This window comes from Emys orbicularis, chromosome 13, assembly GCF_028017835.1.
Source record: "Emys orbicularis isolate rEmyOrb1 chromosome 13, rEmyOrb1.hap1, whole genome shotgun sequence".
Taxonomy (NCBI): domain Eukaryota; kingdom Metazoa; phylum Chordata; order Testudines; family Emydidae; genus Emys; species Emys orbicularis.
Genome location: NC_088695.1, coordinates 9,088,047 through 9,228,267, shown reverse-complemented (window position 1 = coordinate 9,228,267; position 140,221 = coordinate 9,088,047). Strand labels below are relative to the sequence as shown.

At 52.6% G+C, this 140,221-nt stretch overlaps 5 protein-coding genes and 1 pseudogene across 5 annotated transcripts; all 6 read left to right on the top strand.

The window, feature by feature from the left end:
- The first annotated feature begins 13,760 nt into the window (after window positions 1-13,760).
- On the top strand, window positions 13,761-16,532 carry LOC135887382 (zinc finger protein 664-like). The gene is made up of 4 exons (XM_065415154.1): window positions 13,761-13,775; window positions 14,312-14,438; window positions 14,871-14,984; window positions 15,355-16,532. The coding sequence occupies exons 1-4, from the start codon at window positions 13,761-13,763 to the stop codon at window positions 16,530-16,532; spliced, it is 1,434 nt and encodes a 477-aa protein (XP_065271226.1).
- Window positions 16,533-36,236: 19,704 nt separating this feature from the next.
- Window positions 36,237-39,999, top strand: LOC135887381 (zinc finger protein 420-like). The gene is made up of 4 exons (XM_065415152.1): window positions 36,237-36,363; window positions 37,402-37,515; window positions 37,886-38,770; window positions 39,023-39,999. Exons 1-4 carry the CDS (start codon window positions 36,237-36,239, stop codon window positions 39,997-39,999), a joined length of 2,103 nt encoding a protein of 700 aa, XP_065271224.1.
- A 21,998-nt stretch (window positions 40,000-61,997) lies between these two features.
- Window positions 61,998-64,681, top strand: LOC135887380 (zinc finger protein 300-like). Its single transcript, XM_065415151.1, has 4 exons — window positions 61,998-62,031; window positions 62,627-62,740; window positions 63,822-64,041; window positions 64,210-64,681. Exons 1-4 carry the CDS (start codon window positions 61,998-62,000, stop codon window positions 64,679-64,681), a joined length of 840 nt encoding a protein of 279 aa, XP_065271223.1.
- A 15,878-nt stretch (window positions 64,682-80,559) lies between these two features.
- On the top strand, window positions 80,560-83,598 carry LOC135887379 (zinc finger protein OZF-like). Its single transcript, XM_065415150.1, has 3 exons — window positions 80,560-80,593; window positions 81,628-81,741; window positions 82,070-83,598. Exons 1-3 carry the CDS (start codon window positions 80,560-80,562, stop codon window positions 83,596-83,598), a joined length of 1,677 nt encoding a protein of 558 aa, XP_065271222.1.
- A 10,080-nt stretch (window positions 83,599-93,678) lies between these two features.
- Window positions 93,679-122,793, top strand: LOC135887377 (zinc finger protein 184-like; annotated as a pseudogene).
- Window positions 122,794-122,886: 93 nt separating this feature from the next.
- Window positions 122,887-133,473, top strand: LOC135887376 (zinc finger protein 585A-like). The gene is made up of 6 exons (XM_065415149.1): window positions 122,887-122,965; window positions 123,301-124,573; window positions 124,931-125,552; window positions 125,635-125,767; window positions 132,312-132,923; window positions 133,142-133,473. The coding sequence occupies exons 1-6, from the start codon at window positions 122,887-122,889 to the stop codon at window positions 133,471-133,473; spliced, it is 3,051 nt and encodes a 1,016-aa protein (XP_065271221.1).
- The last annotated feature ends 6,748 nt before the right edge of the window (window positions 133,474-140,221 follow it).

The window sequence follows — 140,221 nt, the reverse complement described above, 5'->3', positions numbered from 1 at the left end:
CACCAGTGCCAAAGAGAAACTAGAATTGGACTGTGAGTGTCGTGTGAAGCTGCGCCTGAGCGCTAAAGGGCCATGAACAACATCCCAAAAAGAATGATGGAGGAGGGGCAGCATCTCTCTATTGCGAAGATGCCGAGGTTGAGTGCAGGCAACAAGAGAGCCAGGGATGTCAACAGACCCGGGCCAGCCTTGAAGCCAGGCCGACACCCAGCATGGAGGCCAGAGGGAGATGGGGAACCTGACAGCGCAGTTGGTCACTGTGACATTGCATCCCATATTCTTCATAGAGATACTATTAGGATATGGTTGTGGCATAACTATGATGTATTTTATACATGATAGGTCATGTGAGATATCATTGAAAAGGTTATGATTCACTGAATATGATTATCCTATTTGTATGTGTGTATCATTTTTGTATCTAAAGTTAGGAATATTGACTGTGTATCTGTATTACAAATGTGTTTACACCTGGGGAACGCCCACTAAGCAAAAAATTGTCAGTCTAAATGGCTGGCTGGGAAGGGCCATTAGGGAGAACAATAGGTCTTCAACAAAGCTAATCTCCCACCAGGGAGCTTTCCTGAGGAAGCTACAGACCACCTCCAAGTCATGGCTGCTGTGATGCTACAGGGTCATGTGACCAGATCACCTAGTACTGGACTCCATCTTGGAAAACCAGTGTGTTTCCACTGAAAGGCGTGGAAACCAAGCTTAGCGACAAAGGGTTCCCACCATATGCAGGGGAGTGACATCATCATGGTTCTTCCCTTACCCCCTGCCCAAAGGAGACTCTGGGAAACATCTGAGGAACAAGGACTGAACTGGGGGGAAGTGCTGAACCAAGGCTAGAGGGGTTTCTAGCCTGTGAAAGGAATACCTGGGGATTTTAAGCTGCAAACAAGTGCAGCTTGCCCCTTAAGAATCTCTGAAACCAGCTTAAATCATCATTTAGGGTGAGAAGTTGCTATTCATATCCAATCTTTTTAGTATATTAAGCTTAGATTGTGTTTTGTTTATTTACTAGGTAATCTGCTTTGAGCTGTTTGCTATCCCTTAAAATCTATCTTTTGTAGTTAATAAACTTGGTTTTGCTTTATCTAAAACCAGTGTGTGTGTAAGTCATAACTTGGGGCAGAAAGCTGTGTATATTCCTCTCCACATTGAGGGAGGGGGCGAATTTCAGGAGCTTACACTGTACAGTTCCCTGTGCAACGCAGGATGGTATAATTTTGGGTTTCAACTCCAGAAGGGGTGCGTGCCTTAGGAACACTCTGGTGCCTTAGCTGTGCCTTCCCATGCAGAGCTGATTAGAGTCTGTATGAACTCAGCTGGGTGTGTCCCTACCTGTATGTGTGACGCCTGGGAGAGGGCCTGGCAGGCTGGTCACAGCAGTACAGTGTCTAGGGAGCACAGGCTGGTTGGATAGAGGGGCTCAGTGGTACCCCAGTTCCGGATGGCACCCTAGGAGAAACCTGTCACAACCCCCTCCCCATCTACTGCAGTGTCCTGCGTGGAGACAAGAGAGACTGTCTCTGCTCCACTCACCCCACACTGCATCTCTCTTGTGACTAACCCCCTGTACCTCATGTTAACCACTTCAAGACGGTTATGATATATTGTATATAAAGAGTGCCCGGTGAGGAATCAAATTGGAAAACTGATGATCTGCTGAACATTATGCCATTGAAATGTGTGTAACACCACTGCATGTAGAATGGTGAGATTTTACTGTATGTTTGTTACTAGGGTGACCATATTCCAGGTCCCCAAAAAGAGGACACTGAGGGGTAGGGAGCTGGGGGAGGGGTAGAGTTGTGGATGCTGGGGGGGTGCGGTGGGGGTATTCATGAGGTGAAGGCAGTGTTGGTCGCTGTCACGGTGGCAGGGTGCTGGCACAAGCCCAGAACGCAACGACAGGCATCAGTCAGGGCCTACCTGTGGGACCCCTTCCCCTGGGTGGGTGGGATCTGGCAGCAATCTATCAGCTGTGGATGCAGGGGAATGGACCAATTGGGAAGGTGACCAATCAGGGCTGTTTCTGAGCTGCAGTCTGTCTGCTCTGCAAAACCCCCCAACATTTGCTATTATGGGAAAACTCCGCTCAGACAGAGAAAGCAGGCTCATAAAAGAGGGTGTGTCTGGGAAAACCCAGACGTATGGTAACCCTATTTGTTACTGAAATATGTCGTCGTTCTGGGGAACGCCCACAGACTAACTCCTCAGAGACGACAAAGGACCGACCGTCGGTGTTAGAAAGCTAGCATCTGGCTGTCGACCAATAGGAAGAAGGAGGTAAACAAAGACATTTACAGTTCATCTGAAGGACAGTTTGGAGCTCACATAGGCCATGGAGTTGCCTGACTCCATGACCCAGCAAAGACTTTTCCATTATAAAGGGTCTGAGTATAAGAAGGGGGAAAAAAAGGCCTCTGGCCACCTCTGCTCCCCTATCTCTATTTACAGTAGCAAGATCACTTGAAATACAATAGGAGCATCATTGAACTCGGGAGAGTAGTCCTAGTTGGAAGGCTTTCCAGTGAGCATGGACTGCTGAAAGCTTTTGGGTGAGAGAAATCCTTTTGCTTGTAAGGGTACGTCAACACTCCAAACTTAAGCTGACCTGTATTAGGTTGTCTTATAACCACTCCAGTAATGACTGCGATAGACTATGTCCACACTATCCTTCTTGGATCAGTGGGGCGCGTCCTCACCAGGAGCACTTCCACCAACCTAAGAGGGGCAGTGTGGGGAGCTGAGAGCTCGCTCTCTCAACTCCAGCAGCAGCTCCCTCCCAGGAATGTGGCTGCCCTACAAGCTCTGTGTGAGCTGCCCCCCATCTAGGCCCTGTTCCCCCCCTGGCCTGCCCCCCTCCACTCCCTCTTCCTCATAAAGAATGAGGGAGGCCACCTGGGGCTTCTGCTCCCCCCTCCCCAACGTACCATTCTCCTCCCAGTTTGACACCAGACCATAGATAACTACTCTGAGTGCAATCTTTAGTTGTGCACCCACCTTACACTAATTTCATCTAGACCAATGAATTCCTCCCTGATGGTCAGAACTGAGTCTAACCCACCTGCTCCCTAGTTACCTCCTCCATCATCGGAAAGCAAAAGTTGTTCCTGACGTGTTCCCAGCACTTATTGCACATTGGGTGCTGTTAGGGTGGCCAGTCGAAAAGGGGACTTGACAATGTCTGGTCAGATCTACTGACTGAACACCCAAAGTTGAGTTACTGTGGGTGGGGAGGCACTGGGTCATCACCTTCACCAGCCCCTACTCAGCCAGAGCTGCCCCCTACCTGCATTGGGCGGCTGCAGCTCCCAGCCCCAGCTCCACAGGCAAATCCCTCCCGACCCAGGGCAGGGAGGGTGGGAAGAGGAGTGGATGGGGGCAGAGCCTTGGGGGAAGAGGCAGGGCCTTGGGGAGACTAGGAGTGGTAGGGGTGGGACCTTGGGGAGAAGAAGCAGGGCAGGAGAGGTCCTGCTGTAGTGTCTGGTTTTAAAATATTACCTGGTTGGCAACCCAAGTTGCTAGGTGAGAGGCTGTGGAAAATATTAACCAACATACAAATATCACTTTTAACAGCAGCAGAGCTACTAGCTAACAATAAATAAATTACAATGATTTTGATGTGTCTATGGGTAAGGGGACTGTTGGCCCTTCACTGAAATTTAATGGGGGAGGGAGGCTTTGGTTGACCCTCTCCCAAAAGAAAGGGGAAGGGCCAATGAGAAATAAATACCTTGAGACTAGACCCCAGGGCCAATGGGGAGAGGCTAACACTCTTGGTCAGCCTCGTTAGCAGGGCAGGCTGGCCAATAAGGGAGTCAGGAGCCCATCCTCTGTGTGAGTCTACACGCCAAGCCAAAATCCACATATATTAGGTTGAATTACAGCCACCACAGTAATTACTGCGGTAGCCGATGTCCACACTACCCTCCTTGGGTCGGGGGAGCGCGTCCTCACCAGGAGCACTTCCACCGACCTAAGAGGGGCAGTGTGGGGAGCTGAGAGCCCAGTCTCTCAGCTCCAGCAGCAGCTCCCTCCTAGGAGCCTGACTGCCCCACAAGCTCTGGGCGGGCTTCACCCCTCTCCACTCCCCGTTCCCTGCAAAGAGCAGGGAAAGCCACCTGGGGCTTCTCGTACACCCAGCGTTCCCCTCACGGTTTGACACCAGATTATTGAAAGCTACCCTGAGTACAGTCTTTCAACCAGTTGTGCACCCACCTTATAGTAATTTCATTTAGACCAATGAATTCCTCCCTGCTGGCCAGAACTGAGTCTAACTTGGCTGCCCCTAGTTACTTCCCCCACCATCAGAAAGCAGAAGTTGTCCCCGATGCGTTCCCAGCACTTACTGCACATTGGGTGCTGCGAGGGTGGCCAAGTGCCCAGTTTTCGACCAGAAAGTCTAGTCAAAAAGGGGATCTAACAGTTTGCGGTCAGATCTACTGACTGGACAACCAAAGTCTAGTTACTGTGGGTGGGGGAGGCGGGGAGGCACTGGGTCATCACTCACACCAGACCCTACTCAACCGGGGCTGCCTCCTACCTGCATTGGGCAGCTGCAACTCCCAGCCCCGGCTCCACAGGCAAGTCCCTCCTGACCCAGGCAGGGAGGGGGAGAAGAGGAGTTGATGGGGGAAGGGCAGAACCTTGGGGGAAGAGGTAGAGTTGGGGCAGGGCCTCGGGGGGAAGAGTGGGGCAGGGGTGGGACCTCAGGGGAAAGAGGCAGGGCAGGGGAGGTTCCAGCACTCCTGCTGGAGTGTCTGTTTTTTTTTTAAATTACCAAGTTGGCAACCGAAGTAGCTAGCTGAGAGGCTGTGAAAAATATGAACAAACATACAAATATCACTTTTCACAGCAGCAGACTTAACTTGCTAGCAATAAATAAATTATGATTTTGATGTGTCTCTGGGTAAGGGAACTATTGGCCCCGCACTGAAACTTAGTGGGGCGGAGGGTTGGTTGGCCCTCCCCTAGCACCAAAAGAAAGGGGAATGGCCAATGGGAAATCAAGATCCTGCGACTGACAATGGGGAGGGGTCAGCACTCCAGGTCAGCTTGATTGACAGGGCAGGCAGGCTAATGAGGGAGTCAGGAGCCCGAGGTCCCGTCCTCTGTGTGAGCTGGAGCTGGAGCAGTCCGGAGCCGGGTGCTGTGAGCAGCTGCGGAGAACGAGGGGGGACCCTGGGCAGTGGGCTTGCAGGCTGGTCTGAGAGGCAGATCATAACCGTGACCAGGGTTGATGCTGGGAAGAAGGGTCCTAACACCTAGAGCATAAGGGCATCTGGCCACGGCCAGAGCAACTGTCCAACCTGCTGCATCTCTGAAGCACAGCCAGGGCCTGGGAGGGAGGCCTGGGACGTGCGAGGAACAGACTGTGAACTGCCCTGACATTCCAGAGACGGCTGGTTGTGGTTCATCCCACAGAGCGGGATGATGTGTTTTCCTTTCACCATTCCCATTTTTTTTATTACTTGCTGCTTAATGAATTGTATTTGTTCTGAACTCTATGCAATAGTCAGGGAAGCATCCAGAGCGGAGAGAGCACCCCAGAGTGGGGACACCCTAGACCCTGTCCTGGGGGTCGAGCCCCACAGGAATCCTGGGTCCAGCCTTGTCCGGGTTACGGGGACTAGAGTGGAAGGGGAGTCCTCGAGGTCATTCAGATCTCTGGGTGAAGGGAGTGGGAGTGAGGACTCAGATCCTTCTGCTATTCGATTCCACCCGGGTGGTGTATAAGCCAGGAAAGTTCCGCACAATAGCGGGACTATTTCCCCGCTTACCTCTGTGCATATTTATTGGTTTTTCCTAAATTAATTAAGTATTTTAGGAAGAAGTGTCAGAGCGGCTACCAGCGAGAGCCACCAACTCTGAGGCCACCAACAATTTTGTCGTGAGAACCCCTGGACTAGATGATCATGATGGCAAAGTCTGTGAGTGTAAGGGCTTGTCTACACTGGCAAGATTAAAGCGCTGCTGTGGCAGCGCTTGAACGTGGCTTGTGTAGTCGTGGCACAGCAAAAAATCACCTCCATGCAGGGCATAGCTCCCAGCGAGCGCAGCTCCCAGCTAGCAACTGTGAAAAAACAGGATGGGGGTAGGGGGTAATAGGCGCGTATATTAAAAAAAGTCCCAAAACCCAGGACTGTCCCTATAAAAATGGGACATCTGGTCACCCTACTCCCAGCGCTGGTGCGCTGTCTACACTGGCGCTTTACAGAGCTGAAACTTGCAGCGCTCAGGGGGGTGGTTTTTTTCACACCCCTGAGTGAGAAAGTTGCAGTGCTGTAAAGGGCCAGCGTAGACAATCCCAAAGAAGCCAGACACAGAGAGGTGTAGGATATCACTAGGACCCAGGAGGAGCGATCGCTGGGGTCCGTCCCGGCAGCAGGAAGTGACTCGCAGCCGCTGCGGTGACTCTGGCTCCTGGCGAGATCCCCGAGCCCCGGCGGCTGGTGCTGGGAGCCCGGAGCCCTGGCTGCAGCCGGGAGAGGGGAATCTCCAGCAGGGCCCTTCCCGCTGCTCCCAAGGGTCCCGCTCGGAGCATGGGCGGCAGGTTTGTAAAAATTTTGGTGGTGCCCAGAACCCGCCCCCGCCCAAACTCCGTCCCCCCAAAACTCCACCCCCCACCTGCCCAAGGCTCTGGGAGGGAGTTTGGGTGGGGGAGGAGGTCTGGGGTGCAGGATGCAGGCTCTGGGAGGGGGTGTGGAGGGAGGGGGTGCAGGCTTGTGGAGGGAGTTTGAGGGAGGGGGTGCAGGGGTGGGTCTGGGGATGAGAGGTTTGGGGTGTGGGAGGGGGCTCAGGGCTATGGCAAAGGGGTAGGGTGTGGGGTGGGGCTGGGGATGAGGGGTTCATGATGCAGGAGGGGGCTCAGGGTTGGGGCAGACGGTTAGGGTGCGGGGGGATGAGGGCTCTGTCTGGGGATGAGGGGTTTGGGGTGTGGGAGGGGCTCAGGGTGAGGGTAGGGGTGTAGGGGATGAGGGCTCTCTCTGGGGTTGGGAATGAGGGGTTTGGGGTGTGGGAGGGGCTCAGGGTGAGAGTAGGAGTGTGGGGGTGAGGGGTTTGGGGTGTTGGAGAGGCTCAGGGCTAGAGCAGAGGGTTAGGGTGTGGGGTGTGAGGGCTCTGGCTGGGGCTGGGAATGGGAGGTGTTGGAGGGGCTCAGGGCTGGGGCAGAGGGTTGGGGTGCGAGGGCTCTGGCTGGGGCTGGAGATGAGGGGTTTATGGTGTTGGAGGGGGCTCAGGGCTGGGGAAGAGGGTCAGGGTGTGGGGGGGATGAGGGCTCTGGCTGGGACTGGGGATGAGAGGTTTGGGGTGTGGGAGGGGGCTCAGGGCTATGGCAGAGGTGTAGGGTGTGGGGTGGGGCTGGGGATGAGGGGTTCATGATGCAGGAGGGGGCTCAGGGTTGGGGCAGACGGTTAGGGTGCGGGGGGATAAGGGCTCTGTCTGGGGATGAGGGGTTTGGGGTGTGGGAGGGGCTCAGGGTGAGGGTAGGGGTGTAGGGGATGAGGGCTCTGTCTGGGGTTGGGAATGAGGGGTTTGGGGTGTGGGAGGGGCTCAGGGTGAGAGCAGAGGGTTAGGGTGTGGGGTGTGAGGGCTCTGGCTGGGGCTGGGAATGGGAGGTGTGGGAGAGGCTCAGGGCTGAGGCAGAGGGTTGGGGTGTGGGGGGGGATGAGGGCTCTGACTGGGGCTGAGGATAAGGTGTTTGGGGTGTTGGAGGGGCTCAGGGCTGGGGCAGAGGGTTGGGGTGCGAGGGCTCTGGCTGGGGCTGGAGATGAGGGGTTTATGGTGTTGGAGGGGGCTCAGGGCTGGGGAAGAGGGTCAGGGTGTGGGGGGGATGAGGGCTCTGACTGGGGCTGAGGATAAGGTGTTTGGGGTGTTGGAGGGGCTCAGGGCTGGGGCAGAGGGTTGGGGTGCGAGGGCTCTGGCTGGGGCTGGAGATGAGGGGTTTATGGTGTTGGAGGGGGCTCAGGGCTGGGGAAGAGGGTCAGGGTGTGGGGGGGATGAGGGCTCTGGCTGGGACTGGGGATAAGGCGTTTGGGGTGCTGGAGGGGTTCAGGGCTCGGGTTGAGGGCATGGTGGGGGGGTGAAAGTTCTGACTGGGGGTGTGGACTCTGGGTGGGGCAGGGCTGGGGATGAGTTTGGGGTACAGGCAGGCTGCTCCGGGACAGGGGACAGAGAGGAGGACTCCCCCCAGCCCTTTCCCTGTCGGCAGCAGCAAGCTCTGGGGGAGGAGCCCCCCTTTCCTGCCCACCCAGCAGCACACTCACCCCCACCACTGTCACTGCATGTGCTCCTAGGGCCCCTCTCAGGTCCAGGAATCTCCCTCGCCTCCTCCATGGTGGGTGCCAGGGGGTGCTGCGTGCGCCTCCTCCCCTGCTGTTGCCCCTGACTGTAGCCTCACTGGGGGTGAGGGATGGGGCAAGAGCGGTGACTGCGGGCGGGGGGGGGTCCCCTGTGCTGCTGGAGGGTCCTGCCGGAAAAGGAAAGGGTCTGAGGGGGAAGGGCAGGCTCACAGCCTGCCCTGGCAGTCGGGATGGGGGGGGGGGCACTAGGACCCTGCGGCAGCACTTGCTGCAGGGAGGCAATGGATCTCTCTGGGGGCCGGGGACATGCATGGGGGCGGAGGACACTCGGCAGAGGCATGGGGGGGGGGTGGCAGGTGGGGCCGGGGGGAGACCTGGCCCCAAATATTGCTGGAGCTGGGCCCCGGGCTCCGAATATTGCTGGTGCTCGAGCACCACGTGGGTATATAACTCACCGCCCATGGCTCGGAGGGAAGGTAAGAGAGACACTGCCCTCCCCCCCACCCGGGGTACAGGGGGAGGTTTGGCCTCAGGCTGCTCCCAGCGGAGCTGGCTGCGATTCCCGCCCTGGGTCCGGGAAAGCTGCCGCCAGCTCCCGGTGTGTGCGGGGCAGTGCCGTGCTGGGGGCTGGGACAGAGACACGTGGGGGGAGCCGGGAGGGGGCTGAAGAGGGGCGGGGTGTGTGGCCAAGGGGGGGGTTGAGGGGGGAACAGGGAAGTGTGAGGTCGGGGACAGGATGGGAAGGGGGCCAGGTTGCACTGAAGGGAGGATGGGGCAGTGAATCAGGGGGCAGGGTGGGAATTATGGTGCTATGAGGAATGAGGCTGGAATGGAGGGAAGATGTAAGTCAGGGTCACTGCGAGGGAAAGGGGGGGATGTGGGGGGCGGAGGCTGGAGGGAGACTGCAAGAGCAAGAGGAGACCCGGCTGGGGAAGGGGGAGCCAAGGGGCAGGGAGAAGGCGGAGGGGGGAAAGAATACAATGGCCACTTCCCATCCCCATGGGGTAAGGGAGGGTGAGGGGGCTGCCCAGCCCAGCAGCCAGCGGGGATTTGTTCCCCTACAAATGGCCAAACCAGCAGTGGGGGGTGGGCAGGGTGACCATTCCTCCCGAATTGGGTAGGACAGTCCCAAAATGCCGAGTTCAAGTCCCAGTCCTGGGCTGAATGACTTTGGGACACCATTTGTCCCGGATTCCCTGTGCCAGGGCTCTGTGCCTGCCCGAGGTTCAGGGGCAGCACCAGCCTGTTCCCTGTGGGTGGGGCTGAGATGTGCCTTAGCCTTCTTTGCCACAAGGCCCTGCTCCCTGCTCCTCCTCTCTGCCCCCCACCCCCCATTGGCCGGGCCAGAAGCTAGATCAGGGCCACAATAAGAGCAGCCCAGTCTGCAGTGGGGAACCCCAGACCCTCCACCTGCCCTGGGTGGTGCGCCCTGGGGGGGTGGGCACATGGGCCAGTGGCTGCTCTTGGGCACCCTTGCCCAAGGCAGGTGGAGGGTCCAGGGCTCCCTGCAGTGGCCCAGGCTCCCTGGGCAGCTCTTACCATGCCATAGCCCGGCTCCAGCTTCTGGCCTGGCCAGGAGGTGGGGCCATGGAGGGGGTGGGGCTTCTGCATGTGTCCCGCTTTTGCCTTTTGAAAAGTGGTCACCTTAGGGATTGGGGGCGGGCAGGAGACTTCCCCTGAAGGGCTGAGAATTTACAAGGCAAATGTCCACCCAGAACACCTTCCGCCCCCCCACACACCCAGCTCCCAATTTCATATTTGTGTCCAAAGACAATCTCATCACTTGGGGAGTCTGACTCCTGGATTGACAGGACTGAACAGGGGCTGGTCTGATTTCAGAGCAGGATTCGGTGTCCAACCAGAGTCATGGTGAGCCACAAGGAGTGGAATTGGGGTTTGGTTTGGTTCAGTGGCAGTTGGTGTGTCCAGTTCTGGTTTGACACACCCCAATACAGTTCTGTTACCAGGCAGTGCCTCAGAAGTGTGTGTGTGGGGGGGGGGGGCAGTGGGAGTGAGCCCTGTGGGGTTAATTGAGCTCCCTGGGTCAGTTAATGCTGCCTCCTGCATTGTGGTCTGGGATCCCAGACTGAGCAGCTGCTGTTCACTCCCCCAGTCGGGTCTGTGCTAGGGACAGACCTTCATTAATCCCCCTATGTGCCCAGCCCAGGTGGGCACTTTTGACAGTCCTGGAACTAGCCTCCTGGGGTTCTGCTGACATCAGCTCTTGAACCTGAGCTTCCAGGTGACCGGGGGAAAGGGCTGGGGCTGGGCAGGAAAGTGACTCTGCACAAAGGGCCCCTTTCAGGGACCTGCTGGTGAGTTTGTACCGGAGGGGGAGGGGGCTCCCCGTGGGTCTGCGGGTCCCAGAGCTGCTGCCCTCAGTGACACAGCCAGGCTCACCCTGGAGAGCAAACGCCCATGGGAACGGGACAGTCCCCAGTTCTCCCAGGCAGAGGGGAGAGGGAAGGAGACAGGACGGGGAATGGTGAGTGTGAAAGGAGCAGCAGGAGCAAGAAGTGGGGAGGGAGGTTCCCAGCTCCCAGCCCTGCCCGGATCCATTCCCTGCATCCCCCGGGGCCGACTGACTCTCCTGGGAACAAGGAGAGGAGCTGACAGAGGAGAAGCCAGTTTCTGCCCTGGCTGAGTCCCCGTGCTGCTGGGGGGACGTGCTGCCCTCGGGGCCAATGTCATGGGGGATCCCCCGCAGTGGCTCCTTTGATTCTGCACTTTTCTAGACTTTGTCTTAGAGCCTGTAGCCTTTTATTTAAAGTGAATTTAGTAATGTGGGATTACACCACCGTGGGTTTGGCTCCGGTGGCTACACTTTCACGCTTCATGGAGTAAAAGTCACCTCTGGTACTTGCTTCAGATTTACGGTCTCTAGGAACATGTAAAGGCCAAGGGCAGTGACCACACAGACATTCACAAGTACAAGGTCTAGTCTGTTTCACAAGTTTTATGAAAGTTATGATTACCCAAGCATATACCACTGCGATAAAGACCTATGCACAAGTTAGAAACATAGTTATACTCACATCCTCCTAGATCAGGGGTCTCAAACTCAAATGACCACGAGGGCCGCATGAGGACTAGTACATTGGCCCGAGGGCCGCATTTACTGACACCTCCCCCCTGCCCCGCCTCTTCCCACCCCTTCCCTGCCCCCATTCCAACCCCTTCCCTGAAATCCTCACCCCAACTCTGCCCCCTCCCTGCCCCCAGGGGGTGCAGGAGGGGTGTGGGGTGTGGCGGGGGCTCAGGGCAGGGAGTTGGGGTGTGGGGTGCAGGAGGGGTGAGGGGTGCGGCAGGGGGTCAGGGCAGGGAGTCGAGGTGCAGCAGAGGGCTCAGGGCAGGGGGTCAGGTGCAGGAGGGGTGCAGCATGGAGCTCAGGGCAGTGGGTTGGGGTGCAGGAGGGGTGCGGGGTGCAGCAGGGGGTCGGGTGCAGGAGGGGTGCAGCAGGGAGCTCAGGGCAGTGGGTTGGGGTGCAGGGTGCAGCAGGGGGCTCAGGGCAGGGGGTCGGGGTGCAGCAGCGGGCTCAGGGCAGTGGGTTGGGGTGCAGGAGGAGTGCGGGGTGCAGCAGGGGGTCAGGGTGCAGCAGGGGGCTCAGGGCAGTGGGTTGGGGTGCAGGAGGGGTGCAGGGTGCAGCAGGGGGTCAGGGTATAGGAGGGGTGCTGGGTGCGGCAGGGGGTTCAGCTGCAGGAGGGGTTCGGGGGGTGGGCTCCAGCCCAACGCGCACCGGGGGCAGGGCAGGCTCCCTGCCTGCCTGCCCTGCCCTCGCGCTGCGCCGAGAAGCCGACGGAATCTGGGAAAGGAGGGGCGCAGGGGTGTGTGTGGCTGTTGCTTCAGGCATCACCTGCAGCAGCTCCCATTGGCCGCGGTTCCCCGTTCCCGGCCAATGGGAGCTGCTGAGGGCGGTGCCTGAAGCAACAGCCACACACACCCCTGCCCCCCCTCTTCCCCAGGTTCCGTCGGCTTCCCGGAGCGGCGTGGGGCAGGGCAGGCAGGGCAGGCAGGGAGCCTGCCCTGCCCCCGGTGCGCGTCGGGCCGGAGCCGCTCTAGGTAAACGCTGGGGGAGGGCGGGGGGGCTGCGAGGAGCTCGCGGGCCGCAGAAAATAACCCCGCGGGCCACATGCAGCCCCTGGGCCGCGTGTTTGAGACCCCTGTCCTAGATAGTGTTAGGATCTGTTGGGTCTCTCCTGGATCGATCATCAATAGAGGGATGGTTCCTGCTGGGGTTTCCCACAGGAAACTCAATTTTCCAATCTGGGCACCCTCTTTTTTAATGTGATTCTGACCATACCTACATTCTGCGCATGTTCCTGAAAGTGTCAACCCCCTTTGTTCTTATTGCTCTGCAGTCCCCCAGAAACATAAGGGACCCCAATTTCCGTTGGTCAGGTAGGTTCTCTTTATTCCCATTAGCACTGATGCATAACTTACATCCTGTGGTTAAGACACATGTTGAAACACATGTGCCATTACAGCATTTTTGTGATTTAAAATTAATCTTCCGGCTTATTTTTCACACTATTACCCACTGGTACATCTTTGCCCATAATCTTGTGGCATCAGGTCATTCTTTGGGGACTTACTTATGTCATCATTTCTTAGCTCCAAGCTGTAATATGGCTAAGGCAAAAGCTTACAGGCCTCAGCCTGTAGGCCTTGCATTTCACTCCTACTTACTTAGGCCTGGGCTACACTAGCGGGGGGGTTCGAACTAAGATACGCAACTTCAGCTATGCTATTTGCGTAGCTGAAGTCGGAGAATCTTAGTTCGACTTACCTGGCCGTCCTCACGGCGGCGAGTTGACTGCCGCGGCTCCCCCGTCGACTCCGCTTACTCCTCCTGTCGAGGTGGAGTACGGGCATCAATTAGCGGATCGACTTATCGCGTCCAGACGAGACGCGATAAATCGATCCCCGATACATCGAACACTACCCGCCGATCCGGCGGGTAGTATAGACATACCCTAAGATACCTAATGCGTATCTATCCCTTCTAACTACAAATCAGTCTTATACTTTTATAATCCTACAGTTTAACATTTATTTAACATACAATGTATTTAACAAACAATGATTATATATGACATAACATATTAACTAATCATAACATCACACAATAAATGAACAATCAACTAAATTCATTAGCTACAGGACTGTGTCCCTGGGAGGGTTTAAAAGTGCTCCCCGTGGGTTCATCCCTGGTGGGAGGGGCTGGGTCTATGTTGTGATAAAATGATTGAGGGTTTTCCCAGCGTGGCAGAGTCCAGAGCGTCTGTCTGCAGGGCAAGAGCCTGGAGGGAATCGGGGTGTGACATGGACTCAAGCCCCTTCTGTAACCTCCCCCACTGCCCCTCTCGCCCTGACAGGCTGAGGAATCACGTCCACATTTCGCTCCAGATGATCCCATCTTCCAGGAGACAGGGAAGAGAAATGTCTATGATGGAGTCAGCTCAGGTAGGGGATTTTCAGGGAGCTGCAGGGTGTGTGTGTGTGTGTGGTGGGGGACAGAATGTGATAAACCTGCTGGTACACGTTCAACCTGGGACCTGATTTTCTGAAGAGGGGGACATTCCCCAGTTTTGAAAAAGGAAAAAAAAAAAAATCCTGGGCAGGGCTGGGAAAACTGATCAGACTCCCAGTGCAGGAGTCTGAACCAACTATCTAGAGGCTGTTGTGAAATACGAAGGGAAACTGGGGTTTCCTGTACCTGGCTCAGAGCTCTGCTTCCCGTATCAGCCTGTGGCTGGCAGGCGTGTGGGAAATGGGAAGACCCTGCCCTGCTCCGTGTGCTGGGGGCGACAAGGAGCTCTCACCTTCTCCCCACCCCCTGAAGCCACCTGACTGCTCTGAGCAGGGTGGGGGTGGAATTCTGCTTTTCTGGGCCTCCCACAGCTTCTAAGATGTTTATTTTTATTTCTTCCTTTCCCATGTGACCAGTGGGATTGTGGCTGGGGCAGCAGGTGCTGAGTGGGGGACTCTTCTTGTTTCAGGAGCTGGTGACCTTCGAGGAGGTGGCTGTGTATTTCACCCAGGGGCAGGGGGCTCTGCTGGACCCCGCTCATAGAGCCCTTTACAGGGACATCATGCAGGAGAACTATGAGACGGTGACCTGGCTGGGTAAGAGATTCCTGGGCCCTCAGCTATTAGAAGCCGTGGGGTCTGCGTGTCTGACTCTGGTCAGGTTCTTCCCTGGTCAGTTGTACTGGGGGGAGGGCCACATAGTCCACAGCTCCATTCTGAGAGACACTTTCATCTCCATTTGCATTTTGAGGGAACAGGAGAGTCAGAAACCTAATGGACATGCTAATTCATACCCATCTCTCCAACTTTCAAAGGGTCAGAAGCAGGGTATTGCCCTGCCTGTATTATTTCTCCTTCACACAGCGTTAATCTACTGTCTTGGGACTAGCTCCACCCATGGGAAGGGCTCTCGGTGCAGCAGCCTTGGATAGAGGCAGGAGTTTAACACCCGAGCTGTGTGTGTCAGCAAGTGCCCCAGAGCACATCTCCATGCATCTTCACCTTGCCTGATTACCCCCCTCTTCACAGGATTCCCCATTCCCAAACCTGACCTGATCGCCCGGCTGGAACGAGGGGAAGAGTCGTGGGTCCCAGATCTCCAGGCTGCCAAGGAAAGAGAGAGCCCAAGAGGTACCTGCACAGGTGAGGAGTCAGGGAAACTGAGACAGAACCATCTGGCGAGTGAAGGAAAAAGCTGGGACTCCCAAAATGTGCTGTGAGCGAGAGCCCTCAAGTCTACCTCATCTCACCCAGGTGAGGGCTGCAGTCAGCAGGTGTCATATTATCAAGGCAAATATCAGTCACGGCTTCCCACCCATCCTGTTAGCTGTGGGAATTTCCTCCCTGACTTTACTTCCCTGGGAGTGTTTGGGTGGGATGTGGAGGCAGAATCCAATGTCTCCATCTCCCCAATAGTTACTGTGTTGTGTCTTCCTTCTTTGCTATTCCCCTTTCTGTCCTTTCTCCCCGGCACAGGCAGTGACTCCTGTCTGGATTCTCTCTCCCCCAGCAGGTGATAGGACAGTGAGTGAGAACAAGGAGGAGAATCAGCAGGAGGAAGTTCCTGGGAAAGTGGAACCGCAGGAGAGGTTTTTGAGAAGAGCTGAAGGGAATTTTTCCCAGTGCTTGGAACAGGGAAATGCCTGTGGGGATGGACACAGATCAGAGATGCATCTGGGAAACTATCCTAGGAAGAAACTGGATGAATCCATTCAACGTGGCGGAGGATGCAAGGATCCCAAGGAAACCACAGTCCAGCAGACAAGTCACAGTGAAGAGAAACTCTACAAATGCCTTGACTGTGGGAAAAGATTCCGTTTCAGTGCAAACCTTATTATTCATCAGCGAACCCACACTGGAGAGAGACCTTACAAATGCCTTGAGTGTGGGAAAAGTTTTAGTCAGAGCTCACCACTTATTACACATCTGAGAAACCACACAGGAGAGAGACCCTATGGATGCCTTGAGTGTGGAAAAACTTTTATGGAAAGTACATCTCTTATTAAACATGGGCGAATCCACACAGAAGAAAGACCCTATAAATGCCTCAACTGTGGAAAAGGTTTTATCACAAGTTCAGCGCTTACTAACCATAGGAGAATCCACACGGGAGAAAGACCCTATAAATGCCTCGAGTGTGGGAAAAGCTTTATGGAAAGTTCATCCCTTACGAAACATGGGAGAATCCACACAGGGGAAAGACCCTATAAATGCCTGGAGTGTGGGAAAAGTTTCAGTTTGGTATCAACCCTTAATTCACATCAGAAAACCCACACAGGAGAGAAACCGCATAAATGCCTGGACTGTGGGAAAAATTTCAGTTCTAAATCAACCCTTAATGCACATCATAAAACCCACACAGGAGAGAGACCCCATAAATGCTTGGACTGTGGGAAAGGCTTCATTCAGAAGTCACAACTTATTATACACCAGAGAGTGCACACAGGGGAGAGACCGTATAAATGCCTTGAGTGTGGGAAGAGCTTTATTAAGAGCTCAGCGCTTACCAAACCTCAGAGAATTCACAAGGGTGAGAGACCCTACAAATATCTTGACTGCAGGAGAAGATTCAATTTGACTTCACATTTCAGTGATCTAAATGATAAAGAGACCTTGAACACGGGGAAAGCTTCATTTGGTGCTCCTGGAGTATCAGGCATCCACAAATCCGCACATGGAAGGAACCTCTGAGATGTTCTCAGTGTGGAAAATGCTCCATGTGGCGCTAACAGCATGTTGGACATCGGCAACTCCTCCGCACAGCAGGGAAATTCTCTCAGGGCCTTGACTAGAACTGGCCCTGGTGACAAACCCATTTCCTCGTTCCCACACACATCAGGGGCATTTGGCTCCCAAGGACCCAGCTGCCCATCGCTGGGGTGAGGATCCAGGAGCAGCCGAACATCAGCTGGTCAGTGACCCTCTGGCTCTTCCTGGTCTAAGCAAACCCCAGGCAGAGGTGGCAAAGTCCCCATGAGCCCCTCCTCCCTGCTGCAGCCCTGGCTGCTGAGCTGATGGGCCACAGGTGGGGGAAGGGAGAGAGAGAAACTTCTCCAGCTGCTCCCTCTGCCTGGCTGAAGTTCCCCCCTCTCCCTTCCCCTCCCAGCCGGGATCCCCCTGCCATGGAGATGAGGAGAAGGACACTTGGTCCACGCCCCACCTTCACTCTAGACACCTGTCCCCACCCCCCATCTTCCACCAGCCCCTGTGCTGTGCTCTCGCACTTACCTGGAGCTGTTCCCTGTAGGTAACGCCTCCCCAAATCCCCCAGGGTGCTGGGCTCTGGGAGATCAGAGGTTAAGGGACCAGGGTGATGGGTTATGGGGGGGAATGGTTGGGGCTGGTGGATCTGGGAATCAGGGGGAGCTGGGTACTGGGGTATTGAGTGTTTGGGGATCATGGGATAAGAGGTGATGGAGAGCACTGGGGTAGAGATGTGCTGCCTCATCACTCCCCTCTGCCTCCAGACAGCACCACTGAGAGGGGTTGATTCCCACAGGGCCTTTTCTTGGAAGCCTGGATTTCCCACCTCTGCTACACAGCATCAGCCTCTGAGAGGGAAGCAGCGCTGCCTAGTGGATAGAGCACTGGCCTGGGACTCAGGAGACCTAAGCTCTGTTCCCACTCTGCCAGGAGCTTGCAGGGTGACCTGAGACAAATCTGTGCCTTCCAGAGAGGGAATAAATGGGGAGTGATAATATCAATCTCCGAGCATCTGTCTACGGCAGGAAAAGTGGTTGGGATTATCTAGGGCATCTCCTGTGTTCCTCCTCCCCTTTTTCTAGTCTAGACTGACCCTGACCAGTTTATTCCAACCCCACATTAGCAAAGTGATTGTTAGAGTCACTAAGTGCCCCCTTTGCAGTGAGATTGTCTCATTCCCAGACATCCTCACACTGCTCCAGGTTATGCTGAAAAGCATTTAATTTTTTGTGCTGTTTCTCCCTTATACACCAGCATTCAATAGATTCTAAAAGAGCTGGAGCAGGGATAGTAAAGAATGTCGTGTTTTACCTTCTGTGTTATTGGAGAGGGACGGGGTGAGTCCGGGGAATTCCCTCCTGCCCCCATCAACCTCACACGTCTTCTCTGACAGAGCAGCCTCTGCCCAAACCGTGGAGAATTTATCCTCTTCCCATTCTACCCCTCCACCTTCATCTGTGTCATTTACCACAGTGTCCTTTGCCCACCATGCTTAGGAATCAGGCTTTGACTTCTTTGATCCTCAGTCAGGACTCTGAGGGCTGGCGAAGAAAATATCACATTCCTGAAGGGGGAATTCAAATGAACCCCAAAGCACAGTATCAGCTTCAATCCCAGCCTCCATCTATTGGTAAAGTGGCATCTGGAGTTTTTCCAGCCAAATCCAGATCATTTGTAGATAGGACATTTTTGGTTAGGTTTTTTCTTTTTTCTTTTATTACAGTGATGCTAAAACTTTTGTCAATAACACAGCCAAATAATGCGACAGTGCTGAGTAAAGCCGGTTTAGCCTGTTCAGAAGGAAATGGGTAAAATTGTTCTCCAGATTTTGAGTCTTAAGATTCTCTGGGATTTCACGTCATGAATGGGAAAGTGGTTTGTAGCCTACCCTGGTTTGTGGGTTTTTCTCTTTTTGGTGAAGGCTGTTCTGTCACGTGTTTGACAGGATGTAGCTCAGATTTCGTGGTGACTTCAAAAGACAAATGGTCATTTGCCAAAATAGCCCTTTCTGATTTTCTTTTCATATTTCCCTAGCTTTTGTCATGAGATTTTCTTGTTCTTTGAACAATTAAAATAATCAGTATCTATCCGCAAAAACACTTGAGGACGAATGCTGGATACGCACTCCGAGAGTTAGAGACTGAAATGGGGAAGGAAGTTACTGCCTGATCCCTGCAGAGATGTGAGATACAGTCAGGAGGGGGGGAGGGTGCGTGGGTGGATAGGGCCTTGAAAGGGCACTGTTTGCTCTTGTGATCCAGAGAGCTGAGGCTGAGAACTGTGAACTCACTGCACATGTCCCAGAGAGAGAGGAAATGTCCTACGAGTGCTGGGTGAAGTCATCCTTGAACTCTAAAGGGCTACCAATGAAGCCCCAAGAGGAGTGATGTGGAGAGGGGTCGGCGACTCCCCATTGCTGAGAGGAGGAGGGAGGGCAAATGCCTCTCTCGTGGATTGTTAGCGCTTTTCTACAAGCTTTAACTTGTTCCTCGTTCCCTGGGGCGTGTGTGTGGCTGGAGCAGTAATGTGCTGGGCTGTGGCTGAAATGCACCGTGCCAAGCTGGGCATTGGATTTTGTGGGGGCCGAGGATTTAGCTTTTATTTCTTGCTTTGAAAAGAACGAAGTAGAATATAGTTTCTCAAACTCCGAATGTCCCTTTCTTGAATAATGGGGGGGAGGGGGAATGGTCTTTAATGGACTCAGAAGCTGTCTGGCTGTCACCCATTGACGCAGCTGGGGAAAAGGCTGGTATCATTCTGGGATGTATTAACGTGAGTGTTGTATGTCAGTTGCGGGAGGTCGTTGTCCCGCCTGCTCAGCCCTGGGGAGGCCTCAGATGGAGTCCTGTATCCAGTTCTGGGCACCACACTTTAGGAAAGACAAATTGGATTGAGTCCCCAGGAGAGCAACAGAAAATGATCAAAGATTTAGAAAACCCGACCTGTAAAGGAAGGTAAAAGAAGTGGGTCTTAGTCTTGAGAAAGCAGACTGGTGATGGACTGCAGCCATGCTAAGGGCTGTTATACAGAGACTGGGGATCAGTTGTGCTCCATGGCCATTGAAGGTAGGATGAGAAGTACAAGTGTTAAACTGCAGCAAGGGAGATTTAGGTTCGATATTAGGAAAACTTTCTAACCATCTGGGTATTTGAGCTCTGGAATAGCTTCCAAGGGAGCTTGTAGAATCCCCAGCATTGGAAGTGTGTTGGTGTTTTAAGCCCCTTGGAGGTATTAGTTCGCCATTCCTGAGCTCCACACACTGCAGGTTCTGACTCTGACATTTTCTTGGGATGCCCCAGACCGTGAGTCTCCTTGTTACCCACCTGCCTCAGTGTGAGCGAGACGTGCTTCTGCTGAACTGGGTGTCACTCCCAGCCTTTTAGCTCCCCAGACAAACTCCCCGGGTCTCTGCCAGTCCTTACTTTTGCCTTGCAGGTTCACACTAGGCGCAACCTCGTCCTCCAGCTCCTCTGACATGTCCTTGTGCAGTGTCCAGCCCCTGTCCACTGGACACTCAGAAATTCCCAGGTAAGCAGTCCCCAAAGGGACAATACCAGCTTGTTTGATTCAATTGAGGATCAGCGCCAATGTAACATCACAGCACTGAGATATAGTTTTAGTGAAAACAAAGAGGAGTTTATCAACAAAGCAATAAGACCAACAGGTTACACATCAAACACCAGGTATATCGGGATTCAGACAGTCTGAGTTTAACCAGTAAAGGTATAAACAAGTCATTGTATGAAATGTTAGTTTGTCCTGACTTTGCTAGTGCTTTTTATGTAGCCTGTTGCAAAACGAGGCAAATATCTAGATGAGTTGGTGTACCCCCTGAAAGACCTCTGTGTACCCCCAGCGATACGTGCACCCCTGGTTGAGAACCACTGCTATATGCAAACAGGACTTCAATTGTGTTCCTTACAATGCTTCATCTACCTATGAACTGTGGGAGAAAGCTCACGAGATATACCTTTGTCTGACAAAACCGGTTTGACAACTCTTCCTGGAGTCAGACTTTAAAACAGTTTCTGGTATATAAGCATATTCCTTAAAGATCATCTGCCCACACTTCTTGCAATGATCCTGAGGAATAGTGTGACATGAGCCTTTATTAGAGACTGCCCATGACCCTTGGTGGATAAATACTATGAAAGCAATGCATGAGGAGTAGTGAGTTTGTCAGGCCCGATAGGCATTGCCCTCAGAGAACAATGCACCCTTTTCTGGTCAACACTGGAGCTCTTAGTGTCATACCCATGGGCCGTGGGTAAAACCCCCCTTCGGGGAGGCTAGCCCCCCGGCCCCACCTCTTCTGCCTGAGGCCCTGCCCCTTCCAGCCCCCCTCACCCACCAGAGCCCCGAGCCATCCCCCCCTCTCCACCATGGCTGGAGAAGCACCGAACCCAGCACCTGCCTGACCCCAAGCCGGCCTGTGCACCAGCACAAGACACTTGCCCAAGGTGCCCCGAGGAGGGACACAGGGAGCAGTGGGAACCTCCGGGGGTGTGGAGGTGGAGTGGGCAAGAGACGAGGGACTCACAAGGCAGCGTGTAGGTGGGAGTCTCGGGGAAGGGGCGAAGCAGGGAGGGGAAGAGGCGGAGCGCAGGCGGGACCACCACAGCTCAGGCGTCTGGTGGTGGCTGCGCATGGGGAGGCTAAGCCTGCTGCCCATGCTCAGAACAGAGCTGCCAATTCTTCAGCTTGTCCGACTCTTTTAGGGGTTGGTAGGGAAAATGTTTCATCTGCAGTGGAAATCCCTTCTGGCTGGCATTTCCCATTAGGGTTGCCAGGTGTCTGGTTTTCGACCAGGACACCCGGTTGAAAAGGGACCCTGGCGGCTCTGGTCAGCTCTGCCAACCAGGCCGTTAAAAGTCCCATCGGCGGTGCTGCAGGGCTAAGGCAGGCTAGTCCCTACCTTTCCTGGCACTGCGCTGTGCCCCGGATGGGGCCAGCAGGTCCGGCTCCCAGGTCTGTGTCAGGGGAGCATGAGGTTCTGTGCACTGCCCCTGCCCTGAGCACTGGCTTCTCATTCCCACTGGCCGGGAACTGTGGCCAATGGGAGCTGGGGGGGGCAGTGCCTGTGGGCGAGAGTGCAGAGCCGTGCCCCCTCCCCCAACGTAGGAGCCAGACCTGCTGAACGCTTCGGGGGAGCAGCGCAAGGCCAGGATACAATGAGGGGGAAACAGGGGACAATCCTGAGTGGGCAGAGCACCAGTCCCTGACCCAGAGCAACAGGAGATTTGCTGCTGACATCCAGGTGCCCGACGGGGAGCTGCAGTCAGTGCCCACATGGGGGAGCCAGCCGGGACATGGGCAGAGGGGATCCCTGGGAGGGGGGCAGGCATGAAGGGGTTTAAATAGAGCCCAGGGGCGGGTTCATCTGGACCTACAAGAACCCAGTGGCAAATCTCTGACAGCTCCATGGCCCGAGCGAGGGGAGCAGAGCTGGGAGCTCCTGCCCAGGGCTGGTAGCCAGTGAGTGTGGTGTGGAGACAAGAGACCAGCTCTGCCCAACTGCTCCCTGTGCCAGCCTGTTACCAGAGCAAATCACACACAGAGTGTCCCGGCTCCCCTCGCCCCTGGAGTCTCTGGAACAACCCGAGTCTCCCTAGAAACCCCCCTTCTGCCCCCTCCCCGGGGTCTGCACGTCTCCTTTCTGTCCCCCCACTGATCCTATTGGGATCCAGGCAAGATCTACATAGCTCTGGGAGAAGCTGCCCTGCCCAGGTGAGGTGGGGCCCCCAGGGGGTAGGGTCTGGGGCAGGGGGCTGCAGCGCGATGGGTTTATCGCTAGGACCCAGGAGCAGCTGGGAGGCGGCTCTGGGGGGAGCGATCGCTGGGCTCAGTCCCGGCAGCAGGAAGTGACTCGCAGCCGCTGCGGTGACTCTGGCTCCCAGCGAGATCCCCGAGCCCCGGCGGCTGGTGCTGGGAGCCCGGAGCCCTGGCTGCAGCCGGGAGAGGGGAATCTCCAGCAGGGCCCTTCCCGCTGCTTCCCAGGAGCCTCTCCCAGGGCAGAGCCCCCAGCCTGGCCAGGCCCCTTCCCGGCCCGGCCCCTGCCCCAGGGGGGCCCCGCTCGGAGGGAAGGTAAGAGAGACCCGCCCCCCCCCCCACACACACACCCGGGCTGCAGGGGGAGGAGGATAAAGAGGTGCCGGGGGGTGAGGGCAGGCGGGGGGAGCGGGATGCGGGGGCAGGAGGCGGGTGAAGGGGGATGCAGGGGGCAGGATGGGATGGGGGGGGGCAGTGGTTGCACTGAAGGGAGGATGGGGCGATGCAGGGGAACCGGGGGGGGGGCGGAATTATGGGGCTGAGGGGAACGAGGCTGGAATAGAGGGAAGATGTGGGGGACACTGCGAGGGAAAGGGGGGATGTGGGGAGACTGGCTGGGGAAGGGAGAGACAGAGGCAGGGAGAAGGCAGAGGGGTGGGGGGAGAGATACAAAGGCAGCTCTTCCGGCCCATGGGACACGAGATGTTGAGGGGCTGCCCTGCCCAGCAGGCAGTGGGGATTTTTTTTTTCTCCTGAAACTGTTCAAACAAGGGGACTAACCCCTCACGGTTCAGAAGCTACAAGGCAAATTCTCACACAGACACACAAACCCCTCTCATATTTTAAGGCAAACCCATGATTTTGGGATCTGTCTCCTGAGTGTTGGGGGCTGCCCAGGGCCCTGGTCTGATTTCCGGGCAGGATTCAGATCTCAGCCACACCGGAGTCAGATCGGAGTCACTGCTGACTCTGGCAGGGGGTGAGTGTAGATGGGCCAGTGAGATCAGTATCTGCCTGCCTGTCCTGGGGGCTGCAGAGGTCAGGACAGGGAGGCTCAAAGGGCCACCAGAGGGCTCCGGTTAATGGCTAAGGGAGAGGAAGAGGCAGGTGTGTCTCTCCCTGCTCATGTTATTACAGCCCTGGAGTGCAGCTCCCCGGATCAAAAGCTGCTGCCTCCTCCATTTTGAGCTGGGAGCCCAGACTGAGGCGCTGCTTCTTGTCCAGCGGAGTCTGAGCCTGGGAGAGACCTTCATCAAAGCCCCTTCCCTGCCCAGCCCCCGTGGGAACTTTCTTGGTGGCTGGAACCAGCCCCAGGGGCAGCCTCGGGCACTGCTGACACCAGCCCCTGAGCCGCAGCCTGCAGGTGATGGGGAGACCTGGGGGACAGGGCTGGGGCCGGGCAAGAAAGTGACTCTGCACAAAGGGCCCCTTTCCGGGACCCGCTGGTGAGTTTGTACTGGAGGGGGAGGGGGCTCCCCCGTGCCTGCGGCTCCCAGATCTGTTGCCCCTCGCACAGCCAAGTTCAAACCGATCAGTCTACTGAAGAGCAAATGCCCATGTAACTGGGGCAGAATGAGTTCTCCCAGACAGAGGGAAGGGGAGAAAGGGAAGGTGATAGAAACAGAGAGTGACCAGACTGGAAGGGGCAGCAGGAGCAGTAAGCAGGAAGGGAGGTTCCCAGTTCCCAGACCTGCCCCGATCCATTCCCCTAGACAGGCTGACTCTCCTGGGAACAAGAGGAGGAGCTGAGAGAGGAAAAGCCAGGTGCTGTCTCTCTTGAATCACTGGGCTGCTCGGAGGGTGGGGGGACGTGCTGCCTTTGGGGACAGTGTCAGGGGGAATCCCCCAAAAGTGGCTCCTTTGATTCTGCTCTTTTTCTAGCATTCGGCTCAGGGATGCTCTTACTGGGACAGTTTAAAAGTGCCCCGGTGGGTTCAGTTCTGCTGGGAGGGGCCTGGCCTGGGTGGTAATAAACTAACTGGGTTTCTCCCAGCATGGCAGAGTCCAGAGCATCTGTCTGCAGGGAGATACTCCTGAGGGCATTCTGCGCCAACAAAATAAACATTTTGTGCACAGTATTTTAAAATTCTGCAATTTTTTTGTCAAATAAATGCGGAGGCTCCAGCATGGGCATTAGGGAGCACAGGCCACTGGCTGCACAGAGGTGCGAGATCACTGTGCAGCTCCCCCCTTCCAGGACACGGACTCAGTGGTGAGGCTGCACCCAACCCTGACACAGCATAAGGACCAGGCCTGCCCCAGAAACACCCCAGAGCCCTGCCCCCAGTGCCAGGTGCACCAGGTGTGGGCAGGCAGGCTCAGCAAGGCAGGATCCCAGTGTGGAGGGGCTTGGTGTGGGGGGAATCCAGGTGTGGGTTGAGAGGGTCCTGTGTGGAGCAATCTGGGTGGCTCAGTGGGTGATCCATGTGAGGGGGGATCTGGATGCACAGGGGCTTGTTGGGGGGTTCTGGGTGGAACGGTAATGGGACTCTGCGGGGGGGTCCAGGTGAAGGTGGTTAGGGCTCAGCAGGGTGAGGTCAGAGTGTGGGTGGGGGATAGATCTCAGCCCGTGGGTCTGGGAGTTGGAGGCTTAATGGGGGCATCCAGATGCTGGGGAGTGGGGCTCAGTGGGGTTGCGATCCAGGTGCATCTAGTTGGGGCTCAGTAGGGTGCGGGTGGCTCCTTGGGATGGTCAAGGTGCAGGAGGAGTGGGGCTTGTCGGGGGGCATTGGGTGCAGAGGGGGGTGAGGCTCAGTGGAAGAGTCTGGGTGTGAGGGGATCTGGATGCATGGGGGTTGGGCGGACGGGGGAGAAGCTCACTGTATAGTCATCCATCCCCCTGCAGCTGAGGAGCAATGGGTGCAGGAAGCGTGGGTGGGAGGGTGAGTTTTCAGAGCTTCCTACACCAGGGGAGAAATCTGGGGTGTGTCTGACATGGCCCCGGGCGCTATGCCGGGGCATAGGAAGTCCTGTCTTCCGCAGCCCAGCCGGGACTAGCAGCTGAGCCCAGCGCAGGGTAGGAGCCACCCTACCCGCCCCACAGTGATTTACCTCTCTGCCAGCTGTCCTGCGCACCAGAAACATACTGCTGGGGAGGGTCGCATGACCGTGTTTGTGGCTTCCCTTTGCTTCCCCATCAGAAAGTAATTTTTCTGCGGGGAAACAAAGAAATCTGCGTGGGACATAAATTCTGTGCATGCGCAGTTGTGCATAATTCCCCCAGGAGTAAGGGAGAGAGCCTGGGGGGAATTGGGGTATGAAATGGACTCAAGCCCTTTCTGTAACCTCCCCAATCTCCCCTCTGACCCTGACAGGCTGGAGAATCACATCCAGGTTTTGGTCCAGATCTGCCCGTATTCCCACGGGAAAGGGAAGGGAAATGGCTGTGTTGGAGCCAGATCAGGTAGGGGATTTTCAGGGAGCTGAAGGGAGGGTTGTTGTGGAGGGGGAGGGGCAGGAAACACACAGCATGAGGCAGGGAGGGAGGGAGGGGACTGGGTTTGATAAACCTTCTGGGACAGGTTCAACCTGGGTCTGATTTTCCAGACAGGCCCGTTGGGGGGTTGAGCAGGGCTGGGAAAACTGACCAGAGTCCCAGTGCTTGAGCTTGAACCCATTAGCCAGAGGCTACTGTGAAATACAAAGGGAAGCTGTCAGGATTCCTGTCCCAAGCTCAGAGCTCTGCTTCCCGTACCAACTGCAGGCTAGCAGGTGGATGGTAAATGAGAAGACCCTGCCCTCCTCCATCTGCTGGGAGGGACAAGGAGCTCTCAGTTTCTCCCCACCCCCTGAAGCCACCTGGTTGCTCTGAGCAGGGTGGGGGTGGGATTCTGCTACTGTTGTCCTCCCAGAGCTTCCGAGATGTTTATTTTTTCTTCTTCCTTTCCTGTGTGACTAGAGGGATTGCGGCTGGGGGACTCTTGTTGTTTCAGATGCTGGTGACCTTTGAGGAGGTGGCTGTGTATTTCACTGAGGGGCAGGGGGCTCTGCTGGACCCCGCTCAGAGAACCCTCTACAGGGATGTCATGCGGGAGAATTACGAGACTGTGACCTCACTGGGTAAGGGATTCCTGTGCCCTCGGTTATTAGAAAGTTTTGGGACTGCATTTCTGACTCTGGTCAGGTTCTTTCCTGGTCAGTTAGATTGGAGGAGAATGGGTTCCATAATCCACAGCTGCCGTGTGAGAGAAACTTGCATCTTCAAACCCCCTGCAGTGGGACCAGGGTGCCAAAACCTAATGGATGTGCTAAACCATCCCCACCCACCCCCCCAGCTTTCAAGGGGATAGACACTGTGTATTATCCTGTCTGTGTTGTTTCTCGGTTGCACACAGAATTCCTGGTCACCTCCCTCCTTGGGAATAACTCCAGCCATGGGGAGGGCTCTGAGCTTTGCAGGGATTTAACTCCAGAGCTGTGTGTGCATCAGCAAGGCCCCCAAAGTGCACAGATCCTGGGAACTGCTAGTGAGGGCGTAACAATTCTTCTCATCTCCCCAGACATCTGCCTCTCCCAAGGGGGCTCAGCTATGTTCCCATCTCCTTGGATTCCAAATTCTCTCAGCACAGCACGGGAGCAGGTTCAATTCACAGAATGCCCTTTGTGACACACACTCCCGCAATACTCCATGCACCCTGATCTGGGCTGATTTCACCCCCTGTGCAGGATTTCCCATTTCCAAACCTGACCTGATCACCCGGCTGGAACGAGGAGAAGAGCCGTGGATCTCCGATCTCCAGGCCTGCGAGGAAAGAGAGATACCAAGAGGCACCCGCACAGGTGAGGACTCAGTGAAACTGACAGAGAAACGATCTGGCGAGTGAAGGAAAAAGTTGAGAAACCCAAAAATGTGCGATGAGTGAGCGCCCTTAGTTCCGCCTCGTCTCAGCCAGGGCAGGGCTGTAGTCGGCAGATATCGCTCACGGTTTTCCACCTGTCCTGTTAGTTGCAGGAGTTTCCTTCCCAACTTTCCTTCCTTGTGAGTGTTTGGGTGGGAAGTAGAGGCAGAATCCAATTGCTTAGTCTTCACAGAGTTAGCGTGTTGGGTTTTCCCTTTGAGCTATTCCTCTTTCTCCTGGAGTGTCTCTCTCCCAGCAGGTGATGAGAGAGTGAGTGAGAAGGAGGAGGGGAGTCATCATGAGGAAGTTCCTGGGGAAGTGGAACCACAGGGGACCTTTGTGGGAAGAGCTGAAGGGAGTTTATCCCAGTGCCTGGAAGAGGGAGAAGCCTGGGGAAATTGGCACAGGTCAGAGAGGCTGCTGGAAAACCACCCAAAGAAGAAAGTGGACAAATCTATTATATATGGGGGAGGAGACAAGGATCCCACAGCCCAGCAGACGAATCCCCAGGAAGAGAAACCCTACTACTGCCTCCAGTGTGGGGAACAATTCATTCTGAGATCACACCTTGTTACACATCAAACAATCCATACTGGAGAGAAACCCCATAAGTGCCTGGACTGCGGGAAAAGTTTTAGCCGTAGCTCACACCTCATTGGACATTGGAGGACCCACACAGGGGAGAGACCCTATAAATGCCTCCACTGTGGGAAAAGTTTCTCTGAGAGCTCACACCTTATTAGACATCAGAGGATTCATACTGGAGATAAACCTCATCAGTGCCTGCACTGTGGGAAAAGTTTCATTCAGAAAACAGACCTTATATCACATCAGACAATCCACACAGGAGAGAAGCCCTATAAATGCTTGGACTGTGGGAAAAGCTTCAATAACCGCTCAAACCTTACTAAGCATCGGCAAATCCACACAAGAGAGAGACCCTATAAATGCCTGGACTGTGGGGAAAGTTTCAGCCACAAATCAGACCTTACTGAACACTGGAGAATCCAGAGGGGAGAAAGACCCTATAAGTGCCTCGATTGTGGGAAAAGTTTCACACAGAGATCAGGCCTTGTTACACATCAGAGAATCCACACAGGAGAGAAACCCTATAAGTGCTTGGACTGTGGGAAAAGTTTCACACACAGATCGGCCCGTAATAGACATCAGACAATCCACACAGGAGAGAGACCCCATAAGTGCTTGGAGTGTGGGAAAAATTTCACACGGAGATCAGCCCTTATTACACATCAGGCAACCCACACAGGCGAGAGACCCCATAAGTGCTTGGACTGTGGGAAAAGTTTCCCACACAGATCATCCCTTATTAGACACCAGGCGAGCCACACGGGAGAAAGACCCTATAAATGCCTCGACTGTGGGAAAAGTTTCATGCACAGATCAAACCTTATCTTACATCAGAGAATCCACACGGGCTATAAACCTCATGAATGCCTTGCTTGTGGGAAAAGCTTCAGTAAGAGCTCAAACCTCACTAAACATCGGAAAACCCACAAGGGTGAGAGCAACCCTATGAATAGCTTTACTGCGGGAAAAGATTCAATCCGAGCTCACACTTCAGTGATACAGAAAACAGTGGGACCTTGAATGTGGGGGCAGCTTCATTTGGTGCTTCCATGGTATCAGGCATCCGCAAATCCACACAGGAAAGAAACCTCTGAGATGTTCTCAGTGTGGAAAATGCTCCATGTGGCACTAACAGCATGTTGGACATCAGAGACTCCTCCGCACAGCAGGGAAATTCTCTCAGCGCCCTGACTAGGGCTGGCCCTGGTGACAAACCCATTTCCTCGTTCCCACACACATCAGGGGCATTTGGCTCCCAAGGATCCAGCTGCCCATCGCTGGGGTGAGGATCCAGCAGCAGCCGAGCATCAGCTGGTCAGTGACCCCCTGGCTCTGCCTGGTCTAAGCAAACCCCAGACAGAGGAGGAGAAGCCCGGATTAGCCCCTCCTCCCTGCTGCAGTCCTGGCTACTGAGCTGATGGGACACAGGTGGGGGAAGGGGGAGAGAGAAACTGCTCCAGATGCTCCCTCTGCCTGGCTGAAGTTCCCTTCTAGAAACAAGAAAATTACTACAAAAATAGTAAAATCCTATGTACAAGAATAAAAACAGTCTTCCTGGAAAGATTGGACAGTGCAGCACTCAGGATGAGAAGACAGCAGAAGCTGTGACTTGGATCCTGTGGCGGTGAGAAGGAACTGAAGATACGGTCGGTCTGTCCCGCCCCTTATTGCCTGGGGTGAACCCACAAGGTGGTACAAGGGCACATGCGTGGACCAATGGACACTCCTACTTTGAAAAGCTAGGGCTCCGGGCACAGTGTATGTGCATAATCCTCATGGAATACAATAGGGACTATCACTCAAAGAAGAAAGACACTTGGGCCAGGCCCCAGCTTCACTCTAGACACCTGTCCCCACCCCCCATTTTCCACCAGCCCCAGGGCTGTGCTCCCCCACTTACCTGGAGCTGTTCCCTGCAGGGGGAGTGTCCATGGAGTTGGTAACTCCTCCCCTCCCCAAATTCCCCAGGGCGCTGGGTTCTGGGGGATTAAAGGTTAAGGGACAAGGAGGTATTTTGGAAGGAAACTAGACATTGAAAGGTTGTGGCTGGGGGAGCTGGGTGCTGGGGCTATCGAGTGTTTGGGGATCAGGGGATAAGAGGTTAGGTAGATCACAGGGGCAGAGACGTGCTGCCTCTCCTCACTCACCCCCTCTGCCCCTTTTCCCTGCCCCCTCTGCATTCAGACAGCACCACTGAGCGGCAGTGATTCTCACAGCCTTTTGTGGGAGGCCTGGAGATCCCACCTCTGCAGCATCAGCCACGGAGGTGCTCTCTGTGGTAGGAAATGTGGTTGGGATTAGCCAGCGCATCTCTGTGACCCTCCACCAGATTCCTCCGGGGCTATGGTGGGGAGAGAGGTGACAGGCCTGGGGCTGGGTTTAGGGAGGGGCGCCCTGCGACGGGGCCGAGCCGCCGTGGCTGGGTCCAGGCTGGGTTCAGGTCCGGGCCGGGCTGCTGCGGCTGGGTCCGGGCTATGCCCTGCCACCCCGGCTGGCATTGGGCCGGGTAGGGGTGCCCTGGCCACGGCATAGCTGGGGCTGAGGTGCCACCCCAGCAGGTCTGGGCTGCAGCATAGTTGGGGCCAGGGGAGGGGCACCATGGCAGGTCCCCGGGCAGGTTCCCTGAGCACCTGCGCAGAGCTAAATAGGCTGTTGCGCAGCCTTAGGTGGGGACAGTGAAATGTGGTGTTTTAGCTTCTGTGTTATTTCAGGGCGATGGGGTGAGTCCAAGAGATTCCCTCCTTCCCCCAACACCGTCACCCTCCACTCTCCACACAGCAGCCTCTGTCCCAGCAATGGAGAGTTTTATCCTGGCCCCGTTCTACCCCTCCGCCTCCCAAGGTGTCACTTTCCATCGTGTCCCTGGCTCTCCATGACAGAAAGCGTCCAAATCCAAATGAATCTGAAGGCACATTTTGACCTTTCTGATCTTATAGCTCTGTTTGCATCTATTGGTAAAATTGCTCCCAGTTTTTGTCCAGGCTAGTCCACATCATTTTTAGATGGGAAGCTGCTTTGTTTTTATTATTAGGATGATGCTAAAACTTGTGTAACTAACATGACAAAATAATGAGGCGAGAATAGGGTGATCAGATGTCCCGATTTTATAGGGACAGTCCTGATATTTGGGGCTTTGTCTTATACAGGCATCTATTACCCCCCACCCTCTGTCCCGATTTTTCACACCTGCTGTCTGGTCACCCTAGGCGAGAAGTAAAGCAGGTTTAGCCACTTTAGAAGAAAATGGGTAAATATATTGTCCTGATTTTGAATCTGAAGGTTCTCTGAGATTTCACTTTATGAACATGTTTTATAGCCCACCCTGTATTGTGGGTTTTTCTCTTTTCCCGACCACCGATTGGTCACTCGTTTTGGTATTAGTTTAGCTTGACAGGATGTAGCTCAGATTTATTGAGGAAATCACAACACAAATGGCCCTTTGTATTTTGACCTTTTTCTGCCCTTTGTCACAGGATTTTTGTGTTGTTAGAACAATGACAATTATCAATATCAGCACAAACACGGAGATTGAGCGCTAGATTTACAGTCAGACACAGAGACTGAAACAGGGAATGAAGTTACTGTCTGATCCCTGCAGAGATGTGAGATACCATTGGGATGGGGAGAAGATGGGGAGAACAGAACTGGGAAATGGCTGGGTTTGCTCCTCAGAGCCAGAGGGCTGAGGCTGAGAACTGTGAACTCGCTGCATCAGAGCCAGAGAGAGACTAGGCTTGGCCTGAGCGTTGTGTGAAGCTGTCCCTGAAATCTAAATGGCTGTGAACAACACCCCAAGGAAAATGATGGGGGAGGGGGCAGCGTCTCCCTATTGCTGAGATGCTGTGAAGATGGGCGCAGGCAAGAAGGGAGCCGGGGATGTCAACAGACCTGGGCAGCCTTGAAGCCAGGCTGATCCCCATCACTGAGGCCAGAGGGAGATGAGCGCTAGAGCCTTGCTGGTCACCCCGTCCCCATCTGTTGCAGTCTCCTATATGGGGACGACAGAAACTGTCTCTGCCCCACTCACCCCTCTAACCTGAGTTCTTTGGATTCCCTGCTCTTGGGGTGTTTGCTTTTGTGACAGGCTCCGAGCGCCTCTCCCGGCTTCCCGGCACTTTTCTCCCAGTGTGTAAAAGTTGCTGGTGCATGGGGGAGCTGTGGGCTGGGCTGAGGGTGGGGAAAAGAGTCTGTCTTTTGCTTGTCCTTTGGAATAATAAAATACAATTTAGTTTCTCCCACCCCCAGTTTCTGTTGTTTTGCATGAAATGGCTGCCAACTGCCGAGGTAAGGTTAAAGGTAAAGGTGATGCAGACGTGATCTGGGATGGAAATGCACAGTGAGGTCACCCGGCCAACTTCATCCCTGCCCTGTCACAGGCTCCTCAAACTTCCCATAAAGATAAAACTCTCTAAAAACTTGTGCCTCCCTCCCTGACCCCAGTACAAATCAGGAACAGTCGGACTGGGCCATGGGGCTCATCCTCCTCTCCCTCCCCCTGGTGCTAATCAGGAGTAATCCCGCTGGTGTCACATGACCTGTCTACACCAGTGTGAAGTTGTTGTGAGAAGAGAATCAGACTATTGGCCTCTAGGTCTGTTTGCAGGAGCAGGAGCGTAGCTAGGGGGGTTCAGGGGAAGCAGCCACTTCCCCCAGCACATTTTTCAAAAGCGGCACCTGCCGGGCCGGCGCTGGGCTCCTGCAGGCAAGGGGGGGGGGAGGGGGGCAGCACGGCTGGACTCCGGAGGAGCCATTGGGGGCGGCGGCGGGCGCGACCGGAGGAGCGAAGGGGCCGGCTCCTCGGCCATCGCGCCCCACGCTCAGTGTGGCCCCAACATCGCCGCGGCCGCCTCCTGCGGCGGCTCAGGGCTCGGCAGCCGAGCGCTATGCAGCTGGCGGGCAGATCCCCTCTACTCGGCAGCTTCCTGCTTCCCTCGGCCCGGGCAGCCTAGCATTAGCAAGGGGCGCGATGGCCGAGGAGCCAGCCCCTTCGCTCCTCCAGCTGCGTCAGCCGCCCCCCCAATGGCTCCTCTGGAGTCCGGCCGTGCTGCCCGCCCCCCCCCCTTGCCTGCAGGAGCCCAGCGCCGGCCCGGCAGGCGCCGCTTTTGAAAAAAATGCTGGGCTGCCCGGGCCAAGGGAAGCAGGAAGCTGCCAGGGAGAGGGGATCTCGCCAGCTGCTGCCCGCCCCACTGCTCCGCTCCCCCCAGCCCCCGGGAGAAGCGAGCAGCGCCCGCCCGCCACCCCTTCCCCGCGCCCGCCCCCCCCCGACCGAGCCCCTCCAAGGGGGGGCGCAGCATGGCCGCAGCGTGGCCGGGGGAGCCAAGGGGGGTGGGCGCAGTGCGGCGCAGCTGGAGGAGCCAGCCAAGGGGGGGCGGAGCGGCTGGAGGAGGAGCCAAGGGGGGGTGCCTTTTTTATGTTTGCTCCCCCTGCACTTAGAACCTGGCTACACCACTGCCGCAGCCCACTCCACTCCGCCAGCTCCCAGCCACGGAGCTCTGCTTCCCGCCGCCGGTGAGTGCGGGGAGGTTGGGGAAAGGTTCCCCTTCACTCACTGGCGGTGGGAAGCGGAGCGACGTGGCTCCAGCCCACTCCGCTTCCCTTGCCCCAGCCCCAGCTGAGTCGCTCGGGGGGAGGAGGGGGTGGTGGGAAGCTGAGCGCCGCAGCGGGGAGCTGGCAGAGTAGGGCTGGCTGGGACCGGGCTGCTCCGCTTCGCGCTGCTGCTGATGAGCGCGGCGGGGGGGAGGGATCCCTTCCCCCAAGCCCCCTCTCCCGAGTGACACGGCTGGGGCCGGGGCTAGGGAAGCAAAGCGGGCTGCTCCCAGCCACCCTCTAAGCCCCTGGGCCACTCTGGGCCAGTGGAACCCCCAAAAGTGCCCCCCTACAGTTCCTGCCTCCCAGACCCTGGGGGGAAGAGGCCTGGGGCCTCACACAGCCCCCCATGGGGGGGCTGCATAGGGCACCCAAATAGCTAGGGACGGCCATGACCACAATATTTGATTATTGGAGAGAAAAGGGGCAGGATTGCAGGATGTAATATCCGCCTATTACATAATTCTATGGTAGAGCAGGAAAACTGGAGGGGATTTCTATCCACTTTACCCTCAAAATATTACAGTAAAAGTATGTTCTGAATGGTGCAAAGTCGAGCAGTCTGAGGCAGGGCCGGAATCAAGGCTGTCTGGGCCTTGTTAATTCAGCCCCCTTGTGTCTGTGCATTATTGTATGATCTTTAATGACAGGATCACACACTGCAACGCTCATTAACACAGGACCCTGCCTCATTCAGGGTATGTCTATCTACACTCCAAAAATAAAACAAAACCAAAACTCAAGCAAAAGACACTGCAACAAGTCTCAGAGTGGGGGTCAGCTGACTCTGGCTGGGGAGGGGGTGGGGAGAGGAGCTCGGGCTGTAGGGATAAAATTAGCAGAGCAGATGCTGGGGCTGGAGCCTGGGGTCCGAGATCCTCCCCCCTTGCCAGGTTTCAGAGCCCCAATTCTGCCCAGCCCCAAGGTCCCCTGGAAAGGGTGTTCCGTAAGGTCCAGCCCTGTTCTGGAACAGTCAGAACTTTAAGGAGTCATGGGACAACAGTTTGTTAATTTCCCCTGGAGTCAGGGAACAGTTCAATTTAAACACAGCAGTTGGATCGATCTCTTTCAGAATCCAATGAACCTTTGAAATGGATTCTTCTGAGGGTGACCTCCAGACAAAAGTCTATTTTGAGCTGTGAGCCAGGCGACAGACCTCTGTTTTCAAGGCAGGGGCCTGCTGCTTTCTCCCCCACCAGAGCTGTGTGTCTGCTAAAAGGCAAATACTTTAGTTCCTGCCCCCTCTGGTGCAATGGATGGGGTCACACCCCCTCTCTTTAGTTTGAGGGGTCTGTTTACCTGAGATGTAAACACATTCTCATTATCTATCCAAGTCCTATGGCAGAAACTCCCGGGGGGCGGGGGGGGGGGGCGGGGTGGTTTACATGCATAATTGATGTAGCAAGCCCAGAGGTGCTGGGGCTATGAACTGCCAAGCCCAGATGTGCTGGAGGTAGGAACGGCCAAGCCCAGAGGTGCCGGGGCTATGACCTGCCAAGCCCAGAGGTGCTGGGGCTATGAACTGCCAAGCCCAGATGTGCTGGAGGTAGGAACGGCCAAGCCCAGAGGTGCCGGGGCTCTGAACTGCCAAGCCCAGAGGTTCTTGGGCCATAGGCGCGGGAACTAGTGGTACAGGTTTTAGCCACGGCTCCACTGCTGGCTCCCCACACCCTGTCTGCTGGCCCCCCCGGCACCCCACCCAGCCCACCGGTGCCTGGGTCCCAGCAGCTGGTCCCCCACACCTGAGAAATGTGTCCCCTGCTGCAAGGCCCCTGGGCAGCCTCTCAGGAACCAGGACATCTCACCCCCATGTGCTTGAGGATTTTGGGGCGCCTCTGGAACAATCCCCAGGCTCCATTAGAAATGTCCCTTCTCCCCCTCCCTGGGGTCTGGATGTATCCTTTCTGTCCAGTCACTAAGAGGGTGGCTTCTATGCACGATGCCCCCTTAATGCGGGGAGAAGCTGCCTGTGCCCAGGGGCGGTGGGGCCCCCAGGGGGCAGGGTCTGGGGCAGGGGGCTGCAGCACGCTGGGTTGATCGCTAGGACCCAGGAGCAGCTGGGAGGCGGCTCTGCGGGGAGCGATCGCTGGGCTCAGTCCCGGCAGCAGGAAGTGACTCGCAGCCGCTGCGGTGACTCTGGCTCCTGGCGAGATCCCCGAGCCCCGGCGGCTGGTGCTGGGAGCCCGGAGCCCTGGCTGCAGCCGGGAGAGGGGAATCTCCAGCAGGGCCCTTCCCGCTGCTCCCCAGGAGCCTCTCCCAGGGCAGAGCCCCCAGCCTGGCCAGGCCCCTTCCCGGCCCGGCCCCTGCCCCAGGGGGCCCCGCTCGGAGGGGAGGTAAGAGAGACCCCCCCGCCCCGTCACACCCGGGCTGCAGGGGGAGGTTTGGCCCCAGGCTGCTCCCAGCGGAGCTGGCTGCGATTCCTGCCCTGGGCCCGGGAAAGCTGCCGCCAGCTCCCGGTGTGTGCGGGGCGGGGGGAGCCAGCCTCGGCCGTGCAGAACAGGCCCATTGTGGGGGAGGGGGATTCCCCCATTTCTGACCCAGGAAACACTCCCCTGGGCAGGGCTGGGTTAACTGACCAGACTCCCAGTGCTGGGGCCTGACCCCACTGGCCGGAGGCTGCTGTGAAATACGAAGGGAAGCTGTTGGGATCCCTGTCCCTGTCGCCGACTCAGAGCGCTGCTTCCCGTATCAGCCTGTGGCTGGCAGGTGTGTGGGAAATGAGAAGACCCTGCCCTGATCCGTCTGCTGGGGGGGAGACAAGGAGCTCTCACCTTCTCCCCACCCCCTGAAGCCTCCTGGCTGCTCTGAGCGGGGATGGGCGTATTCTGCTTCTTCAGGCCTCCTCCCCTGTTACTAGTGGGATTGTGGCTGGGGCAGCAGGTAGTCAGTGCAGGACTCTTTGGTGTTCCAGATGCCGGTGACCTTCGAGGATGTGGCTGTGTATTTCACCCAGGGGCAGGGGGCTCTGCTGGACCCTGCTCAGAGAGCCCTCTACAGGGACGTCATGCAGGAGAATTACGAGATGGTGACCTCGCTGGGTAAGGGATTCCTGTGCCCTGAGCTACTATAAGCCGTGGGGTTTGCATTTCTGACTCTTCTCAGTTGGATTAGGAAGGAATGGGTCGCATAGTGCCATGGTTCTCAATCAGGGGCCCCTGTGGGGCCGCGAGCAGGTGTCAGGGGGGCTGCCAAGCAGGGCCGGCATTAGATTTGCTGGGGCCCAGGGGACAAAGCGGAAGCACCACTGCATGGGGCTGGAGCTAAAGCCTGAGCAACTTAGCTTTGCGGGGTCCCATGTTGCATGGGACCCTGGGTATTTGCCCTGCTCCCTACCCTCTAATGCTGGTCCTGGCTTTTATATACAAAAAACAGTTAGTGTGGCAGAGGTGGGCTGTGGCGTTTTTATACCATGGTGGGAGTCCTCAGACAGAAAAAGATTGAGAACCCCTGGTAGAGTCCACAGCTCCACTGTGAGAGATACTTTCATCTCCATACCCCATTCAAGGGAACAGGGGAGGCAGAAACCTAATGGACAGGCTAATTCATCCCCATCTCTCCAGCTTTCAAGGGGCCAGAAGCAGGGGATTGTCCTGCCTGTATTATTTCTCCTTCACACACCATTCACTGGCCCTCTTGGGACTAGCTCCGTCCCTGGGGAGGGCTCTCGGTGCTGTAGGCTCAGGGGTGCTGGGACAGTTTGTACAGTGGGGGTGCTGAGAGCCATTGAACCAAACTGTAAACCCTGAATATAATGGAACCCACTTCAAGCCTTTAGGTGTGGCAGCTCCCCCAGCACGGCTAGTTCCAGCACCTATGTGCTGGTTTGGAAATAGGCAAGAGTTTAACACCAGAGCTACGTGTGCCAGAAAGTCCTCCAGAGCGCATCTACCCTGAGAACTCCTAGTGAGGGCGTGACAACACCCCACCCCCACCCCCAGATATCTGCTGCTCCCAAAGGGTCTGAGTTACCACAGTCCCTTGTAGGGTCAGGTTACACTCAGGGAATGTTCCTTGTGAGAAATACTTGACCAGTGCTCCATGCGCCCTGAACTTGCCTGATTTCATCCCCGGCACAGGATTCCTCATTCCCAAACCAGACCTGATCGCCCGGCTGGAACGAGGGGAAGAGCCATGGGTCCTGGATCTCCAGGCTGATGAAGAAAGGGAGAGCCCAAGAGGCTCCTGCACAGGTGAGGAGTCAGGGAAACTGAGACTGAACCACCTTGAGAGTGAAGGAAAAAGCTGGGACTCCAAAAATGTGCTGTGAGTGAGAGCCCTCAGTTCTGCCCCGTCTCACCCAGGTCAGGGCTGCAGTTAGCAGGTGTCATATCATGAAGGCAAATATTAGTTATAGCTTCCCACTCATCCTGTTAGCTGTGGGAATTTCCTCCATGACTTTCCTTCCCTGGGAGTGTTTGGGTGGGATGTGGAGGCAGAATCCAGTGTCTCCATCTCCCCAACAGTTACTGTGTTGTGTTTTCCCTCTTTGCTATTCCCCTTTCTGTCCTTTCTCCCCGGCACAGGCAGTGACTCCTGTCTGGATTCTCTCTCTCCCAGCAGGTGATAGGACAGTGAGTGAGAACAAGGAGGAGAATCAGCAGGAGGAAGTTCCTGGGAAAGTGGAATTGCAAGAGTTGGTTTTGAGAAGAGCTGAAGGGAATTTTTCCCAGTGCTTGGAACAGGGAAATGCCTGGGGAGATGGACACAGATCAGAGATGCAGCTGGGAAACTATCCCAGGAAGAAACTGGATGAATCTATTGAACGTGGCAGAGGATGCAAGGATCCCAAGGAAACCACAGTACAGCAGACAAGTCACAATGAAGAGAAACCTTACAAATGCCTTGACTGTGGGAAAAGTTTCCGTTTCAGTGCAAGCCTTATTAAACATTGGAGAACCCACACAGGAGAGAAGTCCTATAAATGCTTAGAGTGTGGGAAAAGTTTCAGTGAGAAGTCAAACTTTATTATGCACCAGAGACTGCACATAGGAGAGAAACCCTATAAATGCCCGGAGTGCGGAAAAAGATTTAGTCAGAAGTCATCGCTTATGGCACATTACAGATCCCACACAGGAGAGAAGCCCTATAAATGTGTAGACTGTGGGAAAAGCTTCAGTAAGAAGCCATGTCTTCTTATACACCAGAGACTGCACACAGGAGAGAGACCATATAAATGCCTTGAGTGTGGGAAAAGTTTTAGTCAGAATTCACACCTTACTGCACATCAGACACTGCACACAGGAGAGAGACCCTATAGATGCCGTGAGTGTGGGAAAAGTTTTAGCAAAAGTTCATCCCTTATTCAACATGGGAGAATCCACACTGGAGAAAGGCCATATAAATGCCTTGAGTGTGGGAAAGGTTTTATCGAAAGTTCATCGCTTACTAAACATGGGAGAATCCACACAGGAGAAAGACCTTATAAATGCCTTGAGTGTGGGAAAAGTTTCAATTTGAAATCAGCCCTTAATTCACATCAGAAAACCCACACAGGAGAGAAACCCCATAAATGCCTGGACTGTGGGAAAACTTTCAGTCAGCGCTCACACCTTAATAAACATAGGAAAATCCACACCGGAGAGAGACCATATAAATGCCTTCAGTGTGGTAGAAGTTTCATTCAGCACTCAAACTTTATTAGACATCCATGTCTGAACACAAGACAGAGACGCTATAAATGCCTTCGGTGTGAGAAAGTTTTCAATGCGGGATCGGACCTTATTAAACATGAGAGAACCCACACTGGAGAGAAACCATATAAATGCTTGGACTGTGGGAAAACTTTTGGTCAGAGCTCACACCTTAGTAAACATAGGAGAATCCACACAGGAGAGAGACCATATAAATGCTTTGAGTGTGGGAAAAATTTCATTCACCATTCAGTCCTTATTAAGCATCAGAGAATCCACACAGGTGACAAACCCTATAAATGCCTCGACTGTGGGAAAAGTTTTGTTGACAGAACAAAACTTACTAGACATCAGGCAATCCACACAGGAGAGAGACCCCATAAATGCTTGGACTGTGGGAAAAGCTTCATTCAGAAGTCACAACTTACTATACACCAGAGAGTTCACACAGGAGATAGACCCTTTAAATGCCTTGATTGTGGGAAAAGTTTTATTCATAACTCAAAGCTTACTACACATCAGAGAACCCACACAGGAGAGAGACCTTATAAATGCCTGGAGTGTGGGAAAACTTTTATTCATAACTCAAAGCTTACTACACATCAGAGAACCCACACAGGAGAGAGACCCTATGGATGCCTTGTGTGTGGGAAAAGGTTTATGGAAAGTTCATCCCTTATTAAACATGGGCGAATCCACACGGGAGAAAGACCCTACAAATGCCTCGAGTGTGGGAAAAGATTTATGGAAAGTTCATCCCTTATTAAACATGGGCGAATCCACACGGGAGAAAGACCCTATAAATGTCTTGAGTGTGGGAAAAGTTTCCGTTTGAAATCAACCCTTAATACACATCACAAATCTCACACAGGAGAGAAACCCCATAAATGCCTGGAGTGTGGAAAAACTTTCAGTCGGCGCTCACAGCTTACTCAACATGGGAGAATCCACACAGGAGAGAGACCTTATAAATGCCTTGACTGTGGGGAAAGCTTCAATAAGAGCTCAGAGCTCACCAAACATCAGAAAATCCACAAGGGTTAGAGACCCTAGGAATAGCTTGACTGCAGGAAAAGATTCAATTTGACTTCACACATCAGTGATCGACACAACAGAGAGACCTTCAATGTGGGGGAAGCTTCATTTGGTGCTCCCGGAGTATCAGGGATCCACAAATCCACACAGGGAAGAAACCTCTGAGATGTTCTTAGTGTGGAAAATGCTCCAAGTGGAGCTGACATCAGAGCTCCTCCACACAGCAGGGAAATTCTCTGAGTGCCCTGACGAGGGCTGGCCATGGTGACAAACCCATTTCCTCATTCCCACACACATCAGGGGTGTTTGCTTCCCAAGGTTCCAGCTGCCCATTGCTGGGGCGAGGATACAGCAGCAGCTGGTCAGTGACCCTCTGGCTCTGCCTGGTTTAAGCTCTGTCGGCAGCTGAGCAGATGGGCCAAAGGTGGGGGAAAGAAGAGGGAGAAACTCCTCCAGACGCTCCCTCTGTTTGGCTGAAGTTCCCTTCTTTCCCTTCCCCTCCCAGCCGGGATCCCCCTGCCATGAAGATGAGGAGAAGGACACTTGGGCCAGGCCCCACCTTCACTCTAGACCTCTGTCCCCATCCCCATCTTCCACCAGCTCCTGGGCTGGGCTCCCCCACTTACCTGGAGCTGTTCCCTGCAGGGGGAGTGTCCCTGGGGGCTGGTAACTTCTCCCCTCCCCAAATCTCCCAGGGCACTGGGTTCTGGGGGATCAAATATTGAGGGACCAGGAGGATGGGTTTGGGGGAGGGAACTGGGGATTGAATGATTGGGGTTGGTGGAGCTGAGAAGCAGGAGGAGCTGGGTGCTGGGGCTATCGAGTGTTTGGGGATCATGGGATAAGAGGCGAGGGAGAGCACAGAGGTAGCGTGGGAGAGCACAGAGGTAGCGAGTTGCTGCCTCTCATCACTCTCCCCTTCTGCCCCTTCTCCCTGCCCCCTCTGCATTCAGACAGCACCACTGAGAGAGGCTGGTTCCCACAGAGCCATTTGGGGAAGGCCGAGAGATTCCCACCTCTGCTTCCGAGCATTTGTCTATGGTAGGAAATGTGGTTGGGATTAGCCAGCGCATCTCTGTGACCCTCTACCAGATTTCCTAGTGTAAACTCAGCCTTACACATAAGATGCTCAGGACAAGATTTTGTCATGGATATTTTTAGTAAAAGTCACAGACAGGTGACGGGCAATAAAGAAAAATTCACAGAAGCCCGTGACATTTACTAATAATATCCATGACAAAATGGGGAGGTAGAAGGCTGCAGCACCCATTGCTACTGGGGCTCTGGGGTCTCATGGCAGCTGGGGCTCTGACTGTGAGCTGCATGGGCCCCCTGCAACCCGTGGCTCAGAGCTCCGGGGCCCCTGCCACCCATGGCAGCTGGGAGCTGCGGGGGTCCCAGCCACCCGCCGCGACTCATAGATCTGGAGGCCACCCCTGAGAGCCGGGTACTGCAGGGTAACCCCATGGCCTGCAGCAGCTCAGAGCTCCGGGGGGAGCTCTCGGATACTGTGGGCAGCAGGGGGACCCTGCAACTCAGAGCTGCCACGGGCTGAAGTCACGGAAGTCTCTGGAAGTCACAAATTCTGTGACTTCCATTACCTCCGTAAGAAAATCGAAGCCTTACTTACGTGTTCTGACTCCCTCCCATTAGCAGAGTGATAATTAGTCCCTGAGTTCCCCTTGTGGGGCTGGATTGTCTCATTCCCAGATAGTCTCACATTACTCCAGGCCCCGCTGACAAGCATTTAGTGTTTGTACATTTTCTGCCTTATGCACCAGAATTAACTAGATGCTAAAAATGTGGGAGAAGAGACAGTAAAATGTGGTGCGTTATTTCAGAGCGATGGGGTGAGTCTGAGGGTTTTCCCTCCTTCCCCCAGCACCATCACCCTCCACTCTCCACACAGCAGCCTCTGTCCAAGTGATGGAGAGTTTTATCCTGTCCCCGTTCTACCCCTTCACCTACCAAGGTGTCACTTACTACCATGTCCCTGGCTCTCCATGCTTAGGAATCACAGTTTTGATGTCTATGATCCTAAGTTAGACTCCAGAGGGCTGGAGAAGGAAGTGTTACAGATCTGGGAGTGGGTGGGGAAATCCCATTGAATCTAAAGCATAGTTTGACCTTTCAGATCCTATAGCCCTGTTTGCATCTAGTTGTGAAATTGCTTCCCGGCTTTTTCTAGGCTAGTCCAGATCATTTGTAGATGGGAAGATTTGTGTTTCTTTTTCTTTCTTTTAGTATAATGATGCTAAAACTTTTGCAACTAATACAACCAAATAATGAGGCGAGAAGTGAACCCGGTTTAGCCCCTATAGAAGAAAATGGGTACATTTATTTTCCTGATTTTGAGTCTTAAATGATTCTCTGAGATTTCATTTTATGAACATGAAATTGTTTTATAGCCCACCCTGGATTGTGGGTTTTTTTCTCTTTGTGAAGGCCATTTGGTCACATACATTGATATTTAATTTGACAGGATGTAGCTCAGATTTACTGAGGACTTTACGAGACAAAGGATAATTTGCCAAAATAGTCCTTTTTTAGTTTTTGTTATTTTAATCTTTATCTAACATCTTTGTCATGAGATTTTTTTCTGTGGTTTGAACAATGACAGTGATCAGTATCTCTCAGCACAACCACTGGTGATGCAAGCTAGATTCACAGTGCGAGAGACAGAGGAATGAAGTTACTGCCTGATCCCTGCAGCGATGTGAGGTACCGTTTGACGGGGAGAAGGGGCGGTGGGGGAACAGAGCTGGGAAACTGCTGGGTTTGCTCCTCAAAGCCAGGCGACTGAGGCTGAGAACTGTGAACTCGCTGCATCAGAGCCAAAGAGCGACTAGACTTGGCCTGTCAGTGTCATTTGAAGCTGCCCCTGAAATCCAAAGGATCATGAATGATGCCCCCAAAAATAATAGAGGTTAGGGGACAACATCTCCCTATTGCTGAGATGCCGAGGTTGGGCACAGACAAGAAGGGAGCCAGGGATATCAACAGACCTGGGCAGCCTTGAAGCCAGGCTGACCTGCATCACTGAGGCCAGAGGGAAATGAGGAACCTGACAGCCCAGCTGATCACCCCCTCCCCATCTACCGCAGTGTCCTGTGTTGTGATGACAGAGAATCTCTTTGCCCCACTCACCCCACACTGATCCCTCTTGTGACTAACTCCCTGTGCCCCATGCTCCCCACTTGTGTATGGTTCTGATATATAGTGTACAAAGAGTGCCTGGTGAGGGATCATTGGAAAACTCATGATCTGCTGAATATTATGCCATTGAAATGCATGCAACACCAGTGCATGTAGAATGGGGAGATTTTACTGTATGTTTGTTACTAGGGTGACCATATTCCAGGTGCCCAAAAAGAGGACACTGATGAGGGGTGGGAGCCTGGGGAGGTACAGTTGTGGGTGCTGGGGGGTGGTGCGGTGGGGGTACTGATGAGGTGAGGTCAGTGTCGGTCACTGTCACAGTGGCAGGGCACTGACACAAGCCCAGAAGGCAGCGATAGCTGTCCCTCAGCACCTACCTGCTGGACCTCCTGCCCAGGGATGGGGCCTGGGTGGGTGGGATCCAGCAGCAATCAATCAGCTGCAGACGCAGGGGAATGGACCAATCAGCCTTGGATGCCAGGGAATAGACCAATTGGGAAGCTGACCAATCAGGGCTATTTCTGAGCTGCAGCCCGTCTGCTCTGCAGAACCTCCGGACATTTGTTATAGGAAAACCCTGCTCAGACAGAGAAAGCAGGTTCAAAAAAGAGGCTCTGTCCGGGAAAACCCGGACATATGGTAACCTTATTTGTTACTGAAACATGTCGTCGGTCTGGGGAACGCCCACAGACTAACTCCTCAGAGACGACAAAGAACTGACCATCTGTGTTAGAAAACTATTATCTGGCCGTCCACCAATAGGAGGAAGGGGGTAAACAAAGACATTTATAATTCATCTGAAGGATGGTTTGGAGCTCATGGAGTTGTCTGAGGCCATCACCCAGCAAAGACTATAAAGGGTCTGAGTATAAGAAGGGGGAGTCTTGCCCACACGCTCAGGGTTTAACTGATCACCATATTTGGGGTCGGGAAGGAATTTTCCTCCAGGGTAGATTGGCAGAGGCCCTGGAGGTTTTTCACCTTCCTCTGCAGCGTGGGGCACGGGTCACTTGCTGGAGGATTCTCTGCACCTTGAGGTCTTTAAACCACGATTTGAGGACTTCAGTAACTCAGACATAGGTTAGGGGTTTGTTACAGGAGTGGGTGGGTGAGATTCTGTGGCCTGCGTTGTGCAGGAGGTCAGACTAGATGATCATAATGGTCCCTTCTGACCTTAAAGTCTATGAGTCTACACTTCAAACCTATGCCACCTACTGTATATACTCGATCATAAGCCGATTCGTTTATAAGCCGACCCCCCACAAGATGGATAAGTAAAAATGGAAAAATTTTATGACCCGTTCATTCAAGGGTCAGCAAACTTTGGCTCCCGGGCCATGAGGATAAGCCGCTGCCAGGCCGAGATGGTAGGTTTACCTCCGTGCCTGCGGACGCTCGAGGTAAACAAAAGTAAACAAAGTGTCCCAGTGCGCCAGCTGCTTACTCTGACGGGCCGGGACAGCAACTGGTGGGGAAACTTTTTTGGGGGGAGAAGCTGGGGGTCAGGGGAGTAACCCCTGTGACCACCCCCCCACATGACCCCACCCCTAGCCCAGACCCCCACACTCTCCCCATCCCATCCCTTCCCACCTTATCTGGGGAGGATGTTTCTGATCTGGCTGGAGCTGCTCCGGCAGGCGTGGCTGCAGCCTGCTGTGCTGGGCCAGACCGGGCGGCGCGGCCGCAGCATGTTCCAGCGGGCTGGGCCGGGCGGCAGGGCCACAGGGTGCTCTGGGGGGGCAGAGCCGAGCGGCACGGCTGCAGCCTGCCAGCCCCGGAGCTGCAGCTGCTTCGGAGGCTGGGGGGAGAGCAGCGCGGCCAGAAGTGGAGAGAGACTGGCCCCACCTCTTCCCTTCTGGCTGTGCTGCCTCTCCTTGCTCCCTCTGTTGGGGGGAGGGGCTGTGTCCCACCTCTCCCTCTCTATACCGTTCATAAGCTGACCCCCCCTTCTCTGGTGCTTCCCTTTTTTACTAAAAAAATTCGGCTTATGAACGAGTACATACAGTATATTAGGTTGACTTACAGCCACCACAGTAATTGCTGCAGTAGCCGATGTCCACACTACCCTCCTTCATTCACTGGGGCGTGTCCTGCCAAGGAGCTCTTCAACTAACCTAAGAGGGACAGTGTGGGGAGCCGAGAGCCCAATCATCTCCAGCGGCAGCTCCCTCAATAGGCGCCGACTTCCCCTCTGCCTGGGTGGGTGCTCGACCCCCCTCCGTGGCCCCGCCCCTGTACCGCCCTTACCCCACCCCTATTCCACCCCTTCCCCAAAGTCCCCATCCCACCCTGCCTTTTCCCACTCCAGCCCTGCCCCCCTTCTCCCATGTCCCCACCCCTGCCCTGCCTCTTCTCCGCCTGCTCCCCTGAACTCACTGTGTGCCCGCTCCTCCCCCTCCCGGAAAGTCCTAAGCACCGCCAAACAGCTGTTAGGCAGAGGGGGGAGGGCGGGAAAGCGTTGAGAGGGAGGGAGGGGAAGGAGCGGGGATGTGGTGTGCTGGGGGGGAGAAGGAGGCGAGGAGAGGGGGGCTTGGCTGCCAGTGGGTGCGGAGCACCCGCTAATTTTTCCTTGTGGGTGCTCCAGCCCCGGAGCACCCACAGAGTTGGTGCCTATGGCTCCCTCCCTGGAGCCTAGCTGCCCCACAGGCTCTGGGTGGGCTGCCCCCCCCCCCCCCCCCGCCACTCCCTGTTCTCTGTAAAGAATGGGGGAAACCACCTGGGGCATCTCACCCCCTCCCCCCTGTTCCCTGCTGGGAGTGTGGGAAAGCCACCTGGAGCTCCTCCCCCCCCGCCCATCATTCCTCTCCCAGTTTGACACCAGACCATTGATAACTATTTGGGGTACAGTCTTTCAACCAGTTGTGCACCCACCTTATAGTAATTTCAGCTATACCAACGAATTTCTCCCTGCTGGTCAGAACTGAGTCTAACCCAGCTGTCCCATGGTTACTTCCCCCACCATAAGAAAGCAGAAGTTGTCCCCGACATGTTCCCAGCACTTCTTGCACATTGGGTGCTGATGATGGGGTGGCCAAGTGCCCGGTTTTTGACCAGAAAGTGCAGTCAAAAAGGGAACTTGACATTGTCTGGTCAGATCTACTGACCGGACACCCAAAGTCTAGTTACTGCAGGTGGGGAGCCAGGGAGGCACTGGGTCATCACCCACACCAGCCCCTACTCAGCCAGGGCTGCCTCCTACCTGCATCAGGCGGCTCCAGCTCCCAGCCCCGGCTCCACAGGCAAGTCCCTCCTGACCTGGGCAGGGAGGGAGGAAGAGGAGTGGATGAGGGAGGAGCCTTGGGGGAAGAGGTGGGGCAGGTGTGGGGTCTCGGGGGAAGAGGCGGGGCAGGGGAGGTTCTGGCACTCCTGCTGGAGTGTCTGTTTTTTTTAAATTACCAAGTTGGCAACCCAAGTTGCTCGCTGAGAGGCTGTGAAAAATATTAACAAACATACAAATATCATTTTTCACAGCAGCAGAGTTACTAGCTAGCAACAAATAAATTACAATGATTTTGATGTGTATCTGGGTAAGGGGACTGTTGGCCCCTTACTGAAACTTAGTGGGGTTTTTTGGTTTGCCCTCTCCCAGGACCAAAAGCCAGGTGAAGGGCCAATGAGAAATCAAGGCCCTGAGACTAGTCCCCAGGGCCAATGGGGAGAGGCTACTGCTCTAGGTCAGCCTCCTTGACAGGACAGGCAGGTAGGCCAATGAGGGAGTCAGGAGCCCGTCCTCTGTGTGAGCTGGAGCTGCCTGCCAGAGAAGGGCAGAGCTAAGGGGAGAGCAGCAAGCTGAGTGGGCTGGAGGCAGAGCAGCAGTAGCCAGAAGCAGAGAGGCGCAGCCCAGGGAGCTGAGCTGGAGGCAGAGCAGCAGCAGCGCTAAGGCAGAGGGAAGCTGGGGCTTGGGGCAGTCTGGAGCCGGAGGCTGTCAGTAGCTGGGAAGAGCGAGGGGGACCCTGGGCAGAGGGCCCAGCGCAGTGAGATGCCCCCAGCCAAGGGGCCTTGCAGGCCAGACTTGGAGGGGGAGCATAACTCCGACAGGAAAGGACTGATGCTGGGAAGAAGGGTCCTGCCACCTAGAGCCTGAGGTCATGTGGCCACCACCAGACACCGTGTCTAACCTGCAGCATCCCTGCAGCACAGCCAGGGCCTGGGACATGGGAGGAACAGTCTGTGAACTGCCCTGACATTCCAGAGACACTGTTTGTGGTTCCCCCTGTGCCCACAGAGCGGGGTGACGTGTTTTCCGTTCACCTTTCTCATTTTTTCCTCCCCCCCCCCTTTTTTTTAAATCACTTGCTGTTTAATGAATTGTATTTGTTCTGAACTCTATGCAATGGTCAGTGAAGATGTCAGGGAAGCGTCCAGAGCGAAGAGAGTACCCCACAGTGGGGACACTCTCACCCCTGTCCTGAGTGATCACAACAAGATTGGGGGTCGAGACCCTCAGGACTCCTTGGCCCAGCCTTGTCAGGGTTACGGGGACCAGAGTGGAGGGGGAGTCCTCGAGGTCAGGCAGGTCTCTGGGTGAAGGAAGTGGGAGCAAGCAGGGCCATCCTTAGGCATATGCAGCAGTGTAGGGCACCATGAAATTTGGGACACCAAATTGCCCCAAATTTCATGGTGCCCTAGGCAGCTGCGTGCTGCATACATGGCAGCACCTGCCCCGGCTACCAGCCCTATCCCCCGGCTGGCCAGTCCGTCCCCCCCCCCCGCAGGCTGTGCCCAGTGCAAGGGGCAGGGCCGTCCCTAGTGGGGGTGTGGGGCCCCGGACAACTCCCTCTGCCCCACCTCTTACCCTTCCTCCCTGCTCCGCCCCAGCCCGCCCCCATTCCACCTCTTCCCCCAGCGACCCCATACTCACCAGCAGCGGCAGGAAGCGGAGCAACCCAGCCCACTCCAGTCTGCCAGCTCCCAGCTGCGGCGCTCCACTTCCCGCCACCCCTGAGTGCGGGGACATTGGGGAAAGGACACCCCCGCCCCGGCGGCGGGAAGTGGAGCAATGCGGCCCCAGCCTGCTCCGCTTCCCTTGCCTGGCCCCAGCCATGTCGCTCGGGGGGGGGGGGGGGGGGTTAGGGAAAGTTGCCCCCTCCCCCCCCTCGCACTCACCGGCGGGGAGAAGTGGAGTGCCGCGGCTGGGAGCTGGTTGGGGCCAGGCTGCTCAGCTTCCCGCTGCTGCCGGTGAGTGTGTGTGTGGGGGGGGGGGGGCGAGGGGGGATACATTCCCCCAAGCTCCCTCCCCCAAGTGACACAGCTGGGGCCGGGGCAAGGGAAGCGGAGCGGGCTGCTCCCGTTCCCCCGCTAATCCCCCGGGCCACTCTGGGCCTGAGGGGCCCCCAATAGTGCCCCCCACAGCTCCTGCCTCCCAGATCCTTGGGGGGGTGGGGGGAGGCCTGGGGCTGCATAGGGCACCCAAATGGCTAGGGATGGCCCTGGGAGCAAGGACTCAGATTCTTCTGCTATTCGATTCCACCGGGGTGGGGTGTAAAAGGAGAGTTCCCCAAAATAGCAGGACCCTTCCCCCGCTTACCTCTGCAGGGGTCAGCACCACCATGGTGCACGACAGACACTTGACAACATTACCGGACTTAGTGACGGGCATTGGCGGTGGGCAGGAGGGGGCTCCGGGCTGAGGCAGGGAGTTGGGGTGTGGGAGGGTGTACAGGCTCTGGGCTGGGGGTGTGGGTTCTGGGGTGGGGCCAGAAATGAGGGGTTCAGGGTGTGGGATGGGATAGGGGGGTGAGGGCTCTGCCTGGGGGTGCAGGCTGTTGTGTGGGGCTGGGGATGAGGGATTTGGGGTGGAGGAGGGAGCTTCAGGCTGGGGCTGAAGGGTTCAGAGTGCGGGGAGGAGCTCAGGGCTGGGGCAGGGGATTGGGGGGGGTGAGGGCTCCAGCTGGGGGTTCAGGCTCTGGGGTGGGGGTACAGATGAGGGGTTTGGGCTGTAGGAGGGTGCTCCAGGCTGGGACTGAGGGTTTCGGAGGGTGGGAGGGGAATCAGGGCTGGGGCAGGAGGGTCAGGCATGGTGGGGTTGGGGATGATGGGTTTGGGGTGCAGGAGGGTGCACCAGGCTGGGACCAAGAGGTTTGGAGGGCAGGAGGGGGGATGAGGGCTGGGGCAGGGGAGGCATGTTCAGTCTCCATGCAGTGCTTACCTCAAGCAGCTCCTGGAAGCAGCGCCATGTCCCCCCTCTGGCTCCGACTTGAGCTGCCCCATCCTCAGGTGCTGCCCCCACAGCTCCCATTTGCCGCGGTTCCCAGCCAATGGGCTCAGAGCCACAGAGTCAGCGCGTGGGGAGGGGGAACGGAGGCAGCGCGCAGAGCTGCCTGGCTGCACCTCCGCCAGCAACAGCAGGGCCGGGGAGCGGCCCCCAGGGACCTCAACATTTTTACTGTGGACACTTGTGTCTGTGGACAGACACGTTGCCGGTCACTGCCTATGTGCACATCTCCTGGTTTTTGCTAAAGTTAATTAAGTATTTTAGGGGAAAGTGTCACAGCGGCTACCAGCGAGAGTTGCTGGCCGCACTCTGAGGCCACCAAAAATTTGGTTGTGAGAACCCCTGGGCTGGATGATCGTGATGGGCCCTTCTGCCCTTAGAGCCTGTGAGTGGAACAGGAGCCGGACACAGAGATGCTGCAGCGCGATGGGTTTATCGCTAGGACCCAGGAGCAGTTGGGAGGCGGCTCTGCGGGGAGCGATCGCTGGGCTCAGTCCCGGCAGCAGGAAGTGACTCGCAGCCGCTGCGGTGACTCTGGCTCCCAGCGAGATCCCCGAGCCCCGGCGGCTGGTGCTGGGAGCCCGGAGCCCTGGCTGCAGCCGGGAGAGGGGAATCTCCAGCAGGGCCCTTCCCGCTGCTCGCCAGGAGCCTCTCCCAGGGCAGAGCCCCCAGCCTGGCCACTGCCCCTGCCCCAGGGGGGCCCCGCTCGGAGGGAAGGTAAGAGACCCCCCGTCCTGCCCTGGGCCCAGGAAAGCTGCCGCCAGCTCCCGGTGTGTGCGGGGCAGGGGGAGCCAGGCCGGGCCGTGCTGGGGACTGGGACAGACACACGTGGCGGGGGAGGCAGACCGGAGTGAGAGCCGGGGAACAGGCACTGGCAGGCAGGGCAGAGGAAGTAACCAAGGAATGGGTGGGGAAGTGGAGTAAAAGCTTTCCCCCCCCCCTCCCATGGGGTGAGCTAGCTGCAGTGGCTGCAAAAATAGGGTGGGGGAGGGCAGAGGGGCTTTACCTCCCCCCCTTTGGCAGGATCTCAGCTCCCATTTCCCAGGGCCATATCCTTAAAGGCCCAGTGCATCGCAGAGCCTGGACAGGGTCCCTCTCCCACCCCCACCCCCATAAGATGTTACTGAACTGCTAAAGGAGACTTGATCCAGTGAACTATTTACAGACCCCCCCCCCTTTTTTTTTTGTCACACCCGTTTTTAGTGTTTAAAAGAATCTGGGTCTCAGTTTATATGTTTGCTTAAAGCCGCCCAGCACTTCTTCAATGAGTCTTAGCCACTGTTCCTATTTCCTGAATATGACTCCTCTTGTAATCCAGTCTGTGGCGTTTCACGCCTTTAAATTATTTACCTTATTTAAAATTATTTAAATTATTTTAAAATATTATGTTTATTACTCCAAGTTCTTCATCTTAAACTGTATTAGCCTTGTGCGGAGGGATGTCATTGTGCCATGGAATTCATATTTTTAATAGCAAATAATAATAATGGAAAATGTTAATAGTTGCTAGTAGCTACAGCAATCACATCTCCCAGTGTGTCTAGTGTAACATTTCCTGCTTCTATTGCAATATTGTAATTAGGGCTGTCAATTCATCGCAATTAACTCACACTATTAACTCAAAAAATGAATCACGATTTAGTAAATCAATCGTGATTAATCACACTGTTAAACAATAGAATACCAATTGAAATTTATTACATATTTTGGGTGTTTTTCTACATTTTCAAATATATTGATTTCTATTACAACACAGGATACAAAGTGTACAGTGCTCACTTTATATTATTATTTACAGATATTTGCACTGGTAAATATGATAAACAAAAGAAATAGTATTTTTCAGTGCACCTGATACAAGTACCGTAGTGCAATCTCTTTATCGTGAAAGTGTAACTTACAAATGTATATATTTTTTGTTACATAACTCCACTCAAAATCAAAACAATGTAAAACTTTAGAGCCTACGAATCCACCGAGTCCTATTTCTTGTTCAGCCAGTCACTAAGACAAACAAGTTTGTTTACATTTATGAGAGGTAATGCTGCCATCTTCTTATTTACAATGTCACCAGAAAGTGAGAACAGGTGTTCTCATGGCATTTTTGCAAGGTATGTACGTGCCAGCGTTCGTATGTCCCTTCATGTTTTGGCCACCATTCCAGAGGACATGCTTCCATGCTGATTATGCTAATTTAAAAGATAATGCGTTAATTAAATTTGTGACTGAACTCCTTGGGGGAGAACTGTATGTCTCCCGTTCAGTTTTACCCACATTCTGCCATATATTTCATGTTATAGCAGTCTCGGATGATGACCCGGCACACGTTCGTTTTAAGACCACTTTCACAGCAAATTTGACAAAACGCAAAGAAGGTACCAATGTGAGATTTCTAAAGATAGCTACAGCACTCGACCCAAGGTTTAAGAATCTGAAGTGCCGTCCATAATCTGAGTGGGACGAGGTGTTGAGCATGTTTTCAGAAGTCTTAAAAGAGCAACACTCAGATGCGGAAACTACAGAACCCGAACCACCAAAAAAGAAAATCAACGTTCTGCTGGTGGCATCTGACTCAGATGATTAAAATGAACATGCATTGGTCCGCTCTGCTTTGGATCATTATTGAGCAGAACCCGTCATCAGCATGGATGCATGTCCCCTGGAATGGTGGTTGAAGCATGAAGAGACATATGAATCTGTAGCGCATCTGGCATGTAAATATCTTGCAACGCCGGTTACAACAGTGCCATGAGAACCTGTTCTCACTTTCAGGTGACATTGTAAACAAGAAGTGGGCAGCAAATTGTAAGCAAAGTTGTTTATCTGAGCGATTGACTGTAGTAGAACTGAGTGGATTTGTAGGCTCTACATTTTTATTTTTGAATGCAGTTATATTTTTGTACATAATTCTACACTTGTAAGTTCAACTGTCATGATAAAGAGATTGCACTACAGTACTTTGATTAGGTGAATTTAAAAATACTATTTCTTTTGTTTTTTACCGTGCAAATATTTGTAATCAAAATAAATATAAAGTGAGCACTGTACACTTTGTATTCTGTGTTGTAATTGAAATCAATATATTTGAAAATGTAGAAAACATCCACAAATTAATCCATTAAATAAATGGTATTCTATTACTGTTTAACAGTGCAATTGCTTTTTTTAATCGCTTGACAGCCCTAGTTGTAATTTGAGTTCAGTGCTGACTGATTTCACAGGCTGGTCTCAAAACTCCTTCAATTTGCTTTCATCCACCAATGGGGATTGCCTTCCAGGGGTTCTCAAACTTCATTGCATCATGGCCCCTTTCTGACTACAAAAATTACTACATGACCCCAGGAGGGGGACCGAAGCCTGAGCCCACTCGAGCCCTGGGCTTTCCTCCTTGAGTCCCAAACCAGGAGACTGACCTGCTTCCAGCCCCCCATCCTTAGTCACCCCCAGCTGCCCTTCTCCGTGCTTTGTCTCTTTCCTTTCAGGCTTTGGCTTCAGCCCTGGGCGGTGGGGCTCAGGCTTTGGCACCAGGCCACAGCAAGTCCAATGCCAGCCCTGGTGACCCCTTTAAAATGGGGTCGTGACCCACTTTAGGGTCCTGACCCACTGTTTGAGAACCACTGCACAGTTTAGCCAATAGTTATTTTGTCTCTCTACTTAGCACCCTAGTGCTTTTTCACATGTCCCATTTGTGTATAGAACTTGATTCCCAAATATTCACTAACGGCCAGAAGTTTCAAGGTTCAAGGCACCTGGATACTTTTTAATATGCCACTAGTACCCTAAATCCTTTTAAAAATCTGTCCCTAGGGGCCTTATAGTATCTTATATGAATTGCTTCTCAAAAGGACAGTTCTATGGTATTATTTACTAAGCATAGATATACAACCCCAAGATCGATTGACAGCCCCAAGAATTCAAACCCCATGAGTTATGTACCCAAAAGTCTAGAATTTAAATAAAGAAAAAATAAACTTTGTTTTTCTTTTATTAACTTTTTGTGTCTGAGCCTTTAAGGCGTACTCGCTTCATACTTTTACTGCTACCCCTTCCGAAGGGTCCATATATCTAGAATGGCTGTACAATCCTGTAACATTCCATGCCATTTTGCCCTTCCGGGAACATATGATTCCCCACCACCACTTGTAATTGACAATTGATTTAAAAACCTTATTTCCGTGAGTAACCCCCCATTCTGCACACACTGAAATGCACATTTTACTTTTCTGTGATGTCATTTATTGTATGCATTGATGTTGATTTTTCTATAGCATTTTTTATACTTCTAATGGCCTATTTTAAGTTCACAGCCTTTTATGGATGCTATGTTTTTTGTTGTGATACATTTCAGGGATGTTCTTCATTCTGACACATGTACTGATTTGTACGGACAAAGTCAAAGGCTTTTTTAAAGCCAACTGTTCTGTTTCTCCTTTGCATTGGTCAGGCTGGGGGACGCAGTGCTGACCACACCTAGTTTACCTTTTGGTGAAACTAAAGTGCTTTGCTTCTTTTATGTTTTCACACTGGGATAGCTAATGCAGATTAGTTACCCCCTTGTATAAACATCCATTGTCTTATAGACACAGGCTATACTGCTGACTTGGATGTTAAATGACCCATTATTGTTGATGGGCTGAAAACTCTGATACTGATTGTGTGGCTACTACTCCTGCTCCTTTGCCAGGCGCTGCGTCTGAATGTCTGCGCCCATTTGTGAGGGCATCATGGAAAACCAGTTGAAGCCTTTAAAACTAAAGGAATTAGCAGGAGATTCCACCCCCTCGCCCTAATTTCCCTTATTCCCTTCTGTTTACTCTTTGAGGGCTTGTCTGCGATGGTCTGACACTAAGGCCTGGTCCACACTAACCCCCCACTTCGGACTAAGGTACGCAAATTCAGCTACGTTAATAATGTAGCTGAATTCGAAGTACCTTAGTCCGAACTTACCACGGGTCCAGACGCTGCAGGCAGGCTCCCCCGTCGATGCCGCGTACTCCTCTCGCTGAGCTGGAGTACCGGCGTCAACGGCAAGCACTTCCGGGATCGATTTATCGCGTCTAGACAAGACGCGATAAATCGATCCCAGAAGATCGATCGCTTACATCTGGACCAGGAAGTAAGTATAGATGTACCCTTAAGGTCTGAAGTTAATGCACATAAATCCCAGCAGCTCAAACCCCTGTGTGGATGCTCTCATTCAGAATTAAGGTGGCCTTAATTTTGACACTGGCAGTCAGGGCAACCACAGACAAGTGCAGGAGACCTTCCCCCAAAATTCTAATAATTATCAGACCTTTGATCTGTCTTGAACATTTTTAAAGTTTTGTATCATCCAGGTGTAATCCACATTAGATTTTTCAAGTCCAAAGAGGAGGAGTGAAGCAGTGAGGCACTCATCTCACCTTTCCTGAGCGTTGCCCTGGGTAGAAACACCATTACGATATTTCACAGTTTTGTCCTTACAACATTTCAATAAATGGGTTAAGGTTGAAATTTAAAGTGATCTGGCTCCTTCTCCCTGCCCTGCGCAGGTTAGGACATCTGTCCTGAGCAGGAGAATAAAGGCCAGATAGTGATGGTAGATCCTGCTGTGCAGGGATCCCCTTTATAAGCAACTTAGACAAAGTGGGGGCACTCTTGTCCCATGAGAATGAACCAATTGATTCACAGTTTTGGTGCTTTAAAATGTAAAGATTCCTCTTTGATCTCAGCCTTTAGATGCTTGCTCACCACATGCTATACACTGCCAGGAAAATGTAACTTTGACAGCATTGTCTGTTACCCCTGTCTTACATGAGAATGGTTATATCGGTGATGTGTTGTGAGCAAGACACGAGAAGTCATTCTTCTGCTCTACTCTGCACTGGTTAGGCCTCAACTGGAGTATTGTGTCCAGTTCTGGGCACCACATTTCAAGAAAGAGGTGGAGAAATTGGAGAGGGTCCAGAGAAGAGCAAAAAGAATGATTAAAGGTCTAGAGAACATGACCTATGAAGGAAGGCTGAAAGAATTGGGTTTGTTTAGTTTGGAAAAGAGAAGACTGAGTGGGGACATGATAGCAGTTTTCAGGTATCTAAAAGGGTGTCATAAGGAGGTGGGAGAAAACTTGTTCACCTTAGCCTCTAAGGATAGAACAAGAAGCAATGGGCTTAAACTGCAGCAAGGGAGGTTTAGGTTGGACATTAGGAAAAAGTTCCTAACTGTCAGGGTGGTTAAACACTGGAATAAACTCCTAGAGAGGTTGTGGAATCTCCATCTCTGGAGATATTTAAGAATAGGTTAGATAAATGTCTAACAGGGATGGCTAGACAATATTTGGTCCTGCCATGAGGGCAGGGGACTGGACCCGATGACCTCTCCAGGTCCCTTCCAGCCCTAGAATCTATGAATCTATGAGTCTGTGGCTGCGATAGCTGTGAGGATGCACTCTGACAGGCGTAGCAAAAGTATCTTCAGCTCACATAAAACATGATGATGTGTCTGAGCACAGGTGCAGAGTGCGGGGCTGATCTCCTGGTTCAAAAGCATCCAGAAATAGGCTGTGGCTGTAGTTACTAGACATGCTCTGTATTTGTTTCCAAAGCTGTATAGGAAGTTTTGGAGACAAACCGCCTGGCAGGCCGCTCCCTCTTTACTCACCTGATAGCTGAGGCAGTCAGAGCTTGGACGGGAGATCTGTGTTTGTCAGCCCTGTGTCATGGAGTCCCAGTCTCGGTGCTCTGGGACTGCTCTGAATGAAGCCAGGCCGGACTCTAGCGCAGTGCGTCTCCCCTCAGGGCACACTGGCACCAGGGCAAGAAGCCTCCTTGGCTTCAGCGCCTGGGTCTGACATTGGAGCGTGCAGCACCCCTGTTCACACTGTGAGCTCCCCGCAGGGAGTCCATCTGGATGAGACACTTGGGGAAGCCTGACACCGTGCCCCTTAAAGGGCCATACACCCCAGCTCTGCAGTCAGCAGTGACTCTCAGCCAGCTTGGAAAACAGAAGGGTTTGTTAATCGTTGGGAACACAGCATAGAACAGAGAATGTAGCACAGAAATCAGGAGCATTCAGCAAAGTCCATCTTGTTGGGGGGGGGGGGGGGAGATTCAGAGCCCTGGGCTTTCCTCGTTGAGTCCCAAACCAGGAGACTGACCCGCTTCCAGCCCCCCATCCTTAGTCACGCCCAGCTGCCCTTCTCCGTGCTTTGTCTCTTTCCTGGGCAAACAGGTCACCTGGCCTCCCCCTCTCTTTGTTCTCCAACACCTTTGCCTGACTCCTTACAGAGGACGGTTCTGGACACCACTTACCAGGATACAGAGTGTTCAGCCATTCTCTGTGCCCAGGAAACCAGTCTGCAGTCACCCCTGCCCTCTAGGGGTCTTCACAATGATCACACACCCTTGTCCCACCACCTCGATGCTTGAGTAACACATCAGGGAAACTGAGGCACGCACACAGTATTCCGAGAAAACATTAAGACCATTCCCACTTTGTCACACTCTGGGATATCAGTGGGCTGCTCGGCGCAAGAGCATGCTTGTAGATGCTGTGTGGGAAGGGTTTGCAGACAACACTGACTGTAGTGTTGTGAAAGGAAGGAGACCCTGACGTTCTTCACATCCGATGAACCCAGGTGCTTCTGCTACATACGATCACATTACAGAGACTGAGGGCTGGATTCACAATGGCTCACAGGCACCCAAACCCCAGGCTAGGAACATAAATCTGGGATTAGGTGCCTACATCCCAGTTTAGGCTCCACAGAGCCATACAAAACTCTTGACGAACCCCGTAGGTGCCAAGGTTCACTCAGCAGTAGCTATATTTTCAGGGTAAAAGTTACCTGGGGAACCTTAGTTTCTGCCTCCGAGCATGCACCCTGCTAACTTCTCTGGAACATCTGGACCTAGATATCGGTAACGGCTACCACTAGAAAATTGTGCTGGCTGCCGTTTGTGCTGTAACGCCAGCGGGGAGTCCCGGAGGTGGGGTGGATGTGAGAGGTTTTGCCTACAGCCCAGTGATGGGTTATTCAGCCCTACAAATACCCACAGTGGCCTAGGAGGGACAGTTCCATGAGTGGCACCCTGGCTGGGGCAGACATAAGGGGGTTTTGTCTAGAGCCCGGTGACAGGTTAATCTGGCCCTGCAAATCACCAGAGGGAACTTGGCTGCAAAGCACTGACAAGTGACAACTTTGTTGCCCGAGTTAGGGGAGCAGGCCTTGAAGATTAGGCCCAGGGCTAGTTACTCCTGGGGGAATTCTGCTCCAAAAAAATTAAAAATTCTGCAACAAAAAATTAAAAATTCTGTGCACAATATTTTAAAATTCTGCAAAATTCTGCATATTTTATTCATCACAATAACATAATAATCCTGCCAGTTTCAATTATTTTGGGAATTTATTTCAAAATACCAGTCTGCAAGTATGTCTGTAACAATACAGAGAACAAAAAGATTCAGGAAATGTTTTTTGACAAATGGATTCCTTACTAGGCATATTAATACAGAACTCTGAGTAATAATTCATTTAAACTACAATACAGAACCGTATTTCCCGCACCCCTCAGAAGCAATGCAAAGGCTTGGGGGAGTCAGGGGTAACGGAGGAGCTGAAGGAGAGGGAAGTAAATTGCTGGGAAGGAGCCTTGGAGAGTTTGGGGGTATGGGTGGGTAAAGCATGGAACAGATTTTTTTGGGAGGCGGGGAGAGATTGTTAGGGAGCTTCCCCCATGCAGACCCTGGCTGACCCCTAGCCTCTCCCATTCAGTCACACATCTGTCCCGTCTCCATGTTTTCCTGCACCCCCATGTGTCCTTGCACCCCCTGCCCACATGTGTCCCTCCACCCCCTCAGACACCCACTCCTCCCATCCCCATGTGCCCCTACACCACCTCCCCCATCCCCATATGGCTCTGTGCCCCCACTCAGCCACCCCCGTCCCTATGTGTCTCTGTGCCCACACTCAGCCACCCTCTGTTCCTGTGTAGCACTGCACCCCCTCCCCCATCACCATGTGGCCCTGCACCTTCCTCCCCTCTGAGGCCCTGTGCCTCCAATCCCATTCAGCCCCTGCCAAAGTCTGTCCTCTCCCACTAGCCCTTATGAGCCCCTGTCTGACACCCCCCCCCCCCCACAGCACTCCATGCTGTCTGTTTCCCCATAACCCCTGTCTCCTGACCTGGCCTGACAGGCGCTGTGAAGAACGCATGCTCTTTCTCTTTCCTAGCTGGCTGGGAGCTGCTGCTGTGTTCTATTGCCACAGCACCCTCTGGTGGAAAAAGATGGAACTGCATAAGATATTTTCTGCTGGGAACTCCTGCTGTTCTTGTGTCACAGCGCCCTCTGATGGGCAAAAATGTGGAACTGCAGCAACATTTTGGCAGAAGCTTTTTCTTCGCAAAAAAATAAAAATATGCATGACTCATTAATTATGCACGCATGCAATAGTGCAGAACTCCCCCAGGAGTAGCTAGTAGCCAGCGAGCCTCGTGTGGAGACCAGAGACCATCTCTGACAAACTGCTGCCTGATCTAATCTCTTAACAAAGCGAATCACACACATAGTCAGTGGCACTGTGAAATGTGTCCCCTGATGTTCTGGGCAGCCTCTTTAGTACCAGGACCCCTTCACCCCGAATCCCGGTTGATATTGGGGACTCTCTGGAACAATCGTAGGTCTCCATAGACATGCCCCTTCTCCCCCGTCCCTGGGATCAGAATGTCTCCTTTCTGTTGTCCCATTGACTTGGTGGCTTTTATGGATGATGCCCCCATAGTGCTGTGGTCAGGGCATGTGGAGGCTCTGAGGGGCAGGGAGGTTTCAGTTTAATGTGTTTATGGCTAGAGCCCAAAAGGAGCTGGAGTGATGTGGGAGTAATCAGTGGGATGCCTCATTCCCAGCAGCAGGAAGTGAATTGCAGTTACTGCAGTAACTGGTCACTGCTGTGCGGAATCCCCATTCCTGGCAAAATCCCTGGCTGCTGACAGGAGAGGTTTATATTGTAAGGCAGGAACTTTCCCGCTGCCTCTCAGGAGCTTCTCCCAGTGCAGTGACCCCAGCCTGGCCAGGGCCCCCTTCCCAGGCCTCAGCACCTGCTCCCAGGGAGGGCACTGCTTGGAGGGAAGGTAAGAGAGACCTTCACCCCCACCCCCCGGGAGCCGTGCCTCCTGTTTTCCACCCGGGCTGCAGGAGGGGGGAAGAGGGATACGTTAGGTGACAGGAGAGGGATGATGGGAATGCAGGGGGCAGGATGGGGGACAGGGAGGATGGGGCGATGCAGGAGAGTCAGGCTGTAGGAGGAGAATTATGGGGCTGAGGGGTACGAGGCTGGAATAAAGGGAAGAGTTGCGGGGGATCACTGCGAGGGAAAGGGGATGTGGGGAGGGGAGGCTGGAGGGAGAATGTGAGAGCAAGAGCAGATGAAGAAGGGAGAGACACAAGGCAGCTGCCCCGCCCCATGGGGTAGGAGAGAGTGAGGGGCTTCCCCACCCAGCAGCCAGTGGGGAATTTTTTCCCTGGAACTGGTCAAACAGGCTTGTGAGGTGAGGAGACTATCCCCTCAGAGCTCAGATGCTACAAGGCAAATATCCACAGGCAGCCTCCTACCCTCCCCACACATCCTGCTTCCAATTTATTATTTGATTTAAAAATAAAAAAGAGACACTCCTGATTTTGGGTCTATCTCCTGAGTGTTTGGGGCTGCTCGAGGCCCTGGTTTGATTTCCGGGCAGGATTCAGATCTCAGCCAGATCCCTTGTCAGACCGGAGTAACTGCTGGTTGTGGCAGGGGTTGAGTGCAGATGGGCCAATGAGATCAGCCTCTGCCTCCTTGTCCCTGGTGGCTGCAGAGGCAGGACAGAGAGACTCATCCTTATCTGCTACCACCAAAGGGCTCTGGTTATTGCTAAGGGAGAGGAGGAGGCTGGCGTGTCTCTCTCTCCCTGCTCATGTTGTTAGAGCTCTGGAGTTGAGCTCCCTGCGTCAGAAGCTGCTGCCTCCTCCATTTTGACTGGGGACTCCAGGTTGAGATGCTGCTTCTTAACCAGCAGAGGAGAGACCTCTGTTAAACCCCTCTGTGCCCAGCCCAGGTGGGGACTTTCTCCAGTGGCTGGGACCAGTCCCTGGGGCACCCCTGGCTCTTCCGACACCAGCTCCTCAGCTGGAGCCTGCAGGTGATGGAGAGACCCGGGGGAAAGGGCTGGGGCTGGGCAGGAAAGTGACTCAGCACAAAGGGCCCCTTTCAGGGACTGGCTGGTGAGTTTGGCTTACAAGGGGAGGGGGCTCCCTGTGTGTCTGCGAGTCCCAGAGCTGCTGCCCTCATGGACACAGCCAGGTTCAAACCCCCGTTACCAGTGTCAGTGGCTGAGCTGCCCAATGAGAGCAAAGGCCCACGACAATGGGGCAGTCGCCAGTTCTCCCAGGGCGAGGGAAGAAGATAAAAAGGGAGAGCGGAGAGACTTGAAAGGCAGCAGGAGCAAGAAGTGGGGAGGGAGGTTCCCAGCTCCCAGCCCTGCCCAGACCCATTCCCTGCACCCCCGGGGCAGACTGACTCTCCTGGGAACAAGGGGAGGAGCTAAGAGAAGAAAAGCCAGTTGCTGACTCTGCTGAACCCCGCACTACCTGGGGAGAAGGGGGGTAGCTAGAGGGGGTTACACGATAATATCATGGGGAGCCCCTAAAGTGCCTCTTTGGATTCTGCTCTTTTTCTAGCATTTGGCACAGAGATGCTGTTACTGGGAGGGTTTAAAAGTGTCCCCGGTGGGTTTAGTTCTGCTGGGAAGGGCCTGACCTGGCAGCATGGCAGAGTCCAGAGCATCTGTCTGCAGGGAGAGAGCCAAGGGGGAATCAGGGTGTGAAATGGACTCAAGCCCCTTCTGAAACCTCCCCCATTGCCCCTCTCACCCTGACAGGCTGAGGAATCACGTCCAGATTTCGCTGCAGCTCGTCCCATCTTCCAGAGGACAGGGAAGGGAAATGTCTGTGATGGAGCCAGCTCAGGAAGGGGATTTGCAGGGAGCTGTAGGGGGGGTGTTGTAGAGCGGTAGGGGCAGGAAAGACACAGGATGAAGCAGGGAGGAGACAGGGTGTGATAAACCTGCTGATTTTCTGAGCAGGTCCATTGACAGTGTGGGGGGAGACTCCCCCATTTCTCAAATAGGACACAACTCCCTTGGACAGGCCTGGGAACATTTTCCAGACTCCCAGTGCTGGAGCCTGAATCCACTAGCCAGGGGCTGCTGTGAAATATGAAGGGAAGCTGTTGAGATTTCTGTCCCCGGCTCAGAGCTCTGCTTCCCGTATCAGCCTGTGGCTGGCAGGCATGTAGGAAATGAGAAGACCCTGCCCTGCTCCGTCTGCTGGGGGGACAAGGAGCTCTCACCTTCTCCCCACCCCATGAAGACTCCTGGTGCTCTGAGCAGGGTGGGAGAGGAATTCTGCTACTCTGGTCCTCCCAGAACTTCCGGGATGATTTTATTTTTTCTTTCTTCCTTTCCTGTGACTAGTGCAATTGTGGCTGGAGGAGCAGGTGCTGAATGGGGGACTCTTGTTGTTTCAGATGCCGGTGACCTTCGAGGAGGTGGCTGTGTATTTCACCCAGGGGCAGGGGGCTCTACTGGACCCCGCTCAGAGAGCCCTCTACAGGGATGTCATGCAGGAGAACTACGAGACGGTGACCTCGCTGGGTAAGGGATTCCCATCCCCTCAGTTATTAGAAAGTGTAGGGCCTGCATTGCTGAATCTGGTCAGGTTCTTCCCTGGTCAGTTAGATTGAAGGGGAATGGGTTCTATAATCCACAGCTGCCGTGTGAGAGAGACCTGCATCTCCATAACCTCACCAATGGGATACGGATGTCAAACCTAATGGACATGCTAAACCATCCCCACCCCTCCAGCTTTCAAGGGGGGAAGCCGTGTATTGTCTATATTGTTTCTCATTCACACAGAGAATCCCTTTTCACCTGCCTCCTTGGGAATTACTCCAGCCATAGGAAGGGCTCTGCAGGTTTAGAAATAGGCAGGGGTTTAACTCTAGAGCTGTGTGTGCATCAGCAGAGCCCCCAAAGTGCACAGATCCTGGGAACTGCTAGTGAGGGCATCACAATTCTCCCCACCTCCCCAGACGTCTCCCTCCCCCAAGGGGGCTCAGTGACCATGTTCCCATTCCCTTGGATTCCAGATTCTCCCAGCACAGCACCGGGACATGGAATGCCCTATATGACAGACATTCTCTCAATACTCTATGCACCCTGATCTGGTCTGATTTCACCCCCTGCACAGGATTTCCCATTCCCAAACCTGAGCTCATTGTCCAGCTGGAACGAGGGGAAGAGCCGTGGGTGCCAGATCTCCAGGCCTCGGAGGAAAGGGAGATCTCGAGAGGCACTCGCACAGGTGAGGACTGACATAGAAACCATCTGGTTAATGAAGGAAAAAGTTGATAATCCCAAAAATGTGCGATGAGCGAGCGCCCTTAGTTCCGCCTCATCTCAGCCAGAGCAGGGCTGGAGTCAGCAGATATTGCTCAAGGCTTTCCACCCGTCCTGTTAGCTGCAAGAGTTTCCTTCCCAGCTTTCCATCCCTCTGAGTGTTTGGGTGGGAAGTGGAGGCAGAATCGAATTGCTCAGTCTTCACAGCATTAGCGTGTTGGGTTTTCCCTCTGTGCTATTCCGCTTTCTCCCCAGCACAATGACTCCAGTCTGGATTGCCTCTCTCCCAGCAGGTGCTGAGAGAGTGAGTGAGAAGGAGGAGGAGAGTCATCATGAGCACGTTCCTGGGGAAGTGGAACCACAGGGGAACTTTGTGGGAAGAGCTGAAGGGAATTTTTGCAAGTGCTTGGAAGAGGGAGAAGCCTGGGGAAATTGGCACAGGTCAGAGAAGCTGCTGGGAAACCACCCAAGGAAGAAAGTGGATGAATCTATTAAATGTGGGGGAGGAGACAAGGATCCCACAGCCCAGCAGACAAATCCCAAGGAAGAGAAACCCTACTACTGCCTCCAGTGTGGGAAAGGATTCATTCTGAGATCACACCTTGTGATACATCAGATAATCCATACTGGACAGAAACCCCTTCAATGCTTGGACCGTGGAGAAAGCTTCAGTAACCGCTCAGACCTGAATAACTATGGGAGAAACCACATGAGAGAGAAACCTTATCAAGCTCTTGAGTGTGGGAAATGTCTGAGTTGCAAGTCAGCACTAATTACACACCAAATAAGCCAAACACGAGAGAGACCCTATAAGTGCTTAAACTGTGGCAAAAGTTTCACGTGGAGATCATCCCTTGTTAAGCATCAGGCATTCCACACAGGAGAGAGACCCCATAAGTGCTTGGACTGTGAGAAAAGTTTCATACAGAGGTCAGACCTTGTTAAACATCAGGCATTCCACACAGGAGAGAGACCCCATAAGTGCTTGGACTGTGAGAAAAGTTTCATACAGAGGTCAGACCTTGTTAAACATCTGGCAATCCACACAGGAGAGAGACCCCATAAGTGCGTGGACTGTGGGAAAAGTTTCACACAGAGATCATATCTTATAACACATCAGATGATCCACACAGGAGAGAGACCCCTTAAGTGCTTAGACTGTGGAAAAAGTTTCAGAGACAGATCAGCCCTTGTTAAACATCAGGCAATCCACACAGGAGAGAGACCCCATAAGTGCTTAGACTGCGGGAAAAGTTTCATTCAGAGGTCAGATCTTGTTAGACATCAGGCATTCCACACAGGAGAGAGATCCTATAAGTGCTTGGACTGTGAGAAAAGTTTCATATGGAGGTCAGACCTTGTTAAACATCAGGCAATCCATAAGGGAGAGAGACCCCATAAGTGCTTGGACTGTGAGAAAAGTTTCATACATAGGTCAGACCTTGTTAAACATCAGGCAGTCCACACAGGAGAGAGACCCCTTAAGTGCTTAGACTGTGGAAAAAGTTTCAGAGACAGATCAGCCCTTGTTAAACATCAGGCAATACACACAGGAGAGAGACCCCATAAGTGCTTGGACTGCGGGAAAAGTTTCATTCGGAGGTCAGATCTTGTTAGACATCAGGCATTCCACACAGGTGAGAGACGCCATAAGTGCGTCGACTGTGGGAAAAGTTTCACACAGAGATCATATCTTATAATACATCAGAGGATCCACACAGGAGAGAGACCCCATAATTGCTTGGATTGTGGGAAAAGTTTCACAAACAGGTCAGCCCTTGTTAGACATCAGGCAATCCACACAGGAGAGAGACCCCATAAGTGCTTGGACTGTGGGAAAAGTTTTATACAGAGATCACACCTCATTAAACATGGGAGAATCCACACAGGATCTAAACTTCTGTGACACATGGCCAGAAAGGGTTAAGAAACTTGTAGGCTAATTGACCCGGATCCAACTTTTAGAGACATGTTTGAAAACTGTGTAAATGGTCATTAGGGCTATTCCATCTTAGATTGTCTTGAAATGTAAACTTTTATTGTTGTGGAAGAAACAAACTCCACTCTCAGGTTGGAAGCAACAAAATCAGAGACAGCTTTATTCAGGACATGCAATTGCAAGGGAAGAACACCGCTGACAGAGAGCATCTCTGCCTCAGTTTCTTCAAAGTACAAGCAATATCACACAAGCATTTATACATTTTAATGGCATGCATTAATTAAAAACATCTGCAATTTGTTTATGTTATGTTCTGTCCATTCCTGTATTTTCACACTTCTGTTCTCAAAACATCGCTATCTCAAGGCTGGGTCACGCTGACTCTACTGTTTCTTACTCACTTCTGACTTGAGCCTGCTGCTACAGGTCTCGCTATATTAGGCTAAGACTTAGCATGACAGTTGCTCTGTTTCTTACAACTGAGAGGCCTATATTTAAATCCTTTAACCCTGTTTCCACATTGTTAAAGACCTGGAAGAAGATGTCAAGTATCAGAGGGGTAGCCGTGTTAGTCTGAATCTGTAAAAAGCAACAGAGGGTCCTGTGGCACCTTTAAGACTAACAGAAGTATTGGGAGCATAAGCTTTCGTGGGTAAGAACCTCACTTCTTGCATCTGAAGAAGTGAGGTTCTTACCCACGAAAGCTTATGCTCCCAATACTTCTGTTAGTCTTAAAGGTGCCACAGGACCCTCTGTTGCTTTTTTGGAAGAAGATGGTAACTGTAGTAGTCTATGTTTACCTTTATCTTGTTAGAGGTTAACAATGTAAACAAACGGTTCCTGTCTAGGGCTGTATTCTGTTAAGTCAGAGATCAAAAGGGAATATTAACATTTAGATGAAACTTGGCTGTAATAATGTCATTGTCTGTATGTCTCTTTAAAATTTGTGGTTAACAGTCTATGAACTGCTTTATGGATAATTACCTTATGTTAATCCTTGTACTTAATTACCTGTGACGTTTAGGAAATAGAAGCTTACTTCAAAAGCCTATTGTTCACCCAAGGACTGCCTGATTTATGCAGAAATCTGTATAAAAACTTTTGGGACCTTATCCTTTTATCTCAGATCTTCTAAAACTTTATTCGGGGGGAGTTTGAGTCGTAAGACAGATCTCCAGTACAGCTGGACTGCCCTGATATCGAACATTTGGGCACTGGACTATAACCTGATAAAATGATTCTGAAAAGGACTCTTTGCAATTCTGAAGCACCATCTCTACAGTGAAACTGCCCTAAGGACTCTATTCATGTCTGAATGTATAATGATCTTCTAACCAATACTCTCTCTCTTTTCTTCTTTTAATAAATCTTAGTTTAGTTAATAAGAATTGGGTGTAAGCGTGTATTTGGGTAAGAACTGAAGTATTCATTAACTTGGGGGTAATGTGTCTGATCCTTTGGGATTGGTAGAACTTTTTATATGATGAACAAGATTATCAGTAATCCCCAACATATTTCACTGGGCTGTCTGGGAGGGAGCCCAAGGTTGGGTTGCTTGAAGGGAACTGTGCTTTGGCCTCTGTGAAGCCAGTAAGATATTGTAGAAGCTGGTTTGTTGCTGGCTTGGTATATTGAAATATTGGAATATCCACCAATTTGGAGGATTGTCTGCCCCATTCTTTGCAGTTTGCCCTAACTGAGCAATCTCAGTGTGGCCCCACCCCCCAGGACCCTGGTCACAAGTTCATAAATGCCTTGCCTGTGGGAAAAGTTTCATTCAGTTACCGCACCTCATTAAACATCAGAGAATCCACCCAGGTGTGAGAAAACCTAGGAATAGCCTGACTCAGCAGGAAAAGATTCAAGCTGAGCTCACACATCCGTGAGACCTTGAATGTGGGGGAAGCCTCATTTGGTTCTCCTGGAGTATCAGGCATCTGCAAATCCACACATGGAAAAAACTATATAACCCATCAAACGAGGAAGAAGCCTCGTGGAATGCAAATGAAGAACTTTTACTGAAAAGAGCTAATTTCAAAGCAAGTGGGCGTTGTGCGTGAGGATCGGGACTGGGAGCAACGTGATATGATGTGATTTTGGTGTAAGTGACCTTTTATCACAAAGTCCAGTTTGTCTGGGTGGCAAGACAGACTGGAGAGTCTGAAGGGAATGTCTGTGAGTCTAGGGTAAGACTGGAATAGTGATCCAGGAGTTCACATTTGTCACTAGTTTGGTGAAATCTAATTACAGAACACACCACCGGCTTGGGGTATCTGCCCGGTTTTCTGCCAGGCTGCCCATAGGTTGGCACTCATAATTGTGAACCACTCCAGAGAGAGTGACAAACTCACCCTGAGCATCTTATCTATTCTGATCCCCTCCATGAGCAGAGTGATTGTTAGTCCCTGAGTTCCCCCTTTGGGGCCAGATTGTCTCATTCCCAGATAGTCTAACATTACCCTGGGCCGTGCTGAAAAGAATTGAGTGTTTGTACATTTTCTCCCTTATGGGCAGAATTAAACAGATGCTAAAAAAGTGGGAGCAGGGACAGTAAAATGTGGTGTTTTAGCTTCTGTGCTATTTCAGGTCGATGGGGTGAGTCCGAGGGATTCCCTCGTCCCCCCAGCACTGTCACCCTCCACACTTGACACAGCAGCCTCTGTCCCAGCAATGGAGAGTTTTATCTTGGCCCTGTTCTACCCCTGCACCTCCCAAGGTGTCACTTTCCACCGTGTCCCTGGCTCTCCATGCTTAGGAATCACAGTTTTGATGTCTATGAGCCTAAGTCAGACCCTTGAGGCCTGGAGAAGTGTCACAAACCAGGAAGGGAATCCAAATGAATCTGAAGGCACATTTTGACATTTCTGATCTTATAGCCCTGTTTGGATCTGTTGGTAAAATTGCTCCCAGTTTTTGTCTATGCTGGACCAGATCATTTGTAGATGGGAATCAGGTTTGTGAGTTTTTGGTTTATCATCATGATGCCAAAACTTTTGTAAGTAACACGACGAAATAATAAGGCGAGAAGTAAAGCAGGTTTAGCCCCTTTAGGAGAAAATGGGTACACTTATTTTCTGGATTTTGAGTCTTCAGATTCTCTAGGATTTCACGTTATGAATGTGAAAATGTTTTATAGCCCACCCTGTATTGTGGGTTTTTCTCTGTTCCTGAAGGCTGTTTGGTCACGTACTTGGATATTAGATTAGTCTGCCAGGATGTAGCACAGATTTATTGAGGGCTTCGTGAAACAAATGTTCATTTGCAAGAACAGTCCTTTTCAATTAAATGTTAACCTTTTTCTACCCCTTGTCAATTGATTTTTTTTCTTTGAACAATGACAATTATCAATATCCCTCAGCACAAACACTGATGGCGTGAGCTAGATTCACTCTCCCAGAGGCAGACACTGAAAGGGGGGAGGAAGTTACCGCCTGATCCCTGCAGTGATGTGGGACATAGCCAGGAGGGTTACAGAGTGGGAGATCAGGAGGGTGGGGGCGAAACAGAGCTGGGAAACTTCTGGGTTTGCTCCTGAGAGCCAGGCAGCTGAGAACTGTGAACTCGCTGCATCAGAGCCAGAGAGAGACAGGAATTCTCCTGCGAGTGTTGGGTCGAGCGGTGCCTGAATTGTAAAATGCTGTGAATCCTGCCCAAGAGAAATGCTGTGGGGAGGGGGCAGTGTCTCCTGATTGCTGAGAGGACGAGGTTGGGCCGAGATGAGAAGGAGGCCAGGGATGTCACAGGGGACCTGGGCAGCTTTGAAGCCAGGCAGATCCCTATTGTGGAGGCCGGAGGGAGATGAGGAGCACTGGAGCCCAGCTGGTCCCCATCTACCACTGTGTCCTGTGTGGGGACAATAGCGACTGTCTCTGCCCCACTCACCCCAACCTGCATCCCTCTAACCTGAGCTCTTTGGAGTCCCTGCTCCCGGTGTGTTTGCTTTTCTGACGGGCTCCCAGCGCCTCTCATGGTTTCTCGGCAATTTTCTCACAGTGTGTAAATGTTGCTAGTGCATTGGGGAGTTGGGTGGAGCAGTGGGCTGGGCTGGGACTGAACTGGCTGGGCTAGGGGTGGGGAAAGGAGTCTGCCTTTTGCTTGTCCTTTGGAATAATAAAGTATAATTTAGTTTCTCCCACTCCCAGTCTCCTTTGTTTTGCATGAAATGGCTGCCAACTGCAGCATTAAGGTTAAAGGTAAAGGCGATGCAGACGTGATCTGGGATGGAAATGCACAGTGAGGTCACCCGGCCAACTTCATCCCTGCCCTGTCACAGGCTCCTCAAACTTCCCATAGAGATAAAACTCACTGAAAAATTGTGCCTCCCTCCCTGACCCCAGTACAAATCAGGAACAGTCTGACTGGGCTCCCGGGCTCATCCTCCTCCCCCTCCCCCCACCCCACCTGGTACTAATCAGGAGTAATCCCACTGGGGCCACGTGACCTGTCTACACCAGTGTGAAGTTGTTGTGAGGGGAGAATCAGACCATTGGCCTCTAGGTCTGTTTGCAGGAGATACACTCACACATTGTGCTAAAGCGATTCTGATCCCTCAGCTGGGTTTCCCAAAGCCCCTGTTCTCTCAGCCTTACCACCAGTGTTCCCTCTAATTTTTCCCACCCATGTGCAGAATGGATTTTGATCTGTGCACCTATATGGAGGTGATGTGTGACACATTACCTTCATATCAGTGCACATAACAAAATTCATGTGGTGGGGGAGGGGCTGAGGGATTCAGCGTGTGGGAGGGGGCTCAGGGCTGGGGCAGAGGGTTGGGGTGCAGGGGTGTGAGGGCTCTGGCTGGGGGCGCGGGCTTTGGGGTGGGGCCAGGAATGAGGGGTTTGGGGTGCAGGAGAGTGCTCCAGGGCTAGGTCAGGGATAGAGGACTCCCCCCAGCTCTGTCTCCCCACAGCAGTACCTGGGCTGGGGGGGAGAGGCGCCTCTCCCTGCTGCGGCAGTTCCGGGGCTGGGGCTGCAGGATAGGCTCCCGTCACCCGGCCCCCGCAGATCCGGGCCGGGGCTAGGTTCAGGGAAGGGCGCCCCATGATAGGGCCGGGCCAGGCCACCCCGACCGCGGCTGGGTCCAGGTCGGGCCTTCCGGGTTCGGGGCTGGGCCGGGCCACCGTGGTTGGGTTTGCACCGGGCTGCCGCAGCTGTGTCCACACCAGGCTGCGCCACCGCGGCTGCGGCTGGCTCTGGGCTGGGCCACCCGGGTTCGGGCAGGACTGCCCTTGCCGTGGCTGGCTCTGAGCCAGGCCACCCCAGCTGATTCCGGGCCGTGTTGCATTGCCCCGTCCTCAGCTGGGTCCAGGCCGGGCCGCCTGGGTTCGTGGCCGGGCCATGCCACCTGGGTTCAGGTTCAGGGCTGGGCCAGGCTGCCGCCGCTGCGGCCGGGCTGGGGTAGGTGCACCCCAGCTGCAGCAGGTCCAGTCCACGGCATAGTTGGGGCTGGGCGGCCGCCATGGCCATGGCAGGTTGGGGGCCAGACTAGGTTGGTGCCGGGGGAGGGCCCCCCATCTCCCGGCTGCGGTAGGTCCCCAGGTGGAGTCTCTGCGCTGCACTAAATAGGGAACTTAGCTCACCCCCTTGCCTAATTCTACCTCAGTCCCATTGCAATCACTGGGGCTAGGGACTGAACGATTGTGGAAATGGGAGGGAATATTATAGCTGAAATCTCACCTGTGTCTTGAAAGGTTAATTTTAATGGGAGCTGCTTCGCTCTCCTGATTAATTTTAATGGGAGCTAATTTTAATGGGAGCTGCTTCGTTCTCCTCACCAAATGAAATTAATAGGCAGCAGGTTTAAAACAAATAAAAGGAAGTTCTTCTTCACGCAGCGCACAGTCAACTTGTGGAACTCCTTACCTGAGGAGGTTGTGAAGGCTAGGACTATAACAATGTTTAAAAGGGGACTGGATAAATTCATGGTGGCTAAGTCCATAAATGGCTATTAGCCAGGATGGGTAAGAATGGTGTCCCTAGCCTCTGTTCGTTAGAGGATGGAGATGGATGGCAGGAGAGAGATCACTTGATCATTGCCTCTTAGGTTCACTCCCTCTGGGGCACCTGGCATTGGCCACTGTCGGTAGACAGATACTGGGCTAGATGGACCTTTGGTCTGACCCAGTACGGCCTTTCTTATGTTCTTATGTTCCTGCTCGGACATTTTCTCTGGGGCTCCCAGGGACAGGAAGGAGAAAGATTTACCATTGTGGCTACCAAACCCTGATGTCTCCTGAGACCCAGCATGGCACTGTTGGGCTTTCATCATCCTGATGCTCAAGGACGACCTGACCAAGGCTAGTCAGAGCGGGGGAACCAGCCGACATCCTCAACTCCACCAGCTTCAGCTAAGTCCTGAACTCCCCCTCAGATGTGAGACTTGGGGGTCTCCTGCCACCCTTCCCCTCATGCATCATTTTCTCCCTCCCCCCTCCCCCGTTCTTCTGCTCTCTCTCTCTCTCTCCTTTTGCCTTCTGTCTCCTGCACGTCTGGCTCAGCCAGCCAAGACAGCGCCTCTTTTTGCACCAGTGCCGGTAGCCTGTGACCAGAGAGGCAGCTCCAAGCAATGCCTTAGTCAGCCCAACGTGGAGAGAAGTTTGCCATGTCTCAGTGGTGCTGATTAGCTGGCATCCCCATATCAACACCACAGCTCCTTGAACAGGGAGGGGAGGGATAACTCAGTGGTTTGAGCATTGGCCTGCTAAACCCCAGGGTTGTGAGCTCAATCCTTGAGGGGCCATTTAGGGAACTGGGGTAAAAATCTGTCTGGGGATTGGTCCTGCTTTGAGCAGGGGGTTGGACTAGATGATCTCCTGAGGTCCCTTCCAACCCTGGTATTCTATGATTCTATCTCTATTTTCAAATGTCGCTGGGAAAGTTGATCCTTGTCGGGTTTAAACCCCAAAGTCCCCTGGTGGGAATGACTCAGGGCGGTCAATTTCCTCCCAAACGGAGGGAACCTGGTATCATTCAATAATTCCAGACAGAAATAATCTGTGAATGTTGAGGAGAATTTATAGCAGCATTTGATAATGAGGAAAAATCTGAGAAGATTTACACAAATTGGCTAAGTCGACAGGAAAATCAGAAAGGTTTTGTATCAAGTGGGTATTTAAAGGAAAAATAAATTATCTTTATGCAGAGATTATATTAGTAATCCTTCAACAGAAAGTGATCAACATCTCGGGGGGGGGGTGCAGTAAATTCAGTAAGTGAATAGAGGGGGAAATGTGTACCGCAATATTTGATTATTGGAGAGAAAAGGGGCAAGATTGGAGGATGTAATATCTGTCTATGAAATCTGCAGCGCTCATTAACACAGGACCCTGCCTCATTCAATTGCACAGAGGGAGAGAGCTAAGCAGGTCTCTCAACAGGTAAACAATTACAGCAAACCTTTATACCTTTTGTTACAGACAATAATGAGCAACAGCTGCATTTTGTTTATACATAGGTTATTTTGATATCTTGTTTTGCTCACTAATGTAGACTCTTAGTCTACATTCCATATTATCTACACAAGGTCGCAACAACTTCTCACACAGTTCTTTCCCACTCGCCTCACACATTCCTCGCTTCTACAAATCTCGCGTTATTAGGGTTACAGTTAGCCTGACTCTTGCTAACGAACTGTCATGCATTGCATCCCCTTCCTGTCAGTTCTTTCTCTGCTTCCACAACCCCCCCCCCCTTTTGTACTACTAGTACAACAAACATTCTCAAATCTCTATTTGCATTAAATCTCGGAATTTAGATTCTACATTAGATGCTTCAACCTTAGGGGTTTTGATTGGATGTAATGACAATGCATGAAGAGCATGGACATGAAAGGTATTACTATTATTACGTTTTTTATAACAACAATAACATACTTTTAGACTAGCTAACAACAACACAAGCAATAACATTTTTATAGCGATAATATGATGGGGTTGTTGTACAATTTTAGTCATATAACATAATACATTATACTTAGTACACAAGGTGGATACTTTATAAGCTGTCTGAAAGGCATACTTTTTAACTTGATATATATTTTGAAGCATGTGAATTTGCCCTTGTACTTCAGAGATTTTTTGAACCTCTGGTAACAGTGAAAGCAAATTTTGAAATTGATTGGGTACTAAACTAGTTCAATTAAAGGGTATTTGGAACTTAAGGACTACTTGCAAAATTCTATTTGCAGGCCAGTAAATAATATGATTGCCTGCAGTGGTAATGCGATTAAAATGTATGTCTTGCGATGTGGTGGCATTAACATACACACAGCTATTATTAGCTTGAAAAAAATAAGTGTTCTGTTAGGGTAGTTTCTTGTCCCCTACCCTTCCAGCAATCGTAGTCATGAAGAGTAACAACTTCTCCTGGCTTCAGTTTACGGATACACTGAAGCTGTGGGGGTTGTAACGGCCAAAATGTCCATTGACTCCCTAACCCCATCCAAATGTCAGGTGTAATCCCAGGAGCACTGACTAAAAATCGATTGGGCATACCAGGAGGTCTAATTTCCCAGATGTCTCAGTGAATTACCCAATCCCACATGCATCCTCCCCATGGACCCGGCAGGATTCGGTATGTGGGAGCCCCCCCCCCCCCCCCCAACCGGTCCATATGCTTGGAAGGAGCACTGAGAATGTCTGCACTTCCACCCAGAAAGTCTCCAAGTATGTCTCCATGGCCACAGATCAGATGGTACTCCTGATGTGTCTGTAAGGGCAGTGGGCCAAGCCTGATGCTCTAGATCATTCCGAATGGCCATTAGCTGGTCATTCAGGAAATCCTGAATTTCTGAACATGCTAGATTCCACTGCAATGCCTTCCCAGCCTCAGTGATATTTAATACTATTTTATCTTTGGACTGAGCTTGCTAGCTATTTTTTTTTTAGTTAACTTTTTTTTTTTTTTTTGGCTTTTTTTAATTTACAAAGGAAACTTTTATTTTTTATTTATACACTTTTTTTTAATAATGAACACATACACATTGCTATTATACAGTACATTAGTTTTATTATTTAATGTATGTTATGTACACTTTTTTAGTAAAATAACTTTATTACAGAGCTTTGGAGCAACAAACTAGAACAAGCACACCCACTTTTGAGGAGTCCACTTGGTACAACCTTTGGTGTTCAATAGCTTTTTTTTTTCCAGCCCTTTGGCTAGAAATTTGAGGTAGCCAGAAGGATCCCATGGGCAATATGGGGAGTGGGTTAACCTTCCATGTCCTTGCTTTTAAAGACTGTTGGTATGCAAATTTTAACAACAATTTTTTTCAATTAAAAAAATCTGGCCAATGAAGTTTTTTTTTTTTACTTAAGCAACTGTATTAGACTTTAGTATATTACATTTTTTTGATTTATTTAAACACTTTTTGTATTTTAAGTTGAATAAAACAAGTATTTGCTTTTTGATTTAACCCTTTTATTTAATTTTGAACTAGACTGTCTTATGAAAATATTAAACCCAACAATTTTGGCCACAAGACAAACACCACAAGACAGGACAAAGAACACAAAAATAATTCCTATTGTACCAGTAAATGCATGGTACATTGAATGCTGGTCAGCTGGCATCCGTTTTTTTTGATGATTTGAAAGACAAAAGGACAGAGGTCTACCCCTTCTGGGCAGTCAGTCATTGCTTAAAATATTTTTTTTATATACACATACTTTTGTTGATTTTAGACAAAACAGAGGAATTACCCCATATTTCCTTGTATTTGTTTTATAGGCAGCCCAGGTTTTAGTGGCTTTTACTTTATTAGTTAGAAAATTGCATTAATACAGATGCTTTTTGGCTTGCTTTTAAATTTAAAGCTATTTACAGCTTAAAGATTTTTACTTAAAAAGGGACACAATTAACTTTTTTAGACTTTTGATTGCCTTTTACTTTTAACGTTTGCTTTCAAACACCCAGTGATTTGAAAGAGACAACACAACCTATATTGGTAGGTTTGCATTTCTTTTACTTTTGCTACAATATACACTGCACATGTTTTGGGGAAAATGCACATTTTATTTACAATTTAATTTTTACAACACTAGCCACATTAATTTTTACACAAGGTGTAACTGTTTCTTTTGTGCTTACAAAATTTTTATGCACCCCTAGTAAAGTGACAGCTTGACCACACAGAGCCAGGGGCACTGTCCTTCTTTCTTTTTTTTGAACACCGGGTAAAGGCCATTTACTTAACATATAATTTAAAGGGCTATTCTTAGAGGGTTTTACCAGAGACCCACCCATCTGCCTGCTGACACTCTAACAGAGAATTACACAGAGAACAGAGGGAATTATGGCCTAATAGGATTTTATTACAGGAATTTCTACTAATACTGACCGCTACAGGGGACGGGACAGAAGGATTCCAATTCGACCTTAGAGCTCATCGCACGCAATGGCTTCCACGTTGAGGAATTACGAATGAGAGGCTCAGTTCCGTCCACACACCTAACGCCCAAATGTATAAGACAGAAATTCATTAACCGGAGTCGCCAGTAACTGTTACCGAAATATCGGGTCCACCTAGCTGAGAGCCAATAACAGCCAGACAGGGATAAGGAAGAGTTGCTTTATTCAGCAGAAGAAAGGAGAGCCTTGCACCTTGGTACAAAGACTCTGTCTTACACACATTTTACCATTCCAATTATTATTTTGGGGATTTGAAATCCCCATGCTTATAATTACTTACTTTTTTTTTTTTTACTATGCCCTTAAAGTTTTTAACCTGTTCTTCAATCTCTCTATTTGTTGCCTGCCCGCTTGGGCCCGATTCTGCTTTTTTTGCTGAACCGTTCCTTTTATGGGCACTGGCTTTTTCACCACCAATTTAGATAGGAGGGTGGGCTTCTCAACTAGCCCCCACCCTTCCTGGTCTTTTTTCTTAAACATTTTTACTCACAAGGCTATCCGAGTCCTTCCTCGTGAGGCTTGCCACTTGGGCAAAACGCATGGCCCATTGGCGTTTAACTATTCAATTTTCTTTTGTGGCAAACACACTGCTGTTACAGCATATGCAAACACAAATGGTTAAATTTTGACAAGTCCCTGAAGGACCGGTACTTGCTTAGCCAGTGCTTTCTTTTTTGCTTGGAAGTCCTGTCTTAAGGCTTGCAACTTGCCCTGGGCGTAGGTTTGAGCTGCTGCCTGGTTTATGATTTATGCTTTTAATTGCTTAATTCTAGTTATTAAGTACACAACTTTTTCCTTTTCTCCAACTTCTCTATTGCCCAGTCCTGCTACGACTGGGGTAGATTCACCTGACACCCTTCCCGGTCAACCGGGGTGGAGAGAGGAATGCTAAATCCCTCTCCGGTTCTCAGACTTACTGCGGCTGAGAGTAGGCACACTTTCATACTTACACACGTACGTCCAGACTGGCCACGTCTGTGTATAACGTTCAGAGAAGGTGCTGTGCAATCTCCAACTTGCTTCCTTTTTTGGGAGGGCAGTTCTTTTACACCCTGAGGTCTCCTGGGGCGTCTTTTCAGTGATTTTAGTCCAGGCCGGCTGCCTGTGGCTTCTTCAGCGTCCCCAAACCACGCCGGCTCCAGGGTTGCAAAGGCAGACTGTTGGATCTCACTGGACAATTAAGCTTTGCAAATGTAATTTTAGCACTGTAACTTGTATTGCCTTTGGTTTTACTATGTCTATATTTTTTTACAGCCAGCTGGGGCCGAAAGCAGTTTTTCTCTGTACTTAGCCTGGTCTGCATTGATTTTTGACCTTGAACGCAGATTAACTTTTTTTTTATTTTTGGACCAAGCTGAATTTCAAATTAACTTGTTCCTTTCTTCAATAGACAAATTGCTCCCATTTTGTGTCAGAGGCTTTTTGGTGATTAAAAGCTTCTCTGAGATGTATGATCTTATCTAGATTGAAGGTACCTTTTAGTGGGCATTGTTTGATGAATTTTTACGCGTGTAATGATTCCAATTCTCTAAATACCTGCAGGTTTTAGTACCATAATGTACTTACATGCAATAAGCTGGGGTACCCTTAGGGGGTGAGAGGGAATCCTTAGACTGTCCCCCACCCATTTTCTAATCACACACACAGGGAGGATGCCCTGTCCGCTCTAGCGGCACATAAACTAAGGATCTCTCCCTACAGGGTACTTGCACAGGAGAGGCTAACGAGGATGGCCACAACCCTCCTACACCTCCCTTCAGCAAAGAGCGTCGGCTAGTCTCAGAGAGACGGCGCCGCTTACTCTGTTGCATCCAGTGAGATGATCAGTCTGTCAGTGGCTCACACGGAGAGGAAAAGGGGAGGGAAGATGGGTTCACACACTCCTAGACCCAGGTAGCCTCCTCGCCGGACGATGCCAGGCCGAGTTAGCCCACCGTGGGTCGGATCTCCTAAAAGATCCTCTAGTTACCGGGCTTGCGTTAGAGTAGTTCTGGTCACGAGCCAAAAGACTTCGCAGAGTACTCTGGGCGTCTTCCGGTAACACTCAATTCACACTGGTGTACACACACACACACACACACACACACACACACACACACACACACACACACACACCAAGGCCTTATTTCAGGAACTATTCCCAAGTACCTCCAGGTACTATTCCCAAGTACCTTGATGCATCACTCGAGGCGGTAAAAACCCCTCCTGAGGCGGTAACAACCCCTTAACACCGGTGCATACCTATGCACCTTGCATATGCGTTCAGGGGGCGGCAACAATTCCCCTAAGCCGCTCAGCATCTGACCTTGCTGCACAGTCAATAAGTTCGGATGGCGTGAGCCCAACAGGGACAGACGGCCTCACGGACAGTCCTCCTCCGACACCCCAATAGAGATTTCAAAAGGTCTCCTACCTCTATTGTGGCGCCATGGGGTTCAAAGGGGAACGATCCGTAGCAGCTGCTGGTGCCTCTGCGGGCGTTGCCATCCCGGACGAGCCCCCAAATTGTCGGAGAAAAACACAGTTCTCACTTTTTGTTTGGGTACAGCAAGTCAGATGCTTTATTTTCTCTCTATCAATTGCATAGAGGGAGAGAGCTAAACAGGTCTCTCAACAGGTAAACAATTACAGCAAGCATTTATACCTTTTGTTACAGACAATAATGAGCAACAGCTGCATTTTGTTTATACATAGGTCATTCTAATATCTTGTTTTGCTCACTAATGTAGACTCTTAGTCTACATTCCATATTATCTACACATTATCTACACAAGGTCGCAACAACTTCTCACACAGTTCTTTCCCACTCGCCTCACACATTCCTCGCTTCTACAAATCTCGCGTTATTAGGGTTACAGTTAGCCTAACTCTTGCTAACGAACTGTCATGCGTTGCATCCCCTTCCTGTCAGTTCTTTCTCTGCTTCCACAAGGGTATGTCTATCTACACTGCAAAAATAAAACAATACAAAAACTCAAGCAAAAGAAGACACTGCAACAAGTCTCAGAGTGGGAGTCAGCTGACTCTGGCTGGGGAGGGGGGCAGGGAGAGGGGCTCAGGCTGTAGGGATAAAATTAGCAGAGCAGATGCAGAGGCTGGAGCCTGGGGTCCGAGATCCTCCCCCCTTGCCAGGTTTCAGAGCTCCGGCTCTGCCCAGCCCCGAAGGTTCCCAGGAAGGGGTGTTGTGAAAAGTCCAGCCCTGTCCTGGAACAGTCAGAGGAATGTTAAGGTTGTTCTCCCTTTAAGGAGTCCATGTGCGACAGTTTGTTACTTTCCCCCGGAGTCATCCAACAGTTCAATTAAAACACAGCAGCTGGATCGATCTCTTCCAGAATCCAATGAACCTTTGAAATGGATTCTTCTGAGGGTGACCTCCAGACAAAAGTCTATTTTGAGCAGTGAGCCAGGTGACAGACCTCTGTTTCAGGGCAGGGTCCTGCTTCATTCTCCCCAGGCAGAGCTGTGCGTCTGCTAAAATGAAAATTGTTTAGTTCCTGCCCCCTCTGGTGCAATGGGTGGTGTAACACCCCCTCTTTTTAGCTTGAGGGGTCTGTTTACCTGAGACGTAAATACATTCTCATCCTCTTTCCAAGTCCTATGGCAGAAACTCCCAGGGGAAAATTTTTTTTCTACATTCATAATTGATGCAGCAAACCCAGAGGTGCTGGGGCTCTGAACTGCCCAGCCCAGAGGTGCCGGGGCTCTGAACTGCCCAGCCCAGAGGTGCCGGGGCTCTGAACTGCCCAGCCCAGAGGTGCCGGGGTTCTGAACTGCCAAGCCCAGAGGTGCTGGGGCCATAGGCACAGGAACTAGTGGTACAGGAGGTGCTGCAGCACCCTCAGGTTTTAGCCAGGGCTGTGCTGCTGGCACCCTGCGTCCTGTCTGCTGGCCCGCCAGGGCCCGGCTCCCAGCTGCTGGCCCCCCACCCCCGGGACCCTGTTGCTGGCTTGGGGGGGGGGGGAATAAAGGGACAGGGATAAAGGCACTGACTTTAAGCACCCCCACTATTCATAGTGTTTCTGAACCACTGGCTGGGGCTCTGAACTGCCCAGCCCAGAGGTGCTGGCCGGGGCTCACCCCTGGAAAGCCCTGGTACAAATTAAGCCCTGGAAAAACGACATTCCTATGTCTAGGGTGAGGTGTCACACAGAGTCAGTGTCCCCGAGAAATGTCTCCCCTGCTGCTAGGGCTCTGGGCAGCCTCTCTAGGACCAGGACATCTCACCCCCATGTGCTTGAGAAACAATCCCCAGTCTCCATTAGAAACGCCCCTTCTCCCCCCTCCCCTGGGTTCTGGATGTATCCTTTCTGTCTGGTCACTAACAGGGTGGCTTCTATGCACGATGCCCCCTTAATGTGGAGAAGCTGCTGGAGCCCGGGGGCGGTGGGCCCCCAGGGGGCAGGGTCTGGGGCAGGGGGCTGCAGTGCGAAGGGTTGATCGCTAGGACCCAGGAGCAGCTGGGTGGCGGCTCGGGGAGCGATCGCTGGGGTCAGTCCCGGCAGCAGGAAGTGACTCGCAGCCGCTGCGGTGACTCTGGCTCCCAGACTCCTAGCGAGATCCCCGAGCCCCGGCGGCTGGTGCTGGGAGCCCGGAGCCCTGGCTGCAGCCGGGAGAGGGGAATCTCCAGCAGGGCCCTTCCCGCTGCTCCCCAGGAGCCTCTCCCAGGGCAGAGCCCCCAGCCCGGCCAGGCCCCTTCCCGGCCCGGCCCCTGCCCCAGGGGGGCCCCGCTCGGAGGGACGGTAAGAGAGACCCTCCTCCTCCCCCCCCCCCGTCACCTCCGGGCTGCAGGGGGAGGGTTTGGCCCCAGGCTGCTCCCAGCGGAGCTGGCTGCGATTCCCGCCCTGGGCCCGGGAAAGCTGCCGCGAGCTCCCGGTGTGTGCGGGGCGGGGGGAAGCCAGCCCGGGCCGTGCAGAACAGGCCCATTGGCGTGTGGGAGGAGGGAAAACATTCCCCCATTTCTGACCCAGGAAACACCCCCCTGGGCAGGGCTGGGTTAACTGACCAGACTCCCAGTGCTGGAGCCTGACCCCACTGGCCAGAGGCTGCTGTGAAATACGAAGGGAAGCTGTTGGGATTCCGGTCCCTGTCCCTGGCTCAGAGCTCTGCTTCCCGTATCAGCCTGTGGCTGGCAGGTGTGTGGGAAATGGGAAGACCCTGCCCTGCTCTGTGTGCTGGGGGGGAGACAAGGAGCTCTCACCTTCTCCCCACGCCCTGAAGCCTCCTGGCTGCTCTGAGGAGAGTGCGGGAAGGAGGGATTCTGCTTTTCTGGGCCTCCTCCTCCATGAATAGTGGGAATGTGGCTGCGGTAGCAGGTGCTGAGTGGGGGACTCTTGTTGTTCCAGATGCCGGTGACCTTCGAGGATGTGGCTGTGTATTTCACCCAGGGGCAGGGGGCTCTGCTGGACCCCGCTCAGAGAGCCCTCTACAGGGACGTCATGCAGGAGAATTACAAGACGGTGACCTCGCTGGGTAAGGGATTCCTGTGCCCTCAACTATTATAAGCCGTGGGGTTTGCATTTCTGACTCTGCTCAGTTGGATTAGGAAGGAATGGATCGCATAGTGCCATGCTTCTCAACCAGGGGCCCCTGGGGCCGCGAGCAGGTTTCAGGGAGGCCGCCAAGCCGGGCCGGCATTAGATTTTCTGGGGCCCAGGGCACAAAGTGGAAGCCCCACTGCATGGGGCTGGAGCTAAAGCCTGAGCAACTTAGCTTTGTGGGGCCCCATGTAGAGTGGGACCCCGGGTAATTGCGCTGCTTGCTACTCCCTAATGCTGGTCCTGGCTTTTATATGCAGAAAAACTGTTGGTGTTCCAGAGGTGGGCCGTGGCATTTTTATACCATGTTGGGGGTGCCTCAGAGAGAAAAAGATTGAGAACCCCTGGTAGAGTCCACAGCTCCACTGTGAGAGATACTTTCATCTCCATACCCCATTCAAGGGGACAGGGGAGGCAGAAACCTAATGGACAGGCTAATTCATCCCCATCTCTCCACCTGTCAAGGGGTCAGAAGCAGGGGATTGTCCTGCCTGTATTATTTCTCCTTCACACACCATTCACTGGCCCTCTTGGGACTAGCTCCATCCCTGGGGAGGGCTCTCGGTGCTGGAGGCTCAGGGGTGCTGGCACAGTTTGTACAGTGGGGGTGCTGAGAGCCATTGAACCAAACTGTAAACCCTGGATATAATGAAAACCACCTCAAGGCAGGAGGTGCGGCAGCTCCCCCAGCACCGCTAGTTCCAGCACCTATGTGCTGGTTTGGAAATAGGCAGGAGTTTAACTCCAGAGCTGCGTGTGCCAGAAAGTCTCCCAGAGCGCATCTACCCTGAGACCTCCTAGTGAGGGCGTGACAACACCCCCCACCCCAGATGCCTGCTACTCCCAAAGGGTCTGAGTTAACTACAGTCCCATGTAGGGTCAGGTAAAACTCAGGGAATTTTCCTTGTGACAAATACTCGACCAGTGCTCCATGCACCCTGAACTTGCCTGATTTCACCCCCTGCACAGGATTCCCCATTCCCAAACCTGAGCTCATCGCCCAGCTGGAACGAGGGGAAGAGCCATGGGTGCCAGATCTCCAGGCCTCGGAGGAAAGGGAGATCTCGAGAGGCACTCGCACAGGTGAGGACTGACATAGAAACCATCTGGTTAATGAAGGAAAAAGTTGATAATCCCAAAAATGTGGTATGAGTAAAAGCCCTCAGTTCTTCCTCATCTCAGCCAGAGCAGGGCTGGAGTCAGCAGATATTGCTCAAGGCTTTCCACCAGTCCTGTTAGCTGCAAGAGTTTCCTTCCCAGCTTTCCATCCCTCTGAGTGTTTGGGTGGGAAGTGGAGGCAGAATCGAATTGCTCAGTCTTCACAGCATTAGCGTGTTGGGTTTTCCCTCTGTGCTATTCCGCTTTCTCCCCAGCACAATGACTCTAGTCTGGATTGTCTCTCTCCCAGCAGGTGCTGAAAGAGTGAGTGAGAAGGAGGAGGAGAGTCATCATGAGCACGTTCCTGGGGAAGTGGAACCACAGGGGAACTTTGTGGGAAGAGCTGAAGGGAATTTTTGCAAGTGCTTGGAAGAGGGAGAAGCCTGGGGAAATTGGCACAGGTCAGAGAAGCTGCTGGGAAACCACCCAAGGAAGAAAGTGGATGAATCTATTAAATGTGGGGGAGGAGACAAGGATCCCACAGCCCAGCAGACAAATCCCAAGGAAGAGAAACCCTACTACTGCCTCCAGTGTGGGAAAGGATTCATTCTGAGATCACACCTTGTGATACATCAGATAATCCATACTGGACAGAAACCCCTTCAATGCTTGGACCGTGGAGAAAGCTTCAGTAACTGCTCAGACCTGAATAACTATGGGAGAAACCACATGAGAGAGAAACCTTATCAAGCTCTTGAGTGTGGGAAATGTCTGAGTTGCAAGTCAGCACTAATTACATACCAAATAAGCCAAACACGAGAGAGACCCTATAAGTGCTTAAACTGTGGCAAAAGTTTCACGTGGAGATCATCCCTTGTTAAGCATCAGGCATTCCACACAGGAGAGAGACCCCATAAGTGCTTGGACTGTGAGAAAAGTTTCATACAGAGGTCAGACCTTGTTAAACATCAGGCATTCCACACAGGAGAGAGACCCCATAAGTGCTTGGACTGTGAGAAAAGATTCATACATAGGTCAGACCTTGTTAAACATCTGGCAATCCACACAGGAGAGAGACCCCATAAGTGCGTGGACTGTGGGAAAAGTTTCATACATAGGTCAGACCTTGTTAAACATCAGGCAGTCCACACAGGAGAGAGACCCCTTAAGTGCTTAGACTGTGGAAAAAGTTTCAGAGACAGATCAGCCCTTGTTAAACATCAGGCAATCCACACAGGAGAGAGACCCCATAAGTGCTTAGACTGCGGGAAAAGTTTCATTCAGAGGTCAGACCTTGTTAGACATCAGGCAATCCACACAGGAGAGAGACCCTATAAGTGCTTGGATTGTGAGAAAAGTTTCATATGGAGGTCAGACCTTGTTAAACATCAGGCAATCCATAAGGGAGAGAGACCCCATAAGTGCTTGGACTGTGAGAAAAGTTTCATACATAGGTCAGACCTTGTTAAACATCAGGCAGTCCACACAGGAGAGAGACCCCTTAAGTGCTTAGACTGTGGAAAAAGTTTCAGAGACAGATCAGCCCTTGTTAAACATCAGGCAATACACACAGGAGAGAGACCCCATAAGTGCTTGGACTGCGGGAAAAGTTTCATTCGGAGGTCAGATCTTATAATACATCAGAGGATCCACACAGGAGAGAGACCCCATAATTGCTTGGATTGTGGGAAAAGTTTCACAAACAGGTCAGCCCTTGTTAGACATCAGGCAATCCACACAGGAGAGAGACCCCATAAGTGCTTGGACTGTGGGAAAAGTTTTATACAGAGATCGAACCTCATTAAACATGGGAGAATCCACACAGGATCTAAACTCCTGTGACACACGGCCAGAAAGGGTTAAGAAACTTGTAGGCTAATTGACCCGGATACAACTTTTAGAGACATGTTTGAAAAACTGTGTAAATGGTCATTAGGGCTATTCCACCTTAGATAGACTTGAAATGTAAACTTTTATTGTTGTGGAAGAAACAAACTCCACTCTCAGGTTGGAAGCAACAAAATCAGAGACAGCTTTATTCAGGACATGCAATTGCAAGGGAAGAACACCGCTGACAGAGAGCATCTCTGCCTCAGTTTCTTCAAAGTACAAGCAATATCACACAAGCATTTATACATTTTAATGGCATGCATTAATTAAAAACATCTGCAATTTGTTTATGTTATGTTCTGTCCATTCCTGTATTTTCACACTTCTGTTCTCAAAACATCGCTATCTCAAGGCTGGGTCACGCTGACTCTACTGTTTCTTACTCGCTTCTGACATGAGCCCTGCTGCTACAGGTCTCGCTATATTAGGCTAAGACTTAGCATGACAGTTGCTCTGTTTCTTACAACTGAGAGGCCTATATTTAAATCCTTTAACCCTGTTTCCACATTGTTAAAGACCTGGAAGAAGATGTCAAGTATCAGAGGGGTAGCCGTGTTAGTCTGAATCTGTAAAAAGCAACAGAGGGTCCTGTGGCACCTTTAAGACTAACAGAAGTATTGGGAGCATAAGCTTTCGTGGGTAAGAACCTCACTTCTTGCATCTGGTTTGTTGCTGGCTTGGTAAATTGAAATATTGGAATATCCACCAATTTGGAGGATTGTCTGCCCCATTCTTTGCAGTTTGCCCTAACTGAGCAATTTCAGTGTGGCCCCAGCCCCCAGGACCCTGGTCACAAGTTCATAAATGCCTTGCCTGTGGGAAAAGTTTCATTCAGTTACCGCACCTCATTAAACATCAGAGAATCCACCCAGGTGTGAGAAAACCTAGGAATAGCCTGACTCAGCAGGAAAAGATTCAATCTTAGCTCACACATCCGTGAGACCTTGAATGTGGGGGAAGCCTCATTTGGTTCTCCTGGAGTATCAGGCATCTGCAAATCCACACATGGAAAAAATCTCTGAGATTTTCTCAGTGTGGAAAATGTTCCACGTGGCGCTGACTCCATACTGCACACCAGAGACGCCTCCATACATGGGGGAAATTCCCTCAGTGCCCTGACTAGGGCTGGTCACAATGGCTTGTTGTTGGGATTAGCCAGCACATCTCTGTGACCGTTCACCAGATTTTCTGGTGTAAACTCTCTGACGCTGGCAGAACAGGGGCCAGAGCCCTAGACCAATTCACTTGTGTATTAGGGTAGATCGAAGTGATTGTGAAATATATAAGAGTGTATTTGGTGTTTAAACTTCATGACAACTAATGAGATGTTACTTGCATTGTTTTCACTTAACTATATCTTGTTACAATGTAGTAGCAAACATTTCCATTGTGTATACTCCTGTAACTATCTAACCCATCAAACGAGGAAGAAGCCTTGTGGAATGCAAATGAAGAACTTTTACTGAAAAGAGCTAATTTCAAAGCAAGTGGGCGTTGTGCGTGAGGATCGGGACTGGGAGCAACGTGATATGATGTGATTTTGGTGTAAGTGATCTTTTATCACAAAGTCCAGTTTGTCTGGGTGGCAAGACAGACTGGAGAGTCTGAAGGGAATGTCTGTGAGTCTAGGGTAAGACTGGAATAGTGATCCAGGAGTTCACATTTGTCACTAGTTTGGTGAAATCTAATTACAGAACACACCACCGGCTTGGGGTATCTGCCCGGTTTTCTGCCAGGCTGCCCGTAGGTTGGCACTCATAATTGTGAACCACTCCAGAGAGAGTGACAAACTCACCCTGAGCATCTTATCTATTCTGATCCCCTCCATGAGCAGAGTGATTGTTAGTCCCTGAGTTCCCCCTTTGGGGCCAGATTGTCTCATTCCCAGATAGTCTCACATTACCCTGGGCCGTGCTGAAAAGAATTGAGTGTTTGTACGTTTTCTCCCTTATGGGCAGAATTAAACAGATGCTAAAAAAGTGGGAGCAGGGACAGTAAAATGTGGTGTTTTAGCTTCTGTGCTATTTCAGGTCGATGGGGTGAGTCCGAGGGATTCCCTCGTCCCCCCAGCACCGTCACCCTCCACACTTGACACAGCAGCCTCTGTCCCAGCAATGGAGAGTTTTATCTTGGCCCCGTTCTACCCCTGCACATCCCAAGGTGTCACTTTCCACCGTGTCCCTGGCTCTCCATGCTTAGGAATCACAGTTTTGATGTCTATGAGCCTAAGTCAGACCCTTGAGGCCTGGAGAAGTGTCACAAACCAGGAAGGGAATCCAAATGAATCTGAAGGCACATTTTGACATTTCTGATCTTATAGCCCTGTTTGCATCTGTTGGTAAAATTGCTCCCAGTTTTTGTCTAGGCTAGTCCAGATCATTTGTAGATGGGAATGTGGTTTGTGAGTTTTTGGTTTATCATCATGATGCTAAAACTTTTGTAAGTAACACAACGAAATAATGAGGCGAGAAGTAAAGCAGGTTTAGCCCCTTTAGAAGAAAATAGATACACTTATTTTCTGGATTTTGAGTCTTCAGATTCTCTAGGATTTCACGTTATGAATGTGAAAATGTTTTATAGCCCACCCTGTATTGTGGGTTTTTCTCTGTTCCTGAAGGCTGTTTGGTCACGTACTTGGATATTAGATTAGTCTGCCAGGATGTAGCTCAGATTTATTGAGGGCTTCGTGAAACAAATGTTCATTTGCAAGAACAGTCCTTTTCAATTAAATGTTAACCTTTTTCTACCCCTTGTCAATTGATTTTTTTTCTTTGAACAATGACAATTATCAATATCCCTCAGCACAAACACTGATGGCGCGAGCTAGATTCACTCTCCCAGAGGCAGACACTGAAATGGGGGAGGAAGTTACCGCCTGATCCCTGCAGTGATGTGGGACATAGCCAGGAGGGGTAAAGGGTGGGAGATCAGGAGGGTGGGGGCGAAACAGAGCTGGGAAACTTCTGGGTTTGCTCCTGAGAGCCAGGCAGCTGAGAACTGTGAACTCGCTGCATCAGAGCCAGAGAGAGACAGGAATTCTCCTGCGAGTGTTGGGTCGAGTGGTGCCTGAATTGTAAAATGCTGTGAATCCTGCCCAAGAGAAATGCTGTGGGGAGGGGGCAGTGTCTCCTGATTGCTGAGAGGACGAGGTTGGGCCGAGATGAGAAGGAGGCCAGGGATGTCACAGGGGACCTGGGCAGCTTTGAAGCCAGGCAGATCCCTATTGTGGAGGCCGGAGGGAGATGAGGAGCACTGGAGCCCACCTGGTCACCCCGTCCCCATCTACCACTGTGTCCTGTGTGGGGACAATAGCGACTGTCTCTGCCCCACTCACCCCAACCTGCATCCCTCTAACCTGAGCTCTTTGGAGTCCCTGCTCCCGGTGTGTTTGCTTTTGTGACGGGCTCCCAGCGCCTCTCATGGTTTCTCGGCAATTTTCTCCCAGTGTGTAAATGTTGCTAGTGCATGGGGGAGTTGGGTGGAGCAGTGGGCTGGGCTGGGACTGAACTGGCTGGGCTAGGGGTGGGGAAAGGAGTCTGCCTTTTGCTTGTCCTTTGAAATAATAAAGTACAATTTAGTTTCTCCCACTCCCTGTCTCCTTTGTTTTGCATGAAATGGCTGCCAACTGCAGCATTAAGGTTAAAGGTAAAGGCGATGCAGACGTGATCTGGGATGGAAATGCACAGTGAGGTCACCCGGCCAACTTCATCCCTGCCCTGTCACAGGCTCCTCAAACTTCCCATAGAGATAAAACTCACTGAAAAATTGTGCCTCCCTCCCTGACCCCAGTACAAATCAGGAACAGTCTGACTGGGCTCCCGGGCTCATCCTCCTCTCCCCCCCCCCCCCCGGTACTAATCAGGAGTAATCCCACTGGGGCCACGTGACCTGTCTACACCAGTGTGAAGTTGTTGTGAGGGGAGAATCAGACCATTGGCCTCTAGGTCTGTTTGCAGGAGATACACTCACACATTGTGCTAAAGCAATTCTGATCCCTCAGCTGGGTTTCCCAAAGCCCCTGTTCTCTCAGCCTTACCACCAGTGTTCCCTCTAATTTTTCCCACCCATGTGCAGAATGGATTTTGTTCTGTGCACCTATATGGAGTTGATGTGTCACACATTACCTTCATATCAGTGCACATAACAAAATTCATGTGGTGGGGGTGGGGCCGAGGGATTCAGAGTGTGGGAGGGGGCTCAGGGCTGAGGCAGAGGGTTGGGGTGCAGGGGTGTGAGGGCTCCAGCTGGGGGTGTGGGCTTTGGGGTGGGGCCAGGAATGAGGGGTTTGGGGTGCAGGAGAGTGCTCCAGGGCTAGGTCAGGGATAGAGGACTCCCCCCAGCTCTGTCTCCCCACAGCAGTACCTGGGCTGGGGGGGGAGAGGCGCCTCTCCCTGCTGCGTCAGTTCCGGGGCTGGGGCTGCAGTATAGGCTCCCGTCACCCGGCCCCCGCAGATCCGGGCCGGGGCTAGGTTCAGGGAGGGGCGCCCCATGATAGGGCCGGGCCAGGCCACCCCGACTGTGGCTGGGTCCAGGTCGGGTCTCCAGGGTTCGGGGCTGGGCCGGGCCACCGGGGCTGGGTTTGAACCAGGCTGCCGCAGCTGTGTCCAGGCCAGGCTGCGCCACCACAGCTGCGGCTGGCTCTGGGCTGGGCCACCCGGGTTCGGGCAGGACTGCCCTTGCCGTGGCTGGCTCCAAGCCAGGCCACCCTAGCTGATTTCCGACCGTGTTGCATTGCCCCGTCCTCAGCTGGGTCCAGGCCGGGCCGCCTGGGTTTGTGGCCAGGCCATGCCGTTCGGGTTCAGGGCTGGGCCAGGCCGCCGCGGCTGGGGCCGGGCTGGGGTAGGTGCACCCCAGCCGCAGCAGGTCCAGTCCACGGCATAATTGGGGCTGGGCGGCCGCCCTGGCCATGGCAGGTTGGAGGCCAGACTAGGTTGGGGCCGGGGGAGGGCCCCCCATCTCCCGGCTGCGGTAGGTCCCCAGGTGGGGACTCTGTGCTGCACTAAATAGGGAACTTAGCTCACCCCCTTGCCTAATTCTACCTCAGTCCCATTGCAATCACTGGGGCTAGGGGCTGAACAATTGTGGAAATGGGAGGGAATGTTATAGCTGAAATCTCACCTGTGTCTTGAAAGGTTAATGTTAATGGGAGCTGCTTCGCTCTCCTGCTCGGACATTTTCTCTGGGGCTCCCAGGGACGGGAAGAAGCAAGATTTACCGTCGTGGCTACCAAACCCCGATGTCTCCTGAGACCCAGCATGGCACTGTTGGGCTTTCATCATCCTGATGCTCAAGGACGACCTGACCAAGGCTAGTCAGAGCGGGGGAACCAGCTGACATCCTCAACTCCACCAGCTTCAGCTAAATCCTGAACTCCCCCTCAGATGTGAGACTTGGGGGTCTCCTGCCACCCTTCCACTCATGCATCATTTTTTCCCTCCCCCCACCCCCGTTCTTCTGCTCTCTCTCTCTCTCTCCTTTTGCCTTCTGTCTCCTGCACGTCTGGCTCAGCCAGCCAAGACAGCACCACTTTTTGCACCAGTGCCGGTAGCCTGTGACCAGAGAGGCAGCTCCAAGCAATGCCTTAGTCAGCCCAACGTGGAGAGAAGTTTGCCATGTCTCAGTGGGGCTGATTAGCTGGCATCCCCATATCAACACCACAGCTCCTTGAACAGGGAGGGGAGGGATAACTCAGTGGTTTGAGCATTGGCCTGCTAAACCCAGGGTTGTGAGCTCAATCCTTGAGGGGGCCATTTAGGGAACTGGGGTAAAAATCTGTCTGGGGATTGGTCCTGCTTTGAGCAGGGGGTTGGACTAGATGATCTCCTGAGGTCCCTTCCAACACTGGTATTCTATGATTCTATCTCCATTTTCAAATGTCGCTGGGAAAGTTGATCCTTGTCGGGTTTAAACCCAAAATCCCCTGGTGGGAATGACTCAGGGTGGTCAATTTCCTCCCAAACTGAGGGAACCTGGTATCATTCAATAATTCCAGACAGAAATAATCTGTGAATGTTGAGGAGAATTTATAGCAGCATTTGATAATGAGGAAAAATCTGAGAAGATTTACACAAATTGGCTAAGTCGACAGGAAAATCAGAAAGGTTTTGTATCAAGTGGGTATTTAAAGGAAAAATAAATTATCTTTATGCAGAGATTATATTAGTAATCCTTCAACAGAAAGTGATCAACATCTCGGGGGGGGGGGGTGCAGTAAATTCAGTAAGTGAATAAAAGAGAAAATGTGTACCGCAATATTTGATTATTGGAGAGAAAAGGGGCAAGATTGGAGGATGTAATATCTGTCTATGAAATCTGCAGCGCTCATTAACACAGGCCCCTGCCTCATTCAGGGTATGTCTATCTACACTGCAAAAATAAAACAATACAAAAACTCAAGCAAAAGAAGACACTGCAACAAGTCTCAGAGTGGGGGTCAGCTGACTCTGGCTGGGGAGGGGGGCAGGGAGAGGGGCTCAGGCTGTAGGGATAAAATTAGCAGAGCAGATGCAGAGGCTGGAGCCTGGGGTCCGAGATCCTCCCCCCTTGCCAGGTTTCAGAGCTCCGGCTCTGCCCAGCCCCGAAGGTTCCCAGGAAGGGGTGTTGTGAAAAGTCCAGCCCTGTCCTGGAACAGTCAGAGGAATGTTAAGGTTGTTCTCCCTTTAAGGAGTCAAGGGGCAACAGTTTGTTAATTTCCCCCAGAGTCACCAAACAGTTCAACTTAAACACAGTGGCTGGATCGATCTCTTCCAGAATCCAATGAACTGTGAAATGGATTCTTCTGAAGGCAACAAAAGTCTATTTTGAGCTGTGAGCCAGGCAACAGGCCCTCTGTTTTCAGGGCAGGGTCCTGCTATTTCTCCCCAGCCAGAGCTGTGCGTCTGCTAAAATGCAAATCATTTAGTTCCTGCCCCCTCTGGTGCAATGGATGGGGTCACACCCCCTCTCTTTAGCTTGAGGGGTCTGTTTACCTGAGATGTAAATACATTCTCATCCTCTTTCCAAGTCCTATGGCAGAAACTCCCAGGGGAATTTTTTTTTTCTACATTCATAATTGATGCAGCAAGCCCAGAGGTGCCGGGGCTCTGAACTGCCAAGCCCAGAGGTGCCGGGGCTCTGAACTGCCCAGCCCAGAGGTGCCGGGGCTCTGAACTGCCCAGCCCAGAGGTGCCGGGGCTCTGAACTGCCCAGCCCAGAGGTGCCGGGGCTCTGAACTGCCCAGCCCAGAGGTGCCAGGGCTCTGAACTGCCAAGCCCAGAGGTGCCGGGGTTCTGAACTGCCAGGCCCAGAGGTGCCGGGGCTCTGAACTGCCAAGCCCAGAGGTGCCGGGGTTCTGAACTGCCAGGCCCAGAGGTGCCGGGGCTCTGAACTGCCCAGCCCAGAGGTGCTGGGGCTCTGAACTGCCCAGCCCAGAGGTGCCGGGGCTCTGAACTGCCAAGCCCAGAGGTGCCGGGGCTCTGAACTGCCCAGCCCAGAGGTGCCGGGGCTCTGAACTGCCAGGCCCAGAGGTGCCGGGGCTCTGAACTGCCAAGCCCAGAGGTGCCGGGGCTCTGAACTGCCAAGCCCAGAGGTGCCGGGGTTCTGAACTGCCAAGCCCAGAGGTGCCAGGGCTCTGAACTGCCAAGCCCAGAGGTGCCGGGGCTCTGAACTGCCAAGCCCAGAGGTGCCAGGGCTCTGAACTGCCAAGCCCAGAGGTGCCGGGGTTCTGAACTGCCAAGCCCAGAGGTGCCGGGGCTCTGAACTGCCCAGCCCAGAGGTGCCGGGGCTCTGAACTGCCAGGCCCAGAGGTGCCGGGGCTCTGAACTGCCCAGCCCAGAGGTGCTGGGGCTCTGAACTGCCCAGCCCAGAGGTGCCAGGGCTCTGAACTGCCAAGCCCAGAGGTGCCGGGGCTCTGAACTGCCCAGCCCAGAGGTGCCGGGGCTCTGAACTGCCCAGCCCAGAGGTGCCGGGGCTCTGAACTGCCAAGCCCAGAGGTGCCGGGGTTCTGAACTGCCCAGCCCAGAGGTGCCGGGGCTCTGAACTGCCCAGCCCAGAGGTGCCGGGGCTCTGAACTGCCAAGCCCAGAGGTGCCGGGGCTCTGAACTGCCCAGCCCAGAGGTGCTGGGGCTCTGAACTGCCCAGCCCAGAGGTGCCGGGGCTCTGAACTGCCCAGCCCAGAGGTGCCGGGGCTCTGAACTGCCAAGCCCAGAGGTGCCGGGGCTCTGAACTGCCAGGCCCAGAGGTGCCGGGGCTCTGAACTGCCCAGCCCAGAGGTGCCGGGGCTCTGAACTGCCCAGCCCAGAGGTGCCGGGGCTCTGAACTGCCCAGCCCAGAGGTGCCGGGGCTCTGAACTGCCAGGCCCAGAGGTGCCGGGGCTCTGAACTGCCCAGCCCAGAGGTGCCGGGGCTCTGAACTGCCAAGCCCAGAGGTGCCGGGGCTCTGAACTGCCCAGCCCAGAGGTGCCGGGGCTCTGAACTGCCCAGCCCAGAGGTGCCGGGGCTCTGAACTGCCCAGCCCAGAGGTGCTGGGGCCATAGGCGCGGGAACTAGTGGTACAGGAGGTGCTGCAGCACCCTCAGGTTTTAGCCAGGGCTGTGCTGCTGGCACCCTGCGTCCTGTCTGCTGGTCCGCCAGGGCCCGGCTCCCAGCTGCTGGCCCCCCACCCCCGGGACCCTGCTGCTGGCTTGGAGCGGGGGGGGGGAGGGATAAAGGGACGGGGATAAAGGCACTGACTTTCAGCACCCCCACTATTCATAGTGTTTCTGCACCACTGGCTGGGGCTCTGAACTGCCAAGCCCAGAGGTGCTGGCTGGGGCTCACCCCTGGAAAGCCCTGGTACAAATTAAGCCCTGGAAAAACGACATTCCCGTGTCTAGGGTGAGGTGTCACACAGAGTCAGTGTCCCCGAGAAATGTCTCCCCTGCTGCTAGGGCTCTGGGCAGCCTCTCTAGGACCAGGACATCTCACCCCCATGTGCTTGAGAAACAATCCCCAGTCTCCATTAGAAACGCCCCTTCTCCCCCCTCCCCTGGGGTCTGGATGTATCCTTTCTGTCTGGTCACTAACAGGGTGGCTTCTATGCACGATGCCCCCTTAATGTGGAGAAGCTGCTGGAGCCCGGGGGCGGTGGGGCACTAGGAGGCAGGGTCTGGGGCAGGGGGCTGCAGTGCGAAGGGTTGATCGCTAGGACCCAGGAGCAGCTGGGAGGCGGCTCTGGGGGGAGCGATCGCTGGGGTCAGTCCCGGCAGCAGGAAGTGACTCGCAGCCGCTGCGGTGACTCTGGCTCCCAGGGAGATCCCCGAGCCCCGGCGGCTGGTGCTGGGAGCCCGGAGCCCTGGCTGCAGCCGGGAGAGGGGAATCTCCAGCAGGGCCCTTCCCGCTGCTCCCCAGGAGCCTCTCCCAGGGCAGAGCCCCCAGCCTGGCCAGGGCCCTTCCCGGCCCCTGCCCCAGGGGGGCCCCGCTCGGAGGGGAGGTAAGAGAGACCCTCCCGCCCCGTCACCTCCGGGCTGCAGGGGGAGGTTTGGCCCCAGGCTGCTCCCAGCGGAGCTGGCTGCGATTCCCGCCCTGGGCCCGGGAAAGCTGCCGCCCGTTCCCGGTGTGTGCGGGGCGGGGGGAGCCAGCCCGGGCCGTGCAGAACAGGCCCATTGGCGGGTGTGGGGGAGGGGAAACATTCCCCCATTTCTGACCCAGGAAACACCCCCCTGGGCAGGGCTGGGTTAACTGTCCAGACTCCCAGTGCTGGAGCCTGACCCCACTGGCCAGAGGCTGCTGTGAAATACGAAGGGAAGCTGTTGGGATTCCCGTCCCTTTCCCTGGCTCAGAGCTCTGCTTCCCGTATCAGCCTGTGTCTGCAGGTGTGTGGGAAATGGGAAGACCCTGCCCTGTGTGCTGGGGGGGACAAGGAGCTCTCACCTTCTCCCCACGCCCTGAAGCCTCCTGGCTGCTCTGAGGAGAGTGCGGGAAGGAGGGATTCTGCTTTTCTGGGCCTCCTCCTCCATGAATAGTGGGAATGTGGCTGCGGTAGCAGGTGCTGAGTGGGGGACTCTTGTTGTTCCAGATGCCGGTGACCTTCGAGGATGTGGCTGTGTATTTCACCCAGGGGCAGGGGGCTCTGCTGGACCCCGCTCAGAGAGCCCTCTACAGGGATGTCATGCAGGAGAATTACAAGACGGTGACCTCGCTGGGTAAGGGATTCCTGTGTCGTCAACTATTATAAGCCGTGGGGTTTGCATTTCTGACTCTGCTCAGTTGGATTAGGAAGGAATGGGTCGCATAGTGCCGTGGTTCTCAACCAGGGGCCCCTGGGGCCGCGAGCAGGTTTCAGGGAGGCCGCCAAGCCGGGCCGGCATTAGATTTTCTGGGGCCCAGGGCACAAAGTGGAAGCCCCACTGCATGGGGCTGGAGCTAAAGCCTGAGAAACTTAGCTTTGTGGGGCCCCATGTAGAGTGGGACCCCGGGTAATTGTGCTGCTTGCTACCCCCTAATGCTGGTCCTGGCTTTTATATGCAGAAAAACTGTTGGTGTTCCAGAGGTGGGCCGTGGCATTTTTATACCATGTTGGGGGGGCCTCAGAGAGAAAAAGATTGAGAACCCCTGGTAGAGTCCACAGCTCCACTGTGAGAGATACTTTCATCTCCATACCCCATTCAAGGGGACAGGGGAGGCAGAAACCTAATGGACAGGCTAATTCATCCCCATCTCTCCAGCTTTCAAGGGGCCAGAAGCAGGGGATTGTCCTGCCTGTATTATTTCTCCTTCACACACCATTCACTGGCCCTCTTGGGACTAGCTCCGTCCCTGGGGAGGGCTCTCGGTGCTGCAGGCTCAGGGGTGCTGGGACAGTTTGTACAGTGGGGGTGCTGAGAGCCATTGAACCAAACTGTAAACCCTGGATATAATAGAAACCACTTCAAGCCAGGAGGTGCGGCAGCTCCCCCAGCACGGCTAGTTCCAGCACCTATGTGCTGGTTTGGAAATAAGCAGGAGTTTAACACCAGAGCTGCGTGTCCCAGAAAGTCCCCCAGAGCGCATCTACCCTGAGAACTCCTAGTGAGGGCGTAACAACAGCCCACCCCCACCCCCAGATATCTGCTGCTCCCAAAGGGTCTGAGTTACCACAGTCCCATGTAGGCTCAGGTAAAACTCAGGGAATGTTCCTTGTGACAAATACTCGACCAGTGCTCCATGTGCCCTGAACTTGCCTGATTTCACTCCCTGCACAGGATTCCCCATTCCCAAACCTGACCTGATTGCCCGGCTGGAACGAGGGGAAGAGCCGTGGGTCCCGGATCTCCAGGCCAGTGAGGAAAGGGAAAGCCCGAGAGGTTCCTGCACAGGTGAGGAGTCAGGGAAAATGAGACTGAACCATCTTGAGAGTGAAGGAAAAAAGCTGGGACTCCCAAAATGTGCCATGAGCCAGACCCCTCAGTTCTGCGCTGTCTCACCCAGGTCAGGGCTGCAGTCAGCAGGCATCGCCTCATGAAGGCAAATATTAGTCACAGCTTCCCACTGATGCTGTTAGCTGTCGGGAATTTCCTCCATGACTTTCCTTCCCTGGGAGTGTTTGGGTGGGATGTGGAGGCAGAATCCAGTGTCTCCATCTCCCCAACAGTCACTCTGTTGCGTTTTCCCTCTTTGCTGTTCCCCTTTCTGTCCTTTCTCCCTGGCACAGGCAGTGACTCCTAGTGTCTGGATTCTCTCTCTTCCAGCAGGTGATAGGACAATGACTGAGAACAAGGAGGAGAATCATCAGGAGGAAGGTCCTGGGAAAGTGGAATTGCAGGAGATGGTTTTGAGAAGAGCTGAAGGGAATTTTTCCCAGTTCTTGGAGCAGGGAAATGCCTGGGGAGATCGATATAGATCAGAGATGCAGCTGGGAAACTATCCCAGGAAGAAACTGGATGAATCCATTGAATGTGGTGGAGGATGCAAGGATCCCAAGGAAACCACAGTCCAGCAGACAAGTCACAAGAAAGCTTACAAATGCCTTGACTGTGGGAAAAGTTTCCATTTCAGTGCAAATCTTATTATACACTGGAGAACCCACACAGGAGAGAAGTCCTATAAATGTGTAGACTGTGGAAAAAGCTTCAGTAAGAAGCCATGTCTTCTTATACACCAGAGACTGCACACAGGAGAGAGACCATATAAATGCCTTGAGTGTGGGAAAAATTTTAGTCAGAGATCACACCTTACTGCACATCAGAGAATCCACACAGGAGAAAGACCCTATAAATGCCTCCAGTGTGGGAAAGGTTTTATTGAACGTTCACACCTTACTGCACATCAGAGAATCCACACAGGAGAAAGACCTTATAAATGCCTTGAGTGTGGGAAAAGTTTCAATTTGAAATCAACCCTTAATACACATCAGAGAACGCACACAGGAGAAAGACCTTATAAATGTCTGGAGTGTGGCAAAACTTTCAGTCAGCGCTCACACGTTACTCAACATAGGAAAATCCACACCGGAGAGAGACCATATAAATGCCTTCAGTGTGGTAAAAGTTTCATTCATCACTCAAACTTTATTAGACATCCATGTCTGAATACAAGAGAGAGACGCTATAAATGCCTTCAGTGTGAGAAAGTTTTCAATGCGCGATGGAACCTTATTAAACATGAGAGAACCCACACCGGAGAGAAACCGTATACATGCTTAGACTGTGGGAAAACTTTTGGTCAGAGCTCATACCTTATTAAACATAGGAGAATCCACACAGGAGAGAGACCATATAAATGCTTTGAGTGTGGGAAAAATTTCATTCATTACTCAGTCCTTCTTAAGCATCAGAGAATCCACACAGGTGACAAACCATATAAATGCTTCGACTGTGGGAAAAGTTTTGTTGACAGAACAAAACTTACTAGACATCAGGCAATCCACACAGGAGAGAGACCCCATAAATGCTTGGACTGTGGGAAAAGCTTCATTCAGAAGTCACAACTTACTATACACCAGAGAGTTCACACAGGAGAGAGACCTTATAAATGCCTGGAGTGTGGGAAAACTTTTATTCATAACTCAAAGCTTACTATACATCAGAGAACCCACACAGGAGAGAGACCTTATAAATGCCTGGAGTGTGGGAAAACTTTTATTCATAACTCAAAGCTTACTAAACATCAGAGAACCCACACAGGAGAGAGACCCTATGGATGCCTTGAGTGTGGGAAAAGTTTTATTCAGAAGTCACATCTTACTACACATCAACGAACCCACACAGGAGAGAGACCTTATAAATGCCTGGAGTGTGGGAAAACTTTTATTCATAACTCAAAGCTTACTACACATCAGAGAACCCACACAGGAGAGAGACCTTATAAATGCCTGGAGTGTGGGAAAAGTTTTATGGAAAGTTCATCTTTTATTAAACATGGGAGAATCCACACAGGAGAAAGACCCTATAAATGCCTGGACTGTGGGAAAACTTTCAGTCAAAGCTCACACCTTAGTCAACATAGGAGAATCCACCCAGGAGACAGACCCTATGGATGCCTTGAGTGTGGGAAAAGTTTTATGGAAAGTTCATCCCTTATTAAACATGGGCGAATCCACATGGGAGAGAGACCCTACAAATGCCTTGAGTGTGGGAAAAGTTTTATGGAAAGTTCATTCCTTATTAAACATGGGAGAATCCACACAGGAGAAAGACCCTATAAATGCCTTGAGTGTGGGAAAACTTTTATTCATAACTCAAAGCTTACTAGACATCAGAGAGTTCACACAGGTGAGAGACCCTTTAAATGCCTCGAGTGTGGGGAAAGCTTCAGTTTGAAATCAACCCTTAATTCACATCAGAAAACCCACACAAGAGAGAAACCCCATAAATGCCTGGACTGTGGGAAAACTTTCAGTCAGTGCTCAGACCTTACTCAACATGGGAGAATCCACACAGGAGAGAGACCTTATAAATGCCTTGATTGTGGGGAAAGCTTCAATAAGAGCTCAGAGCTCACCAAACATCAGAAAATCCACAAGGGTGAGAGACCCTAGGAATAGCTTGACTGCAGGAAAAGATTCAATTTGACTTCACACATCAGTGATCAACACAACAGAGAGACCTTCAATGTGGGGGAAGCTTCATTTGGTGCTCCCGGAGTATCAGGAATCTGCAAATCCGCACAGGGAAGAAACCTCTGAGATGTTCTTAGTGTGGAAAATGCTCCAAGTGGATCTGATATCAGAGACTCCTCCACACAGCAGGGCCATTCTCTGAGTGCCCTGACGAGGGCTGGCCATGGTGACAAACCCATTTCCTCATTCCCACACACATCAGGGGCATTTGGCTCCCAAGGATCCAGCTGCCCATCGCTGGGGTGAGGCTCCAGCAGCAGCCGAGCATCAGCTGGTCAGTGACCCACTGGATCTGCCTGGTCTAAGCAAACCCCAGGCAGAGGAGGAGCCCCGCTCAGCCCCTCCCCTCTGCTGCAGCCCTGGCTGCTGAGCTGATGGGCCAAAGGTGGGGGAAGGGAGAGAGAGAAACTCCTCCAGCCGCTCCCTCTGCCTGGCTGAAGATTCCCCCCCCCTCCCTTCCCCTCCCAGCTGGGATCCCCCTGCCATGGAGATGAGGAGAAGGACACTTGGGCCAGGCCCCACCTTCACTCTAGACCCCTGACAGACAACATGGAGAAATTCGCTATTGATGGACATAATGCACTTAGTGGGGGCACATTTCCCAGAGTCACTACCCTTGATAGCAGCAGCTCAGTGATTGCGTTGGCTACTTGGATCACAGCAGCCCCCACAGTAGATTTGCCCACTCCAAATTGATTCCTGACTGACCGGTAGCTGTCTGGCATTGCAAGCTTCCAGAGGGCTATCGCCACTCTCTTGTGAACTGTGAGGGCTATTCTCATCTTGGTATTCTTGCGCTTCAGGGCAGGGGAAAGCAAGTCACAAAGTTCCATGAAAGTGCCCTTACGCATGCAAAAGTTTTGCAGCCACTGGGAATCATCCCAGACCTGCAACACTCTGCGGTCCCACCAGTCTGTGCTTGTTTCCCGGGCCCAGAATCGGTGTTCCATAGCATGAGCCTGCCCCATTGCCACCAAGATGTCCAAATTGCCAGGGCCCATGCTTTGAGAGAAGTCTGTGTCCATGTCCTCATCACTCTCGTCACCATGCTGCCGTCGCCTCCTCACCTGCTTTTGCAGGTTCTGGTTCTGCACGTGCTGCAGGATAATGCGTGAGGTGTTTACAATGCTCATAACTGCCGCGGTGACCTGAGCGGGCTCCAGGCTTGCCGTGGTATGACGTCTGCAGGAGAGCAGAGTTGCAGCGGAAGCGGTGGCTGACGACGGATGCCGTGAGAATAGATATTTATAGAGAACGACGAGAGGACCTGCGAGGTGGATTCTTGAGAGCAGGAGAGAAGAGTTGCAGCGGAAGCGGTGGAGGACAACGGTTAGCACCACGCACATTTCCCAAGGAAGAACACACATACCTGGGAGCCCATGACAGACAACATGGAGAAATTCGCTATTGACACAATAGCAGCAGAGCAGAGATGCAGCGGAAGCGGTGGATGACGACGGTTAGCAGTCCTATTGCACCGCCTGCTGCCAGCAGCACCAGGACACAACAGCGGTGGTGTCGGTGAGCTGAGCTGAGCGGGCTGCACGCTTGCCGTGTTATGGCGAGACAAGACCAGGAGAGCAGAGTTGCGGTGGAAGCGGTGGTTGGATGACGACGGTTAGCAGTCCTATTGCACTGTCTGCTGAAAGCAGTATGGCATCTGCATGGAAAAAAGGTGCGAAACAATTGTCTGCTGTTGCTTTCACGGAGGGAGGGGCGACTGACAACATACACCCAAAACCACCCACGACAATGTTTTTGCCCCATCAGGCATTGGGAGCTTAACCCAGAATTCCAATGGGGAGCGGAGACTGCGGGAACTGTGGGATAGCTACCCACAGTGCAACGCTCCGAAAGTCGACGCTAGCCACGGTACTGTGGACGCACTCCGCCGACTTAATGCACTTAGTGGGGACACACACATTCGACTATATAAAATCACTTCCTAAAAATCGACTTCTATGAATTTGACCTAATTTCGTAGTGTAGACATATCCTTAAAGGATTCTCTGAGATTTCACTTTATGAATGTGAAAGTGTTTTATAGCCCACCCTAGATTGTGAGTTTTTCTCTCTTCATGAAGGCCGTTTGGTCACATACTTTGATATTGGTTTAGTTCAGGGGTCGGCAACCTTTCAGAAGTGGTGTGCCGAGTCTTCATTTATTCACTCTAGTTTAAGGTTTCGCATGCCAGTCATACATTTTAACGTTTTTAGAAGGTCTCTTTCTATAAGTCTATAATATATGACTAAACTATTGTTGTATGTAAAGTAAATAAGGTTTTTAAAATGTTTAAGAAGCTTCATTTAAAATTAAATTAAAATGCAGAGCCTCCCGGACCAGTGGCCAGGACCCGGGCAGTGTGAGTGCCACTGAAAAGCAGCTCGTGTACCGCCTTCGGCACGCATGCCATACGTTGCCTATCCCTGATTTAGTTTGACAGGATGTAGCTCAGATTTGTTGAGGACTTCACGAGAGAAATGGTCATTTGCCAAAATTGTCTTTTTTTAGATTTTATTTTAATCTTTATCTAACCCTTTGTCATGAGATTTTTGTGTGTGGTTTGAACAATGACAGTGATCAGTATCTCTTAGCACAAACACTGACGGTACAAGCTAGAGTCACACTGCGCGAGAGGCAGAAACTGAAATGGAGAATGAAGTTATGGCCAAATCCCTGCAGAGATGTGAGATACCGTCGGGAGGGGGAGAAGGTGGGGGAACAGAGCTGGGAAACTGCTGGGTTTGCTCCTCAGAGACAGATGGCTGAAGCTCAGAACTGTGAACTCGCTGCACCAGTGCCAGAGAGAAACTAGAATTGTGAGTGTCGTGTGAAGCTGCCCCTGAGCTCTAAAGGGCCATGAACAACATCCCAAAAAGAATAATGTGTGTGTGGGGGGGTTAGCATCTCCCTATTGCTGAGATGCTGATGTTGGGTGCAGGCAAAAAGAGAGCCGGGGATGTCAACAGACCTGGGCCAGCCTTGAAGCCAGGCTGACACCCAGCATGGAGGCCAGAGGGAGATGGGGAACCTGACAGCCCAGATGGTCATTGTGACACTGCATCCCATATTCTTCATAGAGATACTATTATGATATGATTATGGCATAACTATGATGTATTTTATACAAGATAGGTCATGTGAAATATTGAAAAGGTTATGATTTACTGAATATGATTATTCTATTTGTATGCATGTATCATTTTGTGACAGATTTAAGTTACCAATCTGCCTGAGGTGTTAGGTGATCAGGTGACAATTTTTGTAAGTAAAGTTAGGAATATTGAGTATGTATCTGTATTACAAATGTGTTTATGCCTGGGGAACACCCAGTAAGAAAAAGATTGTCAGTCTAAATGGCTGGCTGGGAAGGGCCATTAGGGAGAACAATAGGTCTTAAAAGAAGCTAATCTCCCACCAGGGAGCCTTCCTGAGGATGCTACAAACAGCCTCCAAGTCATGGCTGCTGTGACACTACAGGGTCATGTGACCAGCTCACCTGGTACTGGACTCCATCTTGGAAAATCAGTGTGTTTCCACTGAAAGGCGTGGGAACCAAGCTTGGAGAAAAATGGTTCCCACCATATGCAAAAGCTATTTAAGGCAGGGGAGTGACATCATCATGGTTCTTCCCTGACTCCCTGCCCAAAGGAGACTCTGGGAAACACCTGAGGAACAAGGACTGAACTGGGGGGAAGTGCCGAACCCAGGCTAGAGGGGTTTCTAGCCTGTGAAAGGAATACCTGGGGATTTTAAGCTGCAATCAAGGGCAGCTGGCTCCATAAGAATCTCTGAAACCGGCTTAAATCATCATTTAGGGTGAGAAGTTGCTATTCATATCCAATCTCTTTTGTATATTAAGCGTAGATTGTGTTTTGTTTATTTGCTAGGTAATCTGCTTTGATCTGCTTGCTATCCCTTATAATCACTTAAAATCTAACTTTTGTAGTTAATAAACTTGTTTTTGCTTTATCTAAAACCAGTGTGTGTGTAAGTCATAACTTGGGGCAGAAAGCTGTGTATATTCCTCTCCACATTGAGGGAGGGGGCGAATTTCAGGAGCTTACACTGTACAGTTCCCTGTGAAACGCAGGATGGTATAATTTTGGGTTTAAACTCCAGAAGGGGTGCGTGCCTTAGGAACTCTCTGGTGCCTTAGCTGTGCCTTCCCATGCAGAGCTGATCACAGAGTCTGTATGAACTCCAGCTGGGTGTGTCCCTACCTGTATGTGTGAAGCCTGGGAGAGGGCCTGGCAGGCTGGACACAGCAGTACAGTGTATAGGGAGCACAGGCTGGTTGGATAGAGGGGCTCAGTGGTACCCCAGTTCCGGATGGCACCCTAGGAGAAACCTGTCACAACCCCCTCCCCATCTACTGCAGTGTCCTGCGTGGGGACAAGAGAGACTGTCTCTGCCCCACTCACCCCACACTGCATCTCTCTTGTGACTAACCCCCTGTATCTCATGTTAACCACTTCAAGACAGTTATGATATATTGTATATAAAGAGTGCCCGATGAGGAATCAATTGGAAAACTGATGATCTGCTGAACATTATGCCATTGAAATGTGTGTAACACCACTGCATGTAGAATGGTGAGATTTTACTGTATGTTTGTTACTAGGGTGACCATATTCCAGGTCCCCAAAAAGAGGACACTGAGGGGCAGGGAGCTGGGGGGGGGGTAGAGTTGTGGATGCTGGGGGGTGCGGTGGGGGTATTCATGAGGTGAAGGCAGTGTTGGTCGCTGTCACAGTGGCAGGGTGCTGGCACAAGCCCAGAACGCAACGACAGGCATCAGTCAGGGCCTACCTGTGGGACCCCTTCCCCTGGGTGGGTGGGATCTGGCAGCAATCTATCAGCTGTGGATGCAGGGGAATGGACCAATTGGGAAGGTGATCAACCAGGGCTGTTTCTGAGCTGCAGTCTGTCTGCTCTACAAAACCCCAGACATTTGCTGTTATGGGAAAACCCCGCTCAGACAGAGAAAGCAGGCTTATAAAAGAGGGTGTGTCTGGGAAAACCCAGACGTATGGTAACCCTATTTGTTACTGAAATATGTCGTCGTTCTGGGGAACGCCCACAGACTAACTCCTCAGAGACGACAAAGGACCGACCATCAGTGTTAGGAAACTATTATCTGGCTGTCCACCAATAGGAAGAAGGGGGTAAACAAAGAAATTTACAATTCATCTGAAGGAAAGTTTGGAGCTCACATAGGCCATGGAGTTGCCTGACTCCATGACCCAGCAAAGACTTTTCCACTATAAGAAGGGGGGGAAAAGGCCTCTGGCCACCTCTACTCACAGTAAAAAGATCTCGTGAAAGACAATAGGAGCATCATTGAACTCGGGGGAGTGGTCCTAGCTGGAAGGCTTTCCAGTGAGCATGAACTGCTGAAAGCCTTTGGGTGATAGAAATCCTTTTGCTTGTAAGGGTACGTCAACACGCCAAGCCAAAGTCTATGTATATTAGGTTGACTTACAGCCACCACAGTAATTACTGTGGTAGCCGATGTCCACACTACCCTCCTTGGGTCGGTGGGGCACGTCCTCACCAGGAGCACTTCCACCGACCTAAGAGGGGCAGTGTGGGGAGCTGAGAGCCCAGTCTCTCAGCTCCAGCGGCAGCTCCCACCTAGGAGCCTGACTGCCCCACAAGCTCTGGGTCGGCTTCACCCCTCTCCACTCCCCGTTCCCTGCAAAGAGCAGGGTAAGCCACCTGGGGCTTCTCGTACACCCAGCGTTCCCCTCCCAGTTTGACACCAGATCATTGAAAGCTACTCAGAGTACAGTCTTTCAACCAGTTGTGCACCCACCTTATAGTAATTTCATCTAGACCAATGAATTCCTCCCTGCTGGTCAGAACTGTCTCACCCAGCTGCCCCCTGGTTACTTCCCCCACCATCGGAAAGCAGAAGTTGTCCCCAATGCATTCCCAGCACTTATTGCACATTGGGTGCTGCTAGGGTGGCCAAGTACCTGGTTTTTGACCGGAAAGTCCAGTCAAAAAGGGGACCTGACAGTGTGTGGTCAGATCTATTGACTGGACACCCAAAGTCCAGTTACTATGGGTGGGGGAGGCGGGGAGGCGCTGGGTCATCACCTGCACCAGCCCCTACTCAATTGGGGCTGCCTCCTACATGCCTTGGGTGGCTGTTATTCTCAGCCCCGGCTCCACAGGTGAGTCCCTCCTGTCCCTGGCAGGGAGTGGGGGAAGAGGAGTGGATGGGGGGCAGGGCAGGGCCTCGGGGGAAAGAGGCAGGGCAGGGGAGGTTCTGGCACTCCTGCTGGAATGTCCAGTTTTTAAATATTACCAAGTTGGCAACTCAAGTAGCTAGCTGAGAGGCTGTGAAAAATATGAACAAACATACATATGTCACTTTTCACAGCAGTAGACTTAACTAGCTAGCAATAAATACATTGCAATTTTGATGTGCCTCTGGGTAAGGGAACTGTTGGCCCCGCACTGAAACTTAAGGGGCGGAGGGTTGGTTGGCCCTCCCCTAGCCAGCGCTTCAGGTCAGCCTGATTGACAGGGCAGGCAGGCCAATGAGGGAGTCAGGAGCCCGGGGTCCCATCCTCTGTGTGAGCTGGAGCTGGCTGGGCCAGAGCAGGGCGGGAACTGCTAAGGAGAGAGCAGAGCGGTGCTGGGAGCAGAGCAGCCCCAGCCAGAGCCAGAGAGGTGCAGCCCAGGGAGCTGAGCTGGAGACAGAGCAGCATCAGTGCTGAAGCAGAGGGGAGCTGGGGCTGGAGCAGTCTGGAGCCGGGTGCTGTGAGCAGCTGCGGAGAGCGAGCGGGGACCCTGGGCAGTGGGCTTGCAGGCTGGTCTGAGAGGCAGATCATAACCGTGACCAGGGTTGATGCTGGGAAGAAGGGTCCTGACACCTAGAGCATGAGGGCATCTGGCCACCACCAGAACAACTGTCCAATCTGCTGCATCCCTGCAGCACAGCCAGGGCCTGGGCAGGAGGCCTGGGACGTGCGAGGAACAGACTGAACTGCCCTGACATTCCAGAGACGGCTGGTTGTGGTTCATCCCACAGAGCGGGATGATGTGTTTTCCTTTCACCATTCCCATTTTTTTTATTACTTGCTGCTTAATGAGTTGTATTTGTTCTGAACTCTATGCAATGGTCAGGGAAGCGTCCAGAGCAGAGAGAGCACCCCAGAGTGGGGACCCGCTAGACACTGTCCTGGGGGTCGAGCCCCACAGGAATCCTGGGTCCAGCCTTGTCCGGATTACGGGGACTAAAGTGGAAGGGGAGTCCCCAAGGTCATTCATGTCTCTGGGTGAAGGGAGTGAGAGCGAGGACTCAGATCCTTCTGCTATTTGATTCCACCTGGGTAGTGTATAAGCCAGGAAAGTTCCCCATAATAGCAGGACCCTTCCCCCGCTTACCTCTGTGCATATTTATTGTTTTTTTCCTAAATTTAATTAAGTATTTTAGGAAAAAGTGTCAGAAAGGCCACCAGAGAGAACCACGAACTCTGAGGCCACCAACAATTTTGTCATGAGAACCCCTGGACTAGATGATCGTGATGGTCCCTTCTGATGTTAAAGTCTGTGAGTGTAAGGGCTTGTCTACACTGCCAAGATTAAAGCGCTGCTGTGGCAGCGCTTGAATGTGGCTTGTGTATTCATGGCACAGCAAAAAATCACCTCCATGAGGGGCGTAGGTAGCTTCCAGCGAGCGCGGCTCCCAGCGCTGGTGTGCTGTCTACACTGGCACTTTACAGAGCTGAAACTTGCAGCGCTCAGGGGGGTGTTTTTTTCACACCCCTGAGCGAGAAAGTTGCAGCGCTGTTGTCATAACTATAAAGGGAAGGGTAACAAGCCTCCTGGGTACAATACTATAAAATCCCTCCTGGCCAGAGACTCCAAAATCCTTTTACCTGTAAAAGGTTAAGAAGCTCAGGTAACCTGGCTGACACCTGACCCAAAGGACCAATAAGGGGACAAGATACTTTCAAATTTGGGGGGGGGGGGCTTTTTGTTTGTGCTCTTTGTTTTGGGGGTTGTTCGCTCTTGGGACTAAGAGGGACCAGACATCAATCCAGGCTCTCCAAATCTTTCTGAACAAGTCTCTCATATTTCAAACTTGTAAGTAACAGCTAGGCAAGGCGTGTTAGGTTTATCTTTGTTTTCTCAACTTGTAAATGTTCCTTTGCTAGAGGGAGGTTTATCCCTGTTTTACTGTAACTTTGAAACTAAGGCTAGAGGGGGTTCCTCTGGGCCCTTTGAATCTGATTACCCTGTAAAGTTATTTTCCGTCCTGATTTTACAGAGATGATTTTTACCTTTTCTTTAATTAAAATTCTTCTTTTAAGAACCTGATTGATTTTTCATTGTTTTAAGATCCAAGGGTTTTGGATCTGTGTTCACCAGGACTAACTGGTGAGGGTATACTCTCAAGCCTACCCAGGAAAAGGGGTGTAAGGACTTGGGAGGGGGGGAGGAATTAGTCTCAAATCTGCCCAGGAAAGGGGGGGTTAGAGACTTGGGAAGTATTTGGGGAAAGGCAGAGTTCCAAGTGGCTCTCCCCTAAGTTTTGGAACACGCTTGGTGGTGGCAGCTTACTGGTAACCTAAGCTGGTAAAAAAGCTTAGGGGGCTTTCATGCGGGTCCCCACATCTGTACCCTAGAGTTCAGAGTGGGGAGGGAACCCTGACAGCTGTAAAGTGCCAGTGTAGACAAGCCCAAAGAAGCCAGACACAAGAGGCAAAATGCATTCCGGGGGATATCACTAGCACCCAGAAGGAGCTGGGTGGGAGCAATCGCTGGGGTCAGTCCCGGCAGCAGGAAGTGACTTGCAGCCGCTGCGGTGACTCTGGCTCCCAGGCTCCTGGCGACATCCCCGAGCCCCGGCAGCTGGTGCTGGGAGCCCGGAGCCCTGGCTGCAGCCGGGAGAGGGGAATCTCCAGCAGGGCCCTTCCCGCTGCTCCCCAGGAGCCTCTCCCAGGGCAGAGCCCCCAGCCTGGCCAGGCTCCTTCCCGGCCCGGCCCCTGCCCCCAAGGCGGGCTCCGCGTGGAGGGAAGGTAAGAGAGACCCACCCAGCCCCCCCGGGCGTGGTGCCCCCCGTCACACCTGTGCCCCACTGTGCTCATCTTGCTCCTGGCCCCTGTCTCACTCCAGCTGGGGACCAATCCTTCCCCCCCACACCATGCCCTGCTGTTAGGGTGGATAAAAATCAATGACTTTTTAAAAAAAATCTGATTTTTTAAATTTAAATTGGATTTTTGAGTGAAAAAACCTATCTAAAGATTGTTTTAATTAAGATACATTATATCTCATCATGGAATAGGGATTATAAATTCTAATTCTATAGTATTAGATAATATATTCATGTAATGTTTAAGAAAAATTTTGTAAATTAGTTCTAATAATTCATGGATTAGGGACCCAATTTTATGGGGTTCCACAGGCTTCTTTATAGATGATTGAGGTTAATCTTTCTATCTACCCAATGGGACTCACTGTTCAGTCTAGAAGATACCATCAGAGATGCTTAGTTTTGCAGTTCTCAAACTGTGGATTTGCGTCTCCAGAGGTAACATGCTTGTTAACAGCAAAAATGTTTTAAAATAAATAAATAATATATAGAGGTGAGAAATAACAGAGCTCAACTCTATTGTCCCTCTGCAAATTTTTGTACACAGAGTCAATCCCTTACCTCTCGTGAAAAGTTTCAAAAAGTTCAATGAATAGAAGATGGTTGGGGCGGAATAGATCTGGACAAGGAGAAGAAGTCTGGAGATAAATGTGAGAAGCGAGGGACATATGCTTTTTTGTTAAAATATTATATGTTTGCTGTGGAAGAAAACAATCCAGAATACTTAACATTGTTGTTTTAGTTAAATAAAACAATTTAAATGTCTGTCTGGTGCTGTTCTCCTCCTAATACAGCCTGGCAAGAAAATCCTCCAAATATTAATGATTAACCTGTTGAATTGGAGATTGTTCACCTCCCAATGACTTCATAAATACCTGCTTCGATTATCTTTGGTAAATGAAATAACCAAACAATCATTCATTTTCTGATATAGCTGTAAAACTCATCTGAAAAGTTTTCAAAATAAATCACTGTTTAAAAATGTACAGTGTGTACCTTCTAAAATGACACCTACTTCTATCTCTGAGTTGTGAAGAATATGTATTAAGGTTAACAACCAACAAGAATGCACTTTTATGTAGAAAACCATGATTAAATCGAATCTTCCTGATGAGTGATTTAAATCAAATCCACCCTGCCCGCTGTGTTCTTGCCCCTGGCCCCCCTCATATCCCAGGGGGGCTCAAAAATATGTTTTGCACCGGGCCCACAAAAAGTTAATCCGCCCCTGGGTCTGTCTCCTGAGTGTACGGGGCTGCCCAGGGCCCTGGTCTGATTTCCCTACAGGATTCAGATCTCAGCCACACCGGTGTCAGACAGGAGTCACTGCTGGCTCTGGCATGGGCCAATAGGATCAGCCTCTGCCTGCCTGTCCCTGGGGGATGCAGGGGCAGGACAGGGAGGCTCAGAGGGCTCCGGTTAATGGCTAAGGGAGAGGAGGAGGCGGGTGTGTGTCTCTCCCTGCTCCTGTTTTACAGTGCTGGAGTGCAGCTCCCCAGATCAGAAGCTGCTGCCTCCTCCATTTTGAGCTGGGAGCCCAGACTGCTTCTCATCCAGCAGAGTCTGAGCCTGGAAGAGACCTTCATCAAAGCCCCTTCCCTGTCCAGCCCAGGTGGGAACTTTCTCGGTGGCTGGAACCAGCCCCTGGGGCAGCCTTGGGCTCTGCTGACACCAGCCCCTGAGTTGCAGCCTGCAGGTGATGGGGAGACCTGGGGGAAAGGGCTGGGGCCAAGCAGGAAAGTGACTCTGCACAAAGGGCCCCTTTCCGGGACCTGCTGGTGAGTTTGTACCGGAGGGGGAGGGGGCTCCCCCGTGCCTGCGGGTCCCAGAGCTACTGCCCTCACACTGCCAGGTTCAAACCGATCAGTCTACTGAAGAGCAAACACCAATGTAAATGGGGCGGAATCAGTTCTCCTAGACAGAGGGAAGGGGAGAAAGGGAAGGTGATAGAAACAGAGAGTGACCAGACTGAAAGGGCAGCAGGAGCAGTAAGTGGGGCGGGAGGTTCCCAGGTCCCAGACCTGCCCGGATCCATTCCCTGCACCCCCTGGGCAGACTGACTCTCCTGGGAACAAGAGGAGGAGCTGAGAGAGGAAAAGCCAGGTCCTGTCTTTCTTGAATCATTGGGCTGCTCAGAGGGTGGGGGGATGTGCTGCCTTTGGGGACAGTGTCAGGAGGAATCCCCCAAAAGTGGCTCCTTTGATTCTGCTCTTTTTCTAGCATTCGGCTCAGGGATGCTCTTACTGGGACAGTTTAAAAGTGCTCCGGTGGGTTTAGTTCTGCTGGGAGGGGCCTGGCTTGAGAGTAATAAAGGCAGGCTCAGCAAGGCAGGATCCCAGTGTGGAGGGGCTTGGTGTGGGGGGAATCCAGGTGTGGGTTGAGAGGGTCCTGTGTGGAGCAATCTGGATGGCTCAGTGGGGGATCCATGTGAGGGGGGATCTGGATGCACAGGGGCTTGTTGGGGGGTTCTGGGTGGAACGGTAATGGGACTCTGCAGGGGGGTCTGGTGAAGGTGGTTGGGGCTCAGCAGGGGGGTCTGAGTGTGTGGGTGGGGGACAGAGCTCAGCCAGGGAGTCTGGGTGTGGGAGGCTCAATGGGGGCGTCCAGATGCTGGGGAGTGGGGCTCAGTGGGGTTGCGATCTAGGTGCATCTAGTTGGGGCTCAGTAGGGTGGGGATCCAAGTGCGGGTGGCTCCTTGGGATGGTCAAGGTGCAAGAGGAGTGGGGTTTGTCGGGGGGGGTTGGGTGCAGAGGGGCTGAAGCTCGGTGGAAGAGTCTGGGTGTGAGGGGATCTGGGTGCATGGGGGTTGGGTGGATGGGGGAGCAGCTCCCTGTACAGTCATTCCTTCCCCTGAAGCTGAGGCGCGATGGGTGCAGGAAGCGTGTGTGGGAGGGTGAATTTGCAGAGCTTCCTACACCAGGGGAGAATCCTGGGGGTGCATCTGACATGGCCGCGGGTGCTGTGCTGGGAAATAGGAAGTCCCATCTTCCCCAGCTCAGCCGGGACTAGCAGCTGAGCCCAGGGCAGGATAAGAGCCACCCTACCCGCCCCACAGTGATTTACCTCTCTGCCAGCTGCCCTGCGCACCAGAAACATACTGCTGGGGAGGGTCGCATGACCGCTGTTGTGGCTTCCCATTGCTTCCCCATCAGAAAGTAATTTTTCTGCAGGGAAGCAAAGAAATCTGCGGGGGACATAAATTCTGTGCATGCGCAATTGTGCATAATTCCCCCAGGAGTAAGGAAGAGAGCCTGGGGGGAATTGGGGTGTGAAATGGACTCAAGCCCTTTCTGTAACCTCCCCAATCTCCCCTCTCACCCTGACAGGCTGGAGAATCACATCCAGGTTTCGGTCAGATCAGCCCATATTCCCACGGGAGAGGGAAGGGAAATGGCTGTTGGAGCCAGATCAGGTAGGGGATTTTCAGGAAGCTGAAGGGAGGGTTGTTGTGGAGGGGGAGGGGCAGGACACACACAGTGTGAGGCAGGGAGGGAGGGGACAGGGTATGATAAACCCACTGGGACAGGTTCAACCTGAGTCTGATTTTCCAAACAGGCCCATTGGGGGTGGTGGGGACATTCCCCCATTTCTGAACCAGGAAACACCCCCTTGGCCGGGCTGGGAAAACTGACCAGAGTCCCAGTGCTGGAGCTTGAACCCATTAGCCAGAGGCTACTGTGAAATACAAAGGGAAGCTGTCAGGATTCCTGTCCCCAGCTCAGAGCTCTGCTTCCCATATCAACCTCTGGCTAGCAGGTGGATGGTAAATGAGAAGACCCTGCTCTCTTCCATCTGCTGGGGGGGTGGGGGGGACAAGGAGCTCTCAGTTTCTCCCCTGAAGCCACCTGGTTGCTCTGAGCAGGGTGGGGGTGGGATTCTGCTACTGTTGTCCTCCCAGAGCTTCTGAGATGTTTATTTTTTCTTCTTCCTTTCCTGTGTGACTAGTGGGATTGGAGCTGGGGCAGCAGGTGCTAAGTGGGGGACTCTTGTTATTTCAGATGCCGGTGACCTTTGAGGAGGTGGCTGTGTATTTCACCAAGGGGCAGGGGGCTCTGCTGGACCCCGGTCAGAGAGCCCTCTACAGGGATGTCATGCAGGAGAATTACGAGACTGTGACCTCGCTGGGTAAGGGATTCCTGTGCCCTCAGTTATTAGAAAGTGTAGGGCCTGCATTTCTGACTCTGGTCAGGTTCTTCCCTGCTCAGTTAGATTGGAGGGGAATGGATTCCATAATCCACAGCTGCCATGTGAGAGAGACTTGCATCTCCAAACCCCCTTCAATGGGACCAGGGTGCCAAAACCTAATGGATGTGCTAAAGCGTCCCCCTCCCCCCCAGCTTTCAAGGGGATAGAAGCTGTGTATTGTCCTGTCTGTATTGTTTCTTGGTTGCACACAGAATCCCTGGTCACCTCCCCCCTTGGGAATAACTCCAGCCATGGGGAGGGCTCTGAGCTTTGCAGGGATTTAACTCCAAAGCTGTGTGTGCATCAGCAAGGCCCCCAAAGTGCACAGATCCTGGGAACTGCTAGTGCGGGCGAAACAATTCTTCCCACCTCCCCAGACATCTGCCTCTCCCAAGGGGGCTCAGCTATGTTCCCATCTCTTTGGATTCCAAATTCTCTCAGCACAGCACGGGAGCAGGTTCAATTCACAGAATGCCCTTTGTGACACACACTCCCGCAATACTCCATGCACCCTGATCTGGGCTGATTTCACCCCCTGCATAGGATTTCCCATTCCCAAACCTGACCTGATCGCCCAGCTGGAATGAGGAGAAGAGCCGTGGATCCCCGAACTCCAGGCCTGCGAGGAAAGAGATACCAAGAGGTCCCTGCACAGGTGAGGACTCAGTGAAACTGACAGAGAAATGATCTGGCGAGTGAAGGAAAAAGTTGAGAAACCCAAAAATGTGCGATGAGCGAGCGCCGTTAGTTCTGCCTCGTCTCAGCCAGGGCAGGGCTGTAGTCGGCAGATATCGCTCACGGCTTTCCACCCATCCTGTTAGCTGCAGGAGTTTCCTTCCCCACTTTCCTTCCCTGTGAGTGTTTGGGTGGGAAGTAGAGGCAGAATCCAATTGCTCAGTCTTCACACCATTAGTGTGATGTGTTTTCCCTTTGAGCTATTGCTCTTTCTCCTGGAGTGTCTCTCTCTCCCAGCAGGTGATGAGAGAGTGAGTGAGAAGGAGGAGGGGAATCATCATGAGCAAGTTCCTAGGGAAGTGGCATCACAAGGGACCTTTGTGGGCAGAGCTGAAGGGAATTTATCCCAGTGCTTGGAAGAGGGAGAAGCCTGGGGAAATTGGCACAGGTCAGAGAGGCTGCTGGAAAACCACCCAAAGAAGAAAGTGGATGAATCTATTATATATGGGGAGGAGACAAGGATCCCACAGCCCAGCAGACAAATCCCCAGGAAGAGAAACCCTACCACTGTCTCCAGTGTTGGGAACAATTCATTCTGAGATCACACCTTGTTACACATCAAACAATCCATACTGGAGAGAAACCTTATAAGTTCTTGGACTGTGGGAAAAGTTTCACACACAGATCAGTCCGTAATAAACATCAGACAATCCACACAGGAGAGAAACCCTATAAGTTCTTGGACTGTGGGAAAAATTTAACACGGAGATCAGCCCTTATTACACATCAGGCAACCCACACAGGCGAGAGACCTCGTAAGTGCTTGAACTGTGGGAAAAGTTTCCCACACTGATCATCCCTTATTAGACACCAAGCGAGTCACACAGGAGAAAGACTCTATAAATGTCTCGACTGTGGGAAAAGTTTCATGCACAGATCAAACCTCATCTTACATCAGAGAATCCACACGGGCTATGAACCTCATGAATGCCTTGCTTGTGGGAAAAGCTTCAATTAGAGCTCAAACCTCACTAAACATCGGAGAACCCACAAGGGTGAGAGCAACCCTACGAATGACTTGACTGTGGGAAAAGATTCAATCTGAGCTCACACTTCAGCGATCCACACCACAGTGGGACCTTGACCGTGCGGGAAGCTTCATTTGGTGCTTCCATATAAATATAAGGAGATATACCTATCTCATAGAACTGGAAGGGACCTTGAAAGGTCATTGAGTCCAGTCCCCTGCCTTCACTAGCAGGACCAATTTTTGCCCAGTATCCCTAAATGGCCCCCTTAAGGATTGAACTCACAAGGCTAGGTTTAGCAGGCCAATGCACAAACCACTGAGCAGCTATCCCTCCCCCCAAAAGGCTCTAGGGGAATCAAATGTTAAGGGACAAGGAGGTATTTTGGAAGGAAACTAGACTTTGAAAGGTTGAGGCTGGTGGAGCTGGGAAGCAGGGTGCCGGGGCTATCAAGTGTTTGGGGATCAGGGGATAAGAGGCGAGGGAGATCACAAGGGTAGAGAGGTGCTGCCTCTCATCAGTCACCCCCTCTGCCCCTTCTCCCTGCCCCCTCTGCATTCAGACAGCACCACTCAGAGGGACTGATTCTCACAGCCTTTTGTGGGAGGCCTGAAGATCCCACCTCTGCAGCATCAGCCTCGGAGGTTCTCTCTATGGTAGGAAATGTGATCAGGATTAGCCAGCACATCTCTGTGACCCTCCACCAGATTTCCTAGTGTAAACTCACCCTGAGCATCTTATGTGTTCTGATCCCCCCCTTAGCAGAGGTATTGCTAGTCCCTGAAACGTAAGAAACATAAGAATGGCCCTACTGGGTCAGACCAATGGTCCATCTAGCCCAGTGTCCTGTCTTCCGACAGTGGCCAATGCCAGGTGGCCAGAGGGAATGAACAGAACAGGTAATCATCAAGTGATCCATCCCCTGTCCCCCCATTCCCAGCTTCTGGCAAACAGAGGCTAGGAACACCATCCCTGCACTTGATTTCCCCTGTGGGGCCAGATTGTCTCATCCCAGATAATCTCACATTACTCCAGGCCATGCTGAAAAGCATTTCATGTTGGTACATTTTCTCTCTTATGGACCAGAATTAACTAGATGCTAAAAAAGTTGGAGCGGGGACTAGTGTTCCCTCTGTTTTCCACCCACGTGCCGAATGAATTTTGTTACGTGCACCCATATGGAGGTGATGTCTGACACTTCACCTTCATATTGTGCACAACAAAATTCATGTGGAGGGGGTGGGGCTGAGAGGTTCAGAGTGTGGGAGTGGGCAGGGGCAGAGGGTTGGGTTCCGGGGGTGTGAGGGCTGCAGCTGTGTGTGGGATGCAGGAGGGTGCTTCGGGGCTACGGCAGGGAGGGAGGTGACAGAGCCAGGGCTGGGTTTGGGGAGGAGTGCCCTGCGACAGGGCCGAGCCCCTGTGGCTGGGTCCAGGTCGGGCCGCCCGGGTTCGGGCTGGGCTGCTGCGGTGGGATCCGGGCCGGACTGCCACAGCTGGGTCCGGGCTGGGTTCGGGGCTGGGCCGGGCTGCGCCACCGCGGCTGGGTCCAGGCTACGCCCTGCTGCCCCGGCCTCAGCATAGCTGGGGCCGGGGGGTCGCCCCTGCAGGTTCGGGCTGCAGCATAGTTGGGGCCGGGGGCTGCCCTGGCCGTGGTAGGTTGGGGCCGGGGGAGGGGGACCTGTGGCAGGTCCCTGGGCGGGTTCCCTGAGCACCTGTGCAGAGCTAAATAGGCTGTTGCGCAGCTGCGCAGCTTACAGGGAACTTAGCCAGTGTTCCCTCTAATTTCCCCCAGGTTCGGGCCGGGCCGCCCTGGCGTTGGCTGGCTGTGGGCCGGGCCGCCCCAGCTGGTTCCGGGCTGCACTGTGCTGCCCCGCCCTCAGCTGGGTCCAGGCCAGGCCACCTGGGTTCGTGACCGGGCCATGCCACCCGGGTTCAGGGCTGAGCCAGGCCGCTGCGGCTGGGGCCGGGCCGGGGTAGGTGCACCCCAGCGACGGCAGGTCCAGTCCACGGCATAGTTGGGACTGGGTGCCTGCCCTGGCCATGGCAGGTTGGGGGCTGGACTAGGTTGGGGCCGGGGGAGGGGCTCCCCCTCTCCCGGCCATGGCAGGTCCCCAGGTGGGTTCTCTGCACGGCGCTAAATAGGGAACTTAGCTCACCCCCCTGCCTAATTCTACCTCAGTCCCATTGCAATCACTGAGGCTAGGGGCTGAACGATTGTGGAAATGGGAGGGAATGTTATAGCTGAAATCTCACCTGTGTCTTGAAAGGTTAATGTTAATGGGAGCTGCTTCGCTCTCCTGCTCGGACATTTTATCAGGGGCTCCCAGGGACAGGAAGGAGCAAGATTGACCATTGTGGCTACCAAACCTCGCTGTCTCCTGGGACCCAGCACGGCACTGTTGGGCTTTCATCATCCTGATGCTCAAGGACGACCTGACCAAGGCTAGTCAGAGCGGGGGAACCAGTCGACATCCTCAACTCCACCAGCTTCAGCTAAATCCTGAACTTCCCCTCAGATGTGAGACTTGGGGGTCTCCTGCCACCCTTCCCCTCATGCATCATTTTCTCCTCCCCCTTCTTCTGCTCTCTCTCTCTCTCCTTTTGCCTTCTGTCTCGTGCACGTCTGGCTCAGCCAGCCAAGACAGCACCACTTTTTGCACCAGTGCTGGTAGCCTGTGACCAGAGAAGCAGCTCAAAGCAGTGCCTTAGCCAGCCCAATGCAGAAAGAGGTTTGCCATGTCTCAGAGGGGCTGATCAGCCGGCAGGCCGCGCCGGGTTTCTCCTGCAGTGAGGCTGCAAGTGAGACTGAGCCCTGGCAGCAGAGGCTGCGTTTTCTGTCTTTGCTGAGCTGTTCTCTCCCCTTTTGTGGATCGTTGTTTTCTTTTGTCTTATAGGGAGCAGGATTGGACGCCAGCCACAGCTCCAACCTGTCTCACCTAATTTATTCTCTTTTCCCCTCAAAAGCACAGTTAATACCATTCTTAAGGCACCTAAAAGACTGTGAAGCAGGGATTTCCCCCCTGTGACAACAGACTCCCTACAGTTTGTTTTTACCATGGAGGATGCCATGCTAACTGCATCCCAAATCCCACTTTTCTCTTTAATGCTGGGGCTATGAATGAGGGATTTATTAACATCTTCCCCCTGCTGGGAATGAGACATCCCCATATCAACACCACAGCTCCTTGAACAGGGAGGAAACATCTCCATTTTCAAATGTCGCTGGGAAAGTTGATCCTTGTCGGGTTTAAATCCCAACCCCCTTCAGTGGGAATGACTCAGGGCGGTCAATTTCCTCCCAAATTGAGGGAATCTGGTATCATTCAGTAATTCCAAGAGAGAAATAATCTGTGAATGTTGAGGAGAATTTATAGCCGCATTTGATAATGAGAAGAAAATGAGGAAAAATTGGCTGTCAACAGGAAAAAAGCAAAATCAGAAAGGTTTCGTATCAAGTGGGTATTTAAAGGATAAATAAGTGATCCTTATGCAGAGATTATATTAGTAATCCTTCAACAGAGAGAAAGTGATCAACATCTGAGGGAGGTGCACTAAAATTCAGTAAGTGAATTGAGGGGAAAATGTGTACCGCAATATTTGATTATTGGAGAGAAAAGGGGCAAGATTGGAGGATGTAATATCTGCCTATTAAATAATTCTATGGTAGAGCCGGGAAACTGGAGGGGATTTCTATCCACTTTACCCTCCAAATATTACAGTAAAAGCATGTTCTGAACGGTGCAAAGTCAAGCAGTCTGAGGCAGGGCCACAATCAAGGATGTCTGGGCCTTGTTAGTCCAGCCTCCTTGTGTCTGTGCCTATGATCTTTAATGACAGGATCACATACTGCAGCGCTCATTAACACAGGACCCTGCCTCATTCAGGGTATGTCTATCTACACTGCAAAAATAAAACAAAACCAAAACTCAAACAAAAGACACTGCAACAAGTCTCAGAGTGGGGGTCAGCTGACTCTGGCTGGGGAGGGGGGCAGGGAGAGGGGCTCAGGCTGTAGGGATAAAATTAGCAGAGCAGACACAGAGGCTGGAGCCTGGGGTCCGAGATCCTCCCCCCTTGCCAGGTTTCAGAGCTCCGGCTCTGCCCAGCCCCGAAGGTTCCCAGGAAGGGGTGTTGTGAAAAGTCCAGCCCTGTCCTGGAACAGTCAGAGGAATGTTAAGGTTGTTCTCCCTTTAAGGAGTCCATGTGCGACAGTTTGTTACTTTCCCCCGGAGTCATCCAACAGTTCAATTAAAACACAGCAGCTGGCTCGATCTCTTCCAGAATCCAATGAACCTTTGAAATGGATTCTTCTGAGGGTGACCTCCAGACAAAAGTCTATTTTGAGCTGTGAGCCAGGTGATAGGCCCTATGTTTTCAGGGCAGGGTCCTGCTTCATTCTCCCCAGCCAGAGCTGTGCGTGTGCTAAAATGCAAATCATTTAGTTCCTGCCCCCTCTGGTGCAATGGATGGGGTCACACCCCCTCTCTTTAGCTTGAGGGGTCTGTTTACCTGAGACGTAAATACATTCTCATCCTCTTTCCAAATCCTATGGCAGAAACTCCCAGGGTGGAATTTTTTTTTTACATTAATAATTGATGCAGCAAGCAAGCCCAGAGGTGCTGGGGCTCTGAACTGCCAGGCCCAGAGGTGCTGGGGCCATAGGCGCGGGAACTAGTGGTGCAGTGGGTGCTGCAGCACCCTCAGGTTTTAGCCAGGGCTCCGCTGCCAGCTCCCCACACCCTGTCTGCTGGCCCGCCGGCACCCCACTGCCAGCCCACCGGTGCCCGGGTCCCAGCTGCTGGCCCCCCACCCCCAGGTCCCCGCTGCTGGCTCGGGAGGGGTGGGGCAGACAGGGGTAAGGGCACCGACTTTCAGCACCCCCACTATTCAAAGTGTTCCCGCACCAGTGGCTGGGGCTCTGAACTGCCAGGCCCAGAGGTGCCGGGGCTGTGAACTGCCAGGCCCAGAGGTGCTGGCCAGGGCTCACCCCTGGGAAGCCCTGGCACAAATTAAGCCCTTGAAAAACGACATTCCTATGTCTAGGATGAGGTGTCACACAGAGTCAGTGTCCCCGAGAAATGTGTCCCCTGCTGCTAGGGCTCTGGGCAGCCTCTCTAGGACCAGAACCTCTCACTCCCATGAGGCTATTGGGGAGTCTCTGGAACAATCCCCAGTCTCCATTAGAAACGCCCCTTCTCCCCCCTCCCTGGGGTCTGGATGTATCCTTTCTGTCCAGTCACTAACAGAGTGGCTTCTATGCACGATGCCCCCTTAATGCGGGGAGAAGCTGCCTGTGCCCAGGGGAGGTGGGGCCCCCAGGAGGCAGGTTGTGGGGCAGGGGGGCTGCATGTGATTGGTTTATCGCTAGGACCCAGGAGGAGCTGGGTGGGAGCGATCGCTGGTGTCAGTCCCGGCAGCAGGAAGTGACTCGCAGCCGCTGCGGTGACTCTGGCTCCCAGGCTCCTGGCGAGATCCCCGAGCCCCGCGGCTGGTGCTGGGAGCCCGGAGCCCTGGCTGCAGCCGGGAGAGGGGAATCTCCAGCAGGGCCCTTCCCGCTGCTCCCCAGGAGCCTCTCCCAGGTCAGAGCCCCCAGCCTGGCCAGGGCCCCTTCCCGGCCCGGCCCCTGCCCCAGGGGGCACCGCTCAGAGGGAAGGTAAGAGAGACCCGCCCGCCCCCCGTCACACCCGGGCTGCAGGGGGAGGGTTTGGCCCCAGGCTGCTCCCAGCGGAGCTGGCTGCGATTCCCGCCCTGGGCCCGGGAAAGCTGCCGCCAGCTCCCGGTGTGTGCGGGGCGGGAGCAGGATCACGTTACCACCCATCTCCCCCATCCCCTGCTTTGTTTCCCTGCCCCTGGCCGCGCTGGTCTGGACGGAGGCTGCAGCTCAGGGAGATCTGAGGGGGGCAGAAAGTGGGCAGGGGCCAAACTGAATGCAGGGTGGAGGGCCCAGCTGGGGGCCGGGGAAGGAGAGGGGCCTAGGGGCACAATCAGGGCGGGGGGCAGCACAGGCGCTCGATCTAGGCTGGTGGGGTCCAGTCGCCCCCCCTGGCTTGAAGGGGTTTCCATCCTATCCAGGGTTTACAGTTTGGTTCAATGGCTCTCAGCGCCCCCCATTGTACAGATTGTTTCAGCCCCCCTGCCTGGGACTAGGAGCCGGGGATAAGAACAGGATACAGCCGGCGGGGAGTGAATCTAGGGCTGAGGGAGGCAAGCTCCATCCCCCCCCCCCCACTGTAGGGGCAGGACCCCAGCCCCTGAGCACTACCCAACTTCCCCCCCACCCACTGAGTGTGTGGCCCCAGCCTGAACCCCGGGGGCAGCCTAAGGAGAAGCCTGACCCGCTCCTCACAGGGGCCGTGCACCCCACCTCCGCAGTCAGCTGTGACTCTCAGCCGGCTTGGAAAACAGAAGATTTATTGGTTGCTGGGAACAAAGTATAGAAAAGAGCTTGTTAGCACAGAAATCAGGAGCAATCAGCAAAGTCCATCTAGGGGGGAATCCAGAGTCCTGAGCCCTGGACTCTCCCCACTGAGTCCCAAACCAGGGGACTGATCCGCTTCCAGCCCCACCTCCTCAGTGACACCCACCTGCCCCTCCTCCGTGCTTTCTCTCTTTCCCAGGAAAACAGGTCTCATGGCCTCCCCCTCTCTCTTTGTTCTCCAGCACCTTGGGCTGGCTCCTTGCAGAGGACTGGCTCCGGCCATAGCTTGCCAGGATACAGAATTTTGGCCATTCTCTATGCCCAGGAAGCCACTCTGCAGTGACACCTGCCCTCCAGAGGTCTCTACAATGATCACACACCTGTATCCCACCAGCTTGATACTTGAGTAACACATGGGGAGACTGAGGCACACACTCGGTATTCAGAGAAAACATTCAGAACATTCCCGCTTCATCACACCCCTCTGAGACCAGCCCAGGGGCACTTTCTCCAGTGGCTGGAACCCCTCTGACCATACCAGCCCCTGAGCCTGAGCCTCCAGGTGATGGAGAGACCGGGGGAAAGTGCTGGAGCTGGGCAGGGAAATGACTCTGCACAAAGGGCCCCTTTCAGGGACCAGCTGGGGAGTTTGGCCTACAAGGGGAGGGGCTCCCTGTGTCTGGGAGTCCCAGAGCTGCTGCCCTCAGTGACACAGCCGGGTTCAACCCCCATTACCAGTGTCAGTGGCTGAGCTGCCTAATGAGAGCAAAGGCCCACGACAATGGGGCAAACGCTCATTCTCCCAGGGTGAGGGAAGAAGATAAAAAGGGAGAGCGGAGAGACTTGAAGGGCAGCAGGAGCAAGACATGGGGAGGGAGGTTCCCAGCCCTGCCCAGATCCATTCCCTGCACCCCCGGGGCAGTCAGCTCTCCTGGGAACAAGGGGAGGAGCTGAGAGAGGAAAAGCCAGTTGCTCACTCTGCTGAGCACCACACTACTTAGAGAGATGGGGGAGAGCTAGAGGGGTTACAATACACTGTGGGGCAGTGCCCTAAAGTGACTCCTTTGATTCTTCTCTTTTTCCAGTGTTTGGCTCAGAGCTGCTATTCCTGGGAGGTTTAGAAGGGACTTGGTGGGTTTAGTTCTAATGGGGGGGTGGCTGTAGGGTGACCAGACGTCCCATTTTATCGGGACTGTCCCGATATTTGCTTGTTTGTCCCGCGTCCCGACCAATGTTAGGTCGGGACACTGGACAAACAAGCAAATGTTCCGGAGCCTGGAAGTGCTCGCCCCCTCCCCGCCCGTCCCATCCCGACTCCGCCCCCTCCTTCCCCAATTGGCTCCCTCCCCAAATCCCCGCCTCTTCCGCAAGCACGCCATTCCTCCTCCCTCCACAAGCACTGGAGGGAGGCCTGGGAGATGCAGGGGGAGCGCGGGGCCAGGGTGAGTGAGAGTCCGGCCTGGCCCCAAGCGCAGGCAGGACTCAGTCGGGCGGTACCTGGAGGGAGAGGAGGGGGGCGGCCCGCGGGGCCAGGCGGTGGCTGTTCTCCCCCCCCGGGCAGCGGGACTCGGGAGCAGCCACTGCTGCAGCTCCCATTGCCGCGGGGGGAGGAAGCGGCCATGGCACTCGGCGGCTGCGGCTCTGACGGCCGCAAACCCCCTGAGCCCAGGTCTGCTGCGGGGACCCAGCAGCGCGCACGCCCAGCACCTGGCCAGTCGCGTCTGGGCTGACTGCCCAGCTGGTGCAATCCCGCGGGCGGCCCCGGAGTGGGGGCAGCAGGCTCCAGCCCCCCCGTCCCGCTCGGGTCCCGCAGGGGAGCGAACGGGGCTTGGCTGCCGATGCCTCCGCCCCGGGGCCGCCGCGGGATAGCACCAGCTGGGCAGCCAGCCCAGACGTGACTGGCCAGGGGCTGGGCGCAGCGTGCGCACTGCTGGGTCCCCACAACAGGCCCGGGCTCGGGGGGTTCGGGGGCGCCAGAGCCGCAGCCGCCGAGCTTGGCCATCGGCCGCTTCCTCCCCCCGCGGCAGTGGGAGCTCCCGAGTCCCGCTGCCCGGGGGGGAGGACAGCCGCCGCCTGGCCCCACGGGCCGCCCCCCTCCTCTCCCTCCAGGTACCGCCTGACTGAGTCCTGCTTGCGCTCCGGGCCAGGCCAGACTCTCACTCACCCCGGCCCCGCGCTCCCCCTGCATCTCCGGGGCCTCCCTCCAGCGCTTATGGAGGGAGGAGGGGGGGGGTTTGCTCTGCCACCTTTTTGTTTTTGTTAACCCCCCCCACACACGCCGCCCCCCCCCCCCCACATCCCGATATTTGACCTGGGTGATCTGGTCACCCTAGGTGGCTGGCTGGGGAGGTAATGAACTAACTGGGTTTCTTCCCAGCATGGCAGAGTCATAGAAGCATAGCGTCTGTCTGCAGGGAGAGAGCCTGGGGGGAATCGGGGAGTGATATGGATTCCAGCCCCTTCTGTAACCTCCCCCATCGCCCCTCTTGCCCTGACAGGCTGAGGAATCGCGTCCACATTTCGCTCCAGATCGGCCCGTCTTCCAGGAGACAGGGAAGGGAAATGTCTGTGATGGAGCCACCTCAGGTAGGGGATTTTCAGGGAGCTTTTGGTGGTGGGGGAGGGGTATTGTAGAGGGGTTAATCACCCGGGGTGGGACAGGGTGTGATAAACCTGCTGGAACATGATTAACCTGGGCCTGATTTTCTGAACAGGCCCTTTGGTGGGTTGGGGGGAAACATTTCTCCATTTCTGAACCAGGAAACACCCCCCTGGGCAGGGCTGGGGCCTGACCCCACTGGCCAGAGGCTGCTGTGAAATACAAAGGGAAGCTGTTGGGATTCCTGTCCCTGTCCCTGGCTCAGAGCTCTGCTTCCTGCATCAGCCTGTGGCTGGCAGGCGTGTGGGAAATGAAAAGAACCTGCCCATCTCTCTTTGCTGGGGGGGGACAAGGAGCTCTCACCTTCTCCCCACCCCATGAAGACTCCTGGTGCTCTGAGCAGGGTGCGGGGAGGATTCTGCTTCTCTGTCCCTCCTCCCCCATGACTAGCGGGATTGTGGCTGGGGCAGCAGGCGCTGAGTGGGGGACTCTTGTTGTTTCAGATGCCGGTGACCTTCGAGGATGTGGCTGTATATTTCACCCAGGGGCAGGGGGCTCTGCTGGACCCCGCTCAGAGAGCCCTCTACAGGGACGTCATGTGGGAGAACTACGAGACGGTGACCTCGCTGGGTAAGGGATTCCTGGCCCCTTGGTTATTGGAAGCTGGGGGAGTCTCAGTGTCTCACACCGGTCAGGTTCTTCCCTCATCACTCTCCAATGAGACCAGGGTGTCAAAACCTAAGGCATATACTAAATCATCCCCACCCGACCCCCCTAGTTTGCGAGGTGGGGAAGCCGTGTATTGTCCTGTCTGTGCTGTTTCTCGGTCGCTCACAGAATCCCTCTTCTCCCTCCTCCTTGGGAACAGCTCCAGCCATGTGGAGGGCTCTGAGCTCCACAGGTTTAGAAATAGGCAGGGGTTTAACACTAGAGCTGGGTGTGCATCACAATTCCCCTCACCTCCCCAGATGTCTGCCTCCCCCGAGGGGGCTCAGTGACCATGTTCCCGTCCTCTTAGATTCCACATTCCCCAGCACAGCACAGGGACAGGTTCCGCTCACGGAATGTCCTTTCTGAGAGACGCTCTCTCAATCCTCCACACACCCTGATCTGGTCTGATGTCACCCCTGCACAGGATTCCCCCTTCCCAAACCTGACCTGATCACCCGGATGGAACAAGGGGAAGAGCCATGGGTGCCCAATCTCCAGGCCTGCGAGGAAAGAGAGATCCCGAGAGGCGCCCACACAGGTGAGGACTGACACAGAAACCATCTGGGGAATGAAGAAAAAAGGTGAGAATCCCCAAAATGTGGTATCAATAAGTGCCCGCAGTTCCTTCCTCATCTCACCCAGGGCAGGGGTGCAATCAGCAGATATGACTGACATCGCTTTCCACCTGTCCTGTTACCTGCAGGAGTTTCCTTCCCAACTTTCCTTCTCTGTAAAAGTTTGGGTGGGAAGTGGAAGCAGAATCCAATTGCTCTGTCTGTGCAGCTTTAGTATGGTGGGTTTTCCCTCGGTGCTATTCCTCTTGGTTTCTCCTCAGCACAATGACGCCTGTCTGGATTCTCTCTCTCCCAGCAGGTGATGAGAGAGTGAGTGAGAACGAGGAGGGGAATCAACAGCAGGAAGTTCCTGGGCACGGGGAATTAAAGGGGACCTCTGTGGGAAGACCCCATAAGTGCTTAGACTGTGGAAAAAGGTTCATACGGAAGTCACACCTTGTTTTACATCAGCGAATCCACACAGGAGAGAGACCCCACAAGTGCTTAATCTGTGGGAAAGGTTTCATACAGAGGTCAGACCTTGTTAAACATCAAGCAGTCCACACTGGAAAGAGACCCCATAAGTGCTTAGACTGTGGAAAAAGTTTCATACAAAGGTCAACCCTACTTAATCATCAGGCAGTCCACACTGGAGAGAGACCTCATAAGTGCTTAGACTGTGGAAAAAGTTTCATAGAGAGGTCAACCCTACTTAATCATCAGGCAATCCACACTGGAGAGAGACCTCATAAGTGCTTAGACTGTGGAAAAAGTTTCATACAGAGGTCACACCTTGTTGTACATCAGGCAATCCACACAAGAGAGAGACCCCACAAGTGCTTAGACTGTGGAAAAAGTTTCATACGGAGATCACACCTTGTTTTACATCAGCGAATCCACACAGGAGAGAGACCCCATAAGTGCTTAATCTGTGGGAAAGGTTTCATACAGAGGTCAGACCTTGTTAAACATCAAGCAGTCCACACTGGAAAGAGACCCCATAAGTGCTTAGACTGTGGAAAAAGTTTCATAAAGAGGTCACACCTTGTTGTACATCAGGCAATCCACACAAGAGAGAGACCCCACAAGTGCTTAGACTGTGGAAAAAGTTTCATACAGAGGTCACACCTTGTTGTACATCAGGCAATCCACACAGGAGAGAGACCCCACAAGTGCTTAGACTGTGGAAAAAGTTTCATACAGAGGTCACACCTTGTTGTACATCAGGCAATCCACACTGGAGAGAGACCCCATAAGTGCTTAGACTGTGAGAAAAGTTTCATACGGAGGTCAACCCTACTTAATCATCAGGCAATCCACACTGGTGAGAGACCCCATAAGTGCTTAATCTGTGGGAAAGGTTTCATACAGAGGTCAGACCTTGTTAAACATCAAGCAGTCCACACTGGAAAGAGTCCCCATAAGTGCTTAGACTGTGGAAAAAGTTTCATACGAAGGTCAACCCTACTTAATCATCAGGCAATCCACACTGGTGAGAGACCTCATAAGTGCTTAATGTGTGGGAAAAGTTTCAAACGGAGGTCAGACCTTCTTATACATCAAGCAGTCCACACTGGAGACCGACCTCATAAGTGCTTAGACTGTGGAAAAAGTTTCACACAGAGGTCACACCTTGTTAGACATCAGGCAATCCATACAAGAGAGAGAGCATAAGACAATAAAACTCTGGGAAAGGTTTCAGAAACAGATCAGCCCTTCTAAACATGAGGCAATCCACACACAGGAGAGAGATCCCACAAGTGCTTAGACTGTGGAAAAAGTTTCATACGGAGGTCAACCCTACTTGATCATCAGGCAATCCACACTGGAGAGAGACCCCATAAGTGCTTAATCTGTGGGAAAATTTTCATATGGAGGTTAGACCTTGTTAAACATCAAGCAGTGCACACAGGAGAGAAATCCCATAAATGTTTGGACTGTGGGAAAAGATTCACACAAAGATCAAATCTTATGGCACATCAGGCAATCCACACAGGAGAGAGACCCCACAAATGGTTAGACTGTGGAAAAGGTTTCAAACAGAGGTCAAACCTTCTTATACATCAGGCAATCCACACCGGAGAGAGACCCCATAAGTGCTTAATCTGTGGGAAAGGTTTCATACAGAGGTCTGACCTTGTTAAACATCAAGCAGTCCACACTGGAAAGAGACCCCATAAGTGCTTAGACTGTGGAAAAAGTTTCATACGAAGGTCAACCCTACTTAATCATCAGGCAGTCCACACTGGAGAGAGACCTCATAAGTGCTTAGACTGTGGAAAAAGTTTCATAGAGAGGTCAACCCTACTTAATCATCAGGCAATCCACACTGGAGAGAGACCTCATAAGTGCTTAGACTGTGGAAAAAGTTTCATAGAGAGGTCACACCTTGTTGTACATCAGGCAATCCACATAGGAGAGAGACCCCACAAGTGCTTAGACTCTGGAAAAAGTTTCATACAGAGGTCACACCTTGTTGTACATCAGGCAATCCACACAGGAGAGAGACCCCACAAGTGCTTAGATTGTGGAAAAAGTTTCATACAGAGGTCACACCTTGTTGTACATCAGGCAATCCACACTGGAGAGAGACCCCATAACTGCTTACTGTGAGAAAAGTTTCATACGGAGGTCAACCCTACTTAATCATCAGGCAATCCACACTGGTGAGAGACCCCATAAGTGCTTAATCTGTGGGAAAGGTTTCATACAGAGGTCAGGCCTTGTTAAACATCAAGCAGTCCACACTGGAGACCGACCTCATAAGTGCTTAGACTGTGGAAAAAGTTTCACACAGAGGTCACACCTTGTTAGACATCATCAATCCATACAAGAGAGAGACCATATGACAATAAAACTCTGAGAAAGGTTTCAGAAACAGATCAGCCCTTCTAAACATGAGGCAATCCACACACAGGAGAGAGACCCCACAAGTGCTTAGACTGTGGAAAAAGTTTCATACAGAGGTCACACCTTGTTGTACATCAGGCAATCCACACTGGGGAGAGACCCCATAAGTGCTTAGACTGTGAGAAAAGTTTCATACGGAGGTCAACCCTACTTGATCATCAGGCAATCCACACTGGAGAGAGACCCCATAAGTGCTTAATCTGTGGGAAAATTTTCATATGGAGGTTAGACCTTGTTAAACATCAAGCAGTCCACACAGGAGAGAAATCCCATAAATGTTTGGACTGTGGGAAAAGATTCACACAAAGATCAAATCTTATGGCACATCAGGCCATCCACACCGGAGAGAGACCCCATCAGTGTTTAGACTGTGGAAAAAGTTTCATTTACAGGTCACACCTTGTTGAACATCAGCTAATCCACACAGGAGAGAGATCCCATAAGTGCTTAGGCTGTAGTGAAAGTTTTATATAGAGCTCAGCCCATGTTTTACATCAGAGAATCCACACAGGAGACCCCATAAGTGCTTGGACTATGGAGAATGTTTCATACTGTGGTCAAGGCTCCTTAATTATCAGGCAATCCACAAAAGAGGGAGACTCCATAAGTGCTTGGACCATGGGAAAGGTTTCAGAAACACCTCAGCCCTTCAGAACATCAGCCAATCCACACTGGAGAGAGATCCCATAACTGCTTAGACTGTGAGAAAAGTTTCATACAGCGGTCAGACCTTGTTAAACATCAGGCTATCCACACTGAAGAGAGACCCCATGAGTGCTTAGATTGTGGGAAACATTTCAGAAACTGATCAGTCCTTGTTTTACATCAGAGAATCCACAAGACTCCATAAATGCTTGGACTGAGCAAAAGTTGTACACAGAGATCACACCTCATTAAACATGGGAGAATTCACACATGATCTAAACTTCTGTGGCACCTGGCCCGAAAGAGTTAAGAACCTTGCAGGCTAATTGACCCAGCTTCAACCTTTAGAGACATGTTAGAAAAGTGTGTAAATGGTATTTGGGGCCATTCCAATTAATATAGACTAGAACTTTGAAATGTAACCTGGTATTGTTAAGAAATTGGAAGAAGATAGTAGTGCTGTTGATTAATGGCAATTAATTCATCGTAGTTAGAAAAATTAATCTCGACTAATCACATTGTTAAACAATAGAATAGCATTTGAAATTTGTTAAATGTTTTTGGATGTTTTTCTGCGTTTTCATATATATTGATTTCTATCACAACAAAGAATAGTGTACAGTGCTTACTTTATATTATTTTTTATTACAAATATTTGTACGGTATACATTCAAAACAAAAATAGTATTTTTCAATTCACCTCATACAGGTACTGTAGTGCAATCTCTTTATCAGGAAAGTAACTTAGAAACACAGATTATTTTAATTATATAAGTGCACTCAAAAATAAAGCAATTAAAAACTTTAGAGCCTAGAAGTCCACTCAGTGCTACTTCTTTTTCTGCCAATCGCTAAGACAAACAAGTTTGTTTACATTTACGAGATATAATGCTGCCTGCTTCTAATTTATGATGTCACCTGAAAGTGTGAGAAGGTGTTCGCATGGTATGTTTGTATCTGGCAATCCAGGTATTTATGTGCAAGATATGCTAAACGTGCATATGTCCCTTCATGCTTCGGCCACCATTCCAGTGGACATGCTTCCATGCTGATGATGCTCATTTAAAAAAAATAATGCATTAATTAAATTTGTGACTGAACTCTTTGGAGGAGAATTGTATGTCCCCTGCTCTGTTTTACACACATTCTGCCAAATATTTCATAATATAGAAGTCACGGAGAATGATCTAGCACATGTTCATTTTAAGGACACTTTTACTGCAGATTTGACAAAATGTAAAGAAAGTAACAATCAGAGATTTCTAAAGATAGCTACAGCACTTGGCCCAAGGTTTAAGAATCTGAAGTACCTTCCAAAATCTGAGAGGGACGAGGTGTGGAGCATGCTTTCAGAAGTCTTAAAAGAGGAACATGCTGATTGGGAAACTACAGAACCCGAACCACCAAAATAGAAAATCAACCTTCTGCTGATGGCATCTGACTCTGTTGATGAAAATGAACACGTGTCGGTCCGCTCTGCTTTGGATCGTTATCGATTAAAACCTGTCATTAGCATGGATGCGTGTCCTCTGGAATGGTGGTTGAAGGAGGAAGGGACCTATGACTCTTTAGCGCTTCTGGCACATAAATACCTTGCGATGCCGGCTGCAATAGAGCCACGTGAATGCCTGTTCTCACTTTCAGGTGACCTTGTAAAAAAGCAGTGGGCAGCATTATCTCCTGCAAATTGTAACCAAACTTGTTTTTCTGAGTGATTGGCTGAACTAGAAGTAGGACTGAGTGGAGTTGTAGGCTCTCAAGTTTTACATTGTTTTATTTTTCAATGCAGGTATTTTTTGTACATAATTCTACATTTGTAAGTTAAACTTTCATAATAAAGAGATTGCACTACAGTACTTGCAGTTGGTGAATTGAAAAACACTATTTCTTTTGTTTTTTACATTGCAAGTATTTGTAATAAAAAATATAAAGTGCTCACTGTACACTTTGTATTCTGTAAAAACAACGAGGAGTCCTTGTGGCACCTTAGAGACTAACTTCATCAGATGCATGGAGTGTATTCTGTGTTGCAATTGAAATCAATATATTTGAAAATGTATAAAACATCCAAAATATTTAAATAAATGGTATTCTATTATTGTTTAACAGCGCGATTAATCAGGATGAATTTTTTTAATCGCTTGACAGCCCTAGAAGATAGTAATTGTAGTAGTCTATGTTTACCTGTATCTTGTTACAGATTAACAGTGTAACCAAAGGGTTCCTGTCTAGGACTGTATTTTGTTAATTCAGAAGTCAAAAGGAAATATTAACATTTAGATTAAACTTGGGTGTAATAATGTCATTGTATATATCTCTCTCTTTAAAGTTTGTGGTAAACGGTCTATGAACGGCTTTATGGATAATTACCTTATGTTAATCCATGTAGTTTTATTACCTGTGATGTTTGAGAAACAGGAGGTTACTTCCAAAACCTACTGTTCATCCAAGGACTGACTGCTGTTGAGAGGCTTCAAAAATGTCTATAAAAACTCTTGGGACCTGATACATTTATCTTAGTTCTTCTTCAGTTTTATTCAGGGGGAGTTTGAGTTGTAAGACTGAGATCTCCAGTCCCTTCTGGACTGCCCTGATATTGAACATTTGGACATTGGACTAGAACGTGATGAAATGATACTGAAAAGGACTCTCTTCAATTCTAACGTGCCATCTCTATGGTGAAACTGACCTAAGGACTCTATTCGCGTTTGTATGTCTAGTGATCTTTTAGCCAATACTGTCTTTTCTTTTAATAAATGGTAGTTTCGTTAACAAGAATTGGCTGTAAGCGGGTATTTGGGTAAGAACTGAAGTATCATTAACTTGGGTAATGTGTCTGCTCCTTTGGGATTGGTAGAATTCTTTATATGAGGAAGATTGTCCATCAGAATCTCAGAGGACATTTCCCCACATCAGGTATCATTAAAGACTTGCCTCTGTTGCCACTCTGTCAAATCAGTTATTTTGTTGCAGCATCTCCCATACCATGAAGGCTTTACAGAGCTGAATGATGCATCATGCCTGTGCCAGGGAACTTTCAGTGAAATTAGCCTGTAATTAAAATTCAAAGTTATTACCCATTAAACGTGACAGCAATTCCCTACCTTGTACTCCTGGGCAGCCTCCTCTATAGGAACCACCGTGTGAGCGCGGTGAGCCCGGGACAGATGGCAAACCAGACAGATCAAAGTTTGATCCTTTTCACAGAAGTTTCGGAGCCTCCTGGTGCTCCCCACACACCCCGTCCCCTCCTGCTCCTTTTGCTGCCTGGAAACTCAGCCGCTTGGCGATTTCTACCATGTTTGCCAGCTGCCTGTTCGGCCTGACGTTTCTCTGTTGCACAGTTTCTGAGGCCAGGAGACGTCTGTATCGGATCCCTCCCAGCACTGGCTGACGTGCCTGCACTGCAGAGTGACAGCGTCTGTGAAATACTGCAGCCAAATGGGACATGGAGCTTCCTCCTGGAGACGTTCCAGGGGGTTCTCTGCGGCCATGGCTCCCTCTGGACCATTCAGTGGAAAATGTACCACTAGGGCTCTGCTCCTGCAATCAGAGGCATCCTCCTGTGAGGATGAGCCTGCAGGAGCAGGAGCTGTGTGTCTAAGGTGGGATAGTCAGGCTTGGTAGAATTCATTTTTATATATATATAAAATTTTGACAGATGTTTATTTTTAAGCAATTTTATATTTATTGATTGAAACTTTCACAGTTGCAGAAAAATCTGGGCTTTAAGCATTTCCTTCCAATTGTTATCAATTTAAATGTTCACAGTGGTGGGAGATTTAGGGCGGGATCAGACAATATTTGGGTCAGACAATAACTAATGACAGTAGAGAGAGATTCAAAAAGTTAAAGCTTCATACCCATTAAAATAGAGATTTTCAACATCACATGTCAAAATATGCAAAGGAAATATTCTTAAATCAATGACTAATACGTTCTCAGGGAGCATTTTTCTCCTTGGCCTATTGGTAAATTTCAGTTATTAGCAGTGGGAGTATTTTTTCCTGGTTTGTGTGCGTACAGTGAAATCAACATTTACAGACATCAACCGATAAAGTCTAATCCTTCCAAGTCCAATGATATGAAATTCACAGGACAAAACCTAGGTTAAGCTGATATCAATGTTTCAAAGGCCTGATTCCATGCTATTTCAGGGCAATGGGGTGAGTCTCAGGGTTTCCCCCCTTCCCCATCACCGTCACCCTGAACTCTCCACACAGCAGCCTCTGTTGAAGTGATGGAGAGTTTTATCCTGTTCCCGTTCTATGCCTTCACCTCCCAAGGTGTCAGTTACCATCGTTACCAGGGCCGGCTTTAGGCCGATTCGGCTGAATCAGGCCCCGCGCCTAAAAGGGACCCGCAGCTGTCTACCACTCCCCCAGCTCACTTCCCCCTCCTCCCCTCCCCTGAACGCTCCGCCCCCCTGCTCCTCCCCCTCCCCTGCTTCCCACGAATCAGATGTTCGTGGGAAGTCTGAAAACAAGCAGGGGCAGGCGGGCAGCAGCAGGTAAGCTGGGGTGGAGGGGGACGCGAGGAGGAGGGCTCCGGGGAGGCGCGGCGTGGCCCAGTCCGGCCCTGGCCGAGCGGCTCTCTCTGGCCCCAGCCCGGCCAAGCGGCTCCGGCCCCGGCACCAGCGGCTCCGGCCCGGGCCCCGGGGCACCAGTCCCGGTTCCAGCCGAGCACGCTGGCCCCGGTTCTGGCCGAGCGCGCCGGCCGAGCACCCCCGGCCCCGGTGGCTCCGGCCCCGGTGGCTCCGGCCCGGCTCGCGCCCTGGGGCCCCAGCCCTGGCCGAGCAGCACCGGCCGAGCATCCCCGGCCCTGGTGGCTCTGGCCCCAGCAGCTCCCGCGTGGCTCGGGCCCCAGGGAGCCGGCCCGGCTCAGGACCCGGGACGCCGACCCCGGTTCTGGCCGAGCGCACCGGCCGAGCGCCGGCCCCGGCCCCAGCGGCACCGGCACCGGCCCCAGGGGCCCCGGCCCGGCTCGGCTCGGGCCCATGGCACTGGCCCCGGTTCCAGCCGAGCGCGCCGGCCGCACCCACGGCCCCGGCGGCTCTGGCCCCAGTGGCTCCGGCCCGGCTCGGGCCCCGGGGCCCCAGCCCTGGCCGAGCAGCGCCGGCCGAGCATCCCCGGCGGCTCCGGCCCCGGCCCTGGCGGCTCCGGCCCGGCTCGGGCCCCGGGGAGCCGGCCCTGGTTCCGGCCGAGCGTGCCGGCCCCGGCCCCAGTGGCTCTGGCCTGGTGGTCGGGGACGGGTGGCAAGCGAGCTCCCTTCCACCCGCGCTTCAAGCCATTCGGTGGAGCGCGGGTCCGCTGCTCTATCTCGGCGTTTACCTTTCCGCCACGCATCCTTCTCCGCCGGAAAACTGGCAGGATTTAGAGGTCAGGGTGGGTGAGTGGCTGCGGAGATTGACAGGACTGCTCCAGTGTGTCTCCCTGCGAGGGAGGGCGCTGGTGCTGAACCAGCTCGTCCTGTCCATGCTCTGGCACCGGCTCAACACCCTGAGCCCGGCCCCGGGGATCCTGGCCAGTCTCCAGAGGACGGCCCTGGAGTTTTTCTGGCCAGGACTGCACTGGGTCTCTGCAGGGGTCCTGAGTCTTCCCCTGGAGGAGAGAGGACAGGGCCTGGTCTGCCTTCGTAGCCAGGTCCATGTCTTCTGCCTCCAGGCCCTGCAGAGGCTCCTTTATGGTGCAGGTAGTCCGGCGTGGAGCACGTTAGCGCACGCCTTCCTCCGTCGCCTCCGATACGACCGGCAGCTCCTTTTTCTTCACCTGAGAGGTCTTCCGCGAGACCTCTCGGAGCTGCCGGTCTTCTACCAGGACCTCCTCTGGACCTGGAAACTTTTTTCGGTGACCAGGTCCGTTGTGGCCACCGAGGGCGCGGACCTCCTCGCGGAGCCCCTGCTACACAACCCCGATCTCCGTGTGCAGATGGCGGAGTCTCCCTCGGTGCGCCGGAGGTTGGTCCTGGCAGAAACCACCAGGGTCGGAGACCTCCTGGACTACGCCAGGGGGGACTGGGTGGATCCCCGTGAGCTCGGCCGGCGCATGGGGCTCTCCACCCTTTCGACCCCCCTGCGTGTACTCCAGGAGGTGGGCGCTGCCTTGTCACCCCCTTCTCTCAGCTTCCTGTGGCGGGCCCTGCGAGAGGGCGCTCCCCGCCCACCCCTCACCCCGGGCCCTCCAGACCTTTTTATCGGGCCCCTGTTCCGCGAGCCCCCCCGGCTTCCCTGCTCCCATACTCTGAGCCGGCTGCACGCCCTGCAGCCGGTCCGGTTCCGAACTGCGCCCAGAGACCACCTGTACACGCTCGTGCTCCACACGCTGCATCTCCTCACCCTCGCGTCCCGCCCTGACACCAAATGGCGGGACTACTTACTGCCTGTGGAGGGTGAGGAGCCCCGGTGGGCCAGCCTTTATTCTACCTTAGTCCCAAGGCCTGCCGGGGACATCGGTTGGTGGCTCCTTCACGGAGCCGTGAGCACGGGCGTGTACCTGGCGCGGTTCACCCCTATTCCCGAGGCCTGCCCCTTCTGCGGTGTGAGGGAGACCCTGGCGCACGCCTACCTCGAGTGCGCCAGGTTGCAGCCCCTGTTCCGGTTCCTCCAGAACCTCTTGATGAGTTCTGGCTGCACTTTTCCCCACACCTGTTCATTTACACACACCCTATCTGTGGCCCCACAAAGTCGCGAGACCTCCTCGTCAACCTCCTCCTGGCTTTAGCCAAACTCACCATCTACAATACCAGGGAGAGGATGTTGGACGAGGGGGTGCTCTGCGACTGTGGGGCCTATTTCCGTACCTCCCTGGTCTCACATCTCCGGGCAGAGTTCCACTGGGCAGTGTCCGCTGGCTCCCTTGACACCTTTGAGGAGCAGTGGGCGCTGTCCGGGGTTCTCTGCTCGGTGTCCCCATCCGGCACCCTGATTTTGAACCTTTGACCATCACTCCACTCCCTGTTTTTTCATTAGTTGTCCCAAGAGATTAGTTGATTCCTGGGTCCAGTGGTCCCTCCCTCTAGGCTGGGGGAGGGGCCTTTAGAACTGGGAAACACCTCCCAGTTGTTTCCAATAAGGCTCCGGCCCGGCCCCAAGCCCCGCGACCCCGACCGGAGCTCCGGCTGGAACGCAGCCCGATTCCTGGGGGAGGGGCTTGCAGGAATCGGGCTCCGCTCTTGCTAAAGCCGGCCCTGACCGTTACCCTCTCTCTTCACACTTAGGAATCACAGGTTTGATGTCTATGATCTTAAGTCAGACTCCAGAGGGCTGGAGAAGGAAGTGTTACAGATCTGGGAGTGGGCGGGGAAATCCCATTGAACCTAAAGCATAGTTTGACCTTTCAGATCTTGTAGTCTTGTTTGCATCTATTGGTGAAATTGCTTCCCGGCTTTTTCTAGGCTAGTCCAGATCATTTGTAGATGGGAAGATTTGTGTTTCTTTCTCTTTCTTTTAATATAATGATGCTAAAACTTTTTCAACTAATACAACCAAATAATGAGGCAAGAAGTGAACCTGGTTTAGCCACTACAAAAGAAAATGGGTAAATTTATTTTCCTGATTTTGAGTCTTAAATGATTCACTGAGATTTCATTTTATGAACATGAAAGTGTTTTATAGGCCACTCTGGATTGTGGGTTTTTCTCTCTTCGTGAAGGCCATTTGGTCACATACGTTGATATTTAATTTGACAGGATTTATTGAGAACTTCACGAGACAAATGATCATTTGCCAGAATAGTCCTTTTTTAGATTTTGTTATTTTAATCTTTATCTAACATCTTTGTCATGAGATTTTTTTCTGTGGTTTGAACAATGACAGTGATCAGTATCTCTCAGCACAACCACTGATGGTGCGAGCTAGATTCACAGTGCGAGAGATGGAGGAATGAAGTTACTGCCTGATCCCTGCAGTGATGTGAGGTACCGTTTGAAGGGGAGAAAGAGGGGGTGGGGGAACAGAGCTGGGAAACTGCTGGGTTTGCTCCTCAAAGCCAGGCAACTGAGGCTGAGAACTGAGTACTCACTGCATTAGAGCCAGATCGCGACTAGACTTGGCTTGTGAGTGTCGTATGAAGCTGCTCCTGAAATCTAAAGGACCATGAACGACACCCAAAAAAATAATAGAGGGAGGGGACAGCATCTCCCTATTGCTGAGATGCCGAGGTTGGGCTCAGGCAAGAAAGGAGCCGGGGATGTCAACAGACCTGGGCAGCCTGGAAGCCAGGCCGACCCCCATCATTGAGGCCAGAGGGAAATGAGGAACCTGAAAGCCCAGCTGATCACCCCCTCCCCATCTACCGCAGTGTCCTGTGTTGTGATGTCAGAAAATCTCTTTGCCCCACTCACCCCACACTGATCCCTCTTGTGACTAACCCCCTGTGCCCCATGTTCCCCACTTGCTTATGGTTCTGATATATAGTGTACAAAGTGTGCCTGGTGAGGGATCATTGGAAAACTCATGATCTGCTGAATATTATGCCATCAAAATGTATGTAACACCAGTGAATGTAGAATGATGAGATTTTACTGTATGTTTGTTACTAGGGTGACCATAGTCCAGGTGCCCAAAAAGAGGACACCAATGAGGGATGGGAGCCTGGGGGGAGGGTACAGTTGTGGGTGCTGGAGGGTGGTGCGGGGTGGTACTCACGAGGTGAGATCAGTGTCGGTTACCTTTTCCCACCCCAGCCCTGCTCCAATTCCACACCTTTCCCCCAGGTCCCCACCCGCCCTGCCTCTTCTCCACCTCCTCCCCTGAGCACACCTCCCGGAAAGTCCTAAATGCCACCTGCTAGGCAGCGAGGGGCGGGATGCGGAGGAGCTGGGATGTGGCGCGCTGGGGTGGGGAGAAGGAGACGAGGAGAGGGGGGCTTGGCTGCCGGTGGGTGCGGAGCACCTGATAATTTTCCCCTGTGGGTTCTCCAGCCCCAGAGCACCCATGGAGTTGGCGCCTATGGCTCCCTCCCAGGAGCCTAGATGCCCCACAGGCTCTTGGTGGGCTGCCCCCCCATCACTCCCTCTTCTCCATAAAGAGCAGGGGAAGCCACCTGGGGCTTTTCACCTCCCCGTTCCCTGCTGGGAGTGTGGGAAAGCCACCTGGGGCTCCCCCCTCCATCATTCCCCTCCCAGGTTGACACCAGACCATTGATAACTACTCTGAGTTCAGTCTTTCAACCAGTTGTGCACCCACCTTATAGTAATTTCATCTAGACCAACAAATTCCTCCCTGCTGGTCAGAACTGAGTCTAACCCGGCTTTCCCATGGTTACTTCCCCCACCATAAGAAAGCAGAAGTTGTCCCCGACATATTCCCAGCACTTATTGCACATTGGGTGCTGATGATGGGGTGGCCAAGTGCCTGGTTTTTGACCAGAAAGTCCAGTCAAAAAGGGAACCTGACATTGTCCGGTCAGATCTACTGACCGGACACCCAAAGTCTAGTTACTGCAGGCAGGGAGGCACTGGGTCATCACCCACACCAGCCCCTACTCAGCCAGGGCTGCCTCCTACCTGCATTTGGGCAGCTGCATCTCCCAGCCCCGGCTCCACAGGCAAGTCCCTCCTGACCTGGGCAGGGAAGGAGGAAGAGGAGTGGATGAGGGAGGAGCCTTGGGGGAAGAGGCGGGGCAGGTGTGGGGACTCGGGGGAAGAGGCGGGGCAGGGGAGGTTCTGGCACTCCTGCTGGAGTGTCTGGATTTTTTAAATTACCAAATTGGGAACCAATGTAGCTAGCTGAGAGGCTGTGAGAAATATTAACAAACAAACAAATATCACTTTCACAGCAGCAGACTTATTAGCTAGCAATAAATAAATTACAATGATTTTGATGTGTATCTGGGTAAGGGGACTGTTGGCCCCTTACTGAAACTTAGTGGCGTTTTTTGGTTTGCCCTCTCACAGTACCAAAAGCCAGGGGAAGGGTCAATGAGAAATCAAGGCCCTGAAACTAGTCCCCAGGGCCAATGGGGAGAGGCTAATGCTCTAGGTCAGCCTTGTTGACAGGACAGGTAGGCAGGCCAATGAGAGAGTCAGGAGCCCATCCTCTGTGTGAGCTGGAGCTGCCTGCCAGAGAAGGGCAGAGCTAAGGGGAAAGCAGCAGCCTGAGCTGGGCTGGAGGCAGAGCAGCAGCAGCGCTGAGGCAGAGGGGAACTGGAGCTGGGGCTAGAGCAGTCCGGAGCTGGGTGCGGTGAGCAGCTGGGGAGAGTGAGGGGGACCCTGGGCAGAGGGCCCAGCGCAGGGAGACGCCCCCAGCCAAGGGGCCTTGAAGGCCAGACTTGGAGGGGGAGCATAACCCTGACAGGAGGAGACTGACGCTGGGAAGAAGGGTCCTGCCACCTAGAGTCTGAAGGCATGTGGCCACCGTCAGTGCATATGTCTGACCTGCAGCATCCCTGCAGCACAGCCAGGGCCTGGGCAGGAGGCTTGGGACATGTGAGGAACAGTCTGTGAACTGCCCTGACATCTCAGAGACGCTGTTTGTGGTTCCCCCCGTGCCCACAGAGCGAGGTGATGTGTTTTCCTTTCACCTTTCCCATTTTTTTCTGTATTTTTTTTTAGTACTTGTTGTTTAATGAATTGTATTTGTTCTGAACTCTATGCAATGGTCAATGAAGATGTCAGGGAAGCGGCCAGAGTGAAGAGAGTACCCCGCAGTGGGGACACTCTCACCCCTGTCTTGAGTGATTATAACAATATTGGGGGTGAAGCCCCCTCAGGAATCCTTGGCCCAGCCTTGTCAGGGTTATGGGGACCAGAGTGGAAGGGGAGTCCTCGAGGTCCGACAGGCCCCTGGGTGAAGGGAGTGGGAGCGAGGACTTAGGTCCTTCTGCTATTCGATTCCACCTGGGGTGGGGTGTAAAAGCCAGGAAAGTTCCCCACAATAGTGGGACCATTCCCCCGCTTACCTCTCTGCAGGGGTCAGCACCACCATGTTACACAATGGACACTTGACAAAATTACTAGACTTAGTGATGGACATTGGAGGGGGCTCCGGGCTGAGGCAGGGGCTTGGGTGTGGGAGGGTGTACAGGCTGTGGGTGCAGGTTCTGGGGTGGGGCCAGAAATGAGGGGTTCAGGGTGCGGGATGGGGCTCTGGGCTGGAGCAGGGGGTTGGGATGTGGGGGGGTGAGGGCTCTGGCTGGGGGTTCAGGCTGTGGTGTGGAGCTGGGGATCAGGAGTTTGGGGTGCAGGAGGGTGCTCCAGGCTGGGACCAAGGGGTTTGAAGGGCAGGAGGGGGATCAGGGCTGGGGCAAGAGTGTGGGGCCCGGGAAGCGTGTTCAGTCTCCCTGCAGCACTTTCCTCAAGCAGCTCCCGGAAGCAGCGGCATGTCCCCCCTCTGGCTCCTACTCGTGCTGCCCCATGCGCAGGGCTCAGAGCCGCGGAGCCAGTGCTTGGGGAGGGGGAACGGAGGCAGCGCGCAGAGCTGCCTGGCTGCGCCTCCGCCAGCAACAGCAGGGCCGGGGAGCTGCTTGCGGGGAGCGGCCCCCATGGAACTCAACATTTTTACTGTGGACACTTGTGTCTGTGGACAGACACGTTGCCGGTCACTGCCTATGTGCACATCTCCTGGTTTTTGCTAAAGTTAATTAAGTATTTTAGGAAACAGTGTCTGAGCGGCCACCAGCGAGAGTTCCTGGCCGCACTCTGAGGTCACCAAAAATTTGGTCGTGAGAACCCATGATGGTCCCTGCTGACCTTAGAGCCTGTGAGTGGAACAGGAGCCGGACACAGAGATGCTGCAGCGCGATGGGTTGATCGCTAGGACCCAGGAGCAGCTGGGAGGCGGCTCTGGGGGGAGCAATCGCTGGGGTCCGTCCCGGCAGCAGGAAATGACTCGCAGCCGCTGCGGTGACTCTGGCTCCCAGCGAGATCCCCGAGCCCCGGCGGCTGGTGCTGGGAGCCCGGAGCCCTGGCTGCAGCCGGGAGAGGGGAACCTCCAGCAGGGCCCTTACCGCTGCTCCCCAGGAGCCTCTCCCAGGGCAGAGCCCCCAGCCTGGCCGGGCCCCTTCCCGGCCCGGCCCCTGCCCCTGCCCCAGGGGGGCCCCGCTCGGAGGGAAGGTAAGAGAGACCCCCCCCCGTCCTGCCCTGGGCCCGGGAAAGCTGCCGCCAGCTCCCGGTGTGTGCGGGGCGGGGGGAGCCAGCCCGGGCCGTGCTGGGGACTGGGACAGTCACACATGGTGTGGGAGGCAGGTCGGAGTGAGAGCCGGGGTACAGGTACTGCCAGACAGGGCAGAGGAGATAACCGAGGAATGGGTGGGGAAGAGGAATAAAAGCTCCCCCCCCACCCCCCGCATGGAGTGAGCCAGCTGCAGTGGTTGCAAAAAGGGAGGGAGGGAGGCCAGAGGGGCTTTTCCTCCCCCCTTTGGCAGGATCTCAGCTCCCATTTCCCAGGGCCGTGTCCTTAAAGGCCCAGTGCATCGCAGAGCCTGGACAGGGCCCCTCTCCTGTATAAGATGTCACTGAGCTGCTAAAGGAGACTCGATCCAGTGAAATATTTACAGACCCCCCCCCCCCCCCACAGCGCTTCATAAATGTGCCTATTCCCTTGTGTTTGATTCCGTTTGTAAACCAGTCTATGGAGTTTCACACATTTAAATTATTTACCTTTAAAAATATTATTTTTATTACTCTGAGCTCTTCATCCTAAACTTCATTAACGTTGTGCAAGTGGACGTCGTGCCATGGAATTAATATTCTTAATAGCAAATAATCATGGGCAATATTAACAGTTGCTAGTAGCTTGGCAATCACATCTCAGGGTGACACTGTAACATTTCTTGTTTCTATTGCACTATTGTAATTTGAGTTCAGTGCTGACTGATTTCATGGGCTGGTCTCAAAACTCCTTCAACTTCCTTTGATCCACCAATGGGGCTTGCCTTAGCCAATTACTTTGTCTCTCTGTCCAGCACCCTAGTGCTTTATCCCATATCCCATTTGTGTGTAGAACTTGGTTCCCAAATATTCACTAACGGCTAGAAGTTTCAAGGTTCAAGGCACCTAGATACTTTGTAATATGCCACTTGTGGCCAAAATCCTTTTAAAAATCTGTCCCTAGGGGCCTTAGAGTGTCTTGTATGAATTGCTTCTAAAAAGGAAATTTCTAGGGTATTTTTTACAAAGCATAGATATACAACCCCAAGAATTCAAACCCCATGAGTTATGCACCCAAAAGTCTAGAATTTAAATAAAAAAATAAAGTTTCTTTTTCTTTATCTTTTTCTGTCTCAGCCTTAAGAGCGCCCTCACTTCATACTTTTTCTGCTACCCCTTCCTTTGGGTCCATATACCTAGAATGGCCGTACAATCCTGTAACATGCGATGCCATTTTGCACTTCCCAGAACATGTGATTCCCCACCACCACTTGCAGTTGACAGTTGATTTAAAAACCTTTTTTTTGTAAGTAACCCCCCATTCTGCACACACTGAAATGCACATTTTACTTTTCTATGATGTGATTTATTGTATGCATTGATGTTGATTTTTCTATAGCATTTTTTTATACTTCTAATGGCCTATTTTAAGTTCACAGCCTTTTATGGATGCTACGTTTTTTGTTGTGATACATTTCAGGGATGTTCTTCATTCTGACACATGTACTGATTTGTGCGGCCAAAGTCAAAGATTTTTTTAAATGAACTGTTCTGTTTCTCCTTTGCATTGGTCAGGCAGGAGGACACTGTGCTGACCT

Coding starts and splice junctions, on each gene's coding strand:
- LOC135887382 (XM_065415154.1), top strand. Junction 14,439..14,870: donor TGAGACGGTGACCTGGCTGG/GTAAGAGATTCC, acceptor CCCTCTTCACAG/GATTCCCCATTCCCAAACCT. Junction 14,985..15,354: donor CCCAAGAGGTACCTGCACAG/GTGAGGAGTCAG, acceptor CTCCCCCAGCAG/GTGATAGGACAGTGAGTGAG.
- LOC135887381 (XM_065415152.1), top strand. CDS start 36,237: ATGCCGGTGACCTTCGAGGATGTGGCTGTGTATTTCACCCAGGGGCAG. Junction 36,364..37,401: donor CGAGATGGTGACCTCGCTGG/GTAAGGGATTCC, acceptor TCCCCGGCACAG/GATTCCTCATTCCCAAACCA. Junction 38,771..39,022: donor ATGCCTTGAGTGTGGGAAAA/GTTTCAATTTGA, acceptor GGTGTGAGAAAG/TTTTCAATGCGGGATCGGAC.
- LOC135887380 (XM_065415151.1), top strand. CDS start 61,998: ATGCAGGAGAACTACGAGACGGTGACCTCGCTGG. Junction 62,741..63,821: donor CTCGAGAGGCACTCGCACAG/GTGAGGACTGAC, acceptor TGGCAATCCACA/CAGGAGAGAGACCCCATAAG. Junction 64,042..64,209: donor GGGAAAAGTTTCATTCAGAG/GTCAGATCTTGT, acceptor TTTCATACATAG/GTCAGACCTTGTTAAACATC.
- LOC135887379 (XM_065415150.1), top strand. CDS start 80,560: ATGCAGGAGAATTACAAGACGGTGACCTCGCTGG. Junction 80,594..81,627: donor CAAGACGGTGACCTCGCTGG/GTAAGGGATTCC, acceptor CCCCCTGCACAG/GATTCCCCATTCCCAAACCT. Junction 81,742..82,069: donor CTCGAGAGGCACTCGCACAG/GTGAGGACTGAC, acceptor CTCTCCCAGCAG/GTGCTGAAAGAGTGAGTGAG.
- LOC135887376 (XM_065415149.1), top strand. CDS start 122,887: ATGGAACAAGGGGAAGAGCCATGGGTGCCCAATCTCCAGGCCTGCGAG. Junction 125,768..132,311: donor GTGCTTAGACTGTGGAAAAA/GTTTCACACAGA, acceptor TTCACCTGAGAG/GTCTTCCGCGAGACCTCTCG. Junction 132,924..133,141: donor CTACTTACTGCCTGTGGAGG/GTGAGGAGCCCC, acceptor CGGTTCCTCCAG/AACCTCTTGATGAGTTCTGG.